This window comes from Strongylocentrotus purpuratus, unplaced genomic scaffold (genome assembly GCF_000002235.5).
Source record: "Strongylocentrotus purpuratus isolate Spur 01 unplaced genomic scaffold, Spur_5.0 spur5_scaffold_15, whole genome shotgun sequence".
In the NCBI taxonomy this organism is placed as follows: Eukaryota; Metazoa; Echinodermata; class Echinoidea; order Camarodonta; family Strongylocentrotidae; genus Strongylocentrotus; species Strongylocentrotus purpuratus.
The window spans coordinates 17,545,444-17,689,622 of NW_022145600.1; the positions used below are offsets into that span (position 1 = coordinate 17,545,444).

The following is a 144,179-nucleotide window of genomic DNA, read 5'->3' on the forward strand; positions in this document are numbered from 1 at the left end:
CTATATATTAATTAAATTGACGGAGGCACATGTAGGAAATTAACGCAAGTCCTGTATAAAGTTATGATTAAAATAATAATCATGAATTATAGTATTACCAAAGGATGCCATGCAGAATGCTGGTATTGGAACGCCACAAGAACATCCTGATGCTTGGTGGTGCAACATGGTAGCTAGGAGGACGATGAGAGTGGAGGAGACCAATTTTGTTGCCATGGCTACCAATTATGACACTGTTCGGCTATGATGGTTTCCTGGAGAAAAAAGAATATGTGAATAAGACCGTCAAAAAGTATTAATGAGACTTTTCCGTGACACTTAAAAACAAATACAAAACACACTAGCACATGTCACACACAACAGACTAGTGATGATTTCTGAAGTATAATGGTCATAAGTAGTATCGCATAGGAGGAGGATTAAACCTTGATATGTACAGTCAGGGCGGCAATCCGGGGGTGGGGGGGGCGGACCCTCTCCCCCTCAATTTTTTATGGGGGAATCGTCTCCCCCCCCCCCCCTGGGAAATTTGAAAAAGTGCAACAACAAAAAAGTAAAGCAAATACTGACTAAAGACTGCAACGTACTTTAAGGCTCTAGACGGCCAAAGAGTGCAGCGCTTAGACTTATACAAATACAAAAGTCTTCTCGCTCTGTCAGTACGCTCCCTCGCATAATATCCTTCTAAATGTACTTGTAAAATATTGTAGAAAATCTGTATTCCGTTAGTATCACGTATTTACAGTTTACACTGTATATGTACAAGATTAAGAGTTATAGAAATAGATGAGTGCTACAAATATATATTGCTTGTTTTTATGATATGGTTTTGATACGGAATGTACTTTTTGATACAACAAAACTTCGATAACCTGTGAGGGGGTAGTCACTTCCGTCACCTTCGCTCCTCTCGTTCACTATGCTCCCTCGCCCCCCCAGGGGCGGATCCAAGTAGCGATTTTTCCGGCCCAGCCCCCCAAAACGATAAAAAAAGATAGGATAATAACGTAAAGTTAACCTTTATAAAACAAAAAACCAAAGCGCCCCCCCCCCGCTTATTCGCCGGACGGCTGAGACGGCACTAAATTTTGTATTAAGATTTGGCTACCCCCCCCCCCCTTGACGCCGGCTGGATCCTCTGCAGGCGTGGATCCACGGGGGGGGGGGGCTGACGGGTCAACAACAACAACTAATTATTTTTTTTTTAATCTAACGAAAACGATAAAAAAAAATAGGATAATAACATAAAGTTAACCTTTATAAAACAAAAAACCAAAGCGCCCCCCCTCGCTTATTCACCGGCTGAGTTGGCGCAAATATTTCCTGAAAAATTGGACCAAAAAAAGTGCCTCCTACCCCCCCCCCCCCCCCCGCTTATTCACCGTCGCAACTAATTTCTTCTCACGGATTGGGCCCCCCTCTTCCCGTCGGCTGGATCCGCCACTGTCGCCCCCCCCCTCCCGGTCATGAAAAGAAATCGCTGCCCCTGTGTGGACTCTAAAATCCAACTAAAACTGGAGACGTGAGAGAATCACGGATACAATGAATTATACTCTACGTCCGTGTACCTTTTTAATTCATATTATAATGAACGCCATCATGCCAAACTGCTTCAAGAAGCCGTTAACTGCAACTGAGGCCTACATTTTTTCTTATTGATTTCTATTATCGATATCATGATATCATAATACCTGGTAGAGTGACTGCTCCGCTTAAGAGTGAAATCTTAAGTGTACTCTACACTGCATTTAATATCGCAAAAACGTACGTAATATACTCTTAATTATGTGTAAGTACAAATACAGTTCCTTGGTATGTATATTTACCTTTCAATGTGCAGTTAGCATGCAACCTGAATCCAACCTCACATCAATGGACTGTTGATAAGTAACGGTCCGTTCTTGTCGCAGGAAAATGCACATCAGAAAATACAGCAAATAATACAATAACCAACCAGTCAACGCACAGCCTCAAACGGAGTCTCTTATCCTTGAATTAAATGTTTCTACCTAGCGTGAGTCAACAATTAATGTCACATAATTTGTTAATTTTTCAAATCGATTTCGGACAGCCTCGCTGGAGAGAAAAACAACATAACAAGACCTCTGCTCGTGCTTACGATACGGTACTCAAGTGTTATCGCAAAATTAAAGGAAGACATCTTTTGTATTCATTGATTTTATGCCTTAAAACTCCAATTCTTTTTTGTACATAAATAAAAGTGTATACAAAACTGCAACGTAATTATAACAAAACTTTTTTATCATTTACTAAACAAAAATAAACACAATTCCTTGATCATTATTTCACAATGTATAGGACAAAAATATATCACAGTCACATAATAGAAAGATATTACCGCACTACACAGTTATTTCAACCCCAAAACTAGAACAAAACAATACTTTTTCCGAAAAAGACTGAATAGTTTTTAAAAAAAGAGGAATTTATGAAGCAAAAATGAGTTTCATATATTTCAACATTTTATTATACAGAATTGAAATTTTGAGTTTTCTTTTATTAAAACACGATCTATCCCAAAACCCTTTCCCATGGACTTATCTTAGGACTTAGTAACGAAATAAACCAGGGAGTGGTCACTTAATCATATTGATTGTACCCCAGTTTGAAGCTCTCCAATTGACTTTGACACAAAGACTAAGTCAATGAGCGTACTCCTGTACTACTGTTACCCTAGTGGGTTGTTGAATAAGTTGGGATATAAGCCTATCAAGTTACCTAATTATTAAGGTACAATCCGCGTTTTCAATGACACATTGAGATATTTCAGGAAAGTGGTCGAATGTCCAATTGTCCGCTTTTACAAAATCTCCAAGCTGTGGTGGGTAGCGTCTCAATACCAATACAATTGAAACGTATTTCATTGAGTACTCTTGCGTGGCAAATGTGGCTGATTTGACGTGAATATCGTATTTATGTTTAAATATCCGTACACACTTTAAATGTAGGATCTTTAAAAAATACTGAAATAAATACAGTTTCAGAGTATATCTGATTGTTTTTTATTTTTTAAAGAGATACTAATTCTATAGAACTTTGCAGGAATTATAAATATGTCAAGTATGTCCTATCTGTGAAATTTAAACTTTAGCAGTGTCCTAATATTCAAATTATGCAAGGAAACCCGTTTACTTGCTAGACTTCACTGTCAGACACTATCGAGTGAATGACTAGCTTTTTTTCTTCTTTGGTAATAACATACATAAAATGAGCTGTGAATCGTACATGAGCATTTGTCTACATCAATAACCAACTTCTTGTAATGACCAAAATAAAACTGATTGAATCTTTGCGCAGCATAAAACGTACGACCATTCGGTACAATGGTCTCAAAATTAGACTATTACTTACTGGCTCTAGAGCTCTTAAGTCGATTTGACAATAGTCGTTATTTTTCCACTTAAAGACATGTTCAAGACCCCCCCCCCTTTTTTTTTTTAAAGGAAGTTCTAAACTAGTATTATTTTTCAAATGCCGTTGGAATTTAACCGTTAAGGTACCTTTAATAGTACATTTAATGATGACGTATATATACTCACGTAACTCTCTCTGCAGCAACTAGACTAGTGGCCAACTTGAAGTTTTCATCCAGGAACGAATGAAATTTGTTCGTAAAAATCTAATCTAAATAAAAACCTGGAAAATTAATATTGAAGTGACCGCTCCCTCTCCTATAGGTATTTGAATACAAGCCAAAGAATGTGACCATTTACTTACTCTAAGCTCATATCTCTTGATAGAATTTGTACAATATAGTCCTCATTCTTGGTGTCATTGTAATATTGTGTATGCATTTTATTTTTCCTTCTCTCACTCTCTTTCTGTGTTATCAGCCCACTCTGTCTTTTATTTTTATTTATTTATTTATTTCTAATCTTTTGACAGGGTAGCCCATTCACCAACAAGTAGTGGTCTTCCATGGGGCCCTGAATGAACATGAACACATTTCCATCGTTTATAACGTTAATTATACAAAACACTTTTAACAAATAATACTCATTTGCAAAATAAACATATATCATTAACCTAGTAAACAGTAATGTCAATAGGAAAATATTGATTAAGTCGCAATTATGTGAATAAGTCATGATAATATTACAGAACATGCACGTAGTAGCTGTGAATACTGCTCTCATGATTTCAATTGTTTTATCTCTCCCCCCCCTCTCTCTCTCTCTCTCTCTACCCCCCCTACTCCGTAATCCTTTTCTCTACCTTTCTATCTTTCCTCCCTCTTCGTTTCATCTTCTACGTAACCCCTCTCTTATCCTTCATGTCTTCATTTTCCTTGTCTTTCCATCTCTCTATCGTTCTCCCCGTTCCCTTTTTACCCTTTCAGTATATACCTGTCTATCATTTAGAGCTTTGTGTTCTCTTCTTACATGTATGATAATCTATTTCTCTTTGTCACCTTTCCCCTTTCTCAATACATTCATTATCATCTTCTGATCTATGTATATTATCATGATTTCTATTGTACGTTTATAACATGTATTTTGTGCAATTCAGCAACCTGTATTAAACTATAGTTATTTTCAATCGTTTTCCCCTTTTTTTAAATGTGAATATTGCATGTTACACACTGCTCCAGTTTTGCTTATTTTACTCGTCTTCTTACATGATTTTCTGATTTCATCTGTATCTGTGAATACTGATCTCATGATTTCAATTTGTTTTCTCCCTTCCCCCTCTCTCTACCTCTCTCTACTCCCCTACTCCGTAATCCTTTTCTCTACCTTTCTATCTTCCCTCCCTCTTCGTATTCTCTTCTACCCCTCTCTTATCCTTCCCGAACTCTTCAACCTGTCAAACTATGCAGTATGTTATATCTTCTTGCAAATTTACAAGTATAAGTGTAAAATGTATAGCTTTTATATAACAGAGTGCAATTTTATTAATATGTAGTACTGGATATTTACCACACCTCTACTAATAGTTCTGTTATCTAAACACATGCATATACAAAGTCATGTATAATGTGAAATATTGATTATACTTTGTACAGTGGCCGTCTCCGCCTGAGCTGCTGTCACTCTTTATATACAAAACAAACAAAAAAAATAAATATATGAATATAAAGTGAATAAATCATAATAATACAATTATAAAAGTAATAACAATAATAGTAATAACGATAATAAGAAAGATTTTGAAGCGCAAGATAGACTGTGAAGTCTCTCTAAGCGGGTAACAATACAGCTAAAACAAAACACAATTTCATGATTACAGATTTATACATATTAATTCATATACAAAAGAAAAATATTACTATAATGTAATATTATTAACATAAGGCAAACATTAACACGACGTAATTCCTAACCATTGAAACAGGAAAAAGTCAATGTTATACACGAATTGATAGTACACATACGTCTAAGTCAATACTAATATCTCACTATCAACAACTGAAGTAATTATTGCAATAAAGGCTTGGAAAATGCCAAAGAAAAATAGGCATAGTTTCATCATGTTAACTGCATGTATTAACAGTGGAAGCGTTTTCTTCCCATGTTAAAGATAAAAACCAGTTATGGTCATGCGATTGCATTGTGAAAGAAACGTTGTGGAATCGATCAGAAAAGGTTGATCATCTAGCATATAAGTATTGGTGTGTACTGCAAGGTTCTGGAATCATCAAAATAATAAGAAATTTTGCCCAGTCTTGATAAAGTTACAAGCACTGTACACAGTAAGATGTATATGGGACTACCCCTCACGTGCGCGACACGTGCGTTATATCTATCAGGTCCAAATAGGTATAACAATTTACCAAATATATTAATTAGTAGGCGGTTTCTCAGCAAAATTTGTATGATCACGTATTGGTCAAAACATATTCACATGATTGGTAATTAGAGCTTCCATTTCATTTTTTGAGAGGGGGCGTTTCCAAAACTGGTCTTTACCTTTAAAGCAACATCAGTAGTTACAACAGGGCCCTATTTAAAAAAAATAGTTACAAAGTTCTATTAACTTCCATAAATATATGGCATATCGGTTCATAGTCATAATGCTGTAGATATAGTTTGTGCACCCAGATCCTTGTAGGGGTGCGTTCACACACCACAAAAATATATAGAATTCGAATGTGACTTTAAGTTCAAGTGCTCATTAGCCCGATATATCTATTTTAAAAAAAAAATCTATTTCGGTGTCATCCTAATCGACACGAGAACGAGAACGACAGCTCAGGAGACCCACAATACATAACAGCAACAGCAACAAGATATATTATAAGGAAAAGAAAGGCAAATGTAGGTCTCGTCGACTTTTTCTTTAACCAACTTTCTTATTTTCTATATTTTCGTCAGAATTATGTGTTTTCTTTCTTCGTGGGCCGTCTGGCAATCCTTTTGGAAGGTGCCCAGAACGCCCGGGGACCGAAATTGTTGGTCTCATGGGCCTGTAGCCAGCTTTTCTCGATCGATCTCTCTGTACACATTATGTTCTATTTCCTCAAGCTCTCTGTGCAATAAAAGCTCTGGAATTAAAACAAAAACTATTTACAAAGATCAAATATGTCTTATTTTGCATTAAACTCGGGCTGATGAAAACGTGTTTATCAAAAACTAAACATCTACATATTCTATGTATCGAATTGATAAAGTGCATAGAGCTATTCATATTACATATACACCGCAGCTGCACCGCTGCCCGGTCACCGGTCAGATCGGTCATCAGCGAAGGATGAAGTGGAGAAGGGCACCGACGATGATGACGTACGGGGTCACGGTGGTCAACGATGCTGAGCACGGGAGGCCCAAATCATTGATATCGTCGGGATCGTCGTACTCCACGACCACAGAATTACAACTATCAATCGAGTATGATGTATCGTATACTATGAATAAAAACAAGAGGATGGTAAAGTTATTATAGTGGGGACTTATTTACCAAGGGTCTGCTCTCCATGCGGGACCTGAAATTATTGTTACATTATCATTGCCATAAACCAATTTGCACCTGGGAGGGGAGTGGCGAATGTGGATTAATGTCTGGCCAAAGGACATTAGTACCGGGCTGGAACTCGAGCCTTGAATTGAGAGTCAAGTTAATATTATACTATATTATGTACATGAATGCCTACTAGCTACATTGTCGCTCATTTAGTTGGAATTTTTTTTTTTACCCCAATTTATGGAATTATTTTGACAATGATTTATTCCTAATAGATCTAGATAATAGTATACATTCTCAGATTTTATTGAATAATAATTTGCCAGTGTTTGTTTTGCGTGACTGCTAAAGAATGTGCATGCTACTATGCTTATCAACTAGGGGACCTACGCCCTTAAGTCATAAATGACAGTAATGAAGGTTAATGCCCCACAAAAGGTCACTAATGTGGCACATCGACACGTTTTTTGATCCTGGGGCCTCACAGTTACGAGGCCATTGCTTTGCCACTGAACCATGACTGTACGCAGCGGGGGCTAGGGTTCCCACAGTTCCCACAAATAAAAAAAAACAAAGAAAATGCAATAAATTATCAATAATTGATTGAATTTCCCCCAGTCCCCAACATACAAAAATCCTCTGTACGGCCATGTATTATGGATCAAGGCATGGGTACACAGAATATTTTTGTCTCAATATTGATCTAGGACCAAAATTAACCGTGACTTTCAAGTAAATTCGTATTAGCTGTCAGATTATCTAAATCAGAATACCAATGTCAGCAGCACACGAGGCGTCATTTGCTTGACGCAAGACTGCGTCAGCGACTGATTATGACGCGTCATGAAGAACAGAGCATACATTTACTTTGCGACTCCTTCATAGGCATGCGTAAGCTGCCTGACGTATGATTGCGTCAGTATCTGGTGTGATATTTGACGCACCATTTGAGTGTAAAACCGTTGAAAAGGGACAATGAAATCAAAACGATCCATGTATCTTGCATTGCTGGCATATTTGATAATTGCCTTCTTTAGCTTCATTTGCGTACATAAAATAACGCAATCGAAAAGATTAACGCATCGTACACAGTAAGGGGGTCGTGAGCAGCACAATTTTTTTGTTTGCCCTCGGAAAATTTAAAATTCGCATCCCCCCCCCCCCTTGTGGCGCAGGGGAGGGGGCCCGTCACCAAATAAAGGTAAAAATTAACGGGCATCAGATTATAATTGGCGCTATGTCAGTATATTTACATCCGGAAATCAGGTACGTCGAATCCTCCTCCAAACCATGCACTCCGCATGTGTGGCCGCCAGTCTTGATATCAATAGTCCCATTAACCTCAATGCTGTTTGAGGAGTTACGGTACACCTCCTTTACCTGCACGCTGTAAACCAAATCTTCCTGTAACGTGGCATTGCCTTGGACGCCTAGGATTGTTCCTCTGATAGCTGTTGATATAGCAAAAGATAAGCAAGGGAAAGTATTCACAAGTTATTCCAAAAGTGTCTTTCTGCTCTTCGAATACACAAGAGTCATGACGTAAGCCAACAGTACGCCTATGCCTTTCTGAATTTTGCATTTTAGCCACTGGTAATAAGCTACGATTTTATTATTATGTTTCTATTTCGTAATATCGATTGCAAAATCAAAGACAGACCGTATTAACTGAAAATGAGATAACTACACAACGAACGAAGGCCAACAACTTAAAACTCGACAATTTTGTTTCGGCAAATATTCAAACTAAGGTTTAGTAAAGGAAGTTAATGTGAGGTCTATATAAAGCTTTCCGTTTGTTAAACGTGATTTTAGAATAAAAGGAGCGGGTTGAACTCCCGCCCCCCCCCCCCCCCCATACTCGGAGATTTCTTTAAAAAGGGGGTGTTTTTCTTTTTTTTCTCTCATCTCTTTGGACTCCTGAGAAATTATTCCGAATTTAGGGGGTACATTGAGCATTTTTCCTGATTTTTTTTTTTTTTTTTTTTTTTTTTTTTTTTTGGGGGGGGGGGGGGGTCCCCTAGGCAGGAAAAGCCCGCGAAAAGCCCGCGAAAGGGGGGTTCGAAAATGTTGGCAGTCCTCAGATAGGGGGTGCTTTCAAAAAGAGGGTACGAGCATATGCGTACCCTAAATAACACTGATGGGGGGGGGGGCGGGGTTGAACTAAATCAATATAATACGGACCAGTGTTTAATTTAATGTCAGTGTTCATGCCGAGTTTCAGAATAATAATTATAATAGGTCCATTTATATAGCGCAGCTAGTATATGAATATACTCTACTGCGCTTAATACAAAGTATCATATTATTACCTGGGCTCAGTGGCGTACGCAGGATTTTTTCAAGGGGGGGGGGTTAACATTTTGAAATCGGGCCAAAAATTTCGCAACGCGGGAAGGGGGGACCGATCGACATTCCGTTTTGTTGGGGGGGGGGGGGAATGTCATCTTTAGGTCATCCATTAGGATTAAAAAACAACACTCAAAAGGGGGGGGGGGGGTAATGTCTTGCCAAAGGACATTAGTGCTGCGGTAGGACTCGAGAAGCAAACCATGTGATTATACAGTCTGGTGACATTATTTACTATACCACGACACACACCTCTAGTAATAAAGAAAAAAAAACTTTCAAAATATCAAAGTACCTCCCATGAATTTCCTTTTCAGTCGTGAAGACTTGCTACAAATCTGGTTTCCTGCCCCTCTGCAGTTTTAGAGAGGGCGGGGTAGGGGATTGGGCTCAAGCCCCTTCAATTTATTCAAGTCCACAATATATAATTTCTTACTGTAAATTAATTTAACTGACGGAGGCACTTGTAGACAATGAAATAGAAAGAACATCAAGCAATGTGTATAGGCTAGTGACGATTAAAACAATAATCATAAATGATTGTATTACCAAAGTCTGACATGCAGAAGCCTGGATTTTCAATGCAAGAACATCCTGATGATTGGTGCAACATGGCAGTCAGAAGGACGATGAGAGTGGAGGAGACGAATTTTGTGCCCATGGCTACCAATATATGACACTGTTAATTATGGCTATGATGGTTTCCTGGAGAAAAAAAAACATGTGAATAAAACCGTCAAAAAAATATTTAGGAGACTTTTCCGTGACACTTATACAAACAAACACAAAACGCACACACGCACGCACGCGAACACACACCCACAAGCACAACAACAGACTAGTGATGATTTCTATATAGGATAGTGATCATAATTAAACAGTAGCTGGGCTCCCATGGAAAATATCTCATGATGGTTGGACCAGGGAGTTGTGAGTTTAAATATACCTATTATGTGCTTAAAAATCCCGCTAAAACTGGAGACGTGCGAGAATCCCGGATCCGCCAATATTATACATACAATGAATAATACTCTACAGCATTTATCATGAACGCCATGAAGCCAAATCGCTTCAGGAAGTGTTTACTGTAAGGCCTACGTTTATTTCACTGATATTTATGGTCGATGTCGTGATATCAATATCATAATGCCTGCTATAATGTGACTACGCTGCAAGAGAGTGAAATCTAAAGTGAACTCTATACACTGCATTTAAAGTATCCGTCCGTGTACACTTATGAACACAAACCATAGAGATATAAGTGTTCTCATATAGATCTCTATGACACAAATGCATGCACAACGTACGTAATAATGAACTCCTCTGTGTATATGCAATTCCCTGATTATACATACTATGCATAATTACCTGTCAATGTGCAGTTAGCATGCAACCTGAATCCAACCTCACATCAATGGTCTGTTCTTGTTGCAGGACAATTCACATCGGAAAATACAGCAAATAGTACTTGAATAACCAACCAGTCAACGCAAAGCCTGAAACGGAGTATAGTACGGTCTTTTATCCTTGAACTTAATTTGTCTAACTTGCGAGAGTACACGGTGGTACGATACTAAATCAACAAGTATCGTCACATATAAGTTCTCAGTATTGTTGTTGCTCCATATCCCTTTGTGTGTTTATTTCGATTTCAAACAGCCACGCTAAAGAATAAAATAAAGAACAAAACCTCCGCTCATGCTTACGATACGGTACTCAAGCGTGATCGCAAATGATTAAAGGGAAACATGCAATCATAAACCGATAAAGAGCAATGCAAGATTTAAAGTAAAAGATATAAGGAATGCGGTATTAAGCAAAAGATTCAATTAAATACAAATCCATTAAAATCTTTGCAAAGGAAAATGACACAAAACCTTGCAAAGACTACTATAGGAAGATGGAATACGAGGTTGGTCAATTTTTGTTAAAAGAAGCAATCTATAAGACAGCTTACAAGGAGAAAAACAGATCATCTTAGCTCTTTAATTCTTCTACTACTACTACAAATGATAATAATGACACACAGATATGGTTAAAGAGGTTACTTATTTGTTTGTTCACAGAAACAGCGTGTGCTTAAATTATTAAAGGTATTTGCATGATCGAGTACTATTAAAAAGTAAACAATTCCATGTGCGAGGACCCAAGTACATGAAAGAATACACAGCATTATTAACATTAAATTCGTTATCTTATTGTCAACATGTTTCTAACAAACTGGGGAATGATATGTGTTTGATTTTTAAATATACGAAAAGACATTAGATATTAGTATTTTGACAGACAGGAATGGTATAGATTTGAAGGTGACATCTCTGTAGGCCTACTCAGAATAAGTAATAGCCTAATTCAGTTCGGTGTAACAATGTCAGAGGTTAAATGTCAGAGGTAAAAAATAACATTTCTTGAGTAAAACGTTATGATTTATACGCATTGCTTAGAATTAAAGTTATACCAATAACATGAAGGTTCTTACTCAAAGCTGTTATGAATGTATCATTATTATGAAAAGGGAACTTTTTACGAAAGCCAAATTTGCACGAACTTAGTAACATATTATTATTTAAGACATTGTAGAGTCCATCGTAAACAAATTTCTTTAAAATCTTAAGACTTTTTTCATTCAAAGTCATCTTTGCGCACTTTAAATTCGTCCTAGGAATCCGGAATCTTGCAAATGTCAAAGTTAATTTAGTCTTTCGTTATTCAAGTTAGTCAATGTTGAATACATTTCAGTAATTGTCCATTCATTTTCGTCAGATTTCCTCCGACTTCGTCTTACCTCACTGTCCGCTACAGAATCATGGACTACTGCCCCCCCCCGAAGCTCGACGCCCAAAGTGTGTGTGTGGGTGTGTGTATGTGTGTATTGTGTTTTTACAGACGTGTATCAATCAGATATGATTATTTACGTCTGTGGACCGACCTTTAAATGTCACCATCCGAAAGACGTGACTCAGTTTCGAACCTGCGTCCTCGGCTGAATCAGGTTGTAACTTCCACTTTTTAGCTGGATTACAGGCGCACGCCACAACGCCTATTAAAGGCGGGGAAGAGGGAAAGAGGGGGAGGTGTAAAGAAGAAGAAAAGAAGAAAAGGATTCTTTTTTGCACATTTTTGTTATTACCCTACCACTTTAAAATAAAATGATTCTGTTGGTTCAACCATGAAAATATGCCTTCAATCAACTTTTAGATTCCTTTTTGATGTCTAAAACGATCGGAAACATTCAATGCATATAATATTTACATTCAATCTCATTTTCTATATATGAATATTAATTATACTCGATAGATAGATATAGCAAAATATTATCGCTCAGTCACTACCCCCTAGGACAACTACCCCCCTAGAAAAACTACCCCCGGACAACTACCCCGTCGGATTGTTGTCCGGGTGGTAGTTGTCCTAGAGGATGGTTGTCGTAGGGGGTAGTTGTATGAGGGTAGTTATCCGGGGGCAGTTGCCCTCAATAGCCCATTATTTATACCAAATTTTTTAAATGGTCGTTTTCTGACTTTGCATATTGACAGTTTAATACATTAATTTAATCACTTCCTGTTCAATTATCATAATCTGCGCAAGTTTTCAAAAATCAAACCCGATACTATCAGTCTCTTTAAAAAAAGGTAAATATATTATATACATATATATATATATATATATATATATATATATATAGGCCTAATGGATATTTTTACTTTCAACGAGGGCTGACACACTGTGTTTGCTATTTTGCTTGTTTGTTCCTATCATTATCGTATAGTCTTGTTAACCTGTCCATTGTGTGCTTATACTGTCTTTCTATTGAGCAATCCACTTTAATCTGCCGTTTTCTTTTTAGCCACACCTTTCTTAAAACCCTTCAGTCTGACTTGAATTTTTTATATTTTAGTGCGTTTTAAATTTTGTTTGATTTTAATGTTTCAGTCCAAGTATTGTATAAATTTATGTGAACTTGTTTTGTTCAATTGATAAATATAATTATATGCCCTTGTTTTATTTGGCTCATTTTAACCATGCTTGGATTTTATGTAGGCCGTCTTTAAAACTGAAACGTGTTCTGTGTTAGCGAACCTAATATATCTAATAGTAAGTAACTGTGTATTATGAAGTAATTATTATTACATGATAAATTTTCCATACTTTACTAACCAATCTCACAAGCCCGAAGATTTGCTTAAATATGAAAGTGATTTTTGTAATTGTATTTATTGCTTCAACCATGAAATAACATCAAACGAAAACAATCACAGTATATCAATTTAAAACAGTAAATAAAAGTATGGTTAGTATGGTATCCCAAAAGAAAAAAGAAAGAAAAACATTTAAAGATTTACAATAAACAAACAAGAGTACATACTTTTTTTTCTTTTTTTGCCATAGTTTTTTTTTTATTGATTCCAAACAATACAAATTAATTTTTTGAATTAAAATACAGTTGTTTTTCCTTGACATGAATTTAAAACATTTTCATTACATAGATTGTACAATTGATGAAAACAAAAATGAAATGAAACACACCACCCGACCACACTTCCACCACAAACTGTTCCTAGCCTCCTCAGAATACCCCAAATTGGAGCGACAGACAAACAGAACCCAACTATTTAAAACATTTAATTAAAAAAAAATTTAAACGAGGCTACAATACCACAATAGCCCAGTGTTAAAAGTTCATGAAAACTTTACTTGTTCCCACTTCTGTAAATGCAAGGCCAATTTACCTGCCCTCCTACCTCTTTTCTTCTTCCCTAATTTCCAACAGTTCTTCTTGAAACTCCCCCAAAGACAATATTACGGACTTTCCCCTGCATCTTTACATCCAATATTTCATTGCAAAAATAAGTGTGTTAAAAATCTTTATTCGTGGGGAGTTACCGGACAACCCTAAATGAATATCTATTCAGTCGATAGACCTTAATTCCCTTAGCTCAAACTTAGCTATTACACTTTGCCATAATCTTTCAACATACGTTATCACACTTTGCCATAATCTTTGAACATACGTTATCACACACAGACGCACAGACGCACAAACGCACACACCCTCACGGATACACTCACACCCACATGCCTGGGACTTTAAATTATTAAATTAAAATATAAAGGGGGGGGGGGGGGTCACAAATACATTATTTATCATTGTTTATACGCATTAACTCAATAACGTATATCAATGCTATATCATATTCACTAAAACAAGGTGTTGTAGTCGAGTGGTTTGAGCACTTGTTTAAATATACAAAGGGTTCAATGCCGACACGGAACTAATGTTCTTTGGCAAGGCATTACTCTACATTTGCCACTCCGTACCCAGGAGATTGTGCTCATTGGCTGCGTGAATGAATCCGATGGCTGGGTAACGTAAAACGCTGTGAGACAAAAGTTTGTATTAAGCGCTATTTAAATATGGATTTATTTTTATTATGGATATTGTTATTATTAGTATTATCATTATCATTATTCTCATTATTATTATTATCATCATTAGAAAAGGTACATTGTGTGTATTATTATTATAATTATTACTATCATGAATATTATGAATTTTATTTTTATTTTTTTTAATAACTATTATTATCATCATTATTATTATCGTCATTATAAGTATTATTATTTACATTGTCATCGCTAATATTAAAAAGAACGACGTGTATTAAAGAGGAAAGGGCGAGATTTTGATGCCATGCAATACGAATTTTCCGAAAGCGCTTATATATACGTACAATTACTGTATAACAAAATCATTTCTAGATAAAAACAAAACGCAATGCATTAATACATACACTTCAAATCATCATGAAAATTGAGAACAGAGAAATAATTATTATAGATGATTCATACACTCTATGCATGCTCCTGTTGGTAGTTGTAGGGTTTGATGTAGTGTCTGTTTCAGTGGTCGAAATAGTTGTAGGAGGATGAGTGGTTTCTTTCGGAGAGATTGTTGTAGGAGTGGTAGCAGTTGTAGGAGTCGATCCTGGTAGGTTTGGGGTGGAAGTTGCAGCGGGAGGGGATTTGCCGAGTCCTACAGTTAGACCAACAGCAACCGCTGCAATTATCACTAAAACAACTAATATGGCTAGCCATCGCCTTGGACAGAAATCCCAGACTCGTTGCCACCAAGGCTTTGGTGGCTTTGGTAGCTTTGATGGTTTTGGTGGCATGGGAGTCTTGGCAGCCTTCACTAGGAATTTCTTCAGGTCTTCCCAGTTAGTTTCCTGCATCTCGACAGGTCCATTCATCTTACCGCACGTCATAACCAGAGAAGATTGCTTAAACGTTGTACCTTGCGTGCTTTTAAAGGTTTTCATCGTATCTCTGTAGTAGTCAGGTGTGCCAAAAATATTGCTGGAGGGGAAGTCATGGACTATCACACATATTCTGGCCTTGCCTGAGGAGATTAGAAAGTGAAAAATATATATGACGAAAGTTATCAATAAATATACACCCCCCCCCCCCCCCAACTTGACCCAAGTCTTTAGGGCAAAAGTTTGCCATGGGAGCTGAGCTGAAATCTTAAAGTTAACGGGCTATTAAAGCGAGCAAAACTTTTGATATGTTAATTTTGGTTCGTTCGTGTCTCCTTCGATCAAGATTAATGTAATCTTCATCTTCGGAGTAGTTGCTAATTTTGGTGACATTCACTAATGATGGTGGACTACCGTATAATGTTCATCAATGTATCCATTTGTTGGCTTTCAGTTAATTTCGCCAAAGAATATTATACTAGATATGAAACAATACAAAGAGAAGACCTCACCACCCCAATCTGAAGTAATCGTTGCCCGAATATTAATTATATAAGAAGTCTCAGCAGGGCTGCAGCTCCAGCCGCTAGCATCTCCCCCACCCCTCCGCTAAGTTCTCATACACATTGTATGTACATGACAAAATAATATGCAAACAAATAAGCTACAATATTCTGTCTTGAAAATTCAATTATATGATTTTGACTTTCTTTAATTTAATTAATACAAGCACTGCATATTCTCAGTTAACAAATAAATCCATGTGTCACAACAATAATTTTTTCGTGCAAATATACTGCATATTTCCCAATGAACCTGTGAACAAACCGAATATTGGCAGAGTTGGGTAAGAATTTGTCGTAGCGGGCGTCCGTGTTATCAGTGATGCTAGACCCTCTGCTGATAGAATGGCATAGTATCATGATGTTAACATGAGAGCCTTTGAATTTGAAACGATCTATGTTACTGTATGGTAGTTGGAAGTACTTCACGTCCAAGTTTAGGTCGGGGAACTTGCCGGGTAGCTCATCAATGAATCCCCGTACGTTGATCGCATTAGCAGACGTACATACAGACACCCTCCATGGCTGTAGATCCTGTAGATCAAAAAGAGTCGAGCAAAACATTTTTTAGGGGATTCACATGGTTATTCTTCTATGTATGTTTTAGTCGTTATGCTCCATATTCAATAAGTCCAAACTATTTTTAACACAACAGGGCCGTGGGGGGGGGGGGGGTATTTATGATACTGTGCATTTCCCAAGAATAATCAAATTCTCCGAGTCGACAACGAGTGCAAAACAATAGTATCGAAGGCCAAGAATAAACCAAGAAAATGATTCCGGTGTGTGGTGTAATAATTAACTCAGCCCCTTCCTTCTCTCTCTCTCTCTCTCTCTCTCACCCTCTCTCTCTTTCTCTCTCTCTCTCTCTTCTCATTTTGCATATTTCTCTGGACGTATAATAATAATAACTAGACATATAATACTTGTTTGGAACAAGTATAGGTGGGCTGGTCAACTAAAATTTGAGACAAAATAGAGCAAAAATAAGCGAGATACTGCTAAAAAACAATGTCGTGTAGATTACTGATGTGAACGAAATTCACCTTCTATAGGCATAACACGCAACTTTAGACATTTCTGATATGTGCCCTTTAATCATAATTTTCACTATGATGACGTCATCAAAATGAAAAATGGTGACATCTAAGCTTGTAGATAAATGTCTTAGCTACAACATATCGAAATTTGGAAGAAAATTGACGAATATTTACAGAGATACAATTATTTTAAATAAAATATGCTGACGTCATAAAATGCAAATTCGTATTTTGAGTTCCAAGTCCATTATGATGATGTCACGATACACTTAATGGCCAAAAAAGACTTTAAATCATATCTCCGACACATAATCTATCTAGATATGAAAACAAAATTGAGGGTCCGGACTCCCTGTGCATCCCAAAGAGCTATAATGGATGCATAGGCATGTTTTTGCCCATATATGCTATGTATTAAAAGAGCTCGCGCGCACAGACATTTATCTTGAATGAACGCTCATCTTGTTATTAATGGTCATAAAGAGATAAACATGGTATCAAATTGTTTGGAAAAATATGGGAAATATCATGAAAAAAAAATGGCGATTCTATGTTTTGTAATGTTGTTACGCGCGAAAAACGCGCGCGCATGCGCGTGTGCGCGATTTTTTTATAAAATGCTTAAAATGGCCTAAAACGTATGCAAAATAAATTTGAGATGATTTTGAGCATTATAAAATTTTGCGCGCGCACTGACGCGCGGACGTACGCACACGCGCGCGTTTTTTTATCTGAAATTGATTGGACTGATATTGACCTTGATCTTATTAAATATCAATGAGAAATGAATTTTGGTTATGAAGATATGATCACGAGTTTATTTTCACAAAATGGCGCCTAGATGACGTCATCAGTCAAGGTCAAGGTTGAAAACGTTATTGTGAGTTTTCTATATGCCTATACATATGTGTGCCAGATTTCAAGTTATTTGGTTCATCCATTTTCAAGTTCATTTTGTGAACAAAAAAGTGGTAAGAATTAAGAAAAATAAATAAATAAATAATAAATAATAAATGCAATTTTAACAAAAATATACAGCCCACCTGATAATACACACTATTTATCAGGCGCTTAATACGGGTGTCTCTAAGCGCACCATAGTCTGACTAAAAAAATATTTACCAAAACTTATAATAAACACACAACTTATACCTTTGTTCTTTATTCAATAAATCAGGCATACAGTATATAATAATAAAAATAAGAGTGATATCAAACATACATAAGGTCAAACAAAGGATCAAACATAAGATCGAACTAACAAGAAATAAGACGGTATCCCCATCTTTTCCCTTTCTTCTTCCCTTTAAAAAATACATTGCGTTTCTAGTCTCTCGCTTCCTCTCACAAACTCTTTATTCTTCACTTTTATCAAGTACCTCACCTGGGAATCATCCTGAAAAGTTTCGTAGCTAACCAAGGAGGATGAGCTAACTGTCGAATTCACACTTTCATTCATACTATATGCAAATGTCGCCATCGTTGGTCTGTACGCTTTGTTAACAATATTACATTGATACACCTAATTTGCAGTTACGTTGCTGTTAACGTCTACGCCTATGCAGATCTGTCTAACATCTAAAATGGCGAATATGAATGTGGGAGTTCACACACGTGCAAACATACTTGAGCTTTTACCTAGGGGGCAAAGTAGGGGTTTTGCGATATGGTCGTGGGTATCAAAGTGTTCAAGGCACCTCACTGCATAATCTCTAGGTGGACTACCTTGAAATTATGCTGCGGTCGGGTAATACATAACATAAGATTATGGATCTTTAGAAAACTACATGGGGTATGGACTATGTTGCGTGTTAACTAGTAATCCCACATAATTCCCTTTTTTAATTAAACTACTAAAAAGCAGTATCCCTCCAGACAAGAAAACACTTAATAAATGATCACATCCAGACAAATTGATTATGGTTAAAAACTGGTTCTATATTCTATAATTTCACATAAGATACAATGATTACAGAATTATCAGAAACCTCTTCTGTCTATCTCAACAGTGACAGACAATTAAACTATCACTAGGCCCTTGGTAGTTACTATTAATAATCAAACATAGATAACTTCCAACAGCACATTAATGTAAAGGAGACTCAACTTAGTCACTATGGTATTAATGATTACCGCTGAATACAAGTCTCGAAACATCAGGAGTCTAGCTGTTCAGTACAACTTAAAACAGTACTAAAACAAGTCAGTTAAATATCATTCACACTGCATGAATAATAACAGTCAAGAAAATACTACTCAAATCTAAGCTAGACAGCGTTTAGATTTACTTACATAGGCACGAAATATTGGGGTTCAAGAAACCACTAAACAAATCTCTACTTGTGTATGTGTACGGAATACACAATACGAGAATACAACAATATATCGGTGGATCTAGACTATAGCAGATCTAGATCAGTAGACCAGGTACATGCCTAGAACTAGTGCAATTATAAACATGTAAAATATGTGTTAGTAAGCGTACGCACTCAACAACAGGCACTCAGTCAGTCAAAATAAGGCATCACAATGATAAACAATGCAAAGCATCAATCACAATATAATTAACGTTACGTGAGTCATTGGAGTTGAATTCAGAGTAGATCTTCTTCAAGTTCTAGATAGATGTAGAAACTAGCTAGTCGAAAACGGTGGTCGATGAGCTGGTTGTCGATCGCGTAGGATATGCAGACGATGATCGACGCTAGGTGAATACCACGATGATGAAGACGATGTTGAAGACAACGATGATGACAACAATGATGAAGACGACGCTGGTGAAGACAGCGATGATGAAGTCGACGATGAAGACGATGCTGGTGAAGACAGCGATGATGAAGACAACGGTGATGAAGACAACGATGATGAATCAGTTAACAGATGAATACAATGATGATGCAGTCAATGTCAATAGATCAACTTCAGTGACTTGCGATGCAGGTCGAAGAATCAAATGTCGAGACAATATATATGAAGTCGATGATAAAAGGTTGTCAAACAATAATGCAGGTGAGAAAAACGTTAGATCATATTAAATGTTCTATTCTCACTGCTGGTGAATTAAAGTGTCGTCAATGCTGAACATCGAGAGAGTCAAAATATATCTTGCAAAACGTACAAAATGTAAATAGGTGAGCACGTCCACCGGGAATGGTCCGGGGACGTAGCAGTTCAATCCTCGTTGGATACAATTTTCTAGGTACAATCATCAACACAATAACAGCATGTGTGTATACCAATATTAAAACAGCTCACTGATTCCCGCACAGGAAAATCAGAAGAGCGCCAATCAACTACAGCGCGATTGGTTCAAAACAAGCGCACATGTATGTTAATAAGGCACGTGATCTAAATACTTATGAATAAATACGCGTACATCTATGTTAATTGGTCATGTGATCAAAATACTAATGAATAAACATCGTTATATAATAAATCGAGTTAAAACCAGTTCTGAGGACATGGCGTAATACCAAATCCTCGAACTCTCAATGACTTCTAAAGCGGCCATTTTGGATTAAAAACACAATATGTATACCAGTGAATTATAAATGAATGCACTGTAACATTTGTCGCTACATTAACCCCCCTACTAGACCCGAGCTTGCGTAAGCTCCGAGGGGCGAAAATACACACTTAAAAATATAAAGGAAACATATGTACAAAATACATTAATATACATGAAAATAACCACTATTTATGCGACACGTTCAATGTAGTGAACCTGAACGTACCTTTGCGGCCAGTGGACGTGGCGGCCTGAACGTGTGACACGCGCAGCAGGTTGCGATTTCACCAGAGCAGGAGCAGGCGTAGGAGCAGGTGCAGGAGCAGGCGCAGAGGTTGCGCGAAGTGCTGTGCGCAGAGGGGAGGAGACGGTAGGCTCTCCCTCTAGAGGCACGTCAGCCGCGGTAGTCCTAGCCGAAACGCTTTCCAAAAATGCGGGTTTCAGTCGATCTATGCTTACAGAAACATGCTTGCCCTTTTGCTCAATAACGAAAAACTTCGGGTTTCGTTTGAGAACCTTGAACGGACCCAAATACGGAGGCTGTAATGGCTTACGGACAGCATCGATACGCAAGAAAATATGCGTACAAGTATGGTGAGACCTATGTACAAAACTGGTCTGTGGTGACCTACGTGTCGCTGTAGGCGCTAAAACAGACATATGGTCCTTCAAGCGTTGGACGTAGTCCGCGGGGTCAACAGTATCGTGTCGCGTAGGCACTATCAGCTGGCCTGGAAGACGCAACGCCGTCCCGTAGACTAGTTCGGCAGCGGAAGCTCCGATGTCTTCCTTAATAGCTGCGCGGATACCCAACATGACCAAAGGAAGGTATTCTTGCCAACGGTTCGGCTCGGGTTGAGATTTGAGAGAGGCTTTAAGTTGCCGATGGAACCGTTCCACCATACCGTTGGCCTGCGGGTGGTAGGCCGTGGTGGCTATGGTCCGACAACCTAGCAAATTAGCTAATGCAGTGAAAAGCGCAGATTGAAACTGACGACCTCGATCATGCGTAATCGTGGCTGGAGCTCCAAAGCGAGCTACCCAGTTCTCCACTAGAGCTATGGCTACTGTCTCGGCAGTGGCATCCGCTATCGGGATCGCTTCGGGCCAACGGGTGAACCTGTCGATACAAGTCAGCAGATAAATGTGCCCTTTCGAGGGCGGTAGTGGCCCAACAAGATCAATATGAACGTGTGCAAAACGGGCATCGGGGTTGGCAAAAGTGCCAAGCGGTGAGTGCGTATGACGTTGGATCTTTGCGCGCTGACATGGGATGCAAGTACGCGCCCATGTACAAATGTCCTTGTTCATACCCCGCCACACAAAACGGGCCGCTATAAGCTTTTGCGAAGCTTTAATGCCCGGATGCGCGAGATTGTGCAGATTGTCAAACAACGATCGACGGTGCGCTACCGATACATACGGCCGCGGATGCCCTGTGGACATGTCGCACCAAATGTGCGCGTCCCCTTCCGGAAGGAGGACCTTCTCAAATTTGAGCGAGGTTGACGTGTCTGAGCGCAGAGCAGCGAGCTCAACGTCATCGACTTGGTCGGTCGCGACTACACGCAGGTTAATCGAGTTCGGTAATTGCACTGAGTCAATCTCGGTGCGAGAAAGTGCATCAGCTACCTGATTATCAACGCCTCGAATATGGCGTATGTCGGAGGTAAACTGTGACACGTAATCGAGTTGCCGCGCTTCCCTAGGGGAATGTCGATCGGGCGATGTCTTGAGCGCAAAGGTAAGAGGCTTGTGGTCTGTAAAAACAAAAAAATCACGCCCCTCTAAGAAGTATCGGAAATGGCGTATTCCGAGGTAAATGGCTAGCAGCTCTCGACCAAAGGTACTATACCTAGTCTCGGGAGGCTTGAGGCGGCGAGAAAAGAACGCAAGCGGTCGCCACTCCCCTTCATGGAGTTGCTGTAACACACCACCTACGGCGAGATCGGAAGCGTCTACCGCGAGGCTTGTAGGTAGCTCAACAGACGGGTATGTAAGCATCGTGACGTTCGCGAGGTCCTCTTTGACAGCCGCGAAAGCAGAGTCGCACACAGGGGACCAATCTAACGCCTTTCGAGAGCGCTTAGGTTGCTTGCGCAGCAAATCAGTCAAGGCGGCCAGCGAGGATGCGCACTTAGGCATAAATCGGCGGTAAAAATTAACCATGCCTAAGAACCGGCGCAGCTGGCGTAGCGAGGTAGGGCGCGGAAATTTGCGAATTACCGCGACCTTGTCATCCATCGGGGAGACGCCCTGGGCAGTCACATGGTGCCCTAGAAAGTCTAGTGCTTCGACTCCAAACTGGCATTTGTCAGGATGCACTACTACTCCATAATCACGGAGGCTTGTGAACAGCTGGCGCAAATGAGTCTCGTGCTGTTCGGGATTCTCGCTGGCAACAAGAATATCATCAAGATACACGAATACAAATGGCAGGTCACGGACGACCCTATCAATAAACCTTTGAAAGGTTTGCGCCGCGTTGCGTAGTCCGAATGGCATGCGTCGGAAATGGAATAACCCAAAAGGGGTTGTCAGCGCGGTCTTCTTCACATCATCAGGGTGTACGGGGATCTGATGATATGCGCGCACTAAGTCAACTTTGGAAAATACGCACTTGTCTCGCAACTGTGCGGCAAAGTCGTGAAGGTGCGGAATGGGATAGCGATCCGGGACGGTCACGCGATTAAGAGCGCGGTAATCGCCACATGGTCGCCAACCGCCTGACTTCTTTGGCACCATGTGGAGCGGCGACGCCCATGAACTGTCTGAGGGCTCGACAATGCCCAAATCGAGTAACCGGCCAAACTCGTCTTTAGCGATCTTGTGTTTGTCCGGCGCTAAGCGTCGAGGTCGTGCCGAAACTGGTGGGCCGGTTGTGAGTATTCTATGTGTGACGTCATGTTTCAACGGACAGTTCTTAAACATGGGCCGAGTTACTTCCGTGAACTCGGCAAGTAAGCGTTTGTAGACAGAATCGGAGTCTACTTGCACTATTGTGAGATTCAGCGACGGTAAGTCGGAGGCGATGCCATGTACGGACAGACTAGTGGTGGCATCCCAAAGTCGGTTGGTGCGCAAATCCACTAGTAAGCCGTAATGCCTCAAAAAATCTGCGCCGAGGATAGGCTGCGAAACATCGGCCAATATGAATGACCACTTAAACGAACGCCGCAGCCCAATACACACTGTGAGCTCACGCTGCCCATATGTGCATATGCGCGTCTTGTTTGCAGCCTGCAAAACGAGTGGCATAAGGTGCCTCTTATCAGCGGTGTTGGGGGGAATTACGCTTACCGCGGCACCCGTATCGACCAAAAATCGTGTCCCAGAATCTCTATCTGTGACATAGAACAAGCGACCGTCACGAAGAGGGCCAGTGAGGGGTGTCGCGCCCACCTCCTGGCCTAGTTGTTTTCCGCCGGCTTGCTATATGTGCATGGCGGGCGGCACTGGTGAGCCTTGTCACCCCACTTCTCATGATACCAGCAAACTTCAGAAGTGCTCGCTGATTTATAGCCGGATGAGTCGCGCTTCCTGTTGCTGCTCATGCTGCTGCTTCGGTTCCGCATGCAACCGATAGTGGCGGTCAATTCCTTGACCAATTTCGTGAGCGCAGCAACTTGGTGCTGAAGAGTGGGTTCAGTCATGACGCCGCGCCACGTCCACTGTTCACACAACTAAATTCAATGTATCAGTAAGAAATGTGATTATCTAATGGTAAAAAAAAAAATTAATAAGCAAAGGTAATCTAACTAAATGTTTATCTCAGGGGGATCACGTCGGGGTCACCAATTTAGAAAACTACATGGGGTATGGACTATGTTGCGTGTTAACTAGTAATCCCACATAATTCCCTTTTTTAATTAAACTACTAAAAAGCAGTATCCCTCCAGACAAGAAAACACTTAATAAATGATCACATCCAGACAAATTGATTATGGTTAAAAACTGGTTCTATATTCTATAATTTCACATAAGATACAATGATTACAGAATTATCAGAAACCTCTTCTGTCTATCTCAACAGTGACAGACAATTAAACTATCACTAGGCCCTTGGTAGTTACTATTAATAATCAAACATAGATAACTTCCAACAGCACATTAATGTAAAGGAGACTCAACTTAGTCACTATGGTATTAATGATTACCGCTGAATACAAGTCTCGAAACATCAGGAGTCTAGCTGTTCAGTACAACTTAAAACAGTACTAAAACAAGTCAGTTAAATATCATTCACACTGCATGAATAATAACAGTCAAGAAAATACTACTCAAATCTAAGCTAGACAGCGTTTAGATTTACTTACATAGGCACGAAATATTGGGGTTCAAGAAACCACTAAACAAATCTCTACTTGTGTATGTGTACGGAATACACAATACGAGAATACAACAATATATCGGTGGATCTAGACTATAGCAGATCTAGATCAGTAGACCAGGTACAGGCCTAGAACTAGTGCAATTATAAACATGTAAAATATGTGTTAGTAAGCGTACGCACTCAACAACAGGCACTCAGTCAGTCAAAATAAGGCATCACAATGATAAACAATGCAAAGCATCAATCACAATATAATTAACGTTACGTGAGTCATTGGAGTTGAATTCAGAGTAGATCTTCTTCAAGTTCTAGATAGATGTAGAAACTAGCTAGTCGAAAACGGTGGTCGATGAGCTGGTTGTCGATCGCGTAGGATATGCAGACGATGATCGACGCTAGGTGAATACCACGATGATGAAGACGATGTTGAAGACAACGATGATGACAACAATGATGAAGACGACGCTGGTGAAGACAGCGATGATGAAGTCGACGATGAAGACGATGCTGGTGAAGACAGCGATGATGAAGACAACGGTGATGAAGACAACGATGATGAATCAGTTAACAGATGAATACAATGATGATGCAGTCAATGTCAATAGATCAACTTCAGTGACTTGCGATGCAGGTCGACCCAGGACCAAAATCCAGTTGAAACCAATTGGAGCAAAACCAATTGAAACCAGTTGCCAACTGGTTTCAATAGGGAAATTGGAACAACTGGTTCCAATTGAAACCAGTTGCTAACTGGTTCCAATTGAAACCAGTTGAAACCAATTGCCAACTGGTTCCAATTGAAACCAGTTGAGACCAATTGCCAACTGGTTCCAGTTGCCTTATTGGTTTCAACTGGAACCAGTTGTTCCAATTTCCCTATTGAAACCAGTTGGCTTCAATTGGTTTCAACTGGTTTCAATTGGTTTCAATTGGATCCAATTGAAACTTACAGTTGGCATAAACTTAATTAGTTATAAGTTAATTAGCTCTTGCACTAATTATCGCTCATGTCAACACAGAAGTATTGTTATATGTGTCTACATTAAGTACAATGTAAAGGGCATTATAATATGCAGATCATATAATATACATAACAAGGAAGGCATTGGTTATATATGTTTGTATTTGATGTATTTTGTACATGGTTAGTGTTTTACTAATCAACTTTTAATCTGTGTAATTAAACAAATATGTTACTAATGAACATGCTCATCATTGCTAATTATTCTTTATATTTATCTAAAACAAATGCATTACTTGCAAATAAAAATTAATCAATAAATACATTGTAAATCAACATAAATTACATAAAACATTGATCTGCACACAAGCAGATAATATGCAAATTAACTGGTTTCAATTGGATCCAGTTGGGTAACTGGAAATATTTTCCAATTGGAACCAGTTGGGTAACTGGAAATGACTTCTAACTGGAACCAATTGGGTAACTGGAAATGAATTCTAACTGGAACCAGTTGGGTAACTGGAAATGAGTTCTAACTGGAAATGAATTCTAACTGGAACCAGTTGGGTAACTGAAAATGAATGCTATAACTGGAACCAGTTGGGTAACTGTAAATGAATTCTAACTGGAACCAATTGGGTAACTGGAAATGAATTCTAACTGGAACCAGTTGGGAAACTGGAAATGAATTCTAACTGGAACCAGTTGGGTAACTGGAAATGAGTTCTAACTGGAAATGAATTCTAACTGGAACCAATTGGGTAACTGGACATGAATTCTAACTGGAACCAGTTGGGTAACTGGAAATGAATTCTAACTGGAACCAGTTGGGTAACTGGAAATGAATTATAACTGGAACCAATTGGGTAACTGGAAATGAATTTTAACTGGAACCAGTTGGGTAACTGGAAATGAATTCTAACTGGAACCAGTTGGGTAACTGGAAATGACTTCTAACTGGAAATTAATGCTAACTGGAACCAGTTGGGTAACTGGAAATGAATTCTAACTGGAACCAATTGAGTGACAGGAAAATCATCTTATTGTTTCCAGTTGAACTTCTAACTGGAACCAGTTGGGTAACTGGAAATGACTTCTAACTGGAACTGTGGGAATATCTAATAACGTCTTTATACAAGACTATATATTTTGCAACGTTGAAACGACGACACGAAGTGAAAGTAAAACATAACCAAATCGTACTACCCTTTTGTGTCCATTCTCCTTTTGTCGTCTGAATAATACTACATGGTGGCAGCGGTATAAGTGAAGAACCATGGAAAGTTCTCGTCTACCATTGCCAGAAAGCTTTGATAAAGTTGCAGGCTTAAATCAAGCAGAACAATGGCCAAAATGGTCACGGCGGTTCGAGAGATATCGCGTCGTATCGGGCCTCGCATCCAAGCCAGACAGTGAGCAGGTTAGTACGCTACTCTATGCTATGGGTGAATGTGCCGATGATATTATCGTGTCTCTCAATGTGAAAGAGGAGACAGCAAAGTATGATGACGTGATCGCAACATTGAAGAAGTATTTCAATGTACGGAAAAACATTATTGTTGAAAGGGCAAAATTCAACAAACGAACACAACGCCCGGGAGAAAGTGTGGACACATTTATCAATGATTTGTACAGGCTAGCAGAGGACTGTGACTACGATAGACTTAAGGAGGGCTTGATAAGAGACAGAATTGTAGTTGGGGTGCTTGATGACTCCCTATCTGATCAACTACAGTCTAGAGAAGACCTAACTCTCTCAAAAGCAGTTCAATTGAGTAGACAGTCAGAAGCCCGGAAACAAAACAAGTCTGTTGTGAGGGGAGGTGCAGAGAGTGAGAGCCCTAACTCGGCCGTAAACTACATAAGGCCTAAGAGCAAGGGAACGTACTCGAAGAAAACATCTCAAACTCCGCAGGGTAACTGTAAGTGGTGTGGAAGGCAGAATCATGCACGTGCCAGCTGTCCCGCAAAAGATGCAAAGTGCCATCAATGTGGAAAGATGGGCCACTTCCAGTCTGTGTGTCAAGCCAAACAACCAGAACAGGGAAAACAAGAGGCAGCAAAGCTAAAATGGAAAGCTCGAGTCAGCGAAGTAGATGATTTCGATGACATTGATGTCCCCTTCCTTGGTGAAGTCAGCGAGAACGATCAGACGTACTGGAGTTCATCGATCCTCGTAGATGGGAATGAAACACACTTCAAGTTAGACACAGGAGCAGCCGTTACTGTGTTGTCTGATTCCACTCCATGGCTGAATAAACACATCATGAGACCAACAACCAAGAGGTTACGTGGTCCAGGAAGTACAGTCCTGACTGTAATAGGACAAATGACATCAACTCTCAGGCATAGAGATAAACAGATCAAGGAGACTCTCTATGTGGTCAAAGATCAGGAGTCTTCATTGCTGAGTAGGAAAGCGTGTAGAACCTTGAATCTAGTCCGCAGAGTGGAGGAAGTCGATTCTTGTGATGATGAAACTGCAAACTTCAAGGCTGAGTTCCCTCAACTTTTCACTGGTTTGGGGAAACTGAAGACAGCATACCACATCATGTTAACTTCAGATGCCAAGCCGATGTGCCTGTATACAGCCAGGAAAGTTCCTCATCCGCTTCTACCGAAGGTGAAGAAAGAACTAGAGTCCATGTTGGAGCAAAATGTGATCTCAAAAGTGACTGAGCCGACAAAGTGGTGTTCGGGGATGGTTCCAGTGTTGAAGCCCAGTGGTTCGGTGAGAATTTGTGTAGACCTTACATCTCTCAACAAGGCAGTTGAACGAGAGATTCATCCGATGTCTTCAGTCGATGAAAGTCTAGCAAAACTGGGAAAGAGCACAATCTTCACAAAACTGGACGCCAACAGCGGGTTTTGGCAAATTCCATTGGAGGATGAGTCAAAGCTACTGACAACCTTTGTCACTCCATTTGGGAGATTTTGCTTCAACCGATTGCCGTTCGGGATAACGTCAGCGCCAGAAGTCTTCCAGAGAGCGATGTCCACTATCCTCGAAGGACTTGACGGCGTGATTTGTCACATGGATGATGTGCTAGTCCATGGTGCAACACAAACAGAACATGACATCAGAGTACGGGCTGTTCTACAACGTCTGCAGGAAGCAGGTATCACACTAAATCAGGGAAAGTGTGAATTCTCCAAACAGAGTGTGAAGTTCTTAGGGCACTTCATCGACGACACTGGTGTCAAGGTCGATCCGAGCAAAACAAGAGCTATTCGAGATTTTCCAGTTCCTCGAAGCGTGAAAGAGCTACAGAGGTTCATGGGAATGGTGAACCAGGTGGGAAAGTTTCTCCCAGGATTAGCTGAGATCAACGAGCCCCTTCGTCAACTCCTGAAGAAAGACAATGTGTGGTGTTGGGGAGAAGCGCAGCAGAGATCTTTCACACAGATCAAAGAAATGATGGTCTCGACAGCAGTCTTAGCTCATTATGATCCAGAACTGCCAACAGTCATTGCAGCAGATGCATCCGGGACTGGAATGGGTGCAATCCTGTATCAAGTGCAGACTGATGGAAATCGTAGACCAGTGTGCTATGCATCTCGATCGCTTACCGAGACTGAGCAGAGGTATGCAGTGATTGAAAAAGAGGCACTGGCAGCTACTTGGGCGTGCGAGAGGTTCTCCGAGTATGTACTTGGTCTTCATTTCGAGGTGGAAACTGACCACAAGCCATTGGTCACACTTCTAAACTCGAAAGAACTTGTGAAAATGCCTCCACGACTCCAACGCTTCAGAATGAGAATGATGAGATTTGATGCAGAGACATTGTATGTTCCAGGAAAACAGCAGACATCCGCTGACGCCTTGTCACGAGCGCCAGTAGAGAGGCCAGGAATGGATGATGTCAACTTCGTAGATGAGGTTGAATCATATGCATCAACATCAGCCATCAACCTCCCAGTGACAATGCAGAGATTTGAGGAAATCAGAAATGCACAAAAAGCAGATGAAGTATGTGCAAAAATCAGAGACTACTGCGTTCAAGGATGGCCAGACTACATGCCACATAACCCGATCCTCAAACACTACTATGAGCAGAGAGGACACCTGAGTGTGGTAGAGGACTTGCTTATCTACGACGAGAGAATAGTCATTCCGAGAGCTCTGCGACTTGATATCCTTGAGAGGCTACATCAAGGACATCTGGGAATTACCAAATGCAGAGCCAGAGCCAGAGATTCAGTGTGGTGGCCAGGTCTATCAAAATCATTGGAGGAAATGATTTCAAGCTGCTTGACCTGTGCTATCCATCGCCAAGAGGTCCGCGAGCCTTTGATGAGCTCATCCTTTCCTTCAAGGCCATGGGAGCGTCTTGGAATGGACCTGTTCGAACTCAAAGGGAAATCGTTCCTGATAGTAGTTGACTACTACTCGAGGTGGATTGAGGTCAAACAACTCCAAGGTCAGTCAACAATGGCAGTGATTTCTTCGCTGAAGGAGATCTTTGCAGTCCATGGGATTCCAGACCTTGTGGTTTCAGACAATGGTCCACAGTTCGCCAACGAGAACTTCAGAAAGCTTGCTGAAGAGTATGGATTCGTCCATACAACCAGCTCTCCAAGATACCCACAAGCTAATGGTGAGGCTGAAAGAGGAGTTCGCACTGTGAAAGCGTTGCTGAAGAAGAACGACGACATCCAGTTAGCCCTTCTCAGCTATCGAGCGTCACCACTCCAAAACGGGTTAGCTCCTTGTGAACTTCTCATGGGGAGGAGATTGCAGACTCAGGTTCCTACTTTGCCGCACATGCTGCTGCCACGGGTACAACAGCCGGACCTGACGACTGTGAGAGAGAAAGAGGAGAAGTACAGGTCAGATCAAATGATGACCTACAACAGACGTCATGACTCACGTGAGCTTCCAGAGCTACAACCAGGAGATTCCGTGTGGATCCGTGATCAGTCTCGCTACGGGAAAGTCACCCAGAAAGCGCAACAACCACGGTCCTACCATGTCCAGACAGAACATGGGACAGTACGTCGTAATCGCCGTGCACTGATTGCTGTCCAAGGTCAACCCACCAAGACCAGAGTGCCGGAGTCATCCATGAGCAACGATCCAGAGAGACCTGACGATTCTGATGAAAGCGACTCAACCGGTTCCCAACGTAACCAGCAGATCAACCGGAAGCAGCCTGAGGGAGCCTCTACACCAACAGCTGCGACAGAGACGCGAACGCGATCTGGACGACTCGTGAAACCACCAAAGCGACTGTCCATGTAATGGGTTAAACTTAAATACCAAAATTGGGATTACCTTTGCAGGAACTGAAACTGAACAAGACTTTAAAGGTTTGGACAGTGTTTATTTGGGTTTAATAGTAAACTGGAATGGACTCGGGACTCGAAGAACACAATTAAGGAGAATATCCGTGAACTCTTAAACAGGATTATATTTCGGATTTTTATTGGATTTGAAACTATTTGGAAATCAATAAGAACTCTTGAACTGTTGATAATAAGCTTGGGGGGAGATGTGGGAATATCTAATAACGTCTTTATACAAGACTATATATTTTGCAACGTTGAAACGACGACACGAAGTGAAAGTAAAACATAACCAAATCGTACTACCCTTTTGTGTCCATTCTCCTTTTGTCGTCTGAATAATACTACAGGAACCAATTGAGTAACTGGAAAAATTATCTTACTGGTTCCAGTTGCACTTCTTATTGGTTTGAACTGGAAATGAGTACCCATTTCCAGTTCGGCAATTGGTTTCAACTGGAAATTTTCTATTCCAATTGAAACCAATTGAAACCAATTGAAACCAGTTGAAACCAATTGAAACCAGTTGGAGATTTCAACTGGTTTCAATTGGATTTTGGTCCTGGGGAAGAATCAAATGTCGAGACAATATATATGAAGTCGATGATAAAAGGTTGTCAAACAATAATGCAGGTGAGAAAAACGTTAGATCATATTAAATGTTCTATTCTCACTGCTGGTGAATTAAAGTGTCGTCAATGCTGAACATCGAGAGAGTCAAAATATATCTTGCAAAACGTACAAAATGTAAATAGGTGAGCACGTCCACCGGGAATGGTCCGGGGACGTAGCAGTTCAATCCTCGTTGGATACAATTTTCTAGGTACAATCATCAACACAATAACAGCATGTGTGTATACCAATATTAAAACAGCTCACTGATTCCCGCACAGGAAAATCAGAAGAGCGCCAATCAACTACAGCGCGATTGGTTCAAAACAAGCGCACATGTATGTTAATAAGGCACGTGATCTAAATACTTATGAATAAATACGCGTACATCTATGTTAATTGGTCATGTGATCAAAATACTAATGAATAAACATCGTTATATAATAAATCGAGTTAAAACCAGTTCTGAGGACATGGCGTAATACCAAATCCTCGAACTCTCAATGACTTCTAAAGCGGCCATTTTGGATTAAAAACACAATATGTATACCAGTGAATTATAAATGAATGCACTGTAACATTTGTCGCTACAGATCCAAGTAATAGTCATAATTTTCAGTCTGAATCATGAAGATAATGTATGGTGGAATCCAGAATCCACACCCGACCCTACTTCTGTGATAATGTGACGTCATCTTCATTACATAATCACGTGTCCAATATTTTAAAAAGTGAAACTGACCTTGAACAATGTAAATCTTTAATAACCTTTTAATTGAATATAATCTTGACAGGAAATTTAGTAGTAAATCAAGTCTTTATTAGAGATCATGTACACACAAAAACCAGGCCCGTCAACCCAGTGGGTTAGGCGGCAGGTTATAATGAACAATATATACAATAACAAAGTACATTAAAGGGATCGTTTAACAATGTTAAATCTGAGATACACGGCCCTACGTGTTATCAGTGTATGTGATATGGTGTAATATTGAAGCCCTAAAAAAATTGCGCTTCAAAACGATCAAGAAGTGCTTCAAAAAAGTAAAAATCTTTGAGTGACCGGTTTTACCATACTCGTTTTACCCAATAGACTGTAGTGTTATGAAAACCGTCAGGCGAACGGTTTTCAAAATTTGTAATTTCAATCATAAATATCTTGATAATCAGACAGGCGATCGGCTTGTAAAAGTCATGGGGTTCCTGGCTGACCTAAAGGTTTATAATTATCATTGCATCATGAGCTAAATCCAGAATTTTATTTCAGAATCTGAGACAAAGTTACCGGATCCCTTTAACAATAACGATACAAGTTACAGTGTAATAGTATATGTGATAACAAGGAGCACCGGGATAGAGAAAAAGGGAAAAGGAAGATGTGAAAAGGAGAAAAGGAGAAAGGAGAAAAGGAGAAAAGTAGAAAACATTATGATGAGGAAGGAAAAATTCCCCCATACATGATACATAAATGAATAGTGTATAATTGAATCGAGATAAATTACGTATTACGGTAAATATTGTCATTTTGGTACAGAATGGTTACAAGTTCATTGATAAACAGGAAATTATGAAAAATTAATGTATATAGATTGATAAATTAAAGGTATTGATCAAATTGCCATGCTGGCTCACGTCTTCCTTGGAATATAACATAAGAACTAGAAAGAACGGCCTTCACTATTTCGTCCCTGGATTCCGGGTACCTAGTTGAGTTAGTGATTTTGAGGATTTCCTTTAGGCGGTATTTATTTTGTGGGGTTATGAGTCCACGTGAACCGATTTCAATACAGATTAGTTTGCTCTTCCACCCTGTTGATGTTATGTCGTGTGTGAGTTTTGTGTATTTGTCTTGTTTTCGTTGATGTGCTTTGTCAATGTTTGTTTCGAAGGGGACTGTGAGTTCGATGATGATAATGTCCTTATTTGTGTTGTCAATGTGGCAGATGTCTGGTTTGTGTTGGGTACGTATTATGTTTGGTGGTATGGTGCCCCCATTGATGCTTTCTCCTTCTATGTCTGCATATACTTTGGTGGAATTGTTTGAAGTGTTTTTAATATTATCTCTCGTGCGCATATGCAAATGAGGATTAAACGCCACTTTATTAATAATACGCACAATTACAAGCGCACCAAATTATGAGCGCAGGCGCGGCCAATGGGATGAGAGAAAAGATACAACAAAAGATAACACAAAAGTTACAACAATGTTCAGAATACCAACTTTATCTTATCTTCAAAGATGCAACAATATTAGAGATAACACAGGGTTCAGAATACCGCCCCAGAACCTTACACACCAAGATAATCAACATTTTCTAATCGATTCCACACCGTTTTCTTTCACAATGAAATGAAATCACATGACCAAAACTCAGCTTTATCTTTAACATGGCAAATAATCCCACAAAAAATTTACTTTAATATCGCTTACATTTTTAAATAGCACCCTCTCATTTCTTTAAAGTGATACCTTATAGTATATTCCACATACTAAGAATCTTGCTCTACGATTGGTCAAAAGTAAATCACGTGATGAAAGATAGTTCGCCCATCATTGATGGGAGAAGAAAAATTCGTTGCACTGTTTTGTACTATCTACACAGTGCAACGCACTTTTACTGAAGATAGAAGTACTATCTACACAGTGCAACGCACTTTAATTGTATACGAAGAAGTGAAATGTTTCCGATGTGGAATATAAAGCAAATAATCACCTTTTGGTTTCAAGCGATGGCAAACTATCACTTCCTCGGCGATCTGAATGTATACGCGTTCTTTCCTCAGCTTCGCTTCGGAAAGATAGCTACATCCAGATCGCCTCGGAAGTAACGATAGTTTGTCATTACCTTCACCAACGGTAATTATTTGCTTATTATCTCCTTCCCATTCATCCTTTCCACAAGGCACCCCTCTTTTTCCTGTTCCTCTCGTTCTCTTACCTTCTCGACACCATTTACCCTTTTAATCGTTTCTGGTCTCTCGATCTCTCTCTTTCAATCGTTCTCCTTCCCCAGTCCCTCAATTCCCCCTCTCTCTCGCTTTACTATGTACTTCACAGCTCCTCCATTATCTTTTCTCTCTATAGATCACGCAATCTTTTTTGCGGAACAAACATGAATAATTGCATGTTGATGGCAATGAAAGATCTCCATAATTTTTAACCAGTCATTCTCTTGGGGTTTCAAATGCTGAAAATAAATCCACAACCTCGAAATCAACTCCGATCTCACACTGACCTCACTTGATACATTAATGAGAACACCATTCACTCGTTAATTGTTCTTGCGGGAAAAAAGAAGCAGTATTTAATTATAGATCTACATGTCCATCGATAATAATTGATAAAACTATGCACTGTCATATCACAATTACACATTTGTCCCCTTTTTCATGAAAAGATAATTTGTAGCTTTAGATTAGAGTAAGTTAGCGTCCTCTCAAAAAACATCGTCATCAGCTTTAATGGGGAATGAATGCGACTGTTCACGTGAAAGTGAGAGATACCACTCAAATTCACGTTCATACCGAACCCGCATGATTGACAATCAATTAAAAAAGCCAAATGTTATAGTCATACTGAAAATATTTGTTTAAATCATATAATACTCTGTATATCTTCCGTTTAAATGTTTTTCCTATGTAAACTATAATGTATATACTTTTTGTTGGGGGTGTGGGTGTTAAGGTAGATTAAGTTTAAATTCTCTTGACTATTCTTTGTAATGTCTGCTACATGTCAAATTTAAAATGCAAAAGAACATACATGGAAAATGTTTGTCTACTTAGTATTTCAACTGTGAACGATGCACCCATCAAACAAGAAATATTTTATACATAGAAAATATACAACCGTAACATTTCTCTTAAATAATCAATACATTAGACTACTATGACATGTACACATTGTCACAATACATAAAACCAATGAGCTTTATATAATGATTTTGGGAATGAGGAGTTTTCTTGAATTCATGGAATGTATGTTTAAGGTTGTGATTTTCACATCTTTCGACCAATTCAAATTTGTAAATGTTTTCTGGAAACTATATATGGTCAGGTTATTACTTACTTCGTATAATCAATCATTTTGTTGTTGTTGATTATCCAGTAATTAATATCACTTTGTATTCATTCATATCATTTGACATGAATTACTCAAATTTTACCAATATCTAGAAGAGTTAAAAAACGTGAATAAGATCACAAATACTGAAAGTATGCGTCCAGAACACCAAACATTGCCAAGGATAGAAGAGAAATCTATGTACATCCCTTTTCAAGCATTTCCAAGAATTAAAACAAAAATGCACAGCATGCAATGACAGGTTTAATAATTCATTATTTGTTATCTCAACAAACGAGTCTTCTATTCCTGCTACTCCTCAGTGTACACTTTGAAAGTCATTCTTTGAAAGTCCTATACTGTATATACAAATAATTTAATAGTAGAATTCAAGGTTACTAAAATAGTTCAACGATTACTCACTGCATTCTAAATTTCTAAAAGATTTTTGAAAATCAACCCACTGTAATTTCCAAAGCGTTGTCCATCATCCATTGTAATATGCAAAATTTATAACATATACAGCTTTCAAAGCTGGTATTCCTGTATTTTACCAATACTGTAATTGAATATGATTATTTCTTTTTTTGTAAACAGATCTGTAAACTTTTACCAGTGAAAAACAAATTTCTGAATGGATAATGAATACTTGATTTCAATTTCATTTTTTCTTAATTTCATCCACACTTGGTCCCTATAAGAAAAACAGTAGGGCACTGAAATTTTTGTGGAGTTGATTTCTCAAAATTCTCTGCAAGCTTTTCTTATTTCATTCAACAGACTACATAAAGAATTCTCCTACGATTTTGAAGATCTTCACATCCCAAAAATTGGTATTTGTTTATATAGTATATTCATCATTTGATGCAGAAACCACATCTACATAGCTTCCAGGCGCTGCTGCATGTCCAACGTTCAAATCCTTATCGGAATTGCATACTGCTTATACAAAAAAATTCCCTTCCATTTTGAAAATTCTTTATTTTTTTTCCAAATCAGAACACAAGTGTTAAAGTATTATTTTCCTTCACATAAACAGCTATCCAAACAGACCTAATATATCAATGGTGAAAAATATATACATCTTTCCTATTATCTCACTAATCTAAAATTATGCTATATAATCAATATATTTTGTTTGTATTCAACCTGTACATTTTTCTATAACGGCAAATATCACTCCATAAAAATCTGTTCATAGAAAGATAATAAAGCACAAATATCTCATTTAATATGAATCCTCATCAAGGTACTACACTATACTAATAGAAAATAAATCACTTTATGCTAGAGAGTTTTCATAAAACAAACACGGTGGGTTTATGAATCATTTCAAAGCATTGGAAAAGCTTTTCTGAAAAACTGCGGTTAGGCAGTTTTCCAAGTCTAGATAGTGAATATGAAATAGAGGCAAGCATTTAAAAAATGTACATGTACAAATGCAAAGAATTGTTTTTTTTATATAAACAAATTATTAATTGATAACCAATCTCAATCTTTCTGATCTTTAAAAAAAAAGGTTTTATGAATAATTTCTTGAAAATCATCATAATATGATAAACTAGAATCCTTGACAATTAAAATAATTGACAAATTACAATTCTAATGCATGCATAGAATGTCAAAATAAATTACCAGATTGAGAATAAATCTTTGCCATGAAGACGAATTTGCACAAATCAACCAATTAAAACCATTAATACATTATGTACATGAATAAAAATGTAACCAATAAAAAACAACAAACACAAATGTGATCCTTTATTTGCCACTAGGGTTACAATGTAGAACTTTTGGGTAGCAATTAGGGCTCTGGGTTCCTCATTTCCGAGTCCTTTATTATTTAAGTTTGTTTCAGATTTTTACAGAGTGAAATTCTTTGTTGTAAAAATTTGTTTCATTTCAAGTTTTTATAAATGTAGTAGTAGACAATTATAGTTCATCATTGACATCCTAGGTTGGTATTTAATTTGCCACTATGACACGAAAGGATTCAAATGAAGAAAAAGGGCTTGACGTAAGTGTCCGCAGCCATGCTATATTTTTTCTCAGCCATTTTGTCCTTTTACTTGCCAGCAGTGCCAATAGGCATGGTTGCTTGTTTGCCACACATGCCAATTGGCACAAAACAATTGATGGACGAAATGCTTTGTGCAACACAATGTCTTTCCAAAATGGCTAATTTCAGGACTTGATTTGCTTCATGTAACCCCTTTTAACATCGATATAGATTTATCATGCACTAGAAACACAGTTAAATAACCTCAAACCTATAGTACGTCTATTCCATGATATGTACCATGTGGCACAGGAAGATTATTTAATTGGCATATAAGGGTTAATGACACAAAGATGAGCAGTTCAAACTCATTCAGCCTCTACATGGTGGTATTCCATTTCTTTAAGAAAAATTACCCCAAACCAATTTCAAACTAGTCAAAAAATAACATCAACTATAAATGCAGTTCAGCAAATTTCAGTTATAATTGTATTTCAACCTATATGTCTATTGTCTATTGAAAAACTATTGCAAAAATGTATATTGTTCCTACTGAAAGATATATAATGAAAATATAATTTCGATACAAATGACGGTTTCTCAGCCAGATATAACATTTCAGAATATTGCAGCACATTCACAAATAGCGTAAACTCAGTGAGAAGAAGTATAAATTAATGTTGATGCAATCTTAGAAGGAATTTCATATTGTGGAGAACATGGGGCCATTGGTGACACAAGGTTGACTTCCACATAACATTGCTCAGATCCAATATTAAAAATCAACTCATCATATATCAATATACAGACAGAAATTTACACAGATAAAACAAAAAAGTCAACCTCAATAGTATATATTTACATCATCTCTTTAGAAAAAAATAAAATTCTGAATATTGTAATTTCCGGTTCATGTTTGTATCTCATAAGGCTAGAATAAAATATGCAACATTTCCACCGGCCCTTTAACCACTGCGGCAAACGCAGAATGGTAGGCGACAGTAAATGTAGGTAGGGAAATTGATTTCGATAAAACAAGCCGCTATTTAAGGCAGAACAGCGACACAATGTGAAAGCCCAAATTTAACACTTAGAAAGACTTTATTTGATCCATCAACTACTCAATCCTCCACTAGTTGGTTATAATGCGAATGAATCTCCAACATTTTCTTAAAACAAGAATAACATTTCTGTTATAAAATACCAATATTTACAATGTACATTCCAAAAGGACATTCATATTTACTTCCAGTTAAACAATTATTTGAACTTGAATAAAAAATACATGTAGTTCTGGACGGGAATGTATCTGCAGAAGATGTCGCTTCAGTGATTTGATAAGGCTTATACAAAAATACCTCTCACCAGGCATGGAAATCTCATGAAAGACTTTGTATGCTGATTTGATGGAAAACGTTCAAAGATATGTAAAATGCCCAATTTTACCACCAATCTTTCACATTTTATGTTTAAAGTTTTTAAAGGAAAACTTGTCTAAAAAGAGAACTGTAAAAAAATTGTCATGTTATACTTTTGAGCCCGCACGCCCGCAAGCTTGATTAAAGGAAACATTTTTAATACATTAATTGAGCAAAAAATCAAAAAAATTATGAAGATTTGAAAAAAAAAGTTTATGGGTATAAAGGTAAACATTCTGAAAATTAAATTGATCTGGTTTTTCTACCATGTGTGGAAAATAAATGAAGAGGAACTTTCTCCTATAAATGGTCTTATACTTTCACAAGGTTCCTGTGAGAATTGGTTCTGGCTCGTAGAGTCCTTCTTGTCATTTATCTGAAGAAAAAAATCAGAGATGTTGAGTTGTTATTTTTCTTACAAAAATACAATTAAAAATTGAGATACAAATGAATTTGCAACAAGAAAAACAAAAAACACACAACTGTGAAGACTAAAATGTAGATTTATCATAACATAATTAAAGTTTATCAGTACAACTTTCATTTAGGCTTTTCAAAAAGAAAAATTAAAAGCGGTTTGAATTGTTTCATTTTGTATGAATATCAAATTAATGCTCCTTATCAAATGCTTCATTGACATGACAAACAACGAAAATTACAAATTTCCATGAGCAAACATTGTCAAGCAAACTTTACTAGCTTTTAATTTTTTTTTCTTCTAAAGTACATAGCCCTGTACAGATACAGAGAGCACAAGTAATTGAAATGGTACAGCTACATGTACTAAAGAAAATATTGCAACACATAGATAAAGATTTGGATGAACTATTGCAAGGTGAAGCTATGGATATGTTACATATACCGGTATGTGAATAGTGAATAGTAAATTTAATGCATTTGGGGATAGGGTGGTACGAGTAATTCTATTTCACTACATCTCTGCGTGCTCAAAAATAATTTGTATAATTTTGTTTTCCTTCTTCAATTTGACAAAGGGGAAATTTTTTCATAAGCATGCTTCTATAGCCTAGTGATTGTTTGCAAAATTTGTATAGCACCTGAAAAAAGACTATTGAAAATGTGTGCATAATTAGATTCAAAGGCAGCGAGCTTGCTTACATCTCAAAATGTTTTTTTTTACCATGGTCAGTGGCATGTAAAAATATGTAAAAGGCATAATTGTAAAAAAAAAAAAAAAAAAAAAAAAAAAATCACAATTTGATTGCCTAGAGGCAGAACCATATTATTAGGATCTAGAACTCAAACATGCATCCTACTCCCTCAAAGAGGCTACTCAAATTGTCATTCAAATATATGTGATTAAACTTTAAACTCTTTTCCCCTGGGATCAAAACCCCAGAATATGACATTGTTTGGCGTATATGATACTGTATATACTGTATGTGTGACAATAGTTGACTGTGGCAGTGCACTAGCTTGTAAATGCCCCAACAGGGTTAACAATTATGCCTTTTGTATTCACAGTGGTCCTTTTCATGCCACAGTTTGCCACTAGACCTAACAATTTCTGATTTAAACAGAAAAATGCAAAGAAAAATGTTGAACGTTAACAAATAACATTTTTTAAAAAGGAATTACACGTAGGCTTATCTCTCACCGGTGATAGTTTTGATAGTTTGGCTTCTCCCCACTGCACACAGATGTTGGCCAATCAAGAATCATTATTCAAACAGGTTAACCAATCAGGAGTCAGTGTACAAATGGGTTACCCAATCATGTGACAGTGTTCAAACAGGTTAACCAATCAGGAGTCAGTGTTCAAATGGGTTAACCAATCAGGAATCAGGCATCGGTGAAGGGTGGGGAGGGTGCGTTGGATGGCACGGGCATGCATCCAAAGATAAACATGAGTTCAGAGTGCGGTTAGGGTGAAAGAGAGTTTAGAATGAAGGTAGGGAAGGGTTTGAGAAAAAAACACTTTATTAGCACAAATCAATCAATTCTAAATTCTAATTTAGAAAATACACATCTAATTTGTCTATGAGTGAAGAAATGTTGTCTATTTGGCCAGCTTTGACCGAACTAGAGAAGCACAGCATATCTACACATGTAAACTGTAACATTCTTTTTTTATAAAAGTGATTGAGAGAATAATACCTCTCTAACAGTGGTTTGTTCGTGATGAGCCTTTGAATGCAAAAAGTGTATTTTATTTTGGCAAAAGTTAAACAAATCTTTCACCAATTATATTTCCCAACACAATTGTGTTTTTCTGGCACACTCTGCATAATGGTCATACACTACAGGCCAAAAGCGTAAAATGCATATCCTTTTACATTTCTGTACTTGTATGTGAGTTTTATTACGGTATATTTATATAAACTAAATGGGGAATATCATACTAGTGGACTTTCCTCTGATTAGATGTGAAGCAAGACATATATTCAAATCTATGTAAAATCATCATAATAATTTCAAAACAGGGGGGATAGTGAGCACTGAAACCCTAAAAAAAAAAAAAAAAAAAAAAAAAAAAAATTGGGGGGAAAAAATGGCTTCTATTAAACAACATTCCCCCCTTTTGAGTAAGAAAATTGGGAACAAATAGGGAAAAAATCAGGAAAAATCAGGAAAATAAGGGGAAAGTCTGGAAAATCAGGGTAAAATCGGGAAGAAAAAAAAATGGAAAAAAATGGGGTAATCGTCAGGCCTGCAAAAACACCAGTTTCCCTCTGTGAATATAATATGTATCACTGCCAAATATATTCATAGCTTGATGTTGTGTTTTTTCCTCCCTTTTGTTTATACCATACAGTGCATGCTTTATAATAGTTCATTCATCTGTGCATTGAAACCGAGAAGTACCTGTCATACTTTTTACATTTCTATTTAGATCAACACCCACAATGTACATGCACCATAATAACAAGCTAATAAGAAACAAAACAAAAACCCAAGAACCACAGCCACAAATGATATAAGGTAGCTTAAAGGTACTGTAGGACTTTGCAGGAATCATGAATATGTCACGTATGTCCTATCTTTGAAATTCAAACGTTAGCAGTGTCCTAGGATTCAAATTTTGCAAGGAAACCTGTTTACTTTCTAGCCTTCACTGTCAGACACTATTGAGTGACTGATTGACTTTTTTGTTGTTGTAATAACATCCATAAATGAGCTGTAAAGGGTACATGAGCATTTGTCTACATCAATAACCCAGTTCTTGAAATGGCCAAATTTAAATTGATTTAATTAATAAAAGGATTGAATTCCCTAAATTTCAATTCGATAACTAACAGCCGTTATTTTCCCACAAAAAGACATTTCAAGCCCTTCTGTTTTTAGGGAAGTTCTAAATTAGTAATATCTTTTAAATGCCATTGAATTTTAACCTTTTAATTTATTTTGGCCTGCAAATGGGACATGGTACCTTCAACAAATGGCTGAACAACAAAAACAAAACAAAAAAAACCCCAAAAGCTATAACAGTGACAAATGATACAGCTTAACAAATGGCTGAACAAGTGTACCTGATATTCCGATTATGACAAATATATATATACATATCTCACATGTAGGCTATGTATAAAACATTTTGCAGTGGGGTAGGGAAGCGGAAGAGGGGAGGATTTCACATGGCAATGGTTAAATATCCGGACACCTATCCACTGGACAACCACCGCCCGGATAACCACCCCCAGTCAACTACCCCCTAGGACAACTACCCCTAGGCCAACCACCCTCTAGGACGACTACTTCCTGGGACAACTACCCACTAGGGCAACCACCCCCTAGGACAACTATCCCTTAGGACAACTATCCACTAGGGCAACCACCCTCTAGGACGACTACTCCCTGGGACTACTACCCCCTAGACAACTACCCCCCGGACAGCTACCCCCTAGGATAGTTGTCCGGCGTAGTTGTCCTAGAGGATGGTTGCCGTAGGGGGTAGTTATCTGGGGGGTGGTTGTCCGGGCGGTAGTTGTCCAGGGGGTAGTTGTCCTAGGGGTTAGTTGTCCGGGAGGTTGTTTTCCGGGGTGTAGTTGTCCTAGGGGGTGGTTATCCAGGGGGTGGATGTTCAGGGGGTACCAATGGTTTATTTTGATTTTGAAGTGGACATGAGTACGGTAAATCCGAACCCAATAATGATTTCCTTTCAAACTTCCAGCGATCTGTTTCGTTCAGAATAAATGTACTTAACCCTACGTGAACTGGGGGGGGGGGTCGATTTTGACCCCCCCCCCCCCTGTAGAAATTTTGTGACTACTCCAAAACCGCGGCAGATATAAAATTTTCCTTTCATGACTTTTTTCTTTTGAGTCTTACGCATCTTTTAAAACGATATTTTTTTAAATCTGAGGTATAGTTACAAAGTCACATGATCTTTTGTCTTCGCATGTCAGCCCGAAAGTCACTCATTTTTGTGATTTGTGTACAAAACATATGGAAATGTCATATTTCCTAAAAAGAGACAAAACATTGGTTATTTAGTCTTGTTTAAAGTTTAGGTGATTGTTTTGGGGTCAAAATAGTTGAATTGTAGTTAAAAATGTATAAAACAACAAAAACAACAAAAACAATAAAATACATGAGTAAAAAAACAATGAAATACATAAGAAAGTATCAAAACAAGAGATAACATAAGGAATAACCTGGCTCTTCCAATTTTTTCTGTTGTATTATTATTTCAAATGATCTCACAAATACATGTATATGTAGTGAAAAAGAATGCTTAAATATGAATAATGCATACCTGCCAACATTTGAAAATAAGAATTAAGAATATGTAGCAGGGGCAGCGCCTTTGCGGGGGTTAGGGTGCAGCGCCCCGAAAACTGAAGCATTATGGCACAAACGAAATGAAATGCCGGGCTCTGGCTAACCATTAACCCATCTTGCTAGTTGTACAATTGTTACTGACCATTACAAGGGTGTAGATTGGCCTGACAGGGCTTGATAAGTTGCACTCTTTGCTGCCTTGAGTGTTTCTGGGGAATATTCAGAGGAGAAACACTTCTTGCCCCTACTCTGCACTGCCAACTTATGGATGAGTAATGCACCTAATGTTGGTGTCCCTAAACTAGCCCTTTGCTTAGTTTTGTTTTTTTCAACAATTGAAAAGATGCGTTCACAATCACTGTTGCTGTGGAACACTACTAGTATGCATTTCATAACTGAAGTCAGGAGAGCATACTTTGGACAATTTGTTGAGAAGTCTCTTAGCTGTCCAATTTTGTGCCATTTCTCATCAATTCTCCCATCTTCAATATCTATATTGACAATATCTTTGTCAATCTGATAGCTCAAGAATTCAGATTCAACTTTGTCCATTTTGTCAAGGGGAAGCAGGTTGAATCTTTTGATGAAGTACTCAACAGAACTGAACTTCTTGTGAAGCCTTGCTGAAATATCTAGCACTTCTGCATTGAGCAGCAGATCATCATTAAATGCATACTTCTGGATCATGTATGATGAGGAAGCACTCAAAAAGTTCTTAGCAGAAGTGTAGAATGTTGCAACATCTAGTTTGTCTTCATTGTCCTTGAGAAACTGCCTACATTCAAAACCAATATGAATATCCTCATTGTCTTTATGATTGTCTTCATTTGCTAAGTCTAGCTTGGTAATGTCTTCAGCAGCAACAATTGCAGAAGGTTTCACAAATTTTGATAACAGTGATGCTAGCTGATCTAACAGTATTCTGTGTATTCGATGAATATATGGTTCATCACTTTGTAGTACCTGTTGTGGACAAAATAAAAGTGAAATTAAAAGACCAGCATGAAATATAAATGCTTTAACATGAATTATTTATTCTGAATTGAAATGATATGTCAATCATCAAAATTAATCTGAACACAACTAAACCCTTCTCTTTTAATACAATCAATAAGTGTCATTTCTTTTATCTTATCTTTAGAATGATGATGTCCTCAAATTTATGTGTAACTTACTCCTTGTACAGTATAGAACAGGCCTACACTACACGGTGTGTACACTGTGTGTCTGAATATAGGTAATAATTCTCAACTTGAATAATTCAAATGCACATAATGAGATAGATACACTCATAACTGAAATTAAAATTTAATTTCTAAATAGCTTAAAAAGGAAAATCAAGGTACATGCATGTCATGTAAATCTGGTGTCTTCATGAGAAAGATTCATTCTGAAATATTCATAATTACCATTAAGGCACCTGAGATACAATCAGCAACATCAAGATTATACATCTAAATCATCAAAGAAAAAAATGCAAAATGACAATAATATAAAGCATGCAAACAAGATTAGTAAATGGTTATATTAACAGAAACATTTGTGTAGAACTTATGATTTATGAACGTCTTTCAGTGATCTGTCTTGTTACAAAACAATATGTAACGCATGCACACAAAAACAGAATTTTCATCAAATGTACATGGGTATTACTTTTGTTTCAATGTATGCAACAACTTATTTAAATATGAATGAATGATAAACAGGCTGGGGGTGCTACTTGCACAACTCTTAAACTACATGTAGTTAGTTGTAACAAATTTATGAAGTAAAATGAAAATGAGGAAGTAAAATGAAAACGAGGAACAAATTAATGATGATTTTTCATTCACAGGTGTACAGGTACTTAAAGTAGTTAAATTCAGGAAGAATTACTATAAAGTCAAATGATATTTAAGAAATGTAACTTCAAACAAGTACTAATACTGAATGAGTAACTTACAGTATTTGCACCATCGAAAGCTGGCAAGCAAGCCTGCAAAAAAAGTGCTTGAAGCTTGCAATTGGGGTCATTCAGTTGTTGGAAGATACGGGCTGCTTTCCCTTGTAGCGAGTCATTCTGGGAAGATGTCTTGACAGAGGTATCACTGGATACATTTGTTGATGTTTTTGATTTGGAGTGCTTCTCAGCCAACTCCTGTTGTCTGAATAAGTACTGTGTAATATCAAACTGAGTAGTAGTTCTCTTGGATGTACTTGTAGAAGCAGCAGTACTCTTGGATGTACTTGTAGAAGCAGCAGTACTCTTGGATGTACTTGTAGAAGCAGCAGTACTCTTGGATGTACTTGTAGAAGCAGCAGTACTCTTGGATGTACTTGTAGAAGCAGCAGTACTCTTGGATGTACTTGTAGAAGCAGCAGTACTCTTGGATGTACTTGTAGAAGCAGCAGTACTCTTGGATGTACTTGTAGAAGCAGCAGTACTCTTGGATGTACTTGTAGAAGCAGCAGTACTCTTGGATGTACTTGTAGAAGCAGCAGTACTCTTGGATGTACTTGTAGAAGCAGCAGTACTCTTGGATGTACTTGTAGAAGCAGCAGTACTCTTGGATGTACATGTACTTCTAGAAGCAGCAGTACTCTTGGATGTACTTGTAGAAGCAGCAGTACTCTTGGATGTACTTGTAGAAGCAGCAGTACTCTTGGATGTACTTGTAGAAGCAGCAGTACTCTTGGATGTACTTGTAGAAGCAGCAGTACTCTTGGATGTACTTGTAGAAGCAGCAGTACTCTTGGATGTACTTGTAGAAGCAGCAGTTCTCTTGGATGTACTTGTAGAAGCAGCAGTACTCTTGGATGTACTTGTAGAAGCAGCAGTACTCTTGGATGTACTTGTAGAAGCAGCAGTTCTCTTGGATGTACTTGTAGAAGCAGCAGTACTCTTGGATGTACTTGTAGAAGCAGCAGTTCTCTTGGATGTACTTGTAGAAGCAGCAGTACTCTTGGATGTACTTGTAGAAGCAGCAGTACTCTTGGATGTACATGTACTTGTAGAAGCAGCAGTACTCTTGGATGTACTTGTAGAAGCAGCAGTACTCTTGGATGTACTTGTAGAAGCAGCAGTACTCTTGGATGTACTTGTAGAAGCAGCAGTACTCTTGGATGTACTTGTAGAAGCAGCAGTACTCTTGGATGTACTTGTAGAAGCAGCAGTACTCTTGGATGTACTTGTAGAAGCAGCAGTACTCTTGGATGTACTTGTAGAAGCAGCAGTTCTCTTGGATGTACTTGTAGAAGCAGCAGTACTCTTGGATGTACTTGTAGAAGCAGCAGTACTCTTGGATGTACTTGTAGAAGCAGCAGTTCTCTTGGATGTACTTGTAGAAGCAGCAGTACTCTTGGATGTACTTGTAGAAGCAGCAGTTCTCTTGGATGTACTTGTAGAAGCAGCAGTACTCTTGGATGTACTTGCTAAAGCAGGTTGTTTTCGTGCCATGCACATGCTCTCGGCTGAAACAGGCTTGGTGTTCGTCATCTTGACTTTCTTGGCTTGCTTGCCATTAGCAGCTGCAGAGGCCTTCCTCTTTCTGCTCTCGTTAGGTGTAGCCTCATCCTTGAAGAACTCTAGAAGAGGAGACCAATTTTCTAGAAGACGGTCTAGAACTTTTCCCAAAGATAGCCATCTGAGTGAAGTAAATGAATAAAGCAGCGCATACATGTATGTTTAATTGTACCAATGCACATGTCTCTAACATTTAAAGAGATAAAGTTATTTAAGAAACATATCAATAATATCATTTACTTTTTATTTGGATAAGCTTTATTCAAGATTTCTTATCACTATCACTTAACATAATTAACTGGAAGATCAAACTTGAGCAAGTCTGGAATTTGATCGATAAATCCTAACTTGTGCTTTGTAGTTTAGGTTGTAAATATAATTTTCAAAATTGTACCATAGTCCAAGAGTTTTCCCACATGCCAAAAAGTAGTTCTTTTCTTTTAAAGTGTTTAGACATGATAGCAAATTTGAATTAGGCACAATTTTATGATAAACCTCTATTTTCTTCAGTAAATGTGTATCGATTTATGCTTTATATTTTCATTTTTGGTAGAGGGAAGTGTAGGGAGAAGGGAGGGGGGGGGGGGATTGATTATAACTCTACCACTATCAAAATTTTAAGTATGTGACTCACCTGGTAGAGACATGTTTCAGGATTTTCTTTGTAGCAACACCATGTTCCTTCTGCAGCCGAATTATGGCCTGATGACGCAACGAACTCTTATCGATGTAATAGAAGACATCCACAAGCAAGTCATCTAACGGAAACTTCAGTTTCTGACTGCCCTTCTGTGCAGCTAAGTGTATCAAATGGCACGAACATCCCGCGATGAAAATATTGGCATTCTGTTCTTTCGCATACGCTGCCACTCCTTTATGCTTTCCTAGCATTACCGAGGCATTATCAGATGATAAGCTTACACAATTTGTCCACGAGATGTTGTGAGTTTTGAGTTCATGATCTAGTATACCAAAAATGTTTTCGCCTGTCGATCGCTCTGATGATTCTTTCAGTGATAACAGCTGACACAACACTTTTCCCTCCATCTCGTCAAATGTTTTAATTACAAGTGGATAGAGTTTAATTGCCTCCATGTCGGTGCTGGCATCTGTTGCCAGACTGAACCGAGAGTTTTTCATTTGCGATACCAGAGTGTCACGGTCTGCGGCAGCCAGACTCTGCACCACATGCGAAGCTTTTGTTCTTGCACAGTTGTATTGTTTTGCAATTCGTGAATCTGGGAACATTCTCCGAAATAATTGGCCACTGTGATCAGCAGCAGCAAGTGGAATATTGTGCTCAACCAAGAAATCAGTGAACATCACTTCGGCATTAATTACTGAGTAATCCTCTTTTCTGAAAAACGTGTTAATTCGTCCTTCTTTGGGAATGTTTTTGGCCTTCTCTTCTGCTACTTCTTTTTCAATGTGCTTTTTTGAGCGAAGATGTATTGAAATATCACCTGCTCCACCATGTGCAATCTTTAAATCGCATCTACAAACTCTACAAAATGCATAATGCTTGCCTTTATTTGATGAAGAGATGCATGGGAAACGTGATGTATAATCATCCTTGAAACTTTGCAAAAATTTCTTTTTTGCCTTTGATTCAGCCATTTTAAGTTTTCACCGGCATAGATCTATCTAGATCTATAACTAGAATAGAGAAGGGAGGTTAGCGGTGTAGCGATTGTTTGATAATTCCCCATAACAGCTCCGGCAACATTTGACATGCATCGATCACACTATACACAGTACATACCATGTGTACGGTACGCATCGCTGCCCGGGCCCCACTCCACTGGCACTGACTCAGCTCCGGTACCGCGTTGCAGCGGGCGTTCACTCTGTATACCAAAGTCCCAACACACTTCTTCCAAATACTGGATTAGACAATTAAAAAGTCAGTACGGTACGGTAAACTCCATGAATCCATCAAGCAAGCGTATTCCTTGGGATTGGAAGACATTATAACTAATATAAGTAAAACTAACAAACTTTTGCGAGTGTAGTAACCATTCACGATTACACGTCGAACCAAAGCCGCTCGCTCAAGCTCGATCGCACGTGAAGCGTGCATGTACTGTATTCGCTTGTATGCGTGTGTGTGTGTGTGTAAGTATGGAGCGTACATGCCAGGCCAAACGCTACACACACACACATAATGCTGATCTCTACGCTATAGATCAGTGGCACAAATACGCTGCAAAACCATCATTACAAGCCAAATGAGCTTCCGCGGCCATCAACACACACACAGTATACTATACGAGAGCTCTTACACAAATCGCGGCAAATGGTAATACAAGCCCAATTTGGCTTAAATTTCCAAAATGCGGAATCTCCCGCATTTTAAGGTCCTAAAATTCCAGAAATGCGGAATATCCCGGAAAATGCGGGAGGGTTGGCAGGTATGATAATGTATGATTTATGGGCAAAAATGTGAATTTGATGACCTTATTCGCATAAATTACCATAAATATGCAAATGAGTGAATTTTTCAAAAAATTGAAATTACCATAGTATTCTATACACTTCACTTGACATGTATGCAAATTTCGCGGCGATCGGCAGTGAAACAGCCGAGATCTTAGGGGGGGGGGGGGTCAAATTGACCCCCCCCCAGTAAAAAGTTGGTCTGAAATAGCCCAGTTAAAATAGGGTTAAGCTATGTCTCTTTGCCATCATAGATTATTTTAATAGATTGTTGTGCCCCCTCCCCCTAACTTGCCAAAGAAGATTGAACCTAAAGAATGACAACTTTCGAGGTGTATAGTAGTAGATTTGAGAAGACACTATCATTGATCACCTCTCATATATTAAAGGGGATTGGGTATCTTTGCCTCAATTCTATAAACAAAATCCTGTATTTAGCTCATGCTGCAATTATGTATAATCGTTAGGTCAGTTAGGAATCCCATGACTTTTACAAGCCGATCCCCTGTCTGATTATCAAGACATTTATGATTGGCAATCGAAATTTCCTAACGGTTTTTATAACATTACAGTCTATTTGGGAAAAGGAGTATCGTAAAACCGGTCACTCAAAATGTTTTACTTTTTTGAGGCACTTCATGATCTTTTTGAATCACAATTTTTTTAGGGCTTCAATATTACACAATATACATGTACCACAGACACTGATAACACGTAGGGTCATACATCTCAGATTTAATGAGAACAAGGTCATATATCTATTTTATTCAGTGATATACTGAAAAATTTGTCTATTTGTCTTCCCTTATATTTAACTTCGGATAAAAGCAAACGGAAAAGGGAAAAACGGGTGCACAGCAAAATAACAAACACTAAATCAAAATAAACTGTTAGATTAACACATGGTACGCAGGTGCAGTATCACAAGGCAGGTTGCAAAAGCCACACATGCACTGTTAATAAAGCAATCCATGGGTTTAGACTATACATGCGGGACAGGAAAGGGCACACGAAACACTGAGAGTCATGACTTACGCAGCGTACCCGGTCGTGGGGGCCACTTTGTTGCTGTAGGGTTGGAGAGAGGTGTGGGAACTTTAGAAGTCAATACGAGCAAACTAGGTTTGATTTCTCAGATATTACTATTCCAAATACAGAGCAAATAGGCCCGAACTCCACTTCAAATGTTTACCAATCATCAATTAATTGTTTCCTTTTGTTGTTATTTGCTTTCCACTATCAAGCTAAATGAACATCACTTTATTATTCAACTATTTTGTACAGAATTGTTGTTTTTGGATCATATTGGTTGAACAAGATTTTATCTTATTTCATAAGATTACAACTAAAATTACAAGAGTTAATCTTTCTATCTAAATCTTGTTTATCGTCAGCAATCAGTAAAAAGTGTAAATTAGGTTCATGAACTCACCCATAGTGCTGCTGCCTGTAAATTCAAAAAAGAAAAAGAAAGCGAAAATATTTTTAAAGATACATTGTCATATTAAACACAAAATACTGCACAGAATACAGATTATGTTCTCTAGGGGCTAGTTTAGTATCTATAAAAGCTATCTACGATTGAAAGTATTGTTTGCATCACGTTCCGTATCTGTCACAGAACGCACTGAAGAGCAAAAACTGATGGTTTCTAACTTTTTAACATTTATTCGACTTTCACTTTGTGTATAGCCATATGGAATCATTTTAAAAAGACGCTTATCAATTCAAGATAAAATAAACTGAATTTTAAAGAGAAAACTTGAATATTTACTCACCCTTGCATCTCAAAGTCATCATTACTGTTTCACGAGGAACGGAAAAGAAAGAAAGAAAAGATTACTCATTACTGTACAGTCATGTAGTTGCAACTAACACGATAAGAATATCTTCATCATGACAGATGCCGAAAGAGTTTTTAGCCTTGATCGATTTCAAGTACGGATGATGGAAAATACTAATTTTCATACACACACATTTCATTTGTTATTCTTTGTTTTGGTATCGGGAGATAATATCCTGTTTGGTTGTCTTGTCAGTACATGTAGCCTGCATTCTACCCAACTGCCTCCTCTGGTTATTACTGTGAATAGTAAACTAGAAAAATTGTGCCTGAAATTCAGACAGAGAGGATGTAGTACACATTGCACTCAAAGAAAAAGAGAATTTCTGTTCAGGATTTATTAAAGAAAAATAGAATGAATGAAAAAATAAGACAGATTGTGTCAAAATAGATTATTCTGACTATTTGTCAAAATATAATGTTTGTGATAGCGTTTTTATACTACTATTACCACTACTTCTACTACTACTAATACTAACACCACTACCACTACAAACAACACTTCTACTACTACTACTACTACTACTACTACTAATTCTACTTACTTTTTTCTAACCTACATTTTTATTATTATCATTATCTTTATTATTATTATAATTTTCACTATCATTATTATTGTAATCAATATTATCATTGTTATCATTTATTATTAATAAAATTATTATCATTACTACAACTACTACTATTACTACTACTAGCATTACTACTACTATTATAATAATTACCCTCTTTCATTATTATTAATAAAATTATAAAATCATGAATATGAATTGTTAAAGACACAGGTGCAATAATTTCAGTATTAGCTTTTTACTTATTTGTACGTTATGTATTGTATAGCTTTTGATCAATTGTTGTTATTACTATTGTGAAGTTTAATAGATTTTAAAAATGTAAATAATATATAGTGATTGGTTTTAAATGCTACACATGAATACTGTTAAATGTTACCAATACTGTTTGAATGAATGATTGTAACAAATGAAATATAATGTTATGTAATGAAGCTCATGTATACATGTAAACATGCACAATTCAGCATTTTGGCTGCGAGGCATTGTTTTTTAATAAAACCATTATTGAATTGAATTGAATTGAAATTATCATTATTGTTATCATTACTACTATTACTCACTCGCTGTAGCCATCAGAAGTATCCATGGTTCTGAAGTACTTGGCCAGCTTGACACCGAAGATAAGCGCAGGCATGAAGAAGACGATACACCAGCCCAGAGTGAACCATAGACCATTCTGAACAGAGTAGAATTAAACACAAAAATACATGTAAACACTGTTTAAAAAACAATTCCATAGTGAACCAAAAAACAAATTCTGGAAAGAGAAGATTTCAACAAATGAAATTAAAATTGAAAACAAAGAACACTATTTCGAATATAATCCCACAGGTGAACCATAGACCTTTCTGAATAGAGAAGAATTCAACAAATAAATAGATTTTAAAAACAATTAAATTGCATCAAACACAATCAGAAGATGGACAAACATTCTAATAAAGATATCTAAAAGCGTGAAATCTCAAAGTATGATGTCGCTAAATCCATTACTATTGCAATAAACTAATTAGCTTAATATCATAAAATCTATTATCTAAGCATGTTAATAGAATTAGAAGTCATTTACCATGTAAAGAAAAGAAACAGACACATTTTCTTAATTCCACTTTTTTTTTTTTTGCTATCTCCATCCCCAAAGAACCACAGCTCATACTGAAACCTTTTTTTATAGTTATCCATTCAACTACATCTTTAAATATGAAAAAAATAGCTGAAACTTACAAATGAGCGAAGTATTCCAATACAGAGAGTGTTGACTGCTTGATTCCACAAGTTATAAACCGGACGACAACCTCCAATCGTGGTTTCCAGCTACAAAAAGGTATAATGCAAGATTACAATTTTTTTTTGAATTACCAATTCATTTATTTATTCATATACCAACATCAATGAAGGAACATTTATTTGGTAATAAAACCATCAGATTTCAGTATGTTCCAAATGTTTTTTTTTTCATTATTGATGAAACAAAAAACTAAAACTAAGCATAGCTTGACTTTTGGCCGAATGACCACTTCTTCTTCTGAAGAAGGAGGAGGAGCAGGAGGAGAAAGAAAAAGAGAAAGGAAAGGTGGAAGAAGAGAAGGAAGAGGAGAGGAAGAGAAAGAGAAGGAGAAAGGCGGAGGAAGAGGGGAAAAAGAAGAAGAAAAAGAAGAAGAAGAAGAGGAAGAGGAAGAGGAAGAGGAAGAGGAAGAGGAGGAAGAAGAAGAAATACTCTTCGTTACCAGTTTTGCAGATTCTACTTTCACAGATACTGAATGAAGCAAGCAACAACAGAATGGTAAATTTTTAGGTGAAGAATCAAGAACAATCAAGAACAATTAAAAAAAAACTTCTAGATCCTGTCAAATCAGTTATGCAAGGTGACTTGAAAATCAAGGTTGGCTAAGTACATTGTTTTTTTTTACGAGATATTCAATTATTTAACCATGTTGCATTGATTTCTTCACATGTTTCTGACTGTTTGAACAATGCAAACCAGACTTACCTCGTTTGTAGCATAGGTCACAAACTGCTCTGGGTAACCAAGAACTCTGGCACTGTAATCGACGACAGACTGCAAGAAGATAACAAATAAATTATTTATCATAAGTTACACGTAGTAATCTTGAACTATTAATGAGTGATTATTAACTATTGACTACCACTTATTCAACTTTTAATCATTCGTTATTAACTAGTTATTGATTACCAATTATTAATTATTTATCAATTGTGAACTACGAATTATCAATTGATTATTCAAAATTAGTTTTAGTTATTAAACATTGATTACAAATTATCAATCATTATTATTCATTAAAAATGATCAATGATCAATTGGTAGAGCAGTAGTCTAGTAACCGAGGGGTCCCGGGTTCAAAACCAATTCAATGTGCTCATACCCTTTGTTAAGGCATTTAATCCTCATTACCAAGTCCCGCAAGAGGACTTAAAGCCATCGGTCCCCTGGTTGCTTACTAACAAGCATATATATGCTTTCTTAGCAGTCAGATACAACAATTATCAACCAACATACTGTAACCAGGCTCTTTCATGAGCAATGCTCACACATGTTAAGTTGGTTAACCATGTATTCCTCAGATTGTGCACTGTACATGTATGTAACATGTCAACATCAAGGGAGACTTTCAACGGCGCCCTCTGCAGGGGTGATAGTGAGCACTAAAACAATTTTTTTTTTCCCCTCAACCACGCCCCCCTTGAGTAAAAAAAAAAGAGGATTCGGGGGGGAAAAATGACACCTAACAACATTCCCCCCTTTTGAGTAAGAAAATTGGGGAAAAAATAGGGAAGGATAGAGAAAATAAGGAAGAACAAAAGAATTGGGGAAAAAAAAATATAATAATCAGGGAAAAATTGGGAAACCATTTTAAATCGGGTAATATCAGACCTGCCTCTGGCAGCCAGACGATGCTATTCCTTTAAAACAATCTGGTTCTTACCGCTTGAACAACTGTCCCCACGTTGTTATCAATGTAATCTTGAGCCGTCTCTGCATTTGCAATGGTGTCATTCACATTGGTCTGTAGGAAAAAACAAACAAACAGATACATTATAAGAGAGGTATATATATAACTACTTATGCAAACCTTTGAGGCCATTGCAAAGTAGCACATTGTGTTGGTTAGAACAAGAACATTATTATTGTATATTAACATTTTCTCTCAATTGAGAACTGGTGGAGAATTTATAATCAGAGTGTTTGCGTACAAATTGGCAATTCTTAGTTTCATTTTTATTATTTTCATTCAGTGGGTTGTCAATATACATATCATCATCGTCGTCGCCGTCGTCACCGCCGCCGCCACCACCACCATCGTCATCGTCATCGCCATCATCGTCATAAGCATCATCATCATCATCATCATCATGACCATGCTCGACTTCCATACATGAACCCTTTCACGCTTTGCTTGAGAAATAGAACACACAGCGGACTGCCACAGTCTACTTTTAGCACAACGTATTATTCTAGGAGATCAATGAGTAACAGATACAGAATTAACAGTGGATAGATTTATCCCATAGTGCATGTACTTACATCAATAACGTCTGTATATCCTGTCAACGTGACAATCTCCGAAGCTATGTCGGACTGTTGAAGAAAAAAAAAAATGATTTGTTTGTTTATTGATTTGTACATGTATCTTCAAAATAAAAGATTTATCATCACAAGCTGAAAGATGAGTATGAATTTCCTGATTTTGTATTACAATATATTTTTAAATGGTTGGATTAATCCCACTCTTTATATCGTATTTGCTGCTTTTACTTCATTAAGAAAATTCTAAAATGAAAAAAAAAAATCTCATATAATAATGATGATGTATAATTCATTGACAGCAGATACATTTGTTATGATAAAAAGGTATGGGATTTTATTGCAAAGCTTAATAAAAGGCAGTCAGACAAAATTGAAGTTCTAAGTATCTGACAAATGACCATAAGTAGATACATTATTTTGCTATCAACCAGTTGACTGCTGTTTCCTCACATTCCAATAACTTAATACAGGGGGCCATAGTTACGTTCATATGTGTGATCGATCTCATTCCAATAAGAATCAACTAAAAAAAGTTAACAAATTCCTCTTAGCTTAGCTTAGCTTACCGCATCTTGGAGAAGAACGTCCACGATATCATCTTGAAGAGTCTGAAGATCGGCGCTGATATCATTGAGAGCCGTTGCATCTGATGAACTCTATATAAAGATACAAGACAAAATATGAGTTAAGTTCTGTGTAAATTGACAACAGTACAAATCCACTTTATTCATAGAAGCATACTAACTTCCAAGTGTCTTGCTTTTAATTTAAAAGGTTCCATGTCACTATACTGTATTCAAATTATGAGCTTCAAATATTACTATCTACAAAGAGACATTGCAGTTTAAATGTACTCTCAGTAAACAACAAAATGACTTGTTGGCCGGGTAGACTAGTTGACGCAGGTGTATGCTTGCATAGCAAGGGGGCGTATACAGAACCCAAGTCAAAATTGGGTTCCGCATGTGCTGTAATTTGTTACCCTTTTTTTTCTTCATATTCTTTTATTTTCTGTATACTCTTTAATAGGATTGGGTATCTTTGGATTGGGTATCTGAGATTCTACACTAAACCCTTGATTTAGCTAATGCTGCAATCATAATTATAAACCTTTAGGTCAGTCAGGAACCCCGTGACTTTTACAAGCCGATCGCCCATCTGATTATCAAGATATCTATGATTGGAAATCAAAATCTCAAAAACCATTTTCCAAACGTTTTTTTTAACACTACAGTCTAATGGGGAAAACAAGTATGGTAAAACCGGTCACTCAAAGATTTGTCCTTTTTTGAGGCACTTAATGATCATTCTGAAGCGCAATTTTGTTAGCTAGGGCTTCGATATTACACTATATCACAGACACTGATAACAAGTACGGTCCTGCATCTTAGATTTGTAAAACTGGAAACATTGTTAAACAATCATTATGTCTTTAACTGTTAACCTGTAGAATGCCCAGTAAAGTTTGAGATCGATTTTGTACATTCAAGCTTTATACAAATTATTTTGTAGGTGATTGATACATTTTATAAAAGGGGTAGATTAGGTCCACTGATTGCAGAGCGCCATATATCAACCTGCTTATCACATACTATACTTCTGCCACTAGATCGAAGTAAAAGATGGAAGTAAAAGATTTTTGGATGTCCTGTTTTCCTAATCATGTTAATATTCAAATCAGCCAAAGTAGACCTAGGGCCTATCCCGTGTGGCACTTCAAGGACCGGAAAAGATATTAAGAGATAGACTACATAGACTCAAGATCTAATTTTAAAAAGGCAAACCTTTAAATATAACTTTTAGTTTTAGACAATGCGCCTCAAATACACAAGGCAAAGTGCCATACAATTACTGAAATAAGTTTAGAGTAGAACCCTTGACGCTTGACCCTTGACCCTTAACGCTACTTCACTGGAGGGCCTGGCTTCAAGGGAGCGCTTCCACCCAGCATCTAGACCAAGAACTAGATAGTTTATTCCTCAGCACTACATCCTGACTTATGGATCCTGCTGAGTATCGTCGTAGAAGTAGAAGTAGAAGATGAACATATAAACTAAAATTAAGTCAACATGAAATCATTGTCTCATTTTAATGAAATTGCTTTCTCATATTTATTTCATGACTGGCTTGACGTTGCCATCGAGAGTAGGCAAAATATGTCTATTTCCCTGCACAGCTCAGAGGCCTTGGCCCTTTTGCATAAAACTTACCATTGGTGGTAACTTTGCCATCAATGGTAACTACCATGGAAACCTTGATTTTTATTGGCTGTTGAGCCCTGTTACCATGGTAGTTGCCATTGATGTCAAAGTTACCATCAATGGTAAGTTGTATGCCACAGGCCCTGATGTGAATAATATTAAAATGAAAGTGCAAGAGCATCCAAGTATTATTCGAACCAGGCTTTAAACCCCCCTGCCAAAAATAATTACCGAAGTTGCAGCTGCGTCAGTATCAAGAGCTGTGATGAGGGACGATAGACTGTCCACATTGCCATCAGCGTCATAGATCAAGACTTTGGCCAACTGCAGAGGTAATAATAACGATAGTAATAATGATAATGATAATAACAATAATGATGATAATAAAAATACTGATAACAATAATTTGTAATCCATGTTGTTGTAGTACATTGTGACATACACAAATAAGAACGATTGAATAAAAAGATCATCATTGCAGTTGCTAAATTGACAACGCAAAGTGATTATATTTAAACGCTATTTTCATGACCAAATACGCAATTTCATGTAGCCCTTTTTTCATTTAAACATTGGTCCATTTTATTTTATAACACATTTTGTTAATTATGAAAAAGTGTAAAGATACACATGATTGGTGCCATTTTTAGGAGCAAAAGTTCATTCATTCAAACTTTTAGAAACCTCTGAAATCGCTACGGGTTAATGAATATTCAATGAGATAGTAAATGCCCTTTTGAGGCTACCCTACCTCATCAGTAAAGTAAGTCCAATTAATGGTATCTGCAGGCGAGTCTCTGAAGTCAATCAAGGTCTGCCTGGTGTCGTCCGTTAGGATCTCCACTGAGCTGAAGTCTCCAGTCAAATTGGCAAACTGGTCATCCACATTGGGAATTTGCTGTGGGATAATAATAATAATAATAATAATACATTATATTTATAAAGCGCTTAATAAAATACAATGTTTCTAAGCGCAAGAAAAAGAAGAAAGGAAAAGGAAGAAAAAGTGAGAGATACTAAAATAACATGTTGAAGATATTTAATTACAAGTACACGGCAAAGAAGAATAAAGTAATGGATATTGGATAAAAGCAGTTAAGGAGATGATTCACAACAATAACAACATTGAAACTTGTTTTAAAGAAATCTTTTGGCGTGCACCCAGTAGACAAAGATCGCTTGCTTGATCTTATAATGGAAAACGAGTCAGAAAAATTAAAACTTATCAGAGGAAGCCTAATATTCAAAACATTTAACATGTATGTCATGTTATCAAGTTCAGTCATATTTCTAAAAACCAAAATCAGCTCTTGAGCTGTAAGATTGTTTTTTTTTTTAAAGGTAACTCACCGAGGAGATATCAGTAAACTCTGTGATGTTGAAAAGGTTTTCTAGCAGGAAAGCAGTGTAGACAGCCTCATTCTGCTCACAGGCACTGAAAAGAAAAAACAATGAATGAAATTAATTTCAATGATGATGATTTTCAATGCAAAAAAGGGGAAAAGTATTCACCACCACCACCACCATTATTACTATTGCTACCACCAACAACACCGCTAATAATATAATAATTTCCACTACTAATACAGTGTACCACTATAGCTATCATTAGCCTTACCCCTACCATTACCACTACACATATCACTTACAAGACTTCTACGTCTACCGCTACCACTACCACGAATACCCCTACTACTAACCGCTACTACTACTACTACTACTACTAACCCCTACTACTACTAAACTACTACCCCCTACTTCTACTTCTACTACTACCACTACTACCCCTACTACCACCACTAACACTACCACTACTACTACTACCACCACTACCACTACCACTACCACTACCACTACAACTACCACCTCTACTAGTAGTATTACTACCACTATAATTATCATCATTAAAAGAGAAAACCATACTTACTCTAGGAATCCACCAATCTGGAAAGGGACAGAAGGGTCTTGGAAGACCAAATTGCCAAGGTAGTATCCATCTTCCAGGATTCCATCATATTTATCAACCGTCTGTTCATGATAATAACAAGAAAAATGACACACTTTTCAATGTATGTAAACGAGGAGACGAGCTGCCTCAGTGAGTAGGATGTCTGCCTGTTGAACCAAAGATCATGGATTTGAACCCAAACATGGCGGATGACTGAAGCCGCCATCATGTTTTAAAGCTTATCTGCCGTAGTTAACAGGAGGGATTAGACTGCCCTGCAAGGTCACTGGACAGATGGTTATCTCATCAACTCAGCTCTCAGTTAACATAAGAAAAAGAGGATCATGGGGGACCAATGGTCACCGATTAGGCATTGTTTGTTATATAGAGGGCGCAAGTAGCTACAAGTAGTGCAGTGGGCCTTTAACATGCCCCTCCCGTGTCATGAAAAAAATGTATGACTTAGGAGGATCTTTTTTCTTCAGAGGACTAATAATAATAATATAATGTCTACAATATATTTTGAGTAGGGTGGAGGCACTGAGGAGAAAATCGGAAGACTTATCCACCAGGCCATGGCACCTCTTTCTTGTTGGAATAAAAGGTGAAATAGTTTTCAGCATACCAGCCTGAAATTTTTGCACAATCACAAGACACAGAGAGCTGAAATCAGGGTTCTACTTTTCAAGCCACTCACTATTTTTCTCACTCTTTTTTACCACTCTGGTATTCCATAATCTTAAGGGATAACAATACACTCACAATTTTGTCGCTAACAATTCTCAATTTTATCGCCATTATGTAGCCGTTGAAAACAGCAAGTTGTGTGCATCCATTGTTTACATCACATTTCAGTGCTTAGAAAACGGCAACAAAACAGAGAATTTCATGCATTTTGGCCATTTGGTACACTGTGATAATGTTAATCCAAAGAGGACTTGGCAGAACAGAGACATATTATATATCTGCCAACCTTTCACAGCAAACATGAGGAATCTCTCAAGGAGGAACTAGGAAATAATATAGACTATTTTGTATATTTTCAGGCAGAATATTTCAGAAAAAGAGAGGAATCTATGGTTCCAAACAATATCTTGAAGGCCAAATAATAGGATCATTCCTCCAAAATAGCAATACAGTCAAACCTCCTTTAGTGACCACCTGTCTACAAAGACCACAATGCTTGTTTCCCTTGAAAATGGTTTCTCCTTGTAACATGTACTAAAGGAACCTGTCTACAAAGAACACTTTTTGTGTTTCCCTTGGGCGGTCACTGTATAAAGGTTTGACTGTAGTTGGTAGCTATGACAGACATACCTGAGCAAAGAGCTGTCCTGAGACCAGAGGGTCACACACGAGACGGTCAATGGGTCCTCCTATGATGAAGGTCAGTGCAGTTATGAGCATGATGAAGGCTCCGAAGATGAAGACAAAACCAGCTCCACTGAAGGAGGAGAAGAAGAATGATAAAAACAATAAAAGATAATAATAACAATACACGGGCCGGCCGGTTGTGCGTATTATAACTAACAACAAAAAGCCACAAAAGGTATAAGGCGCTAGCTTTTTCAAATTATCGAATATTTGTGGGGCACTACAAATATTAGAAATTGTTATATTTCAGCCGTCTCTGAACCGATTTCGATCAAACAAAGATTTTTTTAATTTTTATTTAAATTGTATGTTCTTTCAAATTTGACACTCAATTTTTAATTATCTCACAAAAAATTATTTTGTGTAGCGCCCTCTGCAACAAAACTCAACTATTCCGTTAAGGAAGACCTGTTGATTCTCTAAAGTCAAGGCCACTCTCGGTGATTGATAACATCCATTATCAGGTTAAATACCAAAATACAGCTTTTAGGACAGGATTATTTTAAAGAGCTAAATTGATCACATGTTGTTCTTCAAATTGGCAACAATTATATTTTCTTTGATTGCTACATTGTCCAAATAACATGTGATGTATCAGGAAACAAAATTGATGTGTGAGGTCGACTGTATTAAAAAGTTTTAAAAATTGCCAATTTTGATCCCCCAAACAATGTGTTACCAATTTAAGGACTTTGAAGCTTCTTTTCCTTTTAAAAATTACTGGCATTCGACAAAACTGGATATAAATATAAATTCCACATCAAGAACTTGAAATCTCCTTGATAATAGAAATGAATGATTGGAATCAACATCTTATGTCTTTTAAAATAACTTTTACAAAATATCTTCATAGATGCTAACGGCTTTCCATAATTGTTAAGTCCAAATTTAAGATAAGTTCAACTTGGGAAACACCCCCCAGGTATAATAGTGTAATGCTTACGCCATCAGGAAGAGTCCACCACAGTTGGAGCATGAGCTGCGGTCTGTCGGTGAGGCCTTCCTGTCATACGAGAAGATTCCGATGAGCAAACCAAGAAGGAACAGGATTACGATGAAGAGAATGAATCCGTAGAATACGTACATCACGTAGGCTCTGAGCAGAGGAAGACAAAACAGAAACAAGATTGAGTTTTGTTAGTTTGTTTTATTCCGCATAAAAAAGACATCATGCATTCAGTAAAACAATAACAAATAAAATTATGAATTACAAGATAAAATAAACAGTTGGATATCCCATATTCAGCGGTATCATTATGATGCCGCTGGTCTTCCATGGGGACCATGTTAGATTTGCAACTGAAAGTGCAGAAATACTCTAGTGTAAGAACGATATGTCACAGGAAATTTGCTTAGCTTTTAACAATGCTGTATCTATATTAACCATAACCAACTTTTTGTAGCAAGACAAAACAAACAAAACAAAACATTGAAAACCCTTTGACTTTCAAGCTTTCAGTTATCTTTTTTGGTTTTGCTGTATAACCATCCAATTCATTTTGAAAGTCAATCAGTTCAAGAAAACATAGAGAGCAATAGTTTCCAATTTCTAACTCCGACCCCCCCCCCCCCCCCCCCCCCCCCCCCCCCCCGTCTCCATACAACACACTTAAGACATCCTCTCTCATAAATGTCTTACTTAGTTTGAAATGAATTATAAAAGCCCATTGTTGCAATCATACTGGTGACAAAGAGGCCAAATTATGACCTTTTTATAATGCTGTTAAGAACCCACTATTTTGGTTACTAAATAATCTCTGTAATCATTATAACATAAAATTGCTTTCCCCTTATTACAGCAAACTCTAGAGCTTCAAACCCTAATTTAACCACAATATAATATATATATATATATATATAGATATAGGAGTTGGAAGGTTATATATATATATATATATATATATATATATATATATATATATATATATATATATATATATATATATATATGCAGCTGCCTTTCTATACCTAGGCTACTGTTTACCACTTAGATACAATGCCGGAGCTATTAAAGGCCTCAAGTCCACTCAAATTTCATATTATGTACAATTCAAATGCTATCCCATGGATTAACCCTATTTTAAAGGTAAAGACCAGTAATGGAAATGCCCCAATTTCAAAAATTGAAATGGAAGCTCTTATTACCAATCATGTGAAAGAATATGTTTTGACTAATACATGATGATGACAATTTTGCCGGGAAACCGCCTACTAATTGATATATTTGGTAAATTAGTTCATCTATTGGTGGGTGAGAGATAAACGCACGTGTGCGTAGTCCCATCTTTCTGTGTACAGTGCTTGTAACTTTACGAAGACTGGGCCAAATTTCTTATCATTTTGATAATTCCAGAACCTTGCAGTACACACCAATACTTATATGCTAGATGATCAACCTTTTCTGATCGATTCCACAACGTTTCTTTCGAAATGCAATCGCATGACCATAACTGGTCTTTATCTTTAACTGACCAGATTTACTGGGGGGGGGGGGGAATCTCAGCCATTTCATAGCCGATCGCAAAAAATTGCATGCATGTCAAGTGAAGTGTATAAAATACTACTGTAATTTATTTTTTTTTGTTGAAAAATTCACTCATTTGCATATTTATGGTAATTTATGCAAACAAGGTCATAAAATTCACATTTTTACCCATAAAAATTATTCATATGTAAGCATTCTTTTTCACTACATTTATTTGTTAGACCATTTCGAATAATAATACGACAAACAAAATTGGAAGAGCCAGGTAATTCCTTATGTTATCATTGTTTGTTTAACTTATGTTTTTTATTTTTGTTGATGTTTTATTTCATTTCTAACTACAATTAAACTATTTTGACCCCAAAACAAACACCTAAACTTTAAACCACACCAAATAACCAATGTTTTATCTCTTTTTAGGAAAAATGATATTTCCATACGTTTTGTACATAAATCACAAAAATGAGCGATTTTCAGGCTGACATGCAAAGACAAAAGGTCACGTGACTTTGTAACTATACATGCGATTTTCAAAAAAATTGTTTTAAAAGATGCGTAAGACTTGAAAGAAAAAAGTCATGAAAGGAAAACTTTTCATCTGCCATGGTTCTGGAGTAGTCGCTCAATTACTACAGGGGGGGGGGGGGGTTAACTGACCTATACTTATCATAGTCCTCAGCGTACGTAGTCAGGTAGTCATTGGCTGTATCATCGAATGGTTCAACTTGTCCAGAGAACTGGGAGAAAGCAACAACAAAGATTGAGAAGTTACAACCTTCCATCAATACAAATTGTAAGGAAGACATTCTTGAGGAAACCGGTCAAAACTCATAGAGAAGGAGGGGGGGGGGGGGCTGAATTTTTTCTTGCTGAAATATCAATTTATCAATTTCTAAACTATGCATGCATGCAAAAATGATGACACCTACTTATGACAATGTTATATGTCATCAAAATATACAAAAATAAGATAAACAAAGTACAAAGAGACCACCTTCCTGCCAGTTGGTTCCTACACATATTGTTACTGTTGTAATAAATAAATCTATCAATCAATCAATTAAATATCGGTTGCTCATTGCCAAATCATGGTAAATTCAGGCTGCCCTGTAAAGAAAAACAAGCCAGCAAATTGGCCATGGCCCACATTTAACATTTCTCCGTGTCTGATTGAGCGCACAGTTTTCTAAACGCATATTTTTGTATGAGATCCCAATTTACTTACGCTCTGCAAGGTATATGTGGTGGTGTTGATGAATTCATTGAGGGTTCCTTCCAGCTCGTCGATGGTAACAATGATATCTGGAAAGAGGAATGATCAAAAAAATGGCAAAGCCTAGAATAAAAGAGCTAGCTCCCAGGAGAAGAAAAGAGGCAAAGAAAACCCATCCATCCATATGCACATCATTTCTTTTAGACTTAAATCTATGATGAGAAAGGAACTACAACATGAAAGCATATAAATGTACTTTAACAGAGTTAAAGAGCCACTCTAACCAAAACGGGCTAAAAATGAAAAAAAGACATGTAGAATAATTTTTGACAATGATTTTTCTTACAAATCATCAATAATTCTGGAATCTAGCTTTAAAAATGACTACTCAGACTGCGCAGAAAAAAGCCCAGTTTCGGTGAAGGTCTACGCATTTGACGTCACTGCAGGTGCGTCTCTGGTGAAAAGGAGGGTGATTTAGGCATTAAAATGTCTTTAAAAAGACAAACTATGATATTAATTGAAGAAAAAAAAAGACATTTATCCGAAAAATAATATGCACTTGATAATCTCAGTACGTTTCTGGCAATTTCATCATTCCTAATTATGAAATTATCAAATCGGACATGCACACAATGACGTCAAATGTGTCATCAAGCCACGTGACCGTATAACCTTTTTTTTAAGGGGGTAGCCAAGCAAGCGTGAGAACTGTGAAAAATGGATGGCTATTTTCATTTTTGGGTCAATTTAGAGGTGTATTTGAAAGGCTATGGTAGTTGGGTTAGAGTGGCCTTTTAACACCCTTCTGGCTCTCTTCAGACAATTTGCAATTTATTAAGAGAAAAATATGTTTGCATACATAATTAGCAACCTGTAACCTTTGACCTTGTGACCCCAAAATCTAATCAATTAATTGGCTCTGCAAGATACATACATGAAACAAGTTTTGCTGGAATCCGTCAATTGGTTCCGTCAATCGGTTCCTACAGATAACGCAATCACTTGAACGGACGGACAACACGAAAATACAATGCCTCTGGCTACTTTTTTGTGGAGACATAAAAATCATTTGTCTTAATCATAATGCATTTAATGTTATCTCCTTACCTGCTACATCAGAGGCTGTTGTATTACGCAAAGTCTCTGGGATGTCCTCAAATGTTTGTGCACCCTGTATTACGTAGGAGAAGAGGAAAAGAGTAATTAAATTATTTTAGTGGCTTTGTTATATTTGCATAAAGACATTCACACAATATAATACATATATATATATTTTTTTTTTTTAAGTACTAATTAAAAACCTGTAAGTGATCAATATACATGTCTAGACGTTGACATAGACTTTAGGCATTGAAGAAAAATCACACATAGCATGATTAACAACATTAGTAACAGATTACAAGGTGATAGACATGCACAAAATTAAAATGCACAAAATTAAAAAGCACTAAGAGAGAGAGAGAGTAAAAGGATACATGGTGTGATAGAGGAAGAAAGACTTTAAGAGGTGGGGAGAGAAGGGAATGAGAAGGGCAAGGGTATACAGTGTGTCCCAGAAAAAAGGAAACTGGATTTCGGGGCAGAAATTTTGTATCATAATTAGTAATTTCCCTGCTGAGATATACAAGTGTAAAAAAGCTCTGTTTCCCCTCTTTCATTTGATGCACTACTCATTATTCATAATTCACTCAAGATTGAATTAAAACGATGGAAAGTGGTGTTTCGAAAACTTCATTTGCGAAATAAAATTGCCTCTTGTTTAGTGCTCATGTCCGTAACCCTGTGACAATGATGGCGCTGTAACAATACTTCCCTGGTTATGGCTGAGTAGACAGAGTAATTAGTGCTCAAGCATATCAGGTACCCATAGAGTACCGAAGCTGTGACATCATAAAAATCTTCTCTTTTTTTTTAGAATTTCTCAATTTTTAGTTCATTTTCTAAAAGAGCATCAAAATTTATGTTCAAAAGTTGAACGGCAATTGAATATGTTATGTATTGGCTAAGATATGACCATTTGAATAAATAGATTTCCTATAGGAACTCAGTGTTATATTGCTCTGGTTCGCAATGTTATGAACCAGAGCAATATAATACTAAGTTCCTATAGGAAATTTTTTTGTTCAGATGGCCATATCTCAGCCAATACTCAACATATTCAATTGATTTTTGACATTAGGACACTATTTTTTTATGCTCTTTCGGAAAATGAAGTTTAAATTTGAGAAATTCTAAAAATAGTTTTTTACATCTGGGTGGAAAGTGGCAATTGCAAGAATGTTAATGCCGGTTGGGATTTGAACCCTCAATTTTGTATTGAAGATCCAGTGAATATACCACTATGCCACGGTACCTCTTTATACATCACATTACCTCTAGTGCTTGTTCGCTGAGATTTCGATTGGACACATCAGTCAGCTCACTAATTGAACTATCCACCAGTACTTGTGGGAAGCTTCCATGACCCTGGGCAGAATGAACAAACAAAAATAAACATCTTTAAAAATAAATATCCTAGAGCAACTATATATATATATATATATGTGAATGCACCAAGGAAAGCCAATTTTCACTAAACTCTGTGTATTCTAATAAAGTGATGACAAAACGTATACTGTAACTCTCACATCAATGTAAAGTCATTGTTTAAAGTGTACATCACTTGTGAGTCTGCATTTGTTCTCCATGTCAAATACCCCCCCCCCCAAAAAAAAAAAAAAAAAAAAAAAAATGGTTTCATTCATGTTAATGTTTTAGATTAAAGATTCATTTCTTTTCCTTTGAACTGAAAGTACATTCAATATTTTTGTGCCAATGTCAAAATTGTGTGCCCAGTTATTAATCGAACAAGACCATTAATTGCTTATTCATAATTCTTTGGGAAAATTTAAAGGTATATATTACTGACTGTATGCATGGTTATGGGGGGGGGGGGGTACTACCCGGTTAGCTAAAACTAACCAAGAATAATATGAAAACTGTAACCTCTTCAGCATTTCGACAATAAAAATTGGGGAAATAACAACACACACATGAATTACATTATACAGTTTTCTCTTTTCTTTCTTCTTCAAATAGAACATAACACCCAGAATAATTTAGGGTCCTAAACTAACACTAACAAAAAAATTATAAAAAAATATTTCTTGTCTCCCTTGAGCGGTCTTTATAATTAGGTTCTATACACTGTACATACCGCGCCAATGTCTATATCCCGATAGTCTGCCTTTAGCTGTACATTTCGCAGGTTAGCTGTTGCTTCAGTGCAGCAGCCACATGAACCACATAGGGTAGACAGAGTGGTCAAGATTGAAGTCAAGTTGGTGTCGAGGGTATCCCGGTTAATCTCCATCGTGGCCTGAAGAGTATCGACTGCTTCCATGGAGGACAGGGTTCCGTCAATGTCTGTGGGGAGGAGGCAAACAGACAAGGTTTGTTTTTAATAATAACAATAATAATATTCCGCTTTTATATAGCGCCCAATACATCGATACAACGATGTGTCTAAGCGCTTTACAGATATATTATTCCAGTCATGATCGGAATCAGGCTTACCCGCACACAATGTACGCACATTCTCCACTCCCTGGGGAGCATTCCGGCCAGTCGCCATTTTACAAGCGCACACTTGCTCATCCGACCAAATTAACTTTTGCATCCTACCGGGTACCCTTTTAACACCTGGGTGGAGAGTGGGAAATGTAGATTAACATCTTGCCAAAGGACATTAGTGCCGGGGCGGGACTCGAACCCCGTACCTTGTGATCTGCAGTAGGGTGACTTATCCACTAGACCACAGCACCTCTGTATCACAGTGATACCAGTTGCTTTTAATCAATGAGCCTGAAAAGAGACCCAAACACGTTGGAGCCTGACAATGTTCAGTAACTTTTATAGCCCGATACAGCCTGATACAGCCTGATCACAGAGGAGTGATGGGGTCTGAGTCAGGGCGGGTTAATTCCAATTCAATACGTATGTCAGAAAGATGCATATTTTTTTTGCTTAGATAAAATACTTCGCCAACTTTAGGTTTTCAGTTGAAGTTTTTGGCTACGTAGTTATCTTTATATCTTATTACCCTTGTAGTCAGTTGATTTGAATGAAAGCTAAAAAATGTTTTGAAAGTTTGAAATGAATCGGACCAATAGTAAGGAAGTTACAAATTTTTGAAATATGAGATCACTATTAAAGTCTATGCGAATCTCAAATTGGTAGTTTGATCAGTGAATCGTGACATAGGACGTGGATAACTCTCCCATTTGCCGTGTACTTTTCTTGTAGGTTCCTACTCCCTTGGGGTGCTACTCAAAATATACTATAGGTAGCATTTTATTATCCTCTAAAAAGAATAGACCCTCCTGAACCATGAATTTTTAAACAAATTAAATTGTAGACATTTTGTATGCCTGTTGGAACAGATGGGAAAGTAGTCCGCCACTACATCACACTGACATTACCGCTTCAGCCAATTTGAAGTGCCCCTACGTATAGTGATTACAACTTTCAAAAATTCAAAACTTTCTTACATTTTAGTCAGATTTAATTGATAGTTTCATCAGTTTGTTTCTTTGATTTTTCTGCTTTCTTTTAAAGTATAGTTGTCTATTTGGGATGGATTTCCCTTTAAAGGTAAAGACCAGTATTGGAAACGCCCCAATTTCAAAAAATGAAATGGAAGCTCTCATTACCAATCATGTGAAAGAATATGTTTTGACTAATACATAATGATAAAAAATTTGCCGGGAAACCGCCTAATAATTCATATATTTGGTAAATTTGTTTCTCTCATGGTCTGTGAGAGATATAGGGTAGTCCCATATACATCTTTCTGTGTATAGTGCTTGTAACTTTACGAAGAATGGGCCAAATTTCTTATCATTTTGATGATTCCAGAACCTTGCAGATGCTAGATGCTAGATGATCAACCTTTTCTGATCGATTCCACAACGTTTCTTTAACAATGCAATCGCATGACCATAACTGGTCTTTACCTTTAAGTTTGATAATGCCCCTCTGGCTCCAAATAGACAATATCAATAAAACCATGGGAATAGACAAAACAGAAACTAGAAATAAATTGATGTAGAGGATTATCACCCTAATCAAACTCTCAGATCAGGAACATACAAATAAAATATACAGCATGCCAATGTCATCAATGAAATATAGTTCCTTCATACTATTCTTTCTAGAGCTATATATAGCACACATGCTTCATGTATTAGAGGAAGGCAAAACAAATAATAAATTTGTTTCAAGTTTTCATCATCCGTTTGTGTGGGCTTTATTCCAAGGATACTTTATATGGCTCATTTAACAATGCAAATATAAAGTTATTCGAATTTGTTTGCTCTAAATCTTGAAGAGATGACCATTGAAATGCATTTTAAAACCATCAGGCATGTTTTTATCCTGTCCTTAACTAACCTATTCTCAATATATTTACAACTCTGTGTTTCATTTCCTTGTGTGGTTATACCTATAGTTATTCTTTCGTTTGTATGCACTTTTGTGTTTGCATAAAAGAGCAGGGTTGTTTATGATCTGATACAATATATACATCCCTATTAAAACAAGCACCTTTTATGTGTAACTAAATCATCAGTAAACAGGCAACATAACAACCACTAGCCAATATGAAATGGTTGAGGAAAAAGATTGGGAAAAACAATTTCATGCATCATAACGATCACATGATAATTAAATATGGTATTTCTATATCAAATGTACATGCAGGTTAACAAAAGTCCTCATATTTATGTACCTCACTATATACCTCTCTATTTGCAGATCTTTGTTATGACCAAACAAAGAGTGGTCCTATGTGATACCTATTCAACCTAAGTTGCTGATGCATGAGTAAATAAACAAAAGAGTCTCCAACTGGTTGCATTATTTGTTACAATACAATAGCTTTTTAGAATGCACGTCCTGTGCAGTGTCATGTGCAGTATATTGCATAGAGGAAAGTGGCACACAGACTATAAACTATTGATTCTCATGTGTTTGAGGGACCTTAAATCCACAAGCCCTGCTTTCAACCAAGGTCACCTCATCTTTCTATTGTAACGTCATATTCTGTTAACTTGTTATATTCATGTCATATGTGTGTCATGACTGTAAGAAAGATAAATAAAACTTGAACTTGAACTTTGTGTCGACTCTTTTGTATGCCTTCATATCTGTTGTCTGAATATCCCTATGCTCGATGTGCCCTTTGATTAATTGCAGTGTCAAATTGAGCCAATGAACAAACAATATCGCGGCAAGATAAATTGACACAGCTTGTCTACCGAATTTTCGAATAGAGTGAAGGCTTACCCCCACTTTGCACAAAATAATTGATGGTCTAATGAACATTTAGGCATTAAGTTATCATAAGAATAATTAGCAGCCGTTAAAGCAAAACATACAGCAAACAAAAAACAAAAACAAAAAATACTACAAAAACCAACAAAACAAAACAAACAAATAACAAACTTGTTTTGCCTATCTCTCTCTAGTTTCCTGGACACGTTTCACAAAGCCTTTTTTCAATGACAAATGACAAAAATCAGTGACATATCTGCTGATATTAAACCAACCAGAAGCAAGGATTTCACTAGGTTATAACAAAAACTGCCATTTGTCAAGTGATGACAATTTTTATGAAATGGGCGGGGCCCAGATGTACATGTATGTACATGAATAGGCCCATAGACTAACTTTAAGGAAACAAGCCATGAGATGTAATACCTACATGCATGTATTTACATGTATGCTACTAGTATAGTATTGTCTGACTTATCTTAATTCATCAATTATTTCAATTACTAAATTTATCTCTTCAATCATCAATCCCACTAATTTCACAACTGATATCACTCGATCATACAGCATGTACATAATGTATGTGTTTGATCAGCTGTGTCAATGTTTTGTCTACTCAATCAATCAACAGCAGTAATTATTATTCCTACAAAAGCATTTTAGAGCAATTTATAAACAAAATATTGATTGAGTCTAGGCGCTTTATCCTTGACCGACTTTAACAAGTTGGGTACAATGAAATATTACCCCAGTTGAAAGATATGTGGCAGGTATACATATCATGAACAATGAGGATGCCTTCAAATATGCAAGGCTAGACGACGGATACGCACACAGATGCATGTCACAATATTTGTTTTTCATCATTGAAAAAATATAAAACAGATTTTTTGTTTTGTTTTATTAAATCATTGCCCATTATACAGTAGAATACAGTGGGTTTTATACAATTGTTTTGACTCTCCCTTTTCTATGAATTGGTGATAATGATTACAATGATTTGCAGAATATTGTTGACATACTTGTACATACAGGAAGCCTTCAAATTTGCAAGGCTAGACAATGGATATGCACACAGATGCACGTCACAATATTTGTTTTTCATTGTTAAACAAATTTGAAATAGATTTTTTTAATTTGATTCAATAATTCATTATCCATTAATAGCCTACAGTACCATTTATTCAACTCTCCCTATTCTATAAATTGGTAAAGATTATGATGTTTTGTAGAATATTTTCTGACATACATGTATCTCGTCCAATATATCCTTGTACAGTCCTAGGGTCCAAGGTCATCCAATAATATTTAAGTAATCTTGATCCCTACATCAATCTGATATTTATGCAGGTTGACAAAAGCTATGTACACCTTCTCACGTCATTAAAGAATTTAATTACCAACAGTTGTATATCAAAGGTAACATACAAAATCAATACTTTGGAGATCTAATACCATGTTTTCTTATCAAACGAGACATGCATTCTAATTCCAAGCAGAAACAATTAAAAAATGACCCCCCCCCCCCCCCCCCCCCCCCCAAAAAAAAAAACCCCACCTTATATAATTAACCTTGGATTCTCTCCTTTCCACAGGCAAACTACAGGAACTGGGTAATGTACACCTGTATTAAGATTTCGGTTTCATTTTAGGTTGCAAAATAGATTTCATATCTACTCCGATGCACGTTCTAACAGCATAACATATTAAATGAGTGGGATATAATCAATCAATCATACACGTATGAAGAATAAATCAATTTAGGACCTTGTGTTTTTTCTAGGAATAATACCACAAAGGATATGCATAATGACAAGGATGAATCATAACTTTGACCTAATGTTTGCAAAACAAAATAATCTAACTATAAAGAACACTATGTAGAGGTGTCGTGGTCGAGTGGATACGTCGCCGGACTGTCAATCGCAAGGTCCGTGGTTCGAGTCCCGCCGCGGCACTAATGTCCTTTGGCAAGACATTGATCTACATTTGCCACACTCGACCCAGGTGATGTAAATGGGTACCTGGCAGGAATTAATTCCTTGAAATGCTGGAGCGCTGTATAAACGGCTGCTAGGCTAAAGCCAGGGTTATAATTAATGTGCCTCAGAATAGAATTATCTAGATAGATGGCGCTATAGAAATGCCTATTATTATTATTATTATTATTATGATAAACCTTTCTGTGCAAATTGATGGCTAGAGACTTCTTTTTTTGGGGGGGGGATTTTTTTCTTTAAAGACACAAAAAAGTGCAACAAAAGCATTGGTGGCAACTAGGCACACTTACTGTGAGTTGATTATAATATAGTGATATGTGAAGTGAACTACGTTAACTTTTGTTTTCATTGACTTATGATTTTTGTTTGCATTATACGGACTCAGGTCTAAATAGCCCTTAAAGGCATCATTTAACAATGTTAAATCTGAGATACACGGCCCTACGTATTATCAGTGTCTGTGATATGGTGTAATATTGAAGCCCTAAAAATATTGTGCTTCAAAATGATCATGAAGTGCCTCAAAAAAGTGACTGGTTTTACCATACCCATTTTGCCCAATAGACTTTAGTGTAATCAAAACCATATTAGGGAAACGGTTTTTGAAATTTTGATTTCCAATCATAAATATCTTGATAATCAGACAGGCGATCGGCTTGTAAAAGTCGGGGTTCCTGACTGACCTAAAGGTTTATAATTATCATTGCAGCATCAGCTAAATCCAGGATTTTGTTTCAGAATCTGAGACAAAGATACCCAATCCCTTTAATGTACTTCGCAGAAAAGAAAAACCACATCAGGATGTGTCTGTTTAAAAACCACTCTGCAATATATGAGGGCAATTCAATATTGACGACGCCTTCTAGATAAACTGATGGTACATGTTTTCTTTCTATTTTATTATTTCCTTCACCCCAAATATCAACCATAAATCTTTTTTAAGTGGCTGGAACAATCCAAAAGATAGATCCTGATGCTGATTAACAGCATTAATATGACACCGTAAAAACATGCAAAGATGACACACCCCGGTTATGCACTGCGTGGATGTCATATAATAAATAATCATTCTACATCACTAATGGGGATGGAAAAGGGGGGATTAACAGATATATCCACGATTGGGGTCTTATTTACTTGGCCCTAAACTACAAAATAAAACTTTGCCCAGGTTATACGATGTACTAAAACAATTATATACTTCTCTTCCTCGGCATACAACTTTAAATCATAAATGCCTCCTAGATGAAATTATTGCACATGTGTTTCAATACTATACAACACTTGTATGGAAAAAAAAGGGAAAAATGGAAATTTATGAAATTTTCTGTACAGAGCAATAGGGAAATGACCTCGCAATATACGTCACAGAATTGCCAATTTGTATTTGATTGATTTAAAATTCAAAATTCATATCTTTCTTTTTTATCCAATTTTGCTGAAACTATTGATCACTGCTTTGTTTGTTTCATATTCCTGCTCTTCACAAAACCAAGGTGGACTTCTCCTTTAAAGTGAAATTCAACTCAATCAAAAATGATTTACTATGCCCTGAAATAGCTATTTTGGTAGATCTCCATGATAGCCTCACCTATATGTAGTCTGCAAGCACAGACCCTAATTTGACACTTTATCAAAAAATCATTGTGCCTTGAGAGAAGCGTCAGGAGCAGCTACAGTGCCTGGCCTATGGTAGTCTTCTAGTGCAGACTCACTTTTACGACTGACCAGGGTTTGTGCTTGCAGACTAACCTATATGTACAATACAACCATGTACCTCTCTCTGACGGGCAAGTTGGAAATAAATGCATGCTCCAACTTTGATCCCTTTGACTTCTTCAGTAAATCACATCTTCAACATATCCTGTTCGTCGTTATCGCTTTCCTTTAATAGAAATAAATCAAGATGACAATCATCCACTTACTGGTCTCCATGTCAATGACTGAATCGATAGCTGGTCCTACATTCGTACGAAGACTCTCACGAACAGGAACGCCAACCAAGTCACCAATACCTGAATGAGATGAAAGAAAAGGTAATGAATCTAATAAAAGCTGGGGCCCTATTTAACTTGGGCATTTGTATTCTGCAACTTACAATGTACACTTTAAATAAGAACACATCTATAAATATAAAAAAATGAACTTTCTGCTCTATGACAATAATCAAGTCATTGTCTTCGAATTTGAAGATGCATTTGTGAAAATACTGTTTAATGTGGAAAAAGGGAAAAAAGAGTAAGACTTAGTAGTCCATTTTGTGTTACAAAAGCGTTAACAAAATTAATTAAAAGCGTTAACAAAATTAATTGTGGTCTTCACTTGTAAAGAGTTCACATTTTATAAAGTGTTACAGCAAGAATAAATGTACATTTGTACCATAAAAGTGGGATTTCATCATCCTTCTTTAAAATTGCTCATTCTCACAATCTGAAAGTAGTGTGTGGAGGAAATGAGCTGCAAAAATATAAGAACATTAGTACATGCACCACTATGGCTAAGTACTGTGTTTACACTTACACCATGGTTTTAAAAAAAGAGATAAAAAAGTGTGAGGGGGGGGGGAGATATTTATACTTTAATTGGTTTTAAAAGCGGGACTCGATCCACTCTAAATGTATAAAAATTATCAAGTATACAGTATTCATGCAGCAGTTATCATACTCACCATTCAAATCGTCCCTGACTTGGTCAAGGGTAAAGGCTAGTTGATCGGTCATCACAAAGTCAATCTCCTAATGGTCAAAACAGATATATCAATGAATGTATTTCTTGTCGTATTTGTGACACCAAACTTGAATTCCCAAGCTGCCAACTTGGGATTCCATTATGACATTTGCATTGAATGTAAGAAGATTTCTGCCAGTTACCAATTAGTAACTTGTCCTGCTTTTTATCAATAATTCTTTTTTTAATTTCCTTCACATTCACAGATATATACTTTTTGGGTTTATAGTGAATCATTGCTTGTAAATCTTTAGTCTAAGAATTATTTTCTCCTGAAACAAAACAAAAAGTGAAGCATGAACATTATAACCAAAATAAGCAATGTATTTTGTTTTCACTAATCGATTCCTACTTCTCTAGATAAAAAGTAAAAAGTTGTATTTTTGAGAGCTTCTTTTCAGCTAATGCAGGCTACTCATACATGTTATCCATGCCATAGTGCCAAAAATTGTTCAAAGGGGTATTTAAAAAACTATTTGGGACAAATTACTTTCAGTCCCCTACTACAGTGTATATTTCTTCTGTACCACATCCATCAATATTTTTAAATGTCAGAACGAAAACAGACCTTTTAAAGTTTACTGATATGCATGAAATTTATAAAAATATTATCCATAATCTTCATCATTCTCAACGAATGAGAAATGAAAATAAATGAATACATACATATAAAAAAATATAAAAAACAACTTTAAATATAACTAACTCACTAACTAACTACAAAATAATTGAATAAATAAATAAATGAAAAAAATAAGTAAGTAAATAAATAAATAAACAAAATTTATAAAAACAATAAATTATTTAAAAATGTAACAGAAAATTGGAATATCTCACATTAAGGGTATTGTTCAGGTAGAGAACAAGATCTTGAACGTTATCGCTGACCCTCGTGGGCAGTGTCTGCGCCTGGCTACCGGTATATCCACTGATACACAGTGCTGTCACAGCACCAGCACTGTGAGAGAGAGGGGGGGGGGGGGTGTAGGAGAGAAGGGTAACAGGTTATTTTCAATTACATAAAAAATATACAGTTCTGTCTCAAAGTCTTTGAGATAGATTATACCTAAAGAGGGTACCTAATTCTGTGTAAAGCAGAAAAAGTAACCATTTTGAGTCTGAAAACATTTTCATTTAACAACACACTAAGAGGTTCAGTACAGTATACAACTTTCAATTTCAAATCAACTGGCCAAATATTAGGATCGGAAACCAGGGTGATTTATTAATAAAGTAAACATAAAATGTCAATATTTTCCGAATTTAAAATAAGGACTTTGGCTTGTACACTGTTCTCTGATATTTGGATAGATGATATCATTACACATAACAATGCACATTGCTCAAAGCACCTCATAAAGTGAGAGAATACAGTGCCTCATCAAAAGTTTTGAATACTCCTTTCCTCAAAATTTGAACCAATTCTCAAATCATAACTCAACATGTACATTCTACTTTCAGCCCTCTGTTTACAGTCTGAAGTGCGCTCATATCAATTCCATGCTTCATTAATTTGGTTGTTTTTCAATTTGGCTGTGGAGGAAGCACTAATTTAGAAGGACAATTGGCAATTGATGCATGAAATCTACTGTGCGGTTTCAATAGGCTTCCTCGATCCCCTTCAAACATGGGCATGTACGTACTGCAAATCTAATGGGAAAGTTCTCCCTGATATTAAGTTGGTTTTCATAGAGGCAGAAAAATGAGAGGGAAAAAAAGACAATGTAAATACTGGAGGTGTTATAATAATATTCCGCTTTTATACAGCGCTTAATACATCGATGATGTCTCTAAGTGCTTTACAAATATATTATTACCCCAGTCATCAGAATTCAAACCATTTGAAATAAAAATACATCTTTACAGCATGTATGGTTTACTTCAATCCAGTACTTGAAAATAATAATGATGTGCTTCTATCTAGTGCATATATCACAAGTGCCTTCCATTCAACCTTGCTTTATTACACGGCACATCTACATTGCACGCTAATTTATTTGAACAATTTTTTTTTTGAGTTTCAACACGACTCAACTATGCTTATAAGTGCAGCTGGCGCATACCATTATTGTGTGACTCTCATCAATAGAGGTATTGATTTAGTCTATACTCCCCGCCTAACGAGTCTGAATAGAATTATTGCATCGGGAAATACGATCAACACTCAACGAGAGTAGACCAAAACCTATGTCCAGAGCTGGAAGGGCGTTAATGTTATGTTTACAGTATATGAGGTAGTGTCCTTTTGACTCCAAACCGAAAAAATCACCTGCTTGAATATGTACAAAAGCTTTGATGGTTGCTAACAACAGATAGAAACCATAACAAGGATTTATAACCATGATTAAATGCTTATGAATTGGCCTGCTATACTGTAAAGTAATCCATCTTTTGTTATTCAGACCTCCTGCATGATGCGTTGATATGAATATTAGAATAACAACATCGTTTTATAGGCCATAACTTTTACATCATGATGGAGATATACATGTATGTACACATCAGATAGAGTCAAGGCATACACTGCATGCTGTAATTACAGATTACTTTTTATTTCTTTATGTGAAAAAAGGAAAACATATGGTGCACACAATGTACTTCATTTGAGGATTTTCTTTCTTCTTCCTCCTCCTCCTCCTCCTCCTCCTTCCCTCCCCCCCCCCTCCTCTCTCTGTTCTCTCTCTTCTCCTCCTCCCCTCTCTCTCTCTCCCTCTCCTCTTCTCTCCTCCTCCTCCCCCCTCTCTCTCTCTCTCCTCTCTCTTCTCCTCCCTCCTCCCCCTCTCTCTCTCTCTCTCTCTTTCCTCCTCCTCCTCCTCCTCCTCCTCCTCCTCCTCCTGCCTCCTCCTCCTGCCCCCTCCTCCTGCCCCCTCCTCCTGCCCCCTCCTCCTCCTGCCCCCTCCTCCTGCCCTCCCCTCCTCTCTCCTCTTCTCCCGTAAGCCTATGACAACTAGAGAATTACGAAAACAATGCGTTAAAGGAAATAGTCTCTGATCCATCCATACTCACAAGATAAAGACAAGTGAAACGAGGAGCAGGATCGAGTAGACCATCACACGGCAGCAGGAGTTGTCCTTCTGGTCCATGTGCATCTTACCACCACAGTTCTTGCAGCAGCACCGGCAGCAGCAGAAGCAGAGGGCTACGATGGGGAAGATCAGGATGAAGAGCACACCGATCACGAAGGCCACCCCAAAGCCCAACAGGTTTTTCTGGTACTGGACAATTAAAAATAAAAGACAATTTAATTTCATTTCATTTTTTTCATTTCATTTATTTCCACTTCTCATAAAAGACAAATAACAATTTACATACAATATCTGATTAACACAACAAAACAAAACAAGAAAATAGCATAACAATATTCAAAGAATTTAGAGCACCTAGAATTAATACTGGAGACTGTGGTGGAGCCAATGGAGGCCATTAACCTATCAAGGGCTGGTCTCTAGGATTAAATTATATAGGTACATGTAGGTACAAAACATAATTAAGTACACAACAACAGGGAAACCTCCAAGTCAATACTAATATCTTGATCAGACAATGTAGGAAATTCATTTGAAACTTGTATGTACAGAAACATCATCATGAAGCAAAAGGGGTTTATGGCCTGGATAATAACTTACTATAAAGAAACTTTGTATAAACTGAAGAAACTAAATATCAGTTGGAAGAGGTCAGTTAATAATAGTGCTGGCCAATCATCACTGTGCGCTCATGATAAGCCCAGCAAAAATGTGGTACTTTTCATTCTCACTGGTTCACTTAAAGGTAAAGACCAGTATGGGAAACGCCCCAATTTAAAAAAAATGAAATGGAAGCTCTTATTACCAATCATGTGAAAGAATATGTTTTGACTAATAAATGATGATAACATTTTTGCCGGGAAACCGTCTACTACATAATTGATATATTTGGTAAATTAGTTTATCTATTTGCCTGTGAGAGATAAACGCACGTGTCGCGACGTGTGCGTAGTCCCATATACATCTTTCTGTGTACAGTGCTTGTAACTTTACGAAGACTGGGCCAAATTTCTTATCATTTTGATGATTCCAGAACCTTGCAGTACACACCAATACTTATTTGCTAGATGATCAACCTTTTCTGATCGATTCCACAACGTTTCTTTCACAATGCAATCGCATGACCCTAACTGGTCTTTATCTTTAATAAATTATATTTTCAAATTTTGTACCAAGTGGAAAATAAAATTAATAAGTGCCAGTTTGAGGAGAAAAATCTGAATCATTTACATGCAGACCATAAGAAAACTCTAAACTGCTACATGTATGGTTTACATGGGTTATAGGGCGCGTTCATGCTTGATTTTGACGGCCAGAATCAGGCATCTGTTACGCGTTTAGTTTAAAACACGGTTGCGTCTTAGCTCACTTTTGTAGAATCACCGAAAAACGGCGATCACGATCGCCGATCGTAAACTCACAAAAAGATGCGTTTACAATTTGTAAACGCGTTTAAATGGGGTCAACGCACTGACCTCTAGTGGGTCTACGTAGCATGCACAGTGAAGGTTTGCGAATCCAGCTGGAAGACCAATTAAGGCCACACACTGAGAATTGCCTGGGGGAGCCAGAGAAGTAAGCATGAACACTACATCGTGGAACTGCGATCACGATGAGCGTTTACGATGAGCGTTTCAGATCGCTCATTCTGCCTTCAAAATTTAAGCATGAACGCAGCCATACATGCATAACCATGGATATCAACTTACTGTTGTAATATTATCTGTTAGTAGAGCAACGTCTACGGATGAAAAGTCCCCTACGACGGTGTTGATCAATTCTGAGAAGAAAGAAAAAAAGAGAAAATAAAATTAAAAACGTTATATTTAATATTGTAAATCATATTTTATTTTAAGTATACAAGTACATTTCACAGTAGAATGTTGTCAAGTTTTCATTCAATATGTGAATGCTGATGAAGTTGACAATTGTAATTGCATGTATTCAGTCAGTGATTATGAGTGAAAGGTCATAACAAAAGATACAATTAAAAAGTGTCTTGTACATGTAGTATACATGTACTGTATACACACTGTAAAAAGAATATTTGAAAAAGAAATAGCCAATTAAGCAAAATGATTAACGGTACCATTAATTAGCAAGAATATTGAAGAGGGTTTTGGCACGCTGATGTAAGCATGTATTATGTTTCATGTCCACTTGAAAAATATGCATATTCACCTGTAAATGTACATCACAGAATGATGTTTCTTTAATGAGGTCTTCTATCCATTTGTTTGTTTGTTTTTTGTTTTTTGCATCATCTCTTGGATTACTTCTGATCCCGTAATTTTAAATGCCTCCTAATATCAAAATGACTATTTTGCATTTATTTTTCTTTATATTGGACCCCCCCCCCCCACCACCTAAAAAATTCACAATGTTTTTCTGTTTTTTTTAATTAAAACAATTATAATTTTGGGTACATTTTGAGTATCTTTCTTGTCCTTGACAATTCGTACATAAATGTTGTTTTGCTGGCTACCTGAAATATAAAATGGCCCAAAACGGGAAATTAGGCTTTCTTATGATTCCTCTATAACTGTACTTATCCTATACTTTCTGAAACTTATATTTTGAAAACATTGCAAAAAAAAAAAATGTAGATGGCTCTAAAAGGAGTTATTACATGTACCTGTACATTGAACATTACATGAACATGTAGATACATGCACACTTCATAAATACATTCATGTACTGTACAGTATCATACTGGTGAGTAAAAAAATTGTTTGAGAATTGTTTTCTATGACATAAATCTCCATTCTCAAACAAACTTGTTCCAAATTAAAAATCTCCACAACAAAATTGTGTACATTCATGTAAACTTCTGTCCACAAAGTCTAGTAGTACATGTATGTAAATGCAATGTTTGAAAGACAGAGAGTATACTGACTCACTGATTAATCAGGAAAAGGATGTTACATAATATAACTTGGGACAATTAACTCATGTAAGAAGAATAGAGTCAAAGAGTGCATGTAATTAATCAATGGATCGATCTGCTCTGGAAGTTTAAGTTCCTGAAGAATGAGTGCAATGAACCGATAAATAGGTGCTCAAAAAGAATTTGAACTTCAGCAGCATAAAGGTAAAATTTGAGGAAGAAAGGGGATATTACAAATAAGGAAAGAGATGAGAAAGAGAACTATTACTACTCCCCCCCCCCTCAAAAAAAGGGGGGGGGTTCTGAAAAAATGCACAATGCACAACATACATTGTTCATGGATCATACTCAAGTCAAACCAAATGGAACCCCCACCCCCCAACAAAAAAACACATCAGTATTTCAAAAATTATATCATTGATTGCTCCACTAGGTTGTTGATAGGTGTGACATACAAAAAATGAAGGGAAACCAACAACCTGCCCTTTGATAAGGCATTAATCCCCATTACCAGGTCCCTCAGAGAGGACCTAAAGCCGTCGGCCGTCTGGTTGCTTACTTACAAGCATTTATGCTTTCTTAGCAGTAAGGTAAAATAACCACCACCACAACCACATATTTTTTAACTGATCTGGAGTATAAAGCATCTCCTACATGTACAAACTCATGATATTCATGACCTTCAAACTAAATGTCTTTTTTTTCTTTCCTGCATGAAATCTTCTATTTGGACTTTCAGAGTCAAAAGAATGGTGGACAAGAAATTCCCCGTAATAAAATATATTGACTTTTCTTAGAACTCACATTCAGGTGTTTGCATTAAAAACAAATTGCATGTTGATTTCCTTCCCCCAGGTGTTATAAAATGTAGTTTATTGTATTGTTATATGGCTTGCTTCCTCAGCCATGATAATGACAAGGATAAAATTAGTATTTACTAAGAGAACTTTTTTATTACACTCATAAATGTAGAAATATAGAAGACTGTGTGATTCCCAAGGAGACTGCAATAAACTACAGGTACATGTATGTGGGAATTTTTTTTTTTTTTTTTTTTTAGGGGGGGGGGGGGGGGGACACAGAGAGGTCTACATTTATCCCTGACCATTTCGATTCTAACTTTTGTAACTACAGTATTTCAACAAAACTGATTATTATTCTTTCAAATTGTAAGGAATATTTACACAAACCACGTCTGTTTTGAGGCAGAAGGGCGTTAATCTGTGTGAAAGTATATATGAGTTATCACCCTTTTGGCTCCAAACAGATATGTGAGAAAGAGTCATTCATTTTTGGTTAATATACATGTACTTACATGTACATATTTCAGACATTTCATATATATTTTAATGGAAATATACAGGTAAATGGATAGAAACTCAAGCACAGGATTGTCTTGCATGGGTTTGCCCTTCACAATGACCAATAATCCTTGATCCATTGTATTTTACTACCGGTAATCAATTTTAAAACAAAATATCCAAGGCTAATTAACCACTATTTTGATTGTTAAAAGGAAGAAGCTTTGGTCAGCCTTGATGGATGTTGCTAGTATACACCACACACGTATACACTGTCTACGCCCATTGAGAAAACGTATGTATAATGTCCACATAGGCCAATGTGTTGATGACCAGATGACTCTTTCATCCATATCGATCAATCAATAAAAAGCACCTTCCATAGTGCAAAAGCCTAGAGGCTAATCAACAACAATTGGATGTGTTATGGCGACCCGAGACCGTAGCTAAATTATAAAGCATGCATCAATGGACATCCTCAAAGATTTACTGCAAACAGTTTTATACTGTCGCTTGCGCTTGGGACTCACATCCATTGTACTGTAGGCCCTACAATGCATTTTTTGATCAGCCCGTTTTATCATTGAAATTGAAACGACTGTTATAATTCCGAGCAACGCCCTAATGGATAGGATAGGTGGTTGCCATTGGTGATCCCTAATAAATTACACTGTATGGTACATGAACATATCTTTTAGTATGATTGCTTTGAAGTCTGTACAATGGATACCGGCTCAGTAATTATCACTAATTATCTTCTATTTTGAATTTATATATAGCTGTATTTTTAACACAAATTTGGGAAAGACCCAAACAAACAAACAAATATTAAGAAGTTACAATAGATGTCTACATGTACATGTAGGTGTTTACTACATGTAGTTAAAGGGTAAAATGCTTGGAACTTTTTATACACTACACCTGTACTGTATCTTGAAACAGGACCTTCCAAAATGAAGAAGAAAAAGACTGCTCTAAAGCGCAAGTACATGTACATGTATATGACAATTTTCAATCACACATTCACCCTAAATATGATTATTGCAAAGTTGGTATACATATGTACAACCCTTGTATGAAACAAATATAGTCCATCATCAATAACTAAAATATGAAAGTTAATGCAATTTTCTTTATATACAGTGCGTCCCAGAAAAAACGAAACCGAGAATTATTGATGTTTTATATCATAACTTTAATAATCACAATTATAATTGACAAATGACACATATTTGGAAAGCTTAGATCCTCCTCTTTCATTTGATGCAACTCATATAATGCATGTTTCCCGCATGAGTGATTAAAATGAATTTGAAGAGAGGAAATCAAAAAGTCATTTGGCGGACGGTATCTGAATTTCAAAGAGAAAAATCACATTTCTAGAAAGTTGAGTTTCTGCCCTTTCCTATGACACCTCAATCACGAAAAATGAGCTAGGAATAACAAAGTTCTGTATGTTTAAAGCAGTGCTTGCATTTCCATAATTTTATCAAACAAATTCGTTTTCACTGGCTGCCTGCCTTAGCAACAAACAGAGTTAACAAACGACCGAAGACGATCGGCCGAAGACGAAAGATTTCATGCATGGCTGATGCATCGAAACGGAGTTAAGTCTTTTGTCACAGCAAATTAATTGCTATGTCATCACGCAACTTGTTGTTGAAATACTTTTTTATGAAATGTTTTTATGACTGAGCGCCCCAGCTACCAGGGAAACCCATTTGCTACCCTGACAACGAGTCATTCCTATACCTCCCAGGAAGGCTTTACGATTGCTGTCAAAGGAACACATGCACATATATATATATATATATATATAGCCTAGGTGATTTGTTTTCTTTCTATCATCAAGTGGTGGTAGGTCTATGCCTTCTCAACTAGTTTATTAGAAGCGCCAAAACAAAAATTTATTGAGGTTGAAGTGCCAACCTGTATGTTTGGTGACTGTGTGGCGAGGGAGCGTAGCGACCGAGCCGATTCCGGGTGGGGTCCAGGGGTCGAAGCCCCCGGAAGCTAGTGGGTTTTAGGGCTTTTTTAAAGGCCCAGATGTGGCATTTCTAACACCTTTTTGTTCCATAAAACATCAATCATAATTTCATATTGATGTGAAATAATTAGTACAATTCCTGGCTAAAATCTACACTTGAAGTTAATTTATATGTAGTAATTTTGGTGCAATAAACACGGAAAATGTCAAATTGAAGTGAAAATCACAAACAAAATGGCTTGCTTACACTTTGGGCTCAACTTTGACTGCAACTTTTTTTATTTTGCTGAGTTTTTTTTATTTTAAAATATAATTTTTTGATTTTTTCTTTCTTTAATTTTTAATTTTAATTTTAGTTTATTTTTATTAGTTTTTTGGAACAGCCGCGCGCCACTCTGACTGACCGCAAGCGCCACGAGTGGCGCGCGCGCCGCCAGTTGAGAAGGCCTGGTCTATGCTATCATTCATGTTTGCTTGTTTGCAGCAGGGGGTAAAATTATTCCACCTGCCTGCTTTAAAGACCAGTATTGGAAACGCCCCAATTTCAAAAAATGAAATGGAAGCTTGTATAACCAATCATGTGAAAGAGTATGTCTTGACTAATACATGATGAAAAATTATTGCCAGGAAACCGCCTACTAATTAATATTATTGGAAAATTAGTTTATCTATTGGTGTGTGAGAGATAAACGCACGTGTCGCGCACGTGCGTAGTCCCATGCGCATCTTTCTGTGTACAGTGCTTGTAACTTTACAAAGACTGGGCCAAATTTCTTATCATTTTGATGATTCCAGAACCTTGCAGTACACACCAATACTTATATGCTAGATAATCAACCTATTCTGATCGATTCCACGTTTCTTTCACAATGCAATCCCATGACCATAACTGGTCTTTATCTTTAACAGACCACGACTATAATTGTATACATGTACATGTACAATTGTACTGTACAACGCATGCTCCTGCAACTACACTGTTCATGTATTGCTCCACAGTCATCATGAAAAGATCTTTCCTTATCTAATTTAGGCATATATAGGATAATGTGAATTATACCTGATAAATATAATCTCAATAAAAATCAAGACATTTTGGAACCTCATGTTCAAATTTTATACCAAAGTTACTGGCTTCTGCCTTTCGATGGTACAATTAATGCAAAACATCCTCATAACTTCAGCTACTGTAAGCAAACGAGTTCTAAATACATGTGTCCTTGATTTTTTTCTTTTTTTTTCTTTAAAATTTGAATTATAACAAAATGATTAAAAATTCTAAAAATTTGATTTCAATAAACAATTCCTTAATGACTTTTTAAAATCATGATATTGTTCCAACCCTGGCTTCTGATTTTACAAAATGAAATCACTCGATTTGTTCTTTTTGTCTGTCTGAGTGTCTGTATTTGTTGTAGGTTTTTTAGAAAGTGTTGGGTGAACAGGACCCAGCACTTTGGAGATAAGAGGGGCGTACATGTATTTCATGATCATTACAACCAACCCTTCAGGAATTACGGCTTGATTATTCAAAAAATTTGGTGTAACCAGACAATCTGACGACAAGTGCAGATGAAATGGAACAAGTACTACAAACCCAAATGATATAATGCACTACAGTGAAATGGCAAACTTGACAATCAACCATGATGAGCCTGAATTGAAAGCAGAAATGGATAATTCCTTCAGTTCTACAGTACCCCTGCTATTGTCACGCCGTTCCGTTGGTTGCCATGCCTACAAGGGTAAACAATTATTCATGGGGATGACCTTATCTAAATCCAATCAACATATTCCTATTTCAACAGATTTTCACTTCGCTTCACGCATCTGATTCCTCACTCTCCATATACCGAACAATGCACAGTTAATAACTTTAAAATTAGAGTTAATAACTAAATCACATGTTCATGTCCATGATTACCGTTACCAAGTTTTGTCATTCTTTATTGTACAGGAACATGTACATTTTGTATCCATCCATCCATCCAAAAGATATTTGATATAGTGCCTTTTCCTTGCAGTTACAAAGCGCTGCACACATGCTCGACAATGTGAACATTTGCTTTGTCCTGATGTTTCTTTAGAATGTGACATACTATAAAAGGTTTCTTCTAAAAGTATTCAACAAAGGCCTCAATTCAACCAGTCCATCTTTCATTTTCAAGTTACATAAAAAAAAACATAAAATTTACAAGGGATTTGAAAAATTTAGTTTGTGAGGAGGTGAAGTTGCTCAGTGGAAGAGCAATGGTCTCGCATTATTAAACTGGAAAGACCTTGGTGCGAAATCAAGTGGATTCAACAGTGCCCTTTGGTGAGGCATTAATCCCCATTACCAAGTCTCTCGGAAAGGACTTAAAACTGTCGATCCCCTGGTTGCGTACAGCATGCTCGTCCGGTAAAATAAAATATCAAACCATCAACTAACCCTCCATCCCCCCCCCCCTCTCTCTCTCTCTCTTCACTGTCTCTTTCTCTCTCTCTCTCTCTTTGTGTTTCTCTCTCTCATTTTCTCTGCCCAAAGAAATCACTCTTCAGTTTCCTATCATTATAAAATTAGAAAAATAAGTTACTATTTTTTTTTTTTAGGTTACCTATTTCAAAGTCCAGTGGCTATGACTGTTGTGGTCTGGAGTAAAGTACAAATATTTGACCCAAATTAGGTTGCCATCAGTTCAGGATGATAATTTGTTTGGTGACCTTTACAAAATAAATTTCCATCATCAGTATTGGTCAATAAACAGCAATTGAAAAAAAATGTTTGTTTAACAATGACCCAAATATAATTTAAAGAACAATTGTAATGCACCTATTTTTGAACTCCTCACTACAATCCGAGTGATACGAGGCCAGCCCCCCCCCCCCCCCAAAAAAAAGAAGGTTACTGTAAAGCCTCCTTGGGTTTAGTCATTTGAGCTTAAAGGTAATACAAAGTTTTGGGAAATTTTGAAAATTGGCTGGATAGTGGTTCTTTACAATATTGATATATTTGGCTGCCCCTATAGATGTATTATAAGCACTAGAAAATTAAGCCCCTAAAACACTTCTGTTTTCGAGATTAACTGAATATAAACATTTACCGGTGCTCCCGGTAAATTTTGATAAATTTCAAATAGCGCCTATGGCCAAACAATGGTAGCTGCGACCATGCAAATCACAGAATATAAAGTTGTGATATATAGTTTCCAAACAGGAATAGCCAATTGGTTGATTTTAGTCAAGAAACATTGTTTTATAGCTAAATTAATATCTTGACCTTGAGAGGGACTATACAACATAAAGAGTTTATTATTTACAATTTCATCACTTCAGACTCCGTTTCAACCGCGACAACGATCACAGAATATTGTAGGATCGCATATGCTTCCAATATGTTCATTTGAACCAAATTCATGACAATATACTAGTGCTGTAACATCACGGATATCTCCAATTCCGTTTAACCGCCAGTCAAAACCGGACGGTTTTCGGTTAAACGATTGAAGAAAAAAAGTTGAAAAAAAAAAAAAAAAAAAAAAATTTACCGACTCTGTCGGCAGCAAGCCAGGTCCGTGTGAAAAAGCGGGAAGGACTTTCATTTAACTGCGAGGTGCATTTTAAGGTGCCAATTTGTGCTTGTGAACTTGTCACAAATAATAGTAACAATGTCGTTTTTAGAAGAATGTGTAAGATCATTAATGTAAATTAAAAACAGAAGGGTACCTACATGTAGGATACAACCTTGTGGTACACCATTTGTTATAGAAAAAAAATTGAGGAATTATTATTATAAACTACATATTGAGATCTATTACAAAGATTACTTTCAAACCAAGATGACAGACAAATTGGAGTGTTGTTTTAGTGGTGAGTCAACACACAGATTACTGAGCTGGGAGACATTGCCAGGCACAGTGCCAGGTGGAGGGGCATACATCGAAACTTAAAAAAAAAAAAACAATTAAAAAAAAAATATTTAAAAAAAAAAAAAAAAATTATGTAAAAAAAAAAAAAAAAAAAAAAAAAAACGGGAAAACGAAACCGTCCAATTGAAAACGGAATCCACCATGGGCGGTCGGATACCGGACGGTTAAACGTTTGATTACAGCACTACAATATACCAAAACTTTGTATTACCTTTAATATCCTTAATATCCATGTGTACATGTACAGGGTGTACAAAGTACATTGACTACTCAATGTGGGGTATCAATCATGTACACGCATGTCAATTTAAGAAGTTTATTCAATTTCATTTTCTCTCTCCGTTTTGCTCTCTGTCTCTGTCTCTTGCTCTGTCTCTGTCTCTTGCTCTCTGTCTCTGTCTCTTGCTCTCTTGTTCTCTGTCTCTGTCTCTTGCTCTCTGTCTCTTGCTCTCTGTCTCTGTCTCTTGCTCTCTGTCTCTGTCTCTTGCTCTCTGTCTCTGTCTCTCTATTTATCTTCAATTGCAGCCATGCACCGAGTGAAAAATATCTCATTTATTGGAATGCTGAAACTTACACGCCATTTACATGTAGGGCTTAGAACTTGCGAAAAATCAACTTAAAGGCCTAATGTTTAGATTAAGTGATGTCATTGTAATATTCCTACATTTGAGAAAATATGTGACACACATAACTGTACATGTATGTAGGGCTATTGAATTTGCCTTAGGTTGATTTTTTGAATGTCTTTGAAACTGTCTTGTTTTATATCATAGGTTTCCCGGCCAATTTCGCAGCTTTTCAGTCCATTTACTAAAACGTTCTTTCAATTTATACATTCGCGCAAATACCATCTTCAATGGAGACTGTCATTCAACAATGTTCTTTAACTGGCTTCAGTGATTTAGATTACTAGTATCAGCAAACAGATCTCTTTGGTATCAGTCACGGGGCTTGCACTCAAATTCATTTCATTCTTGTGCGCGTGCCAATTAAGCCTGATTCAAATTTGTTGGATGATGACCTTGTTATGTGTTCTAGGGCATGCAGACGAAGGGGTTTACAAAAATAATTACTACACTGTTTATTGCATTATTCAGGGAATAATTTTCCTGGTATCGCATCGCAATTTGCTATGCATTTTTGCATGACTGCTATACAAAATATCTTTTGTGTAGCAGTTTTCTTCCATAGAAATGTACAGAATTTCATTTGAAATATTTATCCATCGGCTGAAATTGCTAATCAAAAAATTTGAGGAAAATTATTCCCTGTTATTGCAAAATATCACATTATTTTTAAGCATCTGTACACTGTATACATTGAATGGTGAAAATGTATCAACAGTAATTTGTATAATGTACAAACAAGATATTAACTATCAAACAAAATATAAAACTTTTCTTCATTTTCATATTATCCAGACAAGAAACTAAAAATTGAATTTATATAACCTAATGGTTCGTGAGTATAAGGGCAGGTCTGGCCTCAAAAAAACATGAATGCCAACATGCAGGGCACTTCTGGTTAGTGTTGAATCCATTCATCACGCTGTTTATGAAAACAAATTATGTTCCGAGCCGATTTGTATTCGGAAAGCCAAGATCGGAGCAGCTGACTCACAGCTACATGTAGCACACTGCCTGTGACTCAGAAAGAGCTGAGCCGAGGTTCACTAGCTGCCTCACTTAGATTAGCAACAGGTCATGGGAATCAAGGATATTGTGAAGACACATGTATGTATGCTACACTGTATGCATGCAAGTTCTGTAATCTTCCCTTTTGGTACACTGTTTTGGCATGCCCACATTATATTAAAGTAAAAACATGTACTTTTTTACACTATCCCCTTTCAAGATAAGAAAAGTTTGATAAAAATCTGTAATCTTTCTTTTTGGTGCATCATTTTGGCATGCCCACATTAAAAGTAAAAACATGTATACACTTCATTACACTATCCCCTTTCAAGATAAGAAAAGTATGATAAAAATCTGTAATCTTCCCTTTTGGTACATCATTTTGGCATGCCCACATTATATTAAAGTAACAACATGTACATGTATACACATAATTACACTATCTCTACGAGATAAGTGACAAAAAAGGAAAAGTAAAACATTATATATATGAATTATGAAACAAATATTTCTTTGAAATAAGGAGTTTGGAAGGCCTTTAATTCCTTTTTTCTGCACAACGGTTCAACCTGTCTCAAAGCAAATCTGGATGCTTTATTTTGTTAACAATCAGAGAAGACCTATTGCTGTGTATTTACTTTGATGGAGAGCCTGAAAACTATCAAGTCATCAAATGAACTAAAATATTAAATACCTTCACAAACTTTACTAGTTGACAAGGCCTTTCAGAAATCTACAGCCAGTTTTGATATCAAGCAATGTGCATTGTGAAGATGAAAAAAGAAATACAGAGTTATTAAAGGGGAAGATTAAAGGGGAAGATTAAAGAGGAAAACAGTGATCACGATTTCATACTTGCCCTAGTGAAAACGCTTCAGAAAAGTTTCAGTTTTACAGATTATAGGGTTAGGATTAGGATTAGGGATACACTGGATGTATAGTTTTTGGTCCCAGCTTAAAGGTAGTAAAGGATAATGACTGCAGAGCAATTATCACCAGAGTAATTTTCACCAGAGTATGTGTCATACAGTTGTACATCCTAAAGAACATTGTATTTAGAACTGTATGAATGGTCTAAATTCTACTAGAATTAAAAATGATGCTGGGTCTATTAAAGCTTTTGTCCGATATCTGGTTAAAGGTAAAGACCAGTATTGGCAACGCCCCAATTTCAAAAAATGAAATGGAAGCTCTCATTACCAATCATGTGAAAGAATATATTTTGACTAATACATGATGATAAAAAATTTGCCGGGAAACCGCCTACTAATTCATATATTTGGTAAATTTATTTCTCTCATGGTCTGGTGAGAGAGATAGGGTAGTCCCATATACATCTTTCTGTGTATAGTGCTTGTAACTTTACAAAGAATGGGCCAAATTTCTTATCATTTTGATGATTCTAGAACCTTGCAGATGCTAGATGCTAGATGATCAACCTTTTCTGATCGATTCCACAACGTTTCTTTCACAATGCAATCGCATGACCATTACTGGTCTTTACCTTTAAACAAAGGAATTAATCTGAGGTGATCTTCACCTCGATCAGGGTTTAACAGAATTAGTAGAAGACAGACCATGAGACCATGACAATGAGATAATGTTCAACTTACCATAAGGTGGTTCTCCAGGGGAGACTGAAGATAGAAAGTTTCCAATAAAATCCCAAGTTGTTGGTAAGGGGAAGCTTCCTTCGTCGAAGGACTCTGGTGAGGAGTACGGGTCTCCTTCAGGGAGGTCCGCAAAAGTGATGTTCCCATCGTTATTTACCGAAACAGCTTTCGCCTCATGAACGGCTAAGCCCACAATCAACACTGCAAGGCACAGTCCATGCAGACCAGTTCTTTTCATTTTCTCCATTTTGTTCTTTCTCTGTTTCTCCTTCAACTCTTACTAAAAGCAGCCTGGCTTCTTGAGCCCTTCCTGGGCAGTTCGATCCTCTTCCTTGCACGGTCTGTTATGATCTCTCTTGTAGTGCACGGACTGAATATCTTGACCTACAAAAAGTACAATGAGAGGAAGAAATGACAATGCGGTTTCACAAGAATTTGGTAGTACAAAACTGATCCTTTAAATGAGAACTAACCCCAAAGAATAACTTTTAATGGTTGTTTTGAGAGATTTATTGCATTTTTTAATTGCCAATCAATCTACATGATTCCCCAAGAAAGTGTATGAGAAAGGCATAAAGTTTCTCAGCAAGACATGGGCTTCGCCATTATGCCGAGTCGTTAATCAACTAAATGTATTCAAAGTTGTTGATGTTTCCTTCCAAAGAGTTCTTGTTGTTGAAGCATTTCATTCACCTGCTATTATCATTTGTACTCCATTGCCAGACCGCAAATTGCAAAAATAAGTTTGTGCTGTTCCAATTAAAGCTTGGCGCATGATCCATGTACAACTCCGCCTGGTACATCACATTTTCAAGAAAATGGCTCCGTCCATGTCATGCGAAAAGGCATTACATTATACCAAGAAAAGTTCATTTATATCTCTTGTACACGTTTGTAAGATTTATTGTACCTGTATCAAAAGGCATGCCAGAAATTCATCTTGTTTTTCAAAATACCTACACTTATTCTTTGGGGTTAGTTCTCCTTTAACTCTTACTAAAAAGAAACCTAGCTTCTGGAGCCTACATCCATACAGCCCTTCCTGGGCAGTTCTACATGTATGCTCTTCCTTGAACGGTCTGTTATGCTAACTCTAGTTGTGCACCTACCATAATAACTTGACCTACATGTACAGTACAAATAGTACAATGAGGAGAAGGAATGACAACGTAAATTACCCGGATTTCGGTAGTACAAAACAAATCGTTTCCTCAAGGATTTGTGGTCAACAGTTCCTGCTGTCACTTACATGTAATTACATTTTCAATTTACCAAACTTTTTCCTGGTTCCATTCCAGAAAGAATTTAGTTTGAATCCAGCAGCTGTTTTTAAGTAAAATGTGTTCTCTTTTGCTGCACGAATGAGTGAGTGAGTAACACTTGCGTGTGGTTTATTTATATGTACATGTCAGAGAATTGTGTCTAGCTTGTAATTGAACTGTAATGATCAGTTCTGAGATTACAAATTTGACCAACGATTACAGGACTGGGAGGAAATCCCCATGGCACCGAATAGTACAAATGACATGTACTGTACGTATACAGAGAAAGTTCATCGTGGGTTAGGGTCTCAAAATCAGCTTAAAAAATACAAAAGAAAATACAAGAGATCTAAAATTATAATAAAAGAATGAAAAATACACAAGACTAGGACCCTGTTTTACAATAAAGAGTTGTCATTGATCCATATTAATCGAAATTCCTACATTCAATCGCAAGTTTGCAGTCTCCTATCTCTTACATGAATGTACATGTATAGTTGCGATTGATATCAATTGCAGATAAATTTCTATTAATATCAACTCTTTATAAGGCAAGGTACAGGGTTGCACGTGTACACATGTATGATAGGGGGATGTGTGGCCGGATGCATTACAAAAATAAAACAGTCGCTATTGCCCTTGGATTTTTTTCTAAACTCACATCAAAGATAATAAATAATTGTTTCTTTATAATATTGTCCAACCTATGTCTTAAAACATTTATGAAATATTGTATGTTAACTAGATACTTCTCCATAATGCTGTTTTAAACCAAGTGTCCAGAACCACAAAGTCTGGGTATACCTGTACACTGTTTATGGGCAATAGACATCTACAACTTTTACATTGTCAACATGATAAAGCAACCTTTAAGCCTATTTCTTGTGAAAATAAAAACAAAGGACAAAGCCCAAAACCTTCTACAGGTCATAATCTGGCCAATTGACGACGTAAGGTTTTAACTCTTCACAAAACAAAAACAAACAAAAGACAAGACAACATACTACAGGGAAATCCAACCCTTGACACAACCAACTCTAAAAAGTAAAAGGAAGCAACAATTTAATCAGAGAAGGAGCTTGGTGAAAGTTTGAACAAAATCTGACAAAAAATAAGAAAGTTATTCATTATGATTTTTGAAAGTTATATATTTGAAATCACTACAGTATGAATAGGCACTTGAAATTGGCTGAATCGCCATCCGTAATGTAGCTGATGTAGAAGTATAAGACAACTTTCCCATTTGTTCCAATTAACACAAAATGACTCAAATGTTGGGGTTTTTTCTTCTCAATATGTATGAGTTTGACTCTGGATTTTCTTTACTTTTTAGAGAACCTACATGTAACTTTCCATAATATATTTTGAGTAGTGCCGGAGGGTGAAGGCACTTTAATAGTCCCGGAGCAGAAACAGAAATTAGCGATAATTTTGTATATGACAAACGGTAAAAAGAGTTAGACTATTCGCGACTACTGTCTGTAGGCCTACCTACAAATTGTACAATTTGCAATTGCCAAATTTGAGATTCACATAGATAGAGTCTATAGACTATAGATCTAGTGCCCCACCTCTCAAACATTCACAACTTTTTATTATTGGTCCAATAGTCCAATTATTTCAAACTTTCGCCAAACTGTTTCTCTGATTATTTCTGCTTTCAATCAAATTTTACAAATTAGCCTAGGGCCTAGGCTATAGATCTAAATACAAAATTACAATCATGCAAGCCAAGAATAGGCCAATAATTGCAAGGGTTGGATCTAGATCTAGTTTAGAGTCTAATTAAGAAAAATGGTTGATAAGTGCATGAAACGAGTTGCCGTCTCGTTGAACTTGAAGTTGAAGGCAGCATATCTAAGCTGATTAATGATAAGTAGCTGCCTTCGCTTGATGAAGTGATAAAAATAGCAATCACTCATCTCAGGCTCGGTAGGCCCACTGCACTACAATACAATTCTAGATACGTACAGCCAGGCGCTGGTTGCCTAGCTGTGCGACGCTCGCAATTAACCACTATCACTGACTGGACTTTTATGCGGCGAGAAACCGAGGGGCGAGAAACCGTGCAGCGAAAAACAGCTACTACTAGATCTACATCTGGCCAGTCGAACTTAACTGCGCACAAGACAAAATACCATCCATTTCAAACATTGTACAAAGGAAATATTTCAAGAACTGCAAATGTTTACAGATAAACGCATACATTTAAAATAATTCGTCAAGTTCTCACATCCATATCCATGAAATTTACTTACCACTTTCTCAACGCAGCTAGCTAGCAGGAACTTCCAACGAATGCCCGATCCTCGTCGAGTAAATTAATCTGACGCAATGGCGCATGCGCGAATATGCCGAAACGAAAGAACAGCTGCTGTGGGCAGTGCAGTAGAGAACGAGAACACGGCGAGAACACCAGTCATGTGATGCGAATTAAAACCAAACATCCGACCATGTTCGCAATTCATGTTGAAAAGCTAAAGAATACAAAAGTAAGCACCTTTGGATTGAGAATAACAAATGAAAATATGTAATACCACCTCCCATTCCCTCCTGGCACAACTACACTCCCCAATCATCCAATATCCATATTGAACTGACTGATCGAACAAAAGACTAAATGATAAACCAACAATTCAACATAGTAATTCGCAGGCTCAGACTTTACAACATATAGGACTTTATAAACGCAGACCCCTAAAAAATATGGGTATCCCTAACAACCAAACCTGACCAAGCCAACACAAATTATTAATTCTGTAACACCCCAAAAACAATAACACACTATCTGACGGAACGTCCAAAATGAGAACGAGCAATGTTGATAACCAACCCCGAAATGAAATAATGAAACATAAAGTGCGATCCAAAGAGCGCTGATTGATTGATTGATTTTTATTCGACAAGCTTCCAAGTACATAAAACAATATACAATAATAACAGATCAAAATTAAGTCAGCTTGAACTGTTGAACAGGATAACCCACGGATTCTCGAGAGCTTATTTCTAGTGGGGTCCCCGGCCTATACAGACATGTGCAAAATCATGATAAGTTAAAATAGTAATATTTACAGACATATTAAAATATATATGAAAAAAATAACCTATTAGAGATAATAATAATAACAACATTAAACTGATGATAAAAATGAAAATGAGTACAAGAAGAAAAAGAAGAAGGAGAAGAAGAAAAGAAGAGGATGAAGAAGAGGAAAATAATGATGAATTTGTAGAATTTCTGTAACGTACAAAAACATAAGTATATACAAAATGAAAAAGTATGAACCGGCAGAAGAATACAAATTTCAGTCATAAACGTGTCATTACTTCTCTTCTCTGACTCTCAAGTATTAGGTATTCCTTTAATTTTTCTCTTAAAATTGGCATAGTTTTCTATTTCCTTTATACCATTGGGAATGGGAAGGGAATTCGTAGAACGAGGCGTTTTAAGTGCTCCTACTAGTTATTTGAGGGATTTGTGTGGACCAGTGAATCTGATATTAATAATAATAATAATAATAATAATAATAGCCTAATAGTCCACTCCAAATTTTATTAAACCGAAACGGAAATTCTTTTTGCCCAATTGATCGTGAGCCCGGCAGCCACTGAGCAGCGCCAGATCGACGTTGCTCTATCCCTTATTGAGCCATTCATGAGAAGGAAAGAGCGAAGGAAGAAGAAGAAGAAAAAAAGAGAACAAATATTGTCAAAAACTAGAGATGTATAAAGAGTACGAATTAACAAAACTTAAACGAAACAGAAACAAAAATGTGAAAGGCGTTAATATTCTCAAAAAGAATGAAACGGCGATAATACCAAAAAACAACAACAACAACAACAATGGTGAATTAACGCGATGAGGTGGATTTCCATGGGAACAGTGGAACCGTTGTAGGAGAGTGGGGGGGGGGGGGGCATACACCGGGCCGTTCCGGACCTCAACGTTTTTGTTTTTAAAATGTGGATCCGCAGCGTAGGCGTGAACTATTACACTATAGCTCGAAGGAGGGGCACGTCACTTGATGTAGATCCAGGATGTAACGTCTTTAATCCCCCTTAAGTTAATCCCTGGGTTGTCCACATCCGTAACACGTACTGTACTTTCTTCGAAAAAACAAAGGCTGTTTCTCTCTTTCTCTCTCTCTCTCTCTCTCTCTCCCTCTCTCTCTCTCTCTCTCTCTCTTTTATTGCAGCCATGCATCGAGTGAAAAATATCCGATTTAAATTATTGGAATGCTGAAACTTACACGCCTCTTAGAATTTTCAAAAAAATAACTAAAAGTGCCAGTTCGTGGTTCTGAAAGTTTTAGCTCGTGACACATATTGCCTTAGGTTGAGGTTTTTTTGAGTGTTTAAAATTATCTTGTTTTATAGGGTTTCCCGGCTAATTTCGCAGCTTTTTCAGTCCATTCAAGTAAAACGTTCATTCAATTCATATTAATTTAATCGAATTTAAAGCGCAAATCTTCTTTACAGATTATTTAAATCAGCTCATTGTGTTATTACTAATTGTACGTATTTCAATAGCCGAGAATGCGATTTGCATAGGACATCAATAAATGCTACGAAGAAGGACAAACATTATTGATTTGTCCTTCCTGAAATCACGTAGCCTAATTCATGAATTTCGTATTCTGACTATAGAAATACAAATATTTGTAACAGGTAAAAGAAATGAAAAGAAAAACAAATTGTGCGTTATATCGATCTAATTAAATCACGAAAATGGCTTATTGCCGAAAGGAGATCTAGGGAATTCACATTTGCGATTGGGCAGTCAATATTGTCTGTTGATTTCTTAATTCCCTGAAAATGAAATGGTTTTGATTTATTCTCTTCCATTCTCGATATCGCCATATTGTGTTTGATTATTTGTGACTTAGGCCTATACAAATAAGTTTCTTATTTCTATAAATACAATTTTGCTCACTGTGACTTTCATTGATAATTATGTTCCTCATATATTTTTGCTTCTACCAAAACGACTTGGTCTTCCCCTTCAATGATATAAGTGAAAATGCGCAACGAAATACAAAAACGTAATAAACCATATGTATAAATACATCATTACCACATCATAAATTTATATTTTAAAAGGGGATCGAGGTTTGAAAATATATATTTCTCAGCTGCTTTTATAAAAAAACAAAATGATGCGACACATTCAAAATGAAAACAGCGTACGATTGACACAATTTAAATGGCAATTCCCCCTCCAACCATTAAACAAATAAAACGGAAACCTGCGAAAATAATGTCGCCTTGACATTTCTATTTTTGTTTTCATTTTCTTATTCATGACTAATATATAGGTAAAAGAGCGAAATTGTAAAAAGCCATAATCATAAGAAAGTGGACGTGGGTGGAAAATGGAGTTGATTTACCTTCTCGACCCATTGTTTCTACAGAAAAGGAAACATAAATTACAAAACTAAAATGTAAGCGGATGTAACACATTTTTTTCTTCTATTCATCATAATTTATTAATGGACACATAGACAATGTTTTCCTTCTAAAACTTGTTCAAAAGCTGTTAAATCTAATCCCGAATCGAATGACGAATGCACATTTATCTTGGTCTGATATGAGAGCAACCGGGAGAGTAGCCCCTCTCCCTACCCTAGTCTTTTTTTGAGCTACAGACAAAAGAAAAATAACTGTGGGGACGGCGAGGCTATCCCAGATTCAAGCCGGTCTATGTGAACATAATGGATACACCGATGAAACCCCTGAGTGAGACATTAAAATGAATGGAGGGGGGGGGGGGACAGAAAGAAAAACAGACAGATAAGGAATAAACAAAGAAAGAAAGGAAAAAAGAAGGAAGGAAAGAAAGAAAAGAATGACAAAGTAATCTCGAAATTTGTTTTCTCATCTTCCTGTGAAGTGCTCCTCCTAAAGATGGCGCTCTACCTAAAATTTCCCAGGAAGACAATGCTCATTGCTAATCGATGGAGTTTTAAAAAATCTATTTATTCTTTTAATTTTGCTTTTTTTTAAAAATATGTTGCTATGGTAACTACCAGTGGATACTGATACAGTGCATTGATCAAGCCTTAATCAAGAAACAAACGTTAAGCCCCCCCCCTCGTCCCGTAAAAAAACACCCCAAAAAGAAAAGAAAAAAATATAAACCAAAATCAAGTAGAAGGGAAGAAGAAATACACCCCTCCGATCCACATTATAAAAAGAACTGGTAAAGAATGGCTAGCCATCCAGGATAAACCACCACTCCATTTTGTTTTGTCTTCTACTTATTTTATTTTTTAAGAGATATCAAGGAAAGGGCAGCATACCTTCCACGGTGACTTATCTGAACAAGCCGTTATAAGAATTTATGCAAGGTTATTTCAATCATTGATCCGTCCAAGAAGGGATGTATTACTTACATTGCTATCATTCATATTTTACAATTTAAAACACATGAAATGGGTAAGAGCATATATTTTTAAAAAAATCCATTCCCCACTATACATAACTGTAATAAACATTTTGTGCCTCTCTCTTCAACTCTACATGAAACCCTTACTTTTCTTCCATGGTAAATCAATAATGATAAATCAAAATCGATTTTAGCAACTGTCCACCATAAAAAGTATATTCTTATCTCAATTGCATTAACTCCATCACATAGATCACTTTTTTTTTTCATGATTTATTCTTCTTGTATTTCTTTACTAAGCCATTATACACGTCTTCCAAAATCATTTGGCAGATATTCATTTATTTGCAGTTTTACTAAACATTATTTGGAGTTCAAGATTTGAGCCTTCAGAATTGTATTTCTGTCAAGAACTTGACATTAGCAGTTACTTTTAACTCCTTGCATGCCAAATGAATAATCTCCCTGTGCTACATTATACTTATCAGAGGAATGACTAGTAGCTTATTCCAAAGGCTCCAGGTTTTTTATATCTGTTTCCTATGCAAGATCAATCTATACCAGGTAAAGGTATAACCAGTCGTGGAAACACCCCCCTCTCATAAAATAAAATGGAAGCTCTTATTACCAATCATGTGAAAGAATATGTTTTGACTTATACGTGATCATACAAATTTTGCAAGGAAACCGCCTACTAATTGATATATTTGGTAAATTATTATATCTATCCGGACTGGATAGATATCGCGTAGTCCCATATAAATCTTTCTGTGTACAGTGCTTGTAACTTTACCAAGACTGGGCCAAATTTCCTATCATTTTGATGATTCCAGAACCTTGCAGTACACACCAATACTTATATGCTAGATGATCAACCTTTTCTGATTGATTCCACAACGTTTCTTTCACAATGCAATCGCATGACCATAACTGGTCCTTATCTTTAAAGGGTTGTCATGGAGCTAATCAGGGCCAATTGAATAGGTAGTCATAGTTTAGCAAAGTTATTGTGTTGCACAAAGTTACTCTTTGGCCAATAGGTGCCTTTTACCTTGTGCTAAATTGCATGTGTGGTAAACGAGCAACCGTGAATAGTGGCGAAGAAAGCAACTGAAGGGTTAAAATCAACTTTCACAATATACTAAAATAAAAGAAACAATATTTAACACATGCTGAATATTTGGGAATGAATAACATTTAATTATAATTCTTCTCTGACAGCAGTGACAAATGAACTGAAGATATGTTTAATAATGTTATTGTGCACAGTATCACAAAATAATCACCTCATCCGCACAGTTGGGGAGAAAACTTCATAATGTATAAAACAAAACCTACTACATGTACAACACAGCACCTAATACATTCTATAAATGAGTTCTCTTCATTGTCTGCAATTTTAATAAAAACGGGTATTTACACGTATAACTACAATTAATATCAAGTTCATCATTTGAAGTGGGAATGTAAGAAATTACACTGCAAATGATTATTACCATGCCTGTCAATAAAATGCTGTCTATGATAGATTCATCCAATTTAGACCTGATAAATGTATTATGCAATGCCATAAAAAGTTTAGTAACCCTGTACTTTCATCATTGCACTGTAACTGATAGCTTCCGTTAAAGATATTGCATAAAAGCCTGGAACATCTGAGCCCATTTTATAAAACTTGGTATTCGCAATATGGTGCCACATTCATTTGATACATTTGCTCACAACCAATCAAGTTTAATGATATCAGGAGCTATTTGTTATTGACAATATTAAGTTTTATGAAACAGTGCTATGAATCTGCATAACAACCCATTTATTTCACTGCAACAATTCAGGCAACAATACATTAATTATAAACCATACATCTAAGAAAGCTCATTTTAAGTATCTGAAATTTGTGACAATCAAAACATCAAAATCATTTTGGCTCACTAAATTTTGATTCAGAGCCGTAAAATATATACCGGATGCACAAGTTAAAGGGCAAATATTATTGGAAATATTGATTCTATTTTTTTGCGACACCTTATTACGTTTCATTGCAGGATTTTAAAAAGGAAAATAAGCTTCATAATCCTTCGATTGGCAACATGTTGAAAGCTTACACAACCGGTGTAACATGAAAGCAACTGCTTAACCAGGTTCTACATGCATGGTATAATTTGTGATTTTAAAAATCCATTAATAAGTAGACAGATAAAAATTGGGATACAATATAAATTGGTCAATTCTAAAAGTACATTCATGGCAACCTAAAACGACCATAACAAAAAAAAGTGTTTAAAAAGATAGGTATGACATCTTAATAAGTAATATTGTACACTAGTGAAAGAAAAGATGGCTCATTGAACTTATTGGGTAACTCAAAATACAGCCTCCATCAAAATCGTCTTGGGGGAACACCACTATAGTACTAAAGCATGGTAGCAGAGGATGGGGAAATGTTGCATAAAATGCAGATAAAAATCTCTAGCTCATGCACAAATCACACAATTATTGCCTGTCACATCGAAGAAATATTTACTTTACCTTCTGTAGTTTTCCCCTTTAATTGAAGGAAAGAACACCTAGTACATGGACATCTTATTTGCAATAAATTTTGCATATATAACACGGATGATAAAGTCTACACCACTGTCCCACTTTTTCAGGAAAATATAACCGATATAATAACAGTCTGTACACATTAAATAGATCAATAAATTGACTTTTCACATTTCCTTTAAAATCTAATACCTGAACTGTACATTCTAAGAGGAAACAAAACTGTCACCAAGTTTACAAAATATAGATATTTTCATTACCTACAACATATACAAGAAAAGATCAAAATGAGTTTAAAATGAATATAAACAACTTATAAGTCATGATTGTTCTTTTTTTTACAAAGGAAATGATCTGATACCTCTATACTAGAAAGAAAATATTGATTAAAACCCATTTTCTAGTCATTCAAAGTTGCAAGTGCTTTCTATACAAGTGAACGAAAACTCTCCAGTGGTAAAATTAATATTGCTTGAAACTTCCTTCTCCTCCATGCTTGGAATCCTCTTCTTGAAATCGACGCCGTTTGTCATTTTTCATACATATGAGGCAAAAACAAAAACAACATGCTAGTACCGAAACAGTTTACCTTATTAAAGATGAACTCCTATTAAGGATGTTTGCTGAAAAGATATATACATGTATGTATTGAATTTCATTGTTGATCTTTGTCAATTCCCTATATAGAAAGTTTGGTCACAGAATTGCATGAATCAAGATATATATATGATTTAATAAACAGCGACGGAGAGAGGAATGAAGAACAGCAAGTTTAGATTCTTATGGACAGTAATGACTGTACATATCCATTAGGCACATTTATGCACAAAAGATATATATAATATGGCGATGGGAAACTATTCCAAATTCACGTATACTTCTAAATGGGAATGTTGACAAAAACTGAAGTAAAAATATGGAATAAATGCAATACCAATTAAACACCAAATCAAATTGAACTGATATGCTCCATTCAATTGAAACCTCTAACTTAATAAATTACAATGAAAGCACAGACACAAAAGAATGCTTTTTGGTACACGACGACCTGCTTTTGACCTGTACTATAATTGATCTGTATATTAAATTGCAAACTCTCGTCAATATACACACACACACACAAATATTTGTAGTACGTATCATAAAGTTAAAATTCTCAATAGAATCATTGCTGTACATAATTTATCTGACATATAGAAGAACTGAAACATGCATAACTGACAAAGGTCAACAGCTTTATAAATGTGAACACTATCACAGTGCCCCCACTCTACGCTAATTGCATATCTCGAATATTCAGCTAACATGATTATTAAGTCTTTGGTTCCTTCCCAAGAATATTCAGTATTACGTTTCTCTGTTCTCTATACTCGAAGCAGCATCGTAGGCTTTGGGAGAAGTAGTAGACTGAAGGGTTTTCCTGAAAGGGCGGTACCCCTTCTCCCCCTCCCCATTATAATGGGTCCTCACCCACTGATGTTTGCATCTTGGGAAAGTAAATGTGCCATCGAATAAAACACAGGCTACTACCTTTCCTATTTAACCCATAACAGCACAGTGTCTTCTTTAATAACTATTTTTTTTCTTTCTTTCATTATCTTTTGATCCACAATGCTAGGAATTAAACTTTATACATGATCAGAAAGAGCAGTCATCAAAGAAAATCTTGATTCTGTTTCCAACGTAGTATTGGCGATCAAAGCTCGAATGAGAGTGATTCAATTGTTAATAATCATTAGAGTCTCTAAATTGGCAACGTCACGGTGTAAACAAACATCACTTTCAATTTTGCTATGCTCTTTCACATTTGTTATTTTATAGGCCTGAAAATTCCAATTTTTCTTCAAACAATGAAGGAGTGGAAAATACTGTCAAACCTGCTTTAGTGACCACCTAGCTACAAAGACCACATTTTTGGTTTCCCTTGAAAATGGTTTCTCATTGAAACATATACTAAAGGAACCTGTCTACAAAGACCACTTTTGTGTTTCCCTTGGGTGGTTGCTATAGACAGGTTTGACTGTAGATTAAATGTAGCCAATTGAAGGAGGGAAAACTGATTTAGAAAATAAGAGAAGTCTGAACTGCTATGGGTTAACTCATTGTACCTCACATTTTTCAGACTACCTTCTCAAGGACAAAAATATTAGAATAGTATGAAAAAGGAATGATATTTCACTTGGTCTGAGAGAACAAGAACATTTTCTGACAGGAATGAATTTATGACATATTTTGGAATGTAGTCTGTCATAGCATATCAGCACTGTACTCATCTGCTGAGAGCCAGAAGGGCACCAACTCCTTTGCTTTGACACATATGTTAAACGCCCTTCTGGCTATGAACAGATGACTCTTCCCACTCAAGAAACAGCAATGGTGTAGTGCATGTTTGGAGTCAGCCTTTCGTTTTCTTCTATTTTTTCCTCCTGAAACAAACCTATTTGATTTGTGAAGTTTGTTCCCAAGCTGGATATTGCATGCCCTGAGTAAAACCGGAAGAATTAAAACCACCTAATTCATTGAAAGTTCATTTACGAATAGTATAAATTTAAGTCTTGTTCGCATTTGCAGCGGTAAACTGCCAGGCCAAACCGGCAAGTATAGTGTACTTCATATTTCTGCGTCTCATAACACACAGATACATGTAAGTGGGTACAGTATGTCCTTTGATGTAAATGGTACTCTTTAAATCCCCACTTAGAATTCATTTCCACACAAAAAAGGGAACATTTGTGGTTTAGCCATATGTTAACAGGCCTTTACTTGCACAGCAGGGATAAGATTTCAGAAACAGTTGTCTGCAGCAGTATCATGCCACAAAGCAACTACTCCGGATTAGCAGGGATGCACCATCGCACCCCTTCTAAACCAGAACAGATCTGTAACTGAGACAATGTACACCTAATCCCCTACCAACCTAAAACAGATTAAAGAAGGTTACTTTCAGATTCGGATGACTTACGCTGAAATTACTTTAGGACTGAAGAGGGTATGGTTTACATGTAGGGAAGACAATGTGTCATAGACAGCAGAAATGATGTCATTCTCAATGCTTCAAAGTTTTACTCTTACATGTAATTATAGAAATGCCTCATTGAAAGTACAGATGCTTACTTTAAAAAACTGTTCATGATTTCAATATTATAGTAAGAACTCTCATACATTTTTTCCTCTCTCACTGCCTCTATCGATATCTCTCACTCTCATCCACTCTCACACAAACACACACAGCATAATTTATCTGCAATACAATTGACTACAGCCTAGGACTGCTGGTGTTATTCCGGTGAATCAGGACTCTCCGGAGAATCATCCATGTCGTCCTTCAGCGGTTCTTTGGATATCGATCCTGGAATGATGCTGCGGCCGAGATCGAGGAGCTTGTCTCGTTGCAAGAGGTCATTGGCACCGGGCTGCATCCCGTCCACTGGGCCGTCCGTCTGTATCGTCTTCAACTGCAGGTTCTCGCCGTCCACCGTGTCGTACTTCTCACGATGGAGCTCCGGAATGTTCACGATGCACTGAAAGACATCAAACTGCTTCCTCAGGTAGCCATTCAAGAAAATGAAGTTCGTCAAATAGGACACGATGACTAAAGTTAAAAAGGACATCGACATGGCGAAGGTGCGGAACGGGAACAACTGCCCATCCACGTCGTTGTACAGCGGGTACTTGATGAAAGGAGGTATGCGAAGCGTGGTGTCGCCACCTCCCAGACGTAGAAACAAGGCCACGATGTAGGCAAAGAAGGAACCGTAGGTGTTGACTTTGCTGAAGTAGACCACGCAGAAGAGTTGAGGGAACAGGATGACGTAGACAAAGTCAGAGCAGAGGAACCAGAGGGCGTATACAGACTTGATGGTCAGCCCCATGACGAGAGCCAGAGCGGTCACCACGACGATGGAGAGGCGGAGAACCCAGAGGAGCTCACGTTCTGTTGCCTAGACAATGAGAAAAGTGAGGTGAAATGAAATTAGTAAACCATGCCATCCTTTGTGTTTCAGTGCAAGCAGTGGATTTTGTGGATGCATTCCAAGGTTGATGGTTATCATTTTTTTGTGATGAGTACTATTTTATCATCATGATTCACTGTTAATTAAGACTACTAGAGCACATCATGAGCAACAAACAGTTGGATCCTTTCAAGCCATCACCATAATTACCATCCTTCTGATCATCATTTTCTTCATCATCACCACTATCTCCATCATTATCATCATCACCATCATCATCATTATCATCATCACCATCATCATCATCACCATCATCACTATTGTCATCATCATCATCACTATCATCATCATCATCACCATCATCAACATCATCAACATCATCATCATCATCATCATCATCATCTTTATCATCCATCATCATCATCATCATCATCATCATCATCATCATCATCATCATCATCATCATCATCATCATCATCATCATCATTGCACCATCATCATCATCATCACCACCACCACCACGATCTCCATCAACACCACCACTACCACCATCACCACCACTACCACAGACAAGGTCCTACTTCTCACCACCTCCATCACCTTCTTCCATTTGATATTATATCAATCAATGACCCTTACCCCCTGCCTAAAGACGAGCTTGTAGATGTTTCTGACAAACATGGAGCTGGCGGACAAGATAGACGAGTCCGCGGAGGACATGACGGCAGCGGACACGGCACCCAAACCAACGAAGGAGACCCATGGGGGCGTTAGGTATTGGATGACAAGAGGTAGAATCAGAGCTGGGTTCTCGTCAGGTCTCGTCTTGTTGAGGTCTATCTTAGTTTGAGACCAATCTGAAAAAATTGGAAGGAGTGAAATTGTAATGATGACTGATATATGTATATCTTTCATTCATTTCCTATTGAAAATTCATACATAAGGAACACCATAATGTTATACCATGCTAAATCTCTATCATTCTAGGGGCAAATATTACATCCTTGAAGGAATGGATGAGGTTCAAGGGGTTGGTTAGAAGGTTGCAGTTTTAACCTTAATTAGGTCAGATTATCTTGTAATCTCTAATCCAGGGATTGGCACACCAACCCATCTGACTAATAGACTCACACAGAATCTGAAACTTGGCTTGATGATAGAGCATCTTTTAAGGAATAAGTGCAAGAAGTTTTATATCTACTTCTACATAAATCTACTTAAATGTTCCCATAGTTGCATTGTGAACAGTACAGGGTGTACATAAATGCACAAGGATATGTGTGCAGCATGACACTGCATCTGTGCCTGATTAATCTCAATCTCAAAAAGAATGGAGTTCAAAGAGATGAAGGAGACTCTAGGCTAAGTGATGAAAGCTGGTAGTGCAAAATAATTTATCCTTGGAACTAATATCGCATCAAATCGACAGTGGGAGCAGAATCCCCCATCACAACCATTAGGCCTATTAAAAAAATGTTGTATTGCCCGGTCGGCTTTCTTTTTTTTTTCTTTTTTTTCCCCACCGTTTTAGAAAAAAATGTACTTAAGCATTCAAAACTGAGACATATCAGCCCAAAGAGGGAGACAAAAAAAAAAGATTTCTGACAGCCCGACCCATGTTTTGGCACCTAAAGGGCAATACAACATCTTTTTTTAAAAAGGCTATTGATCATATTCCTACCTGCACTGTAGCCAATAGCTCCAATGAGTATAGGAGGGACCGCCATGATAATGCAGCCGCCAGCAGCAACGTAGGAGAGCCATTGGGCTCGCTCGGCAGTCTTGGACGACAGGACACGCTGGAAATATACCTGCCATGGAATACCGCCAAACATCTACAAGAGAAAAGTTTAAAAATATAAAGTCACAGCTAACGTACCATATTTCATTTGCTTCAGTCCGTTCCAAATGCAATAGAGAAAACTGTCACTTTTTCACAATAGTATCCTAGGAGTTTTTTGTGCAGAAATATAGTTTAGAAAGCTATTTATTTGATCTGTTTTCTTCAAGCAAAATCATTTTCATCACCCCCCTTTATATTGCAAACTTTCCAATTATCATGAATACACAAAGTCAGATATTTGTTGTTTATGTTTTGTTTTGTTTTTTTTTTTTGGGGGGGGGGGGTGGTCCATGGCCACTATTGAAACAAAGTAATTTTGTTTATGTTCATAATACTTTTTTGTTTATTCTTTTGTTTATTCTGCTGCCTCATACGAAAAGAGGACACAAAGTCAACATGAAGAGACACCTCCCGGCGAGGTGTAAACTCACCAGTAGGAGGGCATAGTCAAACCAGACGCCGGCATACTTGTTGTCCCATGTACCGATCCATTCGCTGGATGTGTTTGTGATTGGTAGGACGGCTTCGTGGGTCAGGGCGAAAGGTATGCATAGCCACTGTGAACAGAAGAAGAAAAAATACCTGCAATTAAGTATTTATTATTCATAAGAAGGATACATCATTTTACCTGCTCAAAGTCACAAATTTTGCACTGCATTCTTTCAAACCCACTATTGGGAAGGAAAATAGGTCTACGGATTTTGCAAATGATAAATTTGGCATTGAATTGCCAATGCCTTCTTAAATATCTTAGAAAGGCAGAAAGTTACCCCCTCTGAAAAATTTAAGGCATATATATATATATATATATATATATATATATATATATATATATTGCAAGTTATCATGGTAGGTTCTTGTACAAAGCTCAAGCCTGTCAGACTTGACACTCCTTACGCTCCACAAACATTACCCAAGCTTTGGCATAGCTGCCATTATGTTTAGTAAGTGACTTTTAAAGTGCATTTTTTCTCTGATGTTCTCTTGGCATCCCAGCCAAGAGTATGAAGTGCTGAACTATGCATTGAAATTAAACATGGCCCTGTATCTCTTCCTAGTACCAGTTACCATCAGTGTGAAGTTAATTCCACAGCAATGTATTTCAAACCCAATTTAACGATGAAAAAAAGCAACATTTACTCCAAGATTGATCGTAGAGAAGGAAAATTGAGGGAAGGGGCTATCCAGAAGCAGACTGAGGAACCCTATGTGAATGAGTAGTACAAAACCTAAATGTTAAATCCCCTCTAAAGTCTTGGAAACCCCAAATTTGCCGAAAATTTGATGGCAAAATTTCACTTAAATTGTATCATAATGTGAAAGAGGATGTCATTAAAGACACACTTCTACAAAGATTTTCCCCCAAAAAATGTGTTTATAGACACATATTGATAAAAGAATACATAATTTGCGTTTTTTGTTGTACAAAGAAAACCTAAATTTTGTATTCTTTCATCAATATTTGACTCTAAACACATTTGTTTCAAAAATCCTTGCAGAAATGTGTCTCAAATGACATTCTCTTTCACATTATGATATAGTTTCAGTGAAATTTTGCCATCTAATTGTGGGGGCTCTCAAAACTTTAGAGAGGCTGTAACCTTTACCCCAAGATTCTGAATAACAACAACCACAAAAACACCTTAAATGATGAAAATGCAGGGCTATTTGAGGCCCGGCTCCCCCCCCCCCCACCCCCACCCACTCAGTGTTATTTAGGGTACGCATATGCATGTTCCCTCCTTTTTCAGCACCCCCATAAGTTCGGTGTGTAAAGTCAATCCGTTCCCCGGAGTTGGGGGGGGGCGGGATTTGAGAGCATTCTGTGTCAAATTTAAGGAAACTTTCCCCCCAATTAAACTCATTGCCTACAGACCTGAGTTGCCCCCTGTACAAACGCCTATGGGAATGAGAGGATTTGGTATTCAACAGGTTAAGTACTGGTGCTTACCAAGCCAAAGAAGATGCAGATGAGTTGAATGACATCGGTGTAAGCTACCGAGTAGAGTCCTCCAAAGAACGTATAGAACGCTGCTATACAGGCCGAGATGGTCACTGAGATCTCCATGTTCAGATCCAAGATAACACTAATTGTTGCACCTAGATAGGAACAAGGCAGGCAAAGAAATGGGAGGATGCTTACTTCTTTTCAATCTTTAGCTCCAAAGATAATGCTAGTTATTACAGTGTATGTGCATGAACAGTTGGTATATCTAACGCCTTGCACAGAAGTGATCTTTTAAACAGTATTTTTAAGACCAAAAAAAATTGTGCCTGTGTATAAGACTTTCAATTTTTTTCAGCAGAAAAAAGTGCGTCTTATACACAGAGATTTACGGTAGATGAATAAATTGATTAAACTAATGTTAATAAATTTATAACAATAAAATAAACATTAACACATAAAAATATTGAATAATAAATGAAAATATTAAAAATTAAAACATAAATGGAGATTTTGCTTACCTAGAGCAGAAAGGATGGCAGCAGACCAGCACAGTTCCCCCATGAGGGCTGGTAAGAAGAGCAGACCCCCCATACGGGAGCCATATTTGAGCTGGAAGGGGTCCAGCATGGTGACGTAGCCTTGGGATCTCATCTGCTTGGCAAACAAAAGACCACCTGTAAAGAAGAAGAAGAAAAGCATCATAATAAGATGATGAGAAGAAATAATATGATAATAGTGAGAATTAATAACACAGAGGCGTTGTGGTTCAGTGGACAAGTTCCAAGACTGTGGACTACAAAGTACAGGATTCAAATGCCAGCCATAGCATGAATGTCCTTTGCCAAATCAGTAATCCACATTTGCCACTCTCCATATACCCAGGTGAAATAAATGTTAAAGTTAAAGCGCCTTTTCATGGTGGCTCAGAAAATATCTGGTCAATAATAAGATTTTTTTTGTATTACCGGTAAGCACACTAGAGTATCATTTGTACAGTACATAAAGCTGCATATCTATTTTTTTAATATGATAAAACATGAGCACTTGTATTAAACAAGATAAGGGAAGCACATTCAGTACCTGCTTGATGATTCTTAACTAACTGGATATGCTGTGATTTGTTTAACACTCATTTTCCATACAATCTATTTCATCTCAGGCTTAGTTTTGAACATATTAAATTTTGAAACATGGAGGCAAAGTTGCTAGAAGCAGTTGTCTTAGAACTGGGAGTTCCAAGAGGAAAACAAAAATTCACTCTCATTCTCATTCATTAATCCTTCATCACTTTATAATTTGTTTGATGAAATTATCTCATTACATTCTCAAATAAAGTCCATACAATCCTTGATCTTCAAACATTTTCCATAGAATGAACAGATTTCCTCATTTTTAATTGACCTGTTCATAAAATCTGCACTTTCATTCACATTTCTAATGCAGGACATGTGCATTTTGATACCCAATGCACTCATAAAATCAGAGCACATATCGGTGTTCTGATTTTTATTGAAATGCCAAATAGTCTAGTACCATCACCTTCGCTGCTATACTTCAAAATCAAACAGGCCGTGCATATTTACCATTACTTGTTTCATTATCTGTCAAATGATGAGCAAATTCAGTCTGTAATCGTGTTAATGTTTAAACATTATGTTGCCTGTGTGTTTAATAGCAAATAGATATTAATCTGTCATCACCCAATTACCCACAATTACCTCCTTTCTTAAGTTTTCCCTATTACTATGTAATTTATACTTGTGCTTTTTTGTTAATGTCATGATCTCGTGTGAATTTGTACATTATGTGACGTACACACCTAAGTGCTTATCAATTATTTTGTAACTAATTTGTATTTTGTTTTATGTACTGCCAGTGGAGGCCAATTTTCTATGTTTTGAATATGGACCAATAAATTTATCTATCTATCTATCTATCTATCTATCTATCTATCTATCTATCAATCTACATGCATTGATGTGATGCGCTATACAATCCTTCAAAAAAAAAAAAAAAATAAGCAATATGTAAATCAGAATATTACTGTTGCTTCATCTGTTGAGTCATGTGAGAAGCGACTCTAATAACAATGTTAGAATCAATATAATTTCAATCATATCATTAAAATCAAAAAATTTAATTTGCATTTACAATTTTGTATTAACTCCTTGCATCAATCTACTTCTTGGAAGTGTTTAATCAATAAGTACTGCCTCACTTTTATTCCCTTATCATTTTTACCCGCATCTCTCTTTCACCACTCAATACCCGGCTACCGGTATATAGTCCCCAGGTATCACAAATCTAATACCCTTAACCAAGCAATGATCAAGAGGGGGAAAATTACCTCCATCATCACCCATCAATTCCATGCCACCGCAGGCAATAAATAAATTATCACTTTGGGTTTTGGGGGACACCACACAATATCATAAATTATATTCAACAGCACTTGTGACGTCAATTTTTCTATTTTGTGTTGTTGGATATTTTACTAACATTTTGAAAATTGAGAGCCGACCAAGGAGATTAAAGAGAAAAAATGATAGCGGTAAGAAAATGTCAATACCAAATTACTTAAAAAATTAATTTACATGATATATATATATGGTAATGATCTGTTTTTTGCTCCATCATCTAATTTGAAATGACCAAAGGGAGGATATGTTTTACAGTCAAAAGTTTGTAGTCATAACAAACGAGCTTGGGTTAGAATGGACAAGACCATCAAAGAAATACAAAAGATTAAACATTGGCCCATTAACACTATGGTCTTACCAAGAAATGATAATGATATTTATTTCCATACTAACAGTTAACAAATAAATTAATACACCTGGTAAATTACGTGTTTTGGTGTTTTTTCCCCATAAATCAAGAATGAAAGGTGGACTGGTTGAATTAAGGCCTTTGGTGAATACTTGTAGGTGTTAGGCCTGCCTTCATCAGCTCGATATATCCAGCTATTTCCGATTCGGGAAATTAGCCCGATCACGGAATAGCGGGCTATTTGGCAGGTGAAGATGCAAATAGCGGGCTATTTTTCTCAAGAAATCTTCTCAAGATAACTTGGGCTAGTTTGCAAAATAGCCCGCTGTGTGTGGTTTCGTCTTCACCAGCCGGAAGACTCGCACTTTGCGCGAACACTGAGCAAATTTCTCGAGCTTGAGTTTCGAGCTGATGAAGACGCGATTTGTAACTTCGGCTAATTTTCCGGATCACAAAATAGCGGGCTCCATTTGGTAAACTCGAGCTGATGAGGACAGGCCTAGTGATTCTGATTCTGATGATGATGATGATGCTACTTACCAAGAACTAAGCTGGCAGCATACCCCCATGGGGCCTGTGTCCAGAGAAGCCCATAGCCTTGCGTAAAGACATACTCCGCCGTACCATTAATGTACCCTCCTCCTACCCACGTAGCTGCAATGACAAGAGAAGAAAAAGAGAGCAATTTACAATGATATCAAGATAACTTAAAGCCCCACTGTACTACATAGAGCTACTTGCACCCTCTATATAGCAAACAATGCCTAAGTGATGGCCGTTGGTCCCCCATGGTCCCCTTTTTCTTATTTTAATTGAGAGCTTGATGAGATAACCACCTGTTAGTGACCATGCAGGGAGGTATTATCCTTCCTGGCCAAACTAGTGCAGATAGGCTTTAAAGCTTTATTAATATTTCATGCTGAAATCAAATGCATCTTGAATATTTGGTAATAAATGAATGAATGAATGATGATTAAATTTTATTAAAACTAAACACCCCCTTCCAATCAAACATAATTGCATGTTATGCATCTGTTGAGAAACATGGCAAAAGCCCTTTGAAAACATATGTAAACATAATTTTTTAGGAAAAGAAATTCATAATGGATCAGCCACAAGCTGGTTCACTCACTTAAATATAAAGAAGAAACAATATCCTGTATCATGAAAAAACAGAATCATATAATTTCATGAATATCTCAAGCAATACATTTTCTTATGTCACAATTTTCAACACATATTCTTAAATGCTTTACAGACACCAAATCATTTTTTTCTTCTTCAAGAGAACAGGAAATCTAATGTGACAATTATAGAAGCATTCATTACATGTAGGTCTCGGGGTCAACATCAAACCAGAGATATTGGAAACTTCGTGTAGAAACTAAGAGTGGTTTCCTTGCATCAGTGACGCGAATGCGTTAAATTTTCCCTAACTTTAATTTTCTACTTAGCATGAATTTTTTTTATTGCGCTCCATAGAAATGCTGAGCTCGTATGTGAAAGAACATAATACTATTTGTCCGGAGGCCATTCCACTTTTTTTCAGCAGCTGCTATATACTTCAGACGTTGTAGGATTGGTGTTCCTTTCTCCCAAAATTAAATACTGCATTGAGAATATCCCAAAATAGTCTGCTTTTCAATAAATGTGAGGCATCATGTTATACTCTCAAGGAGAATGGAGTGAAATGGGATGGGAAAGAGAAAGGGAGAGAAGGGAGTGAGGGTGAGTAAGAGAGAGACAGAGAGAGAGAGAGAGAGAGAAAGAGTGAAAAAAGAGAAGAGACAGAAAGAGAGAGATATAGGAAAGACATAAGAGAGAGGGCGAGGGGGTAGTATACTATGTATTATGAAGAAACTGGTCGAAGCAAAAAAGTGATTGACACACACATTTCAATAGATAAAGATAATAAGAAATGAAAGGACAAAAACAGACAGAAGGAAAAGGAGGAAAAGAAGAAAGAATAGGAAAGATGGAGAGAGATGGAGAGAGAGAGAGAGAGAGAGACATAAAGAATGAAACACACATACACACCCACACACACACGCACACACACAGAAGAAACATTTTTTTTTTTAATGGAAAGAAAAAGATAAAAGAAAGAGAGAATGTGTGTGTGTGTTTTGTATGAGAGAGAGTGTGAGACAGAGACAGAGACAGGGAGACAGGCAGAAAAACAGAGAGAGGGTGAAAGAGAGAAAGGAAACAGATATTGGGAATGCTCTTTTCATATCCATCTCCTCCCAACTCTCAAGAGAATTGGATCATCAGCTGTATATTTTTCAGTTATCTGAAGCAGAGAGCCTGTAGGCTAAGTGATATTCATAGCTCTCACTCCCACAGGAATCACTATACATGGAGCTAGAGGTAAAATGAGAGCATCAAGGTTTTTTTTGTCATCTAATGCAAGGAACATCAGAATGAGGAATCTCTCAGATGCACTATTAGCTCATTTTTACCCTCTCCACCATCATACAATCTTTAACTATTGTTCACCACGATTCACTAAAAATAAGATTTGAAACAAAATCAATCAAAACATTTTTTTGTAAACTAGAATAGTTCCCTGGTATTTTGAGCACAAGCATTTACACCGCGGAAAACCAGTGGAATTTTGGCCTGCATTAAAAAAAAAAAACACTACAGAGGTGGCTTTTTTCAATTTGTTTTTGTTGTTTTGTTTGGTTTTAGGTGTAGTTGCCTGGCGACAAAAACAAAATCTATCCAATTTCATTTATTTAAACCAGAATAGTTCCCTGGTATTTTGAGCACTAAGCATTTACTCTGCGAAAAACTGGTGGAGTTTTGGCCTGCATTTTAAAAAAAACCACACTACAGAGGTGGCTTTTTTCAATTTGTTTTTGTTGTTTTGTTTGTTTTTAGGTGTAGTTGCCTAGCAACTTCTGACAAAACTGAGAAAAATTGAACTGATTTTGCTTCCAGTGTAAAAGCATATATACATGTAAGTTAATGCCCTTCTGGCTCTCAGCGGACGTATTGCTTGATTGTACCGTCTAAACGATGGGTTGTGCACATGTTCCGTTCACTAGGTTAGTTCTTAATAAGTGGTGATCCATCAAGTCTGAATGATTAGCCTTTGGTAATTCATGATTCTCTTCACTCGGTAAAGTGATAATCAGTCATTGTTCAACGTAGCAGAGAATGTTTGCTTGGATAATGAAATCTAAATGCCATACGAGCCATTTTGCCGGTAACCAAATGACGCCTGCACTTATGGGATTTTCCTCCCACAAATCTTTATATAGGTGGCATTTATGACATGTATCCCTATATCATTATTATATCAGCTTTGTAGTAAACTAGTTAGAATTAAGTAACACTGTCCTGTCTTAGCACAATACTCAAAATATAGGGTGTCCCTGAAAAAAAAGGAAAAAGAAGTTAACATGTAATCAACCTCAATAATTTCAAACTATTTCTTGGTTAATGAAATATGATTGTAAAGATTATTTAACTTCTTTCATATGATACTAAAATCACAATCAAGAAGTCATGCATGACTGCTTTCAGACAGCCCCTAAATAGCAGTGTCAGAAACCAAATTGGGCAAAACAAGTGGCTGGATGATACGTTTGGGTAATTATGGGTTTGAAATGATAGTAAATGTCTGATGTTGAATTAATAATTGTTTAAACATACACATGATAGTAATAAAGATGAACTTCAGAACCGGTCTTATCTTACCATGACCCAATAGAATCAGGGTCTCGCTTCAGGTTGAAGTTCCTTCACAAAACAATCAAAACTTGCATCAAAATCACCTTCACCAGCACATTGCAAATCCATTAAATCTGAACACAACTTTGAACTTTGTTTATATTCTGATAGACTGTCTCTATTTACAAGCAAAACAAAAGAAACTTCCATATGATCATATCATCATGCACAGATAAACTGAGAGTTGCGTTTTAGGTGGAAATGATTAGGATTTTGTGACCTTCTGAAGGGCAACTCAAGCCCCCAAATAACTTACTTTCAATCAATTATTTTAAAAAAAGCTTCAACAAAAAACAGAAATAAGAGATTTTAGAGGGAGAACAATTGTGAGGAAAATCCTTTTATTTGGAAATGTATGTCTTCTTTCAGTGACATGAAGACAAATCCTAAGTCCCAAAGTTTCTCATGCTATTGGGTATGTTTTATTGTTTGTAATATTTTGTTACATTTGTGCATCTTTATGGTATTTTCTTTCCCCCAAAATGGAGATTGTATATTTTTAAAAATTGTACATTAATATGTGCTGATTTCCTATATTAAAAACAACCCTTTTCTTGTCATTTATTGTTGTTAACGAAAGAAAATATTTCAGTTTTGTTCAATGCTGTCTGTTTGCGACATGTGACCCATCATTATCTCACCCCACCCCTACGTAACCCTAAAATTCTCCTGCCCTACATCAGTGTCGATGTTAAAACCATGCTCAGACTATCGGGAGATTGTGCAATAGCTGTATGATAAACAGGCTCCACTTCATCATCATAAGCTTTGTTTACAAACACACAAAGTACACACACAATAAACTGCTTAAAACAAAACAATAAAAAAACAAACAGATGTAGTCAATGGAAAATCAGGTTTTTAAAAAGCTGCACACATCAAAGGACTGGACAGATTTGTAATGTTCACTACGCTATTTACTTTGTCGAAGTAGTTTCCTTTCGAGTCGTTTCAGCATGGCGTGCCTGAACGATGTTTTAGTGGTTATAAACTTAGAATGATGTTGTGACATCATTATTGGATCAACATCCAACTTTCCTACAAAGTCCATAGCTATAACAGGTGTGACCTTTCCCCGCTGATTGCATTCATTTGCCAATTTGAGGATCACTGAATATGCTCCGCAGTAATGACACTATCAGAAAATATACAAGATATCGTCGCTTGCCCGCACAAAGGCCGCTATCGGCAAATTTGGTCAAATTTTTTGAAAATTATTTTTTGTTTGCATCATGTAGAGAATTAAAAATGCTACAATTTGATATGTCGCTTGTTTCCAGATTCGTCTTTGTTATCAAGATATTCTTCAAAAACAAAGGCCGCTATCTCCGTAATGCACAAAATTTCCCTGCACATTGGCCGCTATTCGCGCTACGGCTTTTGTGCAGTGACAAAGTTCGCGCGTTGAATGCACAAAAGCCGCAATTGTAATATTTTGTCGTCTGCAAGGAAATCCGGGAGCTCACGGAGCTAAATTTTCGTCCGCTAGATGTGTCATTCAAAGTAAGTTATTTTTCTAAATTCCGTATTTAAATCATTAACATAATTGAACAATGACTTAGTTTGAATTGAAATGCACAACAAGAAACATGAAAACGTTATTTTAGGCGCTCCCATCGCTGTTTTCAATCAGTCTACGTGGGTATTCCTTTTGTTTATATCTAATCTGGGCAGCCCCACAGGTTGACTTTACTGTCGTGTTATAGACTCTAGTTGGGTTTCGATTACATAATGGCCTATTGACTGTGTATCAGATGAAGCCAAGTTTGTAAAAAAAAATATATAATATAATACCCTTCACGTTTCGTTAATTTCGAACGGCATCTGTGCCCTGGTTTAGGCACTATGACTATAGATCTAGGCCTAGTAGTAGTAGATCTAGATCTAGTATTAGTACAGTAAATCTAGTACGAGTAGTCTACGACGGCTTCGCTAGGCTTAGGTTGGGCTGAGTGACTTGGGCCAGGGTATTCTTTGTTTTTGAGCTTCTATAAGCCTCTCAGTTTCTTGGCAAAAGGTCTTGATCTAGTATAGTAGACTGTATTACTAGCTTGAAACTATGAACTGTACTGTACATAGTCTGTAGAATTATGACCCCATCTCACTGGTCGTAATATATTCCATTATGGCTATGCTACCTACCCGAACCGTTATGAAGATTTGTCCAGCCTCTGTACTGTTACTTTTTAATTGACTAAGAGACTGAAATAAACCTACTTGTACTTGTCAATTAGTGATAAAAACATTATGCCTGATATTTGGCCAAGCCTAACATGATGTAATTTTAGATTGCTGTGTCCCTGTAAATTAACACAATAGCCATATTTGCACTGCTATAGATCTAGATCTAACTCGAGCAAAGGTAGTGTTACTAAAACTAGCCTAAAACTTTAAAAAAGCCTAGCCTATAGTGTTGAATAATCTCTGCTCATTATTTGAGGATTTTGGTTTCTTGTATTTGGTGTTTGGATTTATTGAAATGCGCATGCCAATGATCTTTATCAGCAAGGCATACATTTTGTTTGATATATTCACTAATGAATGGGCCTAGATGTAGATCAACACAATTCAATCACATTGAAGATATGCTCTAGATAAGTCTAGACATTGTGATATTGATACAAAGTCTAAAAGCTGTAGTCTAGGTGCAGACAAGCTGATATTCAAACTTTTAATTCATAAGTATATCAACTCACAGTATGAAACTCAGGCCCTGTTGAATTTCATGAGTAAACCAACAAGATTAATTTACCATATTTGATTTGAGATTTGAGAAAATAATTGTTGGTTTATTCATTGCGCACGTAAGAAAATATAGCAAAGAAAAAACAATTATAAATAGTGTTAATTATTTTCCATTTCTACATGTATGTTCTATAGATATGCTGAATGATACAGAAGACCTGGTTTTGGTCCGTTGGACGAAAACCGGAAAAAAGAATGTGGTGGCTGTTCAGGATTTAGAGGAGATAGATGGAGTGTGGGTTGGGTCAAGATGTACAATGAAGTGGAGACGGCAAAGCTGGAAGGGTACCATTCTGGCTGTTGAAGACCGGAGAGAGGCTGAGCCAGAGAAAGAGAATGACTACAGCGACAGCAGCGACAGTGATGATGACAATATGCCTTTAGCTGTCCTTGCTAGTAAGTTACCCATATTTAAATACTGTTCCAACGATTCATTCTTTGTAGGATATTGTAACAACACTTCCTCAATCTGTTTTAATGTAATCTTCTTTGCATTGAAGTGGTTCATGTAATTATAGAATACAATTATCATTTATCTCAAATGTTAGCATGAAAATCATCAACAATGAAATAGAAGACTTTTTTTTGAGGTACACAGTTCTATTTTAATCCCCATTATAGTTACTTATGAGATCATGATACAAGTGCCTGTCAGTGTGCGCATTGAGAGGAAAGTTTAAAATCTTGTTGAAAACTACTTTAAACTTTTTCTTTTGTTTTCATTTGCAGAAAGATCTGTGAACCAATGTTCTACTAAATATGTCGCGCAGCATTGTGGGCATCCATCGTGTTTTGTTGAAGTATGGGCTGCATGTGTCCGTTGCCATACACTTTTGTGTCATGGGCATTGGATGGGGGATGACCCATGTGGCTCACATTCATACTTTGTAAGTATTATTTGATTATATTTCAAGTCACTGAACTAATAAGAAGATATCATATGAATACCGGTAGCATTTACTTTTCTAAAAATAGTGTGATATCTGTCATTACAATGTCCTTAGAGTACCAATATCTCACGTCTTTTTAATACAATAAGTTCTTTTGTACTTCAATGTCATTGATAATTGATTTCCTATTTGTGAATGCATGTGCTGCCCAAGAAGAATTGGAGGTTATCACCATGATTTAGTTCTTGACTGGATTTGCATGAGATGTTTGTATCTGAGGCTTAGAAGATTGCTACAAACTCATTTGATTTTCCTTAGTTAACTCGTCACCAACAATGATTCTTTCAGAGTGTTTACGTATGAACTATTGTATAACTAATATAATGTCAATGCTTTCTAGTAACCATTTCTCTTCTGCATCTTGTATTACTCTTTCATAAACAGAATGAAACGGTACCTATCCCAGAGCAACACAATGACGAGAAGATCATCTATCATTGTATGCAGACCATCAAGGTATATGTCAGCTCTAAGACATGTATGAATTTATTTTTTGGTATACATAAAAAGAGGATAGAGGGAAACACTGGTGGTGAAACTTAATAATATTTTACTCAAAAGAAGAATTGTTATAATAATGGTCATATGATAATCATTTAAGATAGTTCTATTAGGTAATAACTTGTTCTTTTCTATGTAAAAACTGCTGTAAAAAAAAAAAAAACCCTAGTAAAGGTACAAAATATGATGGGTTAGCAAATTGGATGAAACCATATTCCTGCAACACATTTTCTCTAATACACTAACAGGACTGGGACTGTGCAGGTACTTCAACTCAGCCATACAACGAAGACATGGAGGAAAGAAGGCAGGACACTGACGATGAATGTGCTGACAGTGCAGCGCAGTCAAAAACCCACACAAACCAGGTAACTTATATATGAATGAAGGCAACCATCTTTGATGATCCAGTACAACCGTAAGCTTGTATAAGGCCAATAACCTTATAAAGTTGTCCCTAACTTTATTTAGTTGAACTTGAATACTTTTGAAATCATTTAAGATAGTTCTATTAGGTAATAACTTGTTCTTTTCTATGTAAAAACTGCTGTAAAAAAAAAAAAAACCCTAGTAAAGGTACAAAAATATGATGGGTTAGCAAATTGGATGAAACCATATTCCTGCAACACATTTTCTCTAATACACTAACAGGACTGGGACTGTGCAGGCACTTCACCTCAGCCATACAACGAAGACATGGAGGAAAGAAGGCAGGACACTGACGATGAATGTGCTGACAGTGCAGCGCAGTCAAAAACCCACACAAACCAGGTAAGTCAGTTTAAGGCCTCTAACTTATATATGAATGAAGGCAACCATCTTTGATGATCCAGTACAACCGTAAGCTTGTATAAAGCCAATAACCTTATAAAGTTGTCCCTAACTTTATTTAGTTGAACTTGAATACTTTTGAAATCATTTAAGATAGTTCTATTAGGTAATAACTTGTTCTTTTCTATGTAAAAACTGCTGTAAAAAAAACAAACCCTAGTAAAGGTACAAAATATGATGGGTTAGCAAATTGGATGAAACCATATTCCTGCAACACGTTTTCTCTAATACACTAACAGGACTGGGACTGTGCAGGTACTTCAACTCAGCCATACAACGAAGACATGGAGGAAAGAAGGCAGGACACTGACGATGAATGTGCTGACAGTGCAGCGCAGTCAAAAACCCACACAAACCAGGTAAGTCAGTTTAAGGCCTCTAACTTATATATGAATGAAGGCAACCATCTTTGATGATCCAGTACAACCGTAAGCTTGTATAAGGCCAATAACCTTATAAAGTTGTCCCTAACTTTATTTAGTTGAACTTGAATAATTTTGAAATCATTTAAGATAGTTCTATTAGGTAATAACTTGTTCTTTTCTATGTAAAAACTGCTGTAAAAAAAAAAAAACCCTAGTAAAGGTACAAAAATATGATGGGTTAGCAAATTGGATGAAACCATATTCCTGCAACACATTTTCTCTAATACACTAACAGGACTGGGACTGTGCAGGCACTTCACCTCAGCCATACAACGAAGACATGGAGGAAAGAAGGCAGGACACTGACGATGAATGTGCTGACAGTGCAGCGCAGTCAAAAACCCACACAAACCAGGTAACTTATATATGAATGAAGGCAACCATCTTTGATGATCCAGTACAACCGTAAGCTTGTATAAGGCCAATAACCTTATAAAGTTGTCCCTAACTTTATTTAGTTGAACTTGAATACTTTTGAAATCATTTAAGATAGTTCTATTAGGTAATAACTTGTTCTTTTCTATGTAAAAACTGCTGTAAAAAAAACAAACCCTAGTAAAGGTACAAAATATGATGGGTTAGCAAATTGGATGAAACCATATTCCTGCAACACATTTTCTCTAATACACTAACAGGACTGGGACTGTGCAGGTACTTCACCTCAGCCAGACAACGAAGACATGGAGGAAAGAAGGCAGGACACTGACGATGAATGTGCAGACAGTGCAGCGGAGATATCCAACGACGACACCAATGAAAACACACAGGCCATTGACGACGACTGTGCAGTTAGTGCAGCGCAGTCGAACACCCACACAAACCAGGTAAGTCAGTTTAAGGCCTCTAACTTTTTAAGTTCCCAGAACTTACATGATAAATGAATAAAGACCAACATCCTAAACCACCCAGAAGCTTCCAAGACAAACCAGGTAAGTCAGTTTAAGGCCAACATCCTTTAGGTTCCCTGACCTTACTGTACATGAAACATGAAGATAAACATCCACAAACCAATAGTAATTAGCTTCCAAGATGACCCAGGTAAGTCAATTAAAGCAAATAACCTTAAAGTTCCCAGACATTACATGATTATATGAATGAAGGCAACCATCTTTGATGATCCAGTACAACCTTAAGCTTCCAAGACAAACCAGGTAAGTCAGTTTAAGGCCAACATCCTTTAGGTTCCCTGACCTTACTGTACATGAAACATGAAGATAAACATCCACAAACCAATAGTAACTTAGCTTCCAAGACAAACCAGGTAAGTCAGTATAAGGCCAATAACCAAATCCGTTTCCAAGTCACCCAAGCCCTATCCACAGCTAAGCCACCACAACCCAACATTAGCAAACCAGAACTTGCCGCTATCAAAGATCTACGCAGCAACCCGTCAATTCACATTCTACATGCAGACAAGGGCAATGCTTCAGTAGTTCTGAACAAAGTGGACTACAACTCCGACTTACAAACAACTAAAGAAAGATCCCACACTAGCAAAGGAAAGGAAACTCAACCAGCGACTCCTCTCTCTTCACAGGACAGAAGTCATATCCAAGCCACTCTACTTCAAACTTTGCTCATCTTCAGCTACCTGCCCCATCCTGTTTGGCCAGACGAAGATACACAAACCTACCATTCCACTTCGTCCCATCATTTCAACCCAAGGATCGCCTTGCTATGACACAGCCAAACACCTGACCTCGATTCTCCAACCCCTCGTAGGACAATCGCAGCACCACATCAATAACTCCAAGCATTTCGTCGACATCCTCTCCAAGACCACCATACACGATACAGACATCATGGTCAGTTTCGATGTTGAATCTCTCTTCACCAATGTTCCTGTCACCAAATCCTGCCGAATCATCAAAGAACGCCTCGAAGCTGACGACACCCTCCCCGACAGAACTCCCCTGACAACGGATAAAATACATGACCTCATGTACTTCTGCCTCAATTCAACTTCCTTCAAATGGCGAGACAATTACTACCAGCAACTTCAAGGCGCAGCCATGGTATTGCCTCTTTCACCGGTTATAGCCAAAATCTTCATGGAGCACTTCGAAACTACGGCACTCCAGACTCTCTCACAATGCCCTTCTCTCTGGCTCCGATATATGTCGACGACACATTGGTCATCTGGCCACATAGCAGACGTTACTTAGACCACTTCCTCGTCCACATCAACCAGCATCACCCGAGCATCAAATTCACCATGGAGACTGAGCAAAACAACAGCATCCCCTTCCTAGACGTCCTCATAACCAAATCGCCATCCGGCAAGCCCGCTCACCAAGTCTACAGGAAACCCACACACAGCGATAGATATCTTCACTACAGATCCTTCCACCATCCATCCGTACAACAATCAGTCCCCAACGCCCTCATCCGCCGAGCCCATCAACTCAGCGATGCCGACCATCTAGACCAGGAAATCCAGCATGTCACCACAGCCCTAACTACTATCGACAAATACCCAAGACATAAGATCAAATCCAAGACTCCCGCCAGCAAGCCCGCAGCCATCACCATCCCCGAAGAGAACCAACCCGCAGCTACACCACCGAAACAAACTGTTGTTCTTCCCTATATCGGTCAAGCCTCTCACAAGATTCAGTGTATCCTTCAAACAGCAGACATCCAAGTTCGACACAGTTACTCCCACAAAGACAAGCATCCAAACCACAAGAAAGCTGGAGTCCACAAAACACCATGCGAATGTGGAAAAGTCTACATTGGTGAAACGGGGAGAAATCTGGAAACAAGACTCAAGGAGCACAGAACCAGCTTCAGACTCAGCGATTGGGATAAGTCCGCCATCGTCAAACACGCCCAGCAGCACGAACACACCATCGAATGGGATAACAGTCATTTCATCTCCATAATGAAGCACTGGCATACACGCCGAATCCGAGAAGCCATTGAAATTCACTGCCACAACACCGTGCCCCAAGACTCAGGATTAAATCAACGACATCTAGAAACCCCTTATCAACAAGTACCCGGTCACTCCTCCTCCACAACCACCTCCACCACTGCCTTCACCACCCCCACAGACACCCGTACATCAACCACCGCCACCCGCCACCCGCCGAACCATCAAAGCAGCCTCCAGCCTCATGCACAGCTACAATGCACAGCAGACGACAGCAGACTACAATGCCGCCAACGTCGGGGACACACACAGCGTTTCGCCAACAGCATGCACACCCCACTCATGGATTCGAAACTCCCCCATGTCCGCAACCCAGAGACTCCAGCTCATACGGACGAGCAGACCATCCATGTCTACTCCCCGATGACTCAAGCCCACACGGTATGTATTTTTCCCCGACGTCCGCAACCCGGTGACTTAAGCTTACGCACGCCAGCTATTCTCCACTCCTGACGACGGATTGTCAACCTGTTCGAAACGTCGAGCCACTCCCGCCACTCATCCTCTCCAAGCGCTATAGTTCTCATTAGAACTATAACCTAAGAAAGATAACCAACAGTCTTTTTCAAGACTATACCAACAGTCCTTTTCAGGAGTCCTCAAACCTCCCTCTGTCTCACATGGTGCACCCCCAAGCCTAATGTATTGAATACTTTTGTAAGGCAGTACATTTGGAAACTATTTGTTTGCATTTGTAGTCACTGAAACTACTTATAGGTTGGAAGCTCTACTTAAGGAAATCGTGGATGTGCTGACAAAGTTGATTAAAATGGACTATATCTATTAAAGCATTAAAAGTCCTTAGCATTTACACTTTATGCCATTTTATACAGGGTTTAAGAGCTACACCTCGTGTGAGAAATGAGGAGGGATGGCAGAGAAATGTTCGGAAGGATATGAGAGACAAAGGACTAGACTACACCTCTAGGGCTGGCAAGCAGGTCCCAAGGAGAAAGATTGGACCCCCTTGTTCAGAACACTGTCATCTTAAATGTAGAGAAAAGTTCAATGAAGCTCAGAGAAATGATGTTTTTCATGCTTATTGGGGTACAGCCAATTTCTACAGGCAACGTGATTTCATTGTCAATCACATAAAACTTCAGAACAAAAACAAGAAAAATCAAGAAGAAGCTCAAACCACACGTGTCTCTAGAAAGTACTTCTTACCAAATGATGATGACAAATTACAGGTGTGCTACAAGTTCTTCTGTAACACACTAGATGTAAATGAGAAATTGATAAGATACACGATCAAAAAAACCAACTGTGGTAGTTTCAGAAAGACAAACACAAAGAAAAGTGTGCCACATAACAAAACTAGTCAGTTAAAGCTGAATGAAGTCAGGGACCACATCAACATGTTCCCAAGGGTAGAAAGCCATTATTGTCGAAGTTCGACTACACGCCAATATTTGACCACTGACCTCAATGTTTCGAAAATGTATGATTTGTACATGGAAAAGACTATAAGTCCAGTCTCCATGAAAGTGTACCGAGATGTCTTCCTAAAAGAGTTTAATCTTGGCTTTCATCAGCCAAAGAAAGACCTTTGCAAGGATTGTGTCGCATTCGATGGTTTAAGCGCAGTTGAAAAGGCCCTTGTACAGCAAGAGCATGATCATCATGTTTCTCTAAAAGAAAGCTGCCGAAAAGAAAAAGCACTCGACAAAATCAGAGCGGCTGAGAGTGACACTTTTCATAGTGTGACTTTTGATTTGCAGCAAGTACTGAACACTCCAACCGGGAATGCTTCCTCCCTCTACTACAAGCGGAAGCTGGCCACATATAACTTGACCTTTTTCGATCAGGTTTCTCATGATGGTACATGTTATGTGTGGCATGAGTTTGAGGCAAGACGTGGCTCCTGCGAGATAGGAACCTGCATCATGAGATACCTTCAGGGTCTGCCAGAAGAAATTGAAGAAGTATCATTATTTTCAGACTCATGCATTGGCCAGAATCGAAACAAAAATGTGGCTGCAGGCTTGTTTCATGTGGTGCAGACTAGTGCATCTTTGCATACCATCGACCACAAATTCCTCCTGAGTGGTCACACAGAGATGGAGGTTGATAGTATGCATAGCTGCATTGAGAGGGCCAAGAAGGGTCGTATCATCCACCATCCGGATCAATGGCAAGGGGTGATGCAGATGGCCAGGAGGAAGAAGCCATATGTCATAAATAGTGTCCCTGGCATTGAATTTCTCGACCTTAAAGACCTTTCTCAGCGTCTGTTTCCTTCCGGGGCAAATCGAGACACGACCGGCAAAACAGTCAGTTGGCTGTCAGTCCGCCAAATTAGGGTGCAGAAGAGCGACCCAGGGTCTGTGAAGGTTCGGTCGAACTTCCAAGAGGATTTCCAGGACATTCGTGTTCATGGAAATAGGAGAAGACAGAGGGAAGATCTGAAGACCCTCTATGAGCACCCCACTGGGATTGCTCCTGCCAAGAAAAGGGATCTTCTTGAGCTGTGCAAAACGGGCATTATCCCAAGCCAATACAAGGGATTCTACCAAAGCCTCACACTTGAAAAGTGTAGAGATCAATTGGGGAATGAAGTAGAGGCTCACACCCTTGAGGAATAAAGCTTAAAATGTGTGTTTCCCAATATAATGCAAGTGTTTTTCAATTGTTTCCATAGAAGCTTCATTCTTGAGAAGAACACTGCATGTGTTCACCCATTATCAGATTGATATCTTGAGCCTGCTCAATAAGATTTGTTAACAATACATTTCTTTCACATAAATTCTTGAATCGTTGTGATAGTTTGATACTTATTTACATATTAATAAGACGTACCACTTATAAAGCTCATTTTCCATCGCCTGTTTAAAAGCTGGTAATACTCAGAGGTTGCTGTGAGCATTTCCTTCCTGTGATTAGCATCTCCAGACTTTCTCCATTTTCTTTTTTTTAAGCGAACACCTATCTTGTTGTTCTTCAGAGCCTTATCATATCATGGAGAATGAGGATGCAGTGATATCACTTTCTGTATTACTGGAGCATGCTGATCAAGTGCAGTGGCAAGGGTATATACGGTTGTAGATATCAACCTTTTCATCAACACTGATGTCATCCAGATGTGTAATGCCTGCGAAGCTATCTCTAATGTCACTCTGGAACTTATCATAGCTAATGTCTCTAATCTTGCGGACAATGCATAGTCCACCCTTGTCATCCTTTTCCGAGGTAACTTCACAAACTGCAATCAACAGCTATTGTGTCTCTGATATCCACCGATTGCCTTCGGTTCCACATAGCAGCTGTTTTTGGCACTCTAATTGGTCGCCATATTTCTGTGATATGGATAGGCGGGGATCTAAACCTACCAGGAATCAACTGGGATACGCTAACATCAGATAGCCAGCGGACCCCTGCTCAGCTAAGTGGGCGCTTCTTTTATATGCTCCAAAGCTGCAACCTCCAACAAATGGTGGATTTCACAACAAGGAAGGACAACATCTTAGATCTCTTCATGAGTAATCGGCCATCCTTACTATCTAAATGCAAACCACTTCCTGGACTAGGGGACCATGACATCGTAATGGTCAACTCACGTATCACTCCCCAACGGGCTAAACCAGTGAAGCGCAAGATATATCTGTGGAAGTGAGCAGAAGTTCAACACATGAAAGATCAGTGTGTATTGTTCAGCAAGTTCTTTGCTTCTAGATTTAGCATGGAAAACTCTGTCTCTGAAATGTGGATGTCCTTCAAATCCTGGAACAGCATGTGCCCTCAAAAATGTCATCCATACACTACAACCAACCTTGGAAAAACACCAAAGTGAAGCGTCTATCAAGAAGAAAGAAGTGTCAATATGTGAAAGCAAGGAGCTTATAGCTGGCACCCAAGAAGACTTTGAGAAGTACCGAGCTCTGAAGAAAGAGTCAAGATCTGCATGCAAACAAGCATGCGACGACCACATCAGGAACATCATTTCATTTGAGTCCAAATGCAACCCGAAACGGTTCTGGTCATTCATTGGTGTTGCTCCTCTTAAGTCACCAGGAGGAATCATCCAATCTGACTGCACTTCCAAGGCAGATACCCTCAATAAACAATTTGCATCAGTATTTACCAAAGATGAATGCCCAACTAATATTCCAGACAAAGGTGACAGTCCTTATCCCTCCAAGGAGGACATTGACATCTCTCCAGCTGGTGTCAACAAGCTATTATCTGGACTTGATCCCTACAAAGCGACAGGCCGGGACGGAATTTCGGCTAGGTTACTCAAGGTACTTGCTGATGAAGTCACCCTAGTACTTACAACATTATTCAAAACATCTATTCCATGCAAGATCTAAGAGCATATCATCTGCAGCTGCACCATGAGTCACCTTGATGAAAATAACATCCTCTCAGATGCCCAGCATGGATTTCGCAAACGTCGTTCATGTATCACCCAACTCATCCTTACCTGTGACGACCTTGCCATGGGTCTAGACCGAGGCAAACAGCACGACATGACTTCGTTTGAGTTCTCAAAGGCCTTCGACAAAGTCCCTCACCATCAACTTCTATACAAACTGAAATTCTATGGCATCCATCAGTCTACACTGAGCTGGATACAAGACTTCCTCCACAACAGCTAGAACACAGAAGGTAGTTCTCAATGGATGTTTTATCGCCCGTACCTCAGTAACCAGCTTCACGACTGAGGTGCAGTAAAAACAGTTGCGCTATAGGATTGCGTCTGTTCTTTTTAATCGCACATAGATTAGATCTTCTACATCACTGTACATATATCTGCACGACCGGTGGCTTGTACTTCAATAGAAGAAAAAGAAGAAGAAGAATATTATGGTTAATTTGAGTTTATGTTTCATTGGCTTCTAATGAGAAGGGTTCTGGGAGTCTCCTAATCCCACCCCTTTTGCCTCTGTGACTGACTGGCTTGGAGTGTATTCGAATTAGGCTGGTGATTGTTCTCCATGTCTGGGAGGAGATTTTTCCCTTACTACAGTTTTCCCTCAAATTATGCAGATATTCACTTGAGTACCGATGATAAGGATGGTCATTTAATGGACCAGGGTTGAGGTCTATGTCACCACATTTCAGGGGTGCATGGTGATCTAAATGTTGCTGTAGAATTTACATAGCATGATATTCTGCTTCCAATACATCTCTCAAAAAGTAGTTTGCCGCTAAGCAGGCTTGTGTTGTATACTTCTTGTACATGATGTACTTGTTTTTACACATGAGTCCTTATATTTAAAAATTTGTGAGGCAGCAAGAATCAGGAACAATAACAGCACTTTCATTGTCTGTTTGTGGGACTAATCTGTTCTGTTTGGGTTGACAATTAATGAAGACTTTGCCGGCTCAGCAAACTTGGTTGTTGCAGTCCTTTATTATCTTGCCAGTAGCTGAGCAGGCCAGAATGGCGATCTCTCTGTAATATTTTCACTGCGTTCAGGTGATACAGAAATGTAAAAATTGTACATTTCTCTGAGCAATGGGTATGCTAGTTCATGCATGCGTGTATGGAATTTACATTGCAGTATATTTTGTCTACTCGATTCAGAATGGACGAGGCAGAAATGCTATGTTATAAGTAAAAAAAACAAATATACAATTCTGCCAGTGCCATACCAATTAAAGCACCTAAAAATGTCAAAGCAAAATTACGATTTTTGTTTTTGCAATTGTGAACTCATGACAGGTTAGAAAAGATATCTTGTTCACATTCTTTAATGTATTGTCAACAGATTAACAATAAATTAAATCAAACTCGTTAAGTGGAATAATATATAAGAATGATATGCTGTTACTTGCCCGAAATAGAAACTTGTGTAAGAAAATGTGAGATAATCATGTTTCATGTAGTATAGAAATGAATGCTGACAATTTAAAATGATCAATAACATACAAACCTGACAAAGAGAGGAGATAAACAAACTGTATTATCAAATAACTGAAGTTTAATGTATTTTGTTTGTAATATCTCTATGGATTTAATTTTTGGGAGACTGGCAGGATTATGGACATTGCTTGTATTTTGTATGTACACAAGATATCAATTATCTTGTCAAATGTTTATGGATTCATATGGTGTTCATGTAGTGAATGTGTATTCTCATGAATATACTTTTGCAAGTTTGAACTATGATAATCCTTCGTAGTACAACTCATGTGTATCAAAGATAGTAGTAAAATCAAAGCACATAGAAAAGGCCATCATAATGTGAAATGTATGTGATCTTTCTTTTGAAAATGTTCTACGGCTGCAAAAATATAGCACATGGGGTACATAATTATCATAATTTTAAGATTTTGAGTCATGTTATACTTACTTTTTGAATTTGAATTACAACAAAACAACAACATAACACAATGTTACAAATGTATTCAAGTGGGTAACAAAATAACAAAAATATCCATGTACATGAGTTACAAAGAAAATAACAAAAATATCCATGTACATGAGTTACAAAGAAACTCATGTGTATCAAAGATGGTAGTAAAATCAAAGCACATAGAAAAGGCCATCATAATGTGAAATGTATGTGATCTTTCTTTTGAAAATGTTCTACGGCTGCAAAAATATAGCACATGGTGTACACAATTATCATAATTTTCAGATTTTGAGTCATGTTATACTTACTTTTTGAATTTGAATTACAACAACATAACACAATGTTACAAATGCATTCAAGTGGGTAACAAAATAACAAAAATATCCATGTAGATGAGTTACAAAGAAAAAGAAAATATCCATAGTTGAGCTATGTGTACAAATTAAATTAATCATATACCATGTCATATCAAAACCTGTGAATTAGCTATAACTTAATAATACATCGAGATTTGTGGCTGGAATTGAAATTCACAGAGTTCCAATAGCATATAAGTGATTCAAATAAAGGATATTTTAAAACTTAAAAACTTAAAATGTTGTTAAAGGGAGATCCAAAAGTTAGCTCGAGTGCTAGTCGGGATTGGTTCTCCAAGTTTTTAAAACTATGCAAATTCATATTGATATTTATTTTGACTTAATATATTATTTGATCCTCATGATTCATCTCTGCTTAGGAGTTTAATTCTGAGATTTTGACGAAATGATGATCTTGTTTTTCTTCTCTTATATTATATATATATATGAAGTTTATACAGGATGTATTTTACATGGACATTTTAGTTGAAATTTATTTAGATCAGTGTGAAAACAGTGTGTGTATATATGCACAAATTAAATTAATTTGCTCTGACTAATGTCGTATGAAAGACATGATTTACTATTTTTATGAATTATTTAGTCAGTTGTTTTTATCGACTCAGATTCCATTGTTACTCTCTTTGTGAAGAATACTACAAACTTAATATAAAATATAAGTTTTGTGTTATGCGACATAGTGTGATATTAGATATATATTCACTATTTGAGAGTTACAGATGGTCTTTCACGCATGCATAGGATCTGATACCAGAGTAAAAGACTTTAATCTAATTTTACGTGAATGAATTGAAAACAAATTATGTTCAATTGTTGCAGTTCTATATGCAATGTGATGTAAAATATTGATTTAAATTTGATATTGCTGAATATTTTTATATTTGTCTTTTTGTTCATCAAGATGTACTCTTTGAAATTGTATAATTGGGATAATGAAATACAATGCAGCACATGTAAATATGTTAAAAAGCGTAATGAATTTCCCAGCCTCAAAAGTGGACATAATATAACATTATTATAATTGTTACTACAATCGTGTGACACCACAATATTGATACTCATTTGATTTTAGAAAATAGAAGCACAAGTTCTTTGTGGTTTTGCTATAGTAATGTAAATATCTTTAAAAACATTTTAATTCAGATTTTAGTAATGCATTGTGACATGAATTAGATAGTTTGTACTTACATTGTATACTGTATATAAACAGAGAGAGAAAATGATTATAATATAACTTATTTTAATTTATGACTGAATTAATTTATCAGTGGAATTTGATATTTATTAATTATAAACAAGATATAATAACTTATTGAACAGGATATAATAAATTGACATTTCTAATTTGTTCCTTAAAAATGATAGCCTTTGTGTCATTATTCCTGGACCGACAATGAAAATGATTGATTCTTACTGTCTGAACGTACAGTGTTTGATGAATAATTGGAATAAAGCATGCATGAAAGTGGTGGACTGTATAATTAGTGAACGAGAGAGACATCTACGGTTTTATTAAGAAATTTGTTGAACTCTAAACTTATCAGATAGTGCATATTAATATAATTTGGCTGAATCCGTACAAATTGATAAAATAATAAGTCTAGTTTCACAATGGGCAAACAATAGAGCCCAAATATCGCTTTCCTCCCCTTTGTATCGCTATAGCTATAGGCTGCACATAGCACATGACCAAAATAAAATGACAAGATAATGTTACAGAGTGTGAGACCGCCCCCGCCCAACTTCAATTTGTTTGGCTAAATCAACACTGACACATCTCAGTGGTATATCTTTATGTTGAGTTACCTCTCCCCCCCCCCCCAAAAAAAAAAGGTAGAGTACGGCCTTTGTGCAAACAAAAAACAAACAGTAAGTAACTGCCACTGCTTATCATCCATTTAACTAGCCCATTTCATTTTTTTAATGAATCTAATGTACAAGATGAAGAAGGAAAAATATTGGCGAAATAAAACAAAACAAATATATTATAAGTGTATCAGCAATAAACTAAATAAAGAAATGAAGCCCTTTTTTTTTTTTTTTTTTGCTCAACGGGGAGGGGGGGGGGGGGGGGAGGGGTTATGAGCACTATCTTTTTTTACTCAACATTCCCCCCCCCCCCCCCCCCCCCCCCCCCCCCCCCCCCCCCCCCCCGCGCCAAGGATCCGCCACTGGATGTGTAAACAGTAACGTCTTTGGGGAAACTAACTGCACAAAAGCTACAGCGAATACGTACAACTCGTAGAGTTACGGCCTTTGTGCATAGAACGCGCATTTTTAGTGCCCGCACAAAAGCCGTTACGCGCATAGCGGCCTTTGTGCAGGAAACGCCCAGCGCGTTCAACTCACTGCACAAAGGGCACTAACACTAAATCGACGATAACTAACAAAATAGTGCTTGCTTTGCAAAAATAAATTGCCAGTCTAATAGAGAATGCCACAATCCACGTATTCATGTATGATTTTTATCTGTTAAAGAAGACTTGTGAGTTTAAACCTTTTAAAACGCGATATCTCGGAACTAACTTTTTACCCGCGTTGCGCGTTAGCGGCCTTTGTGCGGGCAAGCGACGATATGTAAACCTGAAGGATGAAAGCAGGTTAGGGACTCCTTATGCAGACTCTAACATTAAAGCTTATCTGCCATAGTTTACAGGAGGGATTAGACTGCCCTGCAAGGTCACAGGACAGGTGGTTATCTCATCAACTCAGCTCTCAGTTAACATAAGAAAAAGAGGATCATGGGGGACCAATGGTCACCAATTAGGCATTGTTTGTTATATAGAGGGCGCAAGTAGCTACAAGTAGTGCAGTGTGCCTTTAAGATAAGCAGAGTTATGAATGAATATTTGAAGATTATCACAATGACGTCAGGATGACTGTGCTTTATTTCTGGTCAAACTAAGAAATAAATTATGAAAGAATCTTCAATCGACTGTAAGCGAAAAATATGAATTTTAAAAGTCAAGCCTTGACAAACTCTGAATGGATTCAAACTTTTGTCCTGTACCTCTTTTCCTCATTGTCTTTTAAAAAGATCTCTGTCTGTCTGTCCCCCTTTACCATCCTTTTTTCTCTCCTTTTCTGTCTTACTCCACTCCTTCTCTTTCACTCTCCTTTGTCATAACATCATCTCCCTCCCCTCCCTCTCTACTTTCCTTCATTACTCTCCTTCTCTTCAACTTTCCTCTTTCATACCCTCCCTCCATCCCTCCTGGTAATAAATTGTAAAAACTTAATTGATGCAGTACAGTTTAATGCGAGGAAAATACACTAAAAGAAATGAACAACAAATTACTAAGTATTATCATTCACGAGACACATGTCATGCAAACAAATGCAAATTATATCAAAATGAGAATACATGAAAACCAATCCCTAAAAATGAAAATAGAGCAACTTTCACTTCTCTTACGTCCACAGATTAAGGAAGATATTTTGTATGCCTTACCCGACTCAAACCTAATGGCGATTTAATTTGATTTATGATATGTTGAGACGGAGGCTAATAACAATGCCATTAGCTGTCATAACGGCTTGTAGTGTTATCCTATCACGCTCTGCAGCGAGATAAACATCTTTCATTCTCCTCGCTAATAAAAGGCGATAGGTGGCAAGTATCAAGAAATAGAAATTCTGACACATGTAGGAGAGACTCAGACATGTATTTCTGTGGAATGGAATTTGTGAAATAGAGGTGATGAGTTAAGCAATGAGTGCTTGTGCATTTCTGAAAAAGCAGGTACAACTAAGGTCATCTGTAGGGCACCACAGACCACCATTCAATTGCAAAATACTGGTAGTTTTGAAGCGTTTCCTACTATGACTCCAGGCATCGATAATTGTGTCGGTCAGTCTTTCCAATTGTTCCTAAGACAGAGATCATTCAATGTCCAAGATTGTTTGAAATTTTGCCAGCACTTAGTATCTTCTGGAATGATCATAGTTGAATGTTCTTGTCTTGGACAAGTATGGGGAAAGTAGAATGCTATATTGGGTTCATCCTTGTTGCTTTATTGTATATCTCTATTCTCTAAAATAAGGCATTTCATTCATTTGGTATCAGACGTATAAATGGCCCATTACAAATTACACGTAGTATACATTAACAACATCTAAATACAAATTTCTTGAAGGCTGAAAAATTCACAACAGTCTCAATGCCTCCCTTTTATCAATTTACAGAAGACTTACAGAAGACTTACAGAAGACGGTAGGAAGACGGTAAGAATGCATTGTTCGATTCCATTAGAAATGAAAGAGAAATAGCTAATTGAATTCCCTCCACTGCAAATTCAGCCCTCGCTATGCAACCCAATCCCTGAATAACAGATCCAGTTGCGTCTGACGTCTGTACAAGCTGTCATATTCATACCATCCATGTTTTCCTTTGGGTAAAGCTGTTTCTCTGCAGGCTCTGGTGTGTTCTATTGTGATTCTTATCAAATGTAGAATTAATCAAAATGCTCTTTGAAGCCTTTCTTCCGTTACGCATCATTCCTGTGTCATGCTCACATTATTCTCTTTGCTTGTCCTTGGTCTTATTTCTTTAAAAAACAAGTTCAAGTACAAGTGGATATTCCATTATTTTTCTGATTGAACCTTTGACATAAGACATACTTTCGATTCACATGAGATTCCTACATTTGATGTATTTTTAAACAGCTTACACCCTTTTTTTTGGGGGGGGGGGGGGGGGGGGGGGTGGTGGTGTCATACTTCTTGCAAAAATGATTTGTAAAAATTTCTCTACTATGAAAACAGAAAAAGATTTTTCATGTGTGAGCATGTTCTGAAGTGGACATTGTTTTTTAACTGCTGGTCATTTCAACAAATTGTACTTGTAACTGTATGCAAGACTTTACTATAGGCCTCCAAATTTCATACTTTCCCTCTAAATTGATTCAACTGTAAAGATGTCAACTGCGTTTCGATGTAGCTGCAGACACATAGAGAAAATGCTCTCTATGATGTTATTGCCTGCTATGAATGAAATGTATCACTATCACTCACATATAACCATCTTTCCCATTCAGATAAATCCTTTAAATCCCACATCGGGTGGATTTATCATAGCTCTAGAGATACAGAAGGGAATTCTGATGATAGCACTTGAGAATTAAACTAGCCTTCCCAATCTAGACTTTATATAGAGTACAGCCCCTGCAGGCAACCTGATCTTTTGCAAAATTCAATTTCATAACTGATAGTAGAATCCATATTGATTTCAGGCAATCCAAAAATGTAGAACAGCCCTTCATCTCCATACATAACGACCCCTATCATTCTCCAACTGATGAAATTCGGACCATCCACCCAAAATAGATCTACATTTCAGTAGAATATTAAAGTGTACGCTTGTGGGTTTCAAGTCAAATGCCATTTTCATGTTTTTATGGATACAAGTCTGTACTGCCTACAAAAGACTGCAGACTGCATTAAGTGAACCTGCACTTATAATTAAACTATTTGTTATTCAGGGAACCTGCAACTGAGGCAAAAAAAAACTAATTCAATTTGTTTTGTATGCATAGGAGGTAAAAGGAAAATGCTCGTGGATAAATGTCTGTATATCTTTCTCCCTGTGCAATAGCTTGCATTATGCATGGCATGTAATGTGATCTATTCAGCCTGTTGCTTGTGGGTTTAGCGGGGTCGCCACTAGATGCGCGGCGGTGGCGCTAAAGGGTGACGTACCACTTGCTATGTATAGACGGTCATATGTGAACAGATGTTTTGCACTTTTTGACCTTTCAGTGTGCTAACATGTATTAAGTATTCAGATGGGAGAGAAAAACAATATAAGAAAACCTGTTCTTAATAGATCATGAACGACAGGTTAAAGCTCAATGGGGTTTCCCAAACCCAGCATATGTTCATAAAAAAAATCTTGTTGTTAATGCAAAATACAGTGAAACCTGCTTTAGCGACCACCTGTACATAGAGACCACATTTTTTGTTTGCCTTGTTTCTTCTCTCTCTCCTGGAAGAGTGTTTCGCATTGAGGAACCTGTACCTAAAGACCACCTGTCTCTGGCTTTCCTTTGTTTTCTCTGAGCAGTCTCAATATACAGGTGGTGGTTATTTTTTAAATATTTTTTAACCTGACTGCTAAGAAAGCAGTCAGGTAAAAAATATACAGGTTTCACCATACATGTGTCTGTACTCAAAATTTTGTAATGTAACAGTGAAACTTCCTGCTTTAATGTTACAATACTGGAACTTTTATTATTCTTTTATTTACAGTTGTATTTAACTCCTTTTTTTATAGCTTTTTAGAAATAATTTCTCTTTTCTAACATGTACTGTATCTTCTCACTGTATATTTTGATTATCTGTTTGGAGCCAGAAGGGCATCAACTCATTTACTTTAACATAGAGTTAACACCCTTCTGGCTCTGAACAGAAAATATTTACATGTATTTATGTGTTTGCTACAATAACTTACAATATACTGCCCCCCTCCCCCACTCAGAATTAAAAACATAATTCAGTTAATTCTATACTCCTTGTTATACAGTGAAAACTGTCTACAAAGACCACCCAATGTGAAAACTGTCTATAAAGACCACCCAATGTGAAAACTGTCTATAAAGACCACCCAAGGGAGACAAGAAAAGTTATCTTTATAGGCAGGTACCCTTGAGGTACAGGTTCCTTTAGTACATGTTTCAATGAGAAACTATTTTCAAGGGAAACCAAAAAATTGGTCTTTGTAGACAGGTGGTCTTCTATGCAGGTGGTCGTTAAGCAGGTTTGACTGTATCTGCAAAACTAATCTACAACCTCTATAAGAAGGATGGTACCTCTGAATAAACAGTCTAAAACTATAGACGGCAGACTATAAAAAACTCAATAGGTTCATATCTCATGAAGATGATGTAGTAGAGCAGTGGAACATACATACAGGGACCTGTTTCACAAAGCCTTTCTTCAATGACAAATCTGCTGATAACCAATCAGAAGCAAGGATTTCACTAGCTTATTACAAAAACTGTCATTTGTCACTGATGACAAGTTTTTGTGAAATGGGTCCCAGGAGTACATTCATGAAACTGCAAAGCTGTAGCATAAACTGGTGAATCAATTCAGGCAAATTGACACTCACTCTCCAATCTAAAGAAAAGGACATGACAAGTCTATATGTCGCTCCTATATCATCTTATCTCGATATACATGTCCCTTATTTCCATATTACAATTGTCAACCACTATCAATCTTTAATTTATCTGTGTTGTATAATATATTTAGATTTTAAGATCTTTTTGATGGTTTTAATATTGTGAGAAGATAATGGGAATATTCAGTATCTATAACCACCCATTCTGTGTTTTGTATTTATTTATTTCTTTGTGGTTCGCATGCCTGATTTGTGGAATAAATAAATTTGAACCACACCTACCAGTAATTGTAAAGGGATGCTTTTAAACATCACAATGGGAAATGAATTATTCTTGCAAAACTTGAAGGGGCTGTTGGCTGTGGTGGATTATCTCTACATAGAGATGATGGGATGATTCATAATCATACATGTATGAGATGAGCAAGATGAAGAGCAAGACATATAAAAGGGAGGTTAAAGAAAAGAATGCTCCCCAGGGAGTGGAAAATGTGCATACATTGTGTGCAGTTAAGCCTGAATCCGATGACCAGGTTAATAATATATACTGCGCCAAGAAAAAAAGTATTAGGCGCATTATAAATGTTATCTATTACTTTTATTAAGGTAACCAGAAGACTTGAAGATATAGAAATCCAACATCATTCAAGATAATTATTCATGAAGAGAGTTTTAGGGTAAAGAAATGAAAGAAGAGATGAACATGCCAGAATCAGAATGACATAGCAGTCCTACTGGGCATGCTGGAGCTGTAATAGAATATCCATCTTGCTGACATTTTGTCATGACTTGTCTGCTGAGTGCGAGAACAGACTACTAAGTAGAGAGGTCGGTTGAAAAATGATTGAAGGAAGTGACTCAGGCGTGTTCTTACAACATTCTCCTTCAACCGACATTCTGATGAGGAAAGAGAATGGGAGACTATGAATAAGGAAGAGGAGAGAGAGACAGAGAGAGAGAGACAGAGAGAGAGAGACAGAGAGAGACAGAGAGAGAGAGAGCGAGAGAGATAGAGAGGGAGAGACAGAGAGAGAGAGACAGAGACAGATAGATGAAGAGACAGAGAAAAGGAGACAGATAGAGGGAGAGAGAGAACAAGAAAGAGGTTGAGGGAAAGGGAGATAAAGTGGGTGGAAGGAGGAAAGGGAGGGAGAGAAAGAAAAAATGACAAATTGAGCAAGAGGAATGAGTGAGTGAGTGAGTGAGAAAGAGAGACAAGAGAGAGAAAGAGAGACAGAGAGAGAAAGAGAGTGAGTGAGTGAGGGAGGGAGAGAGAGACTATTACAGAGACAAGAAGAAAGATAGAGGGGAGAGAGAGAGTGAAAGGGAAAGAGAGAGAGTGAAAGGGAAAGAGAGAGAGAGAGAGAGAGAGAGAGAGAGACGTAGATAAAGGGGTGAAAGGAAGGGAGGGAAAGACAAGACAAATTGAGCAAGAGGACTGTGAAAAATATGTATATGATGAGAGAAAAAGAGAAAGCAAGATAGAGAGAGAGGGGGGGGGGGGCAAGAGAGAGAGAGAGGGGGGGGGGGGGGGGGCAAGAGAGAGAGAGAGGGGGGGGGGGGGGAGGGGGGACTCTAACGAAGATAACAGGATGCAGCTGACTCCGTCACATCTAGAGCGCAGGATTAAAATAATTCCATTAAGGTAATGGTATTAAGGGTGAGGGCCAATATATTTATCACCCATCTCATACCCCAACAGCATGGGCGGTTCAATGACATTCATGGTGTAAGGATCCAGAACCTCTGGCAGATTGGATAATCCTCCCGACAAACTCGCCCGATATCATGTTAGCAATGAATGCATTCATCATATCCTCCATAGGTATGTTTGTCACACGCTCCCGAATGTTTTATTCATGTACAAGGGTTAAGTTGGATAAGACTACAAGACTGCGATGCATCATGCAAAAAGCTGTCACGTTAGTGTGTAAAAGAAGTAAATTACAAAGATGTGATGGGTTTTAATACATGTAAAGCTTCATGGTAGCAAGTGAACATGTGTGAATGGATCGATGGAAGTGGGCCCGTAATCAGTAAACTTAAACTGAATTCTATGAATAATATTTTTTCAAAATTCTTTTTTGAATTCATTACTACCCTCACAAGATCATATTCAATCAGCAATTTAAGGTTATGGGGGAATGGGACTTGCTGCTATTGATAATACTCACAAGGAGCTATACTATTCTCAGAAATAAAAAAAAAACAAATAAAGAAATGGATAAAATCATGTAAAAAACATGTAGATAAATGCAATTCATGCCATTGTGAAAAAGCACTTTCCACCAGTTAGTGCACTCAATAGGCTTATATAAATTTATAAAAAAACATATTAGAGACATATCTTACTCAATTAAATAGCATATGCTGCGTGACCACAGAGAAGCATCAAAACGAACATCATTATTTAGCCTTCAATTCATAACAAAATTCAAACTAGGGAAGTGGGTTGATAATTACTTCTTCTTATAATCACCGATAATGTAGCCTTCATCAAATCATCACGCTACATAGCATGGTTCAGACTCCAAGGTGTGAGGGTAAAAAAATAATCAAATGCAAAGGAGGGAGTATGTCTGTCATGTGACCTTGATGACATTAGCTAAAAAGTCACACCAAATCAATCCCCCCTGAGCTGCGTTTATTGCCCAATGGGTCCAAATAGATATCACCCCTCCACCACCCCTATGCCGCCCCTTTGCTACCCCACCCCAAGTGAACTATATTTATGTCCCATCAGGTCTTAAGGGATCTCAACCCCCTCCCCTCCCAATGTCCCTTCCCCTCTCTCCTATCCATCCACCCCCTATCCACCCCATTCAGAATGAAATGTCTTTAACGCACAATAGGTCCAAATAGATCCCACCCCCCCCCCCCCAATTTTATTTCTCCTCCCTCTACCCCCTTACTTTCCTATCCCCTCCCCTTTGCATACAGGTTTTCTGGGTTTTATTTCCCAGTGGTCCAACTATCTTGGGCACCGCTCCCTGTAGCTCAGCCTTTTTTGGCATAGGAGATTGATGCAGTCATCTACACCCTACCCTTAATCGAACTGACAAATTGGTTGTCATGCTCGCGATTTAGGATGTTTGGCACCATGCAGCAGCCCACGCTGTATGCTGACAAAATATGGTTATGATCTGGTCGGGTTTTTTCTCTCTCTCTTTCTTTTTCCTTTTCTTCCATCATCTCTCTCTCTCTCACTCACTTTCCATCTCTCTCTCTCACCCTTTTTTGTTTTCTTTCTTTTTCCTTTTCTTTCATCATCTCTCTCACTCACTTTCCATCTCTCTCACTCTTCCACCCTCTCTCTCTTTCTATTCCTCGTTTCCCCCTTTCTCCATCCTTTATTCCCCCTCCTCTCCCTCTCTGGTTCTCTCTCTCTCTCTCTACTCCTCCCCTTTTCTTTCTCTCTGTCTTCATACAAACAAAATATTCTTAAACACCAATTTAACAGAGGCAGGGAGTGTGTAAAGAAATAGCTGAAGCCAATGGTCTTTAAATAGTAAATGGGCTGCTTTACACAGACACAAACACCCCTCCACACACATCCAACCTTTATCCACCCACACACGGGGCAGAGAGGGCAGAATTTTAACAGAGATGATGAGGCATTTCTTTCATCATTTCTAATTTTTCATCTCATTGGAACATTAATCCATCACATACAGACAATATGAAATGGTGTCAACATTCTAAATGGACCCATGTCCCAATTTGCGCACATCGACTTCTGCGGACGAACAAAACCAGCCCAATAATCTTGAATGATATACGAGCAGCTGTAAACAATTGTCTATTCCCAGCCAGCTCAACCCCTACAATGATAGATTGTCCAAAGAAATGAACATATGCTTTCGCTGTCTCGTTCAATTAAAACTAATGAATGAAAATGCTTTTTGACTCCTTTCAATCAACAATATGACATCACTGTTGTCAGGTTTGGACATGAGAGTGTTCTGGCAGTAAATCAGGTTGATTAAATTTGTTCCGAAAATCGTGTCATCATTGAATGATAACTATCTTCACCCCTTTATATCAATGAATATTTCAGTAAAAATCTTTCACTCGTATAATATCCCAGGAGAAATCACCTTTGAATATAGACATCAGCATTAGCTTCATGAGTACTTCAATGACTCTTGGGAGGGCATTTTCCACAGGCCTGATCATTCTCTAAAATGGGCTTTGGGGGCATTTCTTGCTTTCCTTCAATCACATTTACTCCTCTATGACCTTGGTATGTGTAAATATTAATTTCTCAAGAACATTTCTTTCTATGCCTTCACACACATAATGGACTACATTCAGGGCTGTCCTATATCTGTGCAGTCTAATGTCGGTCTGGTATTGGCCTAACAGCTTTGTTTAGTTGCTTGGATGTACTCTCTGTAAACACAAGAAAAATGGCTTCTCCTTCACAATTCAATTTTGCCCATTCATAACACTCACAATCTAGCTTCCCACACTAACACTGCTAAACAAATGGATTGGCGCATTTGCTAAAATGGTGAGCACTGTTTCGGGAGGCAGCTCATCTCAAGTTTCCGACCCAGCAAGGCGAACGTCCTCCTTCTCTTCCATCCTTCCAGCTAATTCCTCCATCCTCCCGCATCCCGTGACCTCCCACCCCTTCAATCTCACTTAGGGCCCGGATCAATACATATTGATTTTTCACTTTCCCGTATTTGCTTTGCAGTGTATATTTAGTGGAGGTACTTGGGTTTTGAGATGAAGCGTGGCAAAAATAAACACAGTGTATTCTCAAAACTTCCAATTTGTAAATTATCGATAGAGATGATTTGGGTCAACAAAGCAGAGGGGGAGATAGGATGGGGCACTTCAAATATAGATGTGGGACCCTTTTTAAGAGAGGAGAATAGAATTTTTGGATGGTTAATTGAAATTTGAATGACAGACTGACCGATTGCCCTGCCTCATGTATTATAATTGATGTAAGAGAGCCT

General features: G+C 37.3%; 6 protein-coding genes across 15 annotated transcripts; 2 read left to right on the forward strand and 4 right to left on the reverse strand.

The window, feature by feature from the left end:
- Nucleotides 1-6,036: 6,036 nt before the first annotated feature.
- LOC105438203 lies at nucleotides 6,037-10,904 on the reverse strand. Its single transcript, XM_030985718.1, has 4 exons — nucleotides 10,639-10,904; nucleotides 9,820-9,975; nucleotides 8,175-8,372; nucleotides 6,037-6,865 (listed from the first exon to the last, which is right to left on the reverse strand). The coding sequence occupies exons 2-4, from the start codon at nucleotides 9,929-9,931 to the stop codon at nucleotides 6,702-6,704; spliced, it is 474 nt and encodes a 157-aa protein (XP_030841578.1). The 5' UTR covers nucleotides 9,932-9,975; nucleotides 10,639-10,904; the 3' UTR covers nucleotides 6,037-6,701.
- Nucleotides 10,905-27,211: 16,307 nt separating this feature from the next.
- LOC105442607 (uncharacterized protein K02A2.6-like) lies at nucleotides 27,212-31,177 on the forward strand. The gene has a single exon (XM_030985975.1). The coding sequence runs from the start codon at nucleotides 27,212-27,214 to the stop codon at nucleotides 31,175-31,177; it is 3,966 nt and encodes a 1,321-aa protein (XP_030841835.1).
- A 3,932-nt stretch (nucleotides 31,178-35,109) lies between these two features.
- On the reverse strand, nucleotides 35,110-96,133 carry LOC594323 (prominin-1-like). 9 transcript variants are annotated; one of them, XM_030985722.1, is made up of 29 exons: nucleotides 96,099-96,133; nucleotides 92,579-92,962; nucleotides 80,958-81,028; nucleotides 79,229-79,437; nucleotides 77,060-77,180; nucleotides 76,164-76,230; nucleotides 75,421-75,510; nucleotides 68,380-68,588; nucleotides 67,557-67,649; nucleotides 66,291-66,354; nucleotides 65,193-65,269; nucleotides 64,625-64,704; nucleotides 62,426-62,578; nucleotides 61,426-61,552; nucleotides 60,088-60,188; nucleotides 59,511-59,595; nucleotides 58,912-59,058; nucleotides 58,392-58,484; nucleotides 56,526-56,615; nucleotides 55,957-56,010; nucleotides 55,358-55,438; nucleotides 54,400-54,468; nucleotides 53,634-53,723; nucleotides 52,973-53,088; nucleotides 51,773-51,796; nucleotides 51,433-51,441; nucleotides 51,030-51,068; nucleotides 40,932-40,964; nucleotides 35,110-39,689 (listed from the first exon to the last, which is right to left on the reverse strand). In XM_030985722.1, the coding sequence occupies exons 2-29, from the start codon at nucleotides 92,823-92,825 to the stop codon at nucleotides 39,686-39,688; spliced, it is 2,643 nt and encodes an 880-aa protein (XP_030841582.1). In that variant the 5' UTR covers nucleotides 92,826-92,962; nucleotides 96,099-96,133; the 3' UTR covers nucleotides 35,110-39,685. The 9 variants fall into 9 exon arrangements, with proteins under 9 accessions (XP_030841582.1, XP_011664032.2, XP_011664029.2 ...); XM_011665730.2 differs by having other exon boundaries at nucleotides 51,039-51,062; nucleotides 51,427-51,441; XM_011665727.2 differs by having other exon boundaries at nucleotides 51,030-51,062; nucleotides 51,427-51,441.
- Nucleotides 44,026-50,015, reverse strand: LOC115924065. Its single transcript, XM_030985721.1, has 4 exons — nucleotides 48,193-50,015; nucleotides 45,999-47,679; nucleotides 45,466-45,510; nucleotides 44,026-45,019 (listed from the first exon to the last, which is right to left on the reverse strand). Exons 1-4 carry the CDS (start codon nucleotides 49,173-49,175, stop codon nucleotides 44,201-44,203), a joined length of 3,528 nt encoding a protein of 1,175 aa, XP_030841581.1. The 5' UTR covers nucleotides 49,176-50,015; the 3' UTR covers nucleotides 44,026-44,200.
- A 5,269-nt stretch (nucleotides 96,134-101,402) lies between the features above and the next one.
- LOC590588 (high-affinity choline transporter 1) lies at nucleotides 101,403-113,964 on the reverse strand. The gene is made up of 7 exons (XM_790185.5): nucleotides 113,823-113,964; nucleotides 111,032-111,187; nucleotides 110,517-110,665; nucleotides 108,997-109,122; nucleotides 108,404-108,557; nucleotides 107,362-107,579; nucleotides 101,403-106,710 (listed from the first exon to the last, which is right to left on the reverse strand). Exons 2-7 carry the CDS (start codon nucleotides 111,162-111,164, stop codon nucleotides 106,048-106,050), a joined length of 1,443 nt encoding a protein of 480 aa, XP_795278.3. The 5' UTR covers nucleotides 111,165-111,187; nucleotides 113,823-113,964; the 3' UTR covers nucleotides 101,403-106,047.
- A 5,480-nt stretch (nucleotides 113,965-119,444) lies between these two features.
- LOC105439925 (otolith matrix protein OMM-64-like) lies at nucleotides 119,445-123,585 on the forward strand. Of its 2 annotated transcripts, XM_030985725.1 has the most exons (8): nucleotides 119,445-120,164; nucleotides 120,498-120,655; nucleotides 121,103-121,174; nucleotides 121,468-121,587; nucleotides 121,871-121,990; nucleotides 122,290-122,409; nucleotides 122,711-122,830; nucleotides 123,111-123,585. In XM_030985725.1, the coding sequence occupies exons 1-8, from the start codon at nucleotides 119,906-119,908 to the stop codon at nucleotides 123,354-123,356; spliced, it is 1,215 nt and encodes a 404-aa protein (XP_030841585.1). In that variant the 5' UTR covers nucleotides 119,445-119,905; the 3' UTR covers nucleotides 123,357-123,585. The 2 variants fall into 2 exon arrangements, with proteins under 2 accessions (XP_030841585.1, XP_030841586.1); XM_030985726.1 differs by lacking the exon at nucleotides 121,468-121,587.
- Nucleotides 123,586-144,179: the final 20,594 nt, after the last annotated feature.

Excerpts from the sequence above, each read along its gene's own strand:
- LOC590588 (XM_790185.5), bottom strand. The coding sequence starts at position 111,164 with ATGAGATCCCAAGGCTACGTCACCATGCTGGACCCCTTCCAGCTCAAA. Across the intron at positions 109,123-110,516 it reads TCTGCATCTTCTTTGGCTTG|TGGCTATGCATACCTTTCGC; the intron begins GTAAGCACCAGT and ends TTCTGTTCACAG. Across the intron at positions 108,558-108,996 it reads TTGACTATGCCCTCCTACTG|ATGTTTGGCGGTATTCCATG; the intron begins GTGAGTTTACAC and ends TTTCTCTTGTAG.
- LOC115924065 (XM_030985721.1), bottom strand. The coding sequence starts at position 49,175 with ATGGCTGAATCAAAGGCAAAAAAGAAATTTTTGCAAAGTTTCAAGGAT. Across the intron at positions 45,511-45,998 it reads CTTTCGATGGTGCAAATACT|ATGTATAATCTTGATGTTGC; the intron begins GTAAGTTACTCA and ends TTGATGATTTAG. Across the intron at positions 45,020-45,465 it reads GTATCTCAGGTGCCTTAATG|GTACTACAAAGTGATGAACC; the intron begins GTAATTATGAAT and ends TGTCCACAACAG.
- LOC594323 (XM_030985722.1), bottom strand. The coding sequence starts at position 92,825 with ATGGAGAAAATGAAAAGAACTGGTCTGCATGGACTGTGCCTTGCAGTG. Across the intron at positions 81,029-92,578 it reads CCCTGGAGAACCACCTTATG|AATTGATCAACACCGTCGTA; the intron begins GTAAGTTGAACA and ends CTTTCTTCTCAG. Across the intron at positions 61,553-62,425 it reads GGTGGACTCTTCCTGATGGC|TGGAGCTGGTTTTGTCTTCA; the intron begins GTAAGCATTACA and ends CTCCTCCTTCAG.
- LOC105439925 (XM_030985725.1), top strand. The coding sequence starts at position 119,906 with ATGCTGAATGATACAGAAGACCTGGTTTTGGTCCGTTGGACGAAAACC. Across the intron at positions 120,165-120,497 it reads GCCTTTAGCTGTCCTTGCTA|AAAGATCTGTGAACCAATGT; the intron begins GTAAGTTACCCA and ends TTTCATTTGCAG. Across the intron at positions 122,410-122,710 it reads CAAAAACCCACACAAACCAG|GACTGGGACTGTGCAGGCAC; the intron begins GTAAGTCAGTTT and ends ATACACTAACAG.
- LOC105438203 (XM_030985718.1), bottom strand. The coding sequence starts at position 9,931 with ATGGGCACAAAATTCGTCTCCTCCACTCTCATCGTCCTTCTGACTGCC. Across the intron at positions 8,373-9,819 it reads CTTCTGCATGTCAGACTTTG|CTATCAGAGGAACAATCCTA; the intron begins GTAATACAATCA and ends CTATATCAACAG. Across the intron at positions 6,866-8,174 it reads GACGTACCTGATTTCCGGAT|TATACGATACATCATACTCG; the intron begins GTAAATATACTG and ends TTTTATTCATAG.
- LOC105442607 (XM_030985975.1), top strand. The coding sequence starts at position 27,212 with ATGGAAAGTTCTCGTCTACCATTGCCAGAAAGCTTTGATAAAGTTGCA.